This window comes from Chiloscyllium plagiosum, unplaced genomic scaffold, assembly GCF_037043375.1.
Source record: "Chiloscyllium plagiosum isolate Xiang-an unplaced genomic scaffold, Cpla_swu_hap1 HiC_scaffold_45, whole genome shotgun sequence".
NCBI classification, from domain to species: Eukaryota; Metazoa; Chordata; class Chondrichthyes; order Orectolobiformes; family Hemiscylliidae; genus Chiloscyllium; species Chiloscyllium plagiosum.
In genome coordinates, this window is record NW_028270183.1 from 13062862 (window position 1) to 13207040 (window position 144179).

The following is a 144179-nucleotide window of genomic DNA, read 5'->3' on the forward strand; positions in this document are numbered from 1 at the left end:
GCTTCAAGCATCATTGCGGCTCAGTGTTTAGCATGGCTGCCTCACAGCACCAGCAACACAGATTCGATTCCAGCCTTGGGCGATTGTGTGCAGTTTGCACATTCTCCCCATGTCACAGTGGGTTTCCTCACAGTGTCCAAAGATGTTCAGGTTAGGGTGGATTGACCGTGAGGAAATTGGTCCAGGGATGCGCAGACGAGGTGGGTTAACCCCCACTCATGGAGAAATGGAGAGTTACAGGGATAGGGTAGAAGGGGGGTGGGATGCTCTTTGGAGGGACTCTATGGGCTGAATGGCCTGTTTCCACGCAGTAGGTATTCTATGATTGAACTGAGTGGCTCGCCCGACCATGTTAGGAGGGCAGTGAGGTGTCAACGCCCAATGGTGAAGGCCAGACTTGGGTAAAGACGGCAGACTTCCTTCCCTGAAAAGATACTGGCGTGCCGAATGGGCTCTCAATGACAATCGTGTGGATTAATCGTATTTAAATTCCAAGCAGCTACACGGGCAGGATTCAAACCAATACTCGCAGAGCATTTGTTGCAACCTCCGAGTACCTCAGCAAGAACCCTGCCAATACCTCATTTGACATATCCCGGAATGCGAAACTAGATATGGAATCTCCTCTAGCCCCAGTGTACCGCCAGTCTAATTATCAAAGGGCTGCACTTTGGCTGTCCTGCATGCTCAAGCGTGGCAGAAAAGTGGATGTGAACAGCGCTGGATCAGCCCTGATCTCACTGAATGGTGGAGGAGGCTTATGGAGCTGGGAATTTCCCACACTGTCTTTAATGGTCTTAAGGCTGCGCTGGTCCGACCAAAGATATTTTAGCCCCAGCCGTTTCAAATGCTGCTAGACCTGCTGGAGTTTTTTTTTCCCCAGCAATTTGTGATTTTTTTTTTTCTGATTTACAGCATCAGCAGCTCATTCAGTTTTTCATAGAGATTTAACTCATGGGATTGAGGGGAGTGGGCAAGCAGCAAAAATCAAAACACGCGGCATTCATTCCATCTCCAACCACCAGTTTATTTTCACTTTGTCACCACACAATTATTCATTGAACGCTCCCGCAATTTTACTCTATCGTGGCTGCACACAGCAGATAGGACAGAAAGGCGCTGACAAAGGGAGGGGGGGGGGGGGGAACGACAGGTGAAGCTTGGTGGTCTCTGGAGACAGAGAGAGAGAGAGAGAGAGAGAGAGAGAGAGAGAGAGAGAGAGAGAGAGAGAGAGAGAGAGAGAGAGAGAGAGAGAGAGAGAGAGTTTGTATCCAATAAAAATATACAATGATCCTATTCAAAAAATGTTTAATACACTATTGTTTGGTCACAGCCAAAGGGAGGAATACAAAAGCTGGGCTTGATTGAAGTGGAGATAAAAGATGCCTGGGTAAGCACCTGAATCCCATTCACCTCCAGTACCCGACGGAGGGGAAGGGACTCTGAGCTTTTTGAGGGAAGCAGTATTCAGCCACCAGTCCACAAGACTCCAAATCCATTAAGCTGTAAAATCAGTCGAACAGTTACTGTCACATATCCTTGATTGTGTACAACTGCTGGCTTCTGACTGTCAATGTGAAACACCAACTGGACAAAACAACAAGAAGGAAAGAAATGTTTGCCCTGAAGGAGGTTTGGGGGGTGGGGGTGAGGGACCCATACCTGGGAATCAGTTTCACTCTGCCTGACTCCAGCTAGCTGTGTACTGAGCAATACTGACACTCCCTTCCCCAAAATGCCCTGGTCTTCCCAGACAGGGAGTCTACAAAGTTACTAAGCAATTTATTAACAACAACAACAACAAAAAAGGGAGGGATTTGGTGGGCAGTGTGGGAGTCTTCAACAACAACAATCCGGGGAACAGACTGGCGGTATTTGGAGGGGAGGTGGGGAGCTACTTTTGAAACGAAAAGAAATCACATTGGCAAAAAACACAATGGCGGTTATTAAATCATTTCACATTTGGAATTCATTAACAGAGCGCAGAGCCTGGTGCCCACGAAAGGGGAGGTGAGAGGGTGCGAGGGAGGGCATGCGAAAGACCGCGCACACGCTTGAAAGAATCCCCATAAACCAGAAATTACAGAAGCGCAGACTCCGAAGCCAGACCCGAAACAGGTTGCGTTTCCAAAAGCACGACGCATTTCCAAGAGGGACATAAATAGCCAACTGCGCACACACGCAGCCTCTGAAAGCAGCCGGGCGGACTGCCTCCTGCAAATCTTATTACCAAGCCTTTTAAAGAAAAAAATGTCAACTGCATTTCACTGTGTAAGCAGCGTGTTGGTTGACACTGGGTACTGAGCTGAGTCACCGTGTCTCACAGACGTGGGAGGTGGAGGGGGGGAGGAGGAGGAGGAGGAGAGAATGACTGCATATCAGTTTGAAAAAAAAAGAGTTCTGCAGAGCTGTGATTTAGTTCCAAGTGATCGACGATGAAAAAAAAAAAATCTTCTCTCAGAGGAAAGATATCATTTTTGGAAAAAGTGCCCAGAGAGAGAAGGGCTTCAATTAAAAAAAAAATAAACTGGTCCAAACCGGAGGGAGGCCTGCTGGGGTCAACAGTGCTGCAGGTTCCAGCAAACCCATCTTTGTGTTTCTTCACCAATCAGGTTCCAACAACCTGTAAAAGAATAATACACATCAGCGATCAATGAATGACTGAACAATGGGCACGGTCACAAAAGAATTTTTTTTTTTAAATGTCGTGTAAATGAGTTGGTTCCCACTGTCCAGTATACTTTTCCTTCTCAGTTGCCCAGGTTAGATGGGAAACGTGGATGGAAATGTGTTGCTGGAAAAGCGCAGCAGGTCAGGTAGCATCTAGGGAACAGGAGAATCGACATTTCGGGCATTAGCCCTTCTTCAGGAAACGTACAGAGCAGTGTGACTGATGGGGGGACCGATTTCAGATTCCTCACCCTGGGCAATCTGCAGTTCATCCCTTCAGGAGAGGGAATTACCACGTAACATCAGCACAGACCCACACCCTGCCTTATAAGAGACCCTTCAGAGAACAGGTTTACATCGAAAGCCAGTTCTGGCAAATACTTCTCTCTCTCTCCCCTCTGAGAAACTGCCTAATCTGCTTAACGACTCCAGCATTTTCTCACTTTCTACAGTAGCACTCGAGTATTTTGCTTTTGTGTTGGAAACAGGGCCTTACAATCGGCAGCAAAGATCTGAAAGCATCTGACACAAAGAGCAACCCATACTGCAAGTGCTCGGCCAGCCTGACAGCACGTCTACAGGGCAGGAAGGAGTGGGCAGAAAAGAGAGAGGGAGAGAGTACACGCAAAGGGTGTGCAAGTAGAGAGAGACACATAGGTGAGGGAGAGACACATAGGTGAGGGAGAGACACATAGGTGAGGGAGAGACACACAGGTGAGGGAGAGACACACAGGTGAGGAGAGACACACAGGTGAGGGAGAGACACACAGGTGAGGGAGAGACACACAGGTGAGGGAGAGACACACAGGTGAGGGAGAGACACACAGGTGAGGGGGAGGGAGAGAGATAGAAAAAGGCGAGAGAGAGAGATGGGGGGGGAAGGGGGAGAGAGAGAGAGATGGGGGTGGAAGGGGGAGAGAGAGAGAGATGGGGGTGGAAGGGGGAGAGAGAGAGATGGGGGGGGAAGGGGGAGAGAGAGAGAGCTGGGGGGGCGAGAGAGAGAGCTGGGGGGGCGAGAGAGAGAGCTGGGGGGGGCGAGAGAGAGAGCTGGGGGGGGCGAGAGAGAGAGCTGGGGGGGGCGAGAGAGAGAGCTGGGGGGGGCGAGAGAGAGAGCTGGGGGGCGAGAGAGAGAGCTGGGGGGGCGAGAGAGAGAGCTGGGGGGGCGAGAGAGAGAGCTGGGGGGGCGAGAGAGAGAGCTGGGGGGGCGAGAGAGAGAGCTGGGGGGGGCGAGAGAGAGAGCTGGGGGGGGCGAGAGAGAGAGCTGGGGGGGGCGAGAGAGAGAGCTGGGGGGGGGCGAGAGAGAGAGCTGGGAGGGGCGAGAGAGAGAGCTGGGGGGGGCGAGAGAGAGAGCTGGGGGGGGCGAGAGAGAGAGCTGGGGGGGGCGAGAGAGCTGGGGGGGGGCGAGAGAGAGAGCTGGGGGGGGGCGAGAGAGAGAGCTGGGGGGGGCGAGAGAGAGAGCTGGGGGGGGCGAGAGAGCGAGCTGGGGGGGCGAGAGAGAGAGCTGGGGGGGGCGAGAGAGAGAGCTGGGGGGGGCGAGAGAGAGAGCTGGGGGGGCGAGAGAGAGAGCTGGGGGGGCGAGAGAGAGAGCTGGGGGGGGTGAGAGAGAGAGCTGGGGGGGCGAGAGAGAGAGCTGGGGGGGCGAGAGAGAGAGCTGGGGGGGCGAGAGAGAGAGAGATGGGGGGCGAGCGAGAGAGAGATGGGGGGCGAGAGAGAGAGAGATGGGGGGCGAGAGAGAGAGAGATGGGGGGCGAGAGAGAGAGAGATGGGGGGCGAGAGAGAGAGAGATGGGGGGGGCGAGAGAGAGAGAGATGGGGGGGCGAGAGAGAGAGAGATGGGGGGGCGAGAGAGAGAGAGATGGGGGGGCGAGAGAGAGAGAGATGGGGGGGCGAGAGAGAGAGAGATGGGGGGGGCGAGAGAGAGAGAGATGGGGGGGCGAGAGAGAGAGAGATGGGGGGGCGAGAGAGAGAGAGATGGGGGGCGAGAGAGAGAGAGATGGGGGGCGAGAGAGAGAGAGATGGGGGGCGAGCGAGAGAGAGATGGGGGGCGAGCGAGAGAGAGATGGGGGGCGAGCGAGGGAGAGATGGGGGGCGAGCGAGGGAGAGATGGGGGGCGAGCGAGGGAGAGATGGGGGGCGAGCGAGGGAGAGATGGGGTGCGAGCGAGAGAGAGATGGGGGGCGAGCGAGAGAGAGAGAGAGATGAGGGGCGAGAGAGAGAGAGAGAGAGAGAGATGGGGGGCGAGAGAGAGAGAGAGAGAGAGATGAGGGGCGAGAGAGAGAGAGAGAGAGATGGGGGGCGAGAGAGAGAGAGATGGGGGGCGAGAGAGAGAGAGAGAGATGGGGGCGAGAGAGAGAGAGAGATGGGGGGCGAGAGAGAGAGAGAGATGGGGGGCGAGAGAGAGAGAGAGATGGGGGGCGAGAGAGAGAGAGAGATGGGGGGCGAGAGAGAGAGAGAGATGGGGGGCGAGAGAGAGAGAGAGATGGGGGGCGAGAGAGAGAGAGAGATGGGGGGCGAGAGAGAGAGAGAGAGAGAGAGAGAGAGAGAGAGAGAGAGAGAAAGATGGGAGAGGGAGAGAGAAAAAGAGAGAAAGAAAGAAAGAAAGATAGGAGAGAGAGAGAGAAAGAGAAAGAAAGATGGGACAGAGAGCGAGAGAAAGGTGGGAGAGATGGGGGGGGGGGAAGAGATGAAGGGGAGGAAGAGGGAGGGAGAGGGATGAGAGGTAGGGAGAAAGATGAGAGAGAGATGAGAGTGGGAGGGAGGGAGGGAGGGAGAGAGATGAGGGTGGGAGGGAGGGAGAGAGATAGGGAGAGAGATGAGGGTGGGAGGGAGGGAGGGAGGGAGAGAGATGTGGGAGGGAGGGAGGGAGGGAGGGAGGGAGAGAGATGAGAGAGGGAGGGCGAGAGAGATGAGAGAGGGAGGGCGAGAGAGATGAGAGAGGGAGGGCGAGAGAGATGAGAGAGGGAGAGCGAGAGAGATGAGAGAGGGAGGGCGAGAGAGATGAGAGAGGGAGGGAGGGAGAGAGATGAGAGAGGGAGGGAGGGAGGGAGAGAGATGAGAGAGGGAGGGCGAGAGAGAGAGATGAGAGAGGGAGAGAGAGAGATGAGAGGAGGAGGGAGAGAGATGAGAGAGAAATGAGAGCGAGAGAGAGGGAGAGAGATGGGGGTGGGAGGGAGGGAGGGAGAGAGAAAGATGAGGGAGATCAAGTCAAGTACAGTGTGACTTGTTGGAGTTTTTATTTCAGATTTCTAACATCTGTAATATTTGCTGGGGTTGTATTCCAGTCAGTATGGGGCTTTGCTTCCTAGTACAAGGTAGGTACTGTATATCTTTATTGACCTTCACAGTTCTAAACACAGTATGTTTTCCTTAAATAACAATGTCATGGCATTCACCTTCCCTCCTACATTCCCACTGATTTCCTCACCATCATCATTTGAGGTAACCATGGTGATCTGATCTGCCCTGGAAAAAGCCTGGTCACCAACCTGCTCTCAAAAATCCATCAGGCACCCAACAATGATAGTAACAGGATGAGGTAGGTTCACTGTGTCAAGGTAGTGAAATGGATTATGTACAAATGCAAACCACAGAGTCAGCCGGAGTGTTCGGGGAGCTTGGCTCACCTGTTAAGGCCACTAGCCCAATCCTCACAATTCGTCGTGCTCTGTTCCTTCCCCATTCACCTCCTCATGGCAAAGGGCTGGTGTCGAAAACTCCATCAGGTATTCACAGCGACTGGGCTCTGAAGTGGACAGCACAACCGTCTCTTTGCCGCAGGACAGCTTAACCTGTCAGCAATGGAAACAACATCACAGGGAGCGGGTCCCAGAGAAAGGGTAAATGGTGCACAGCGGCGGGAGCCATTTTCCGAGCATTCGTTCGGTCACTCCCCGTTGGCAGCCAATGGGGCTCAGTGGCAGCACTCTCACCTCTGGGGCCAAAGGTCACGAACAGGGTCAAGCCCGGGCCTCGACACATCAAAGTGGATCATACTTCAATCGATTACTGAACGAGTCATGCAGCGCCACGGCCAATTTGCACACAGCAAGACATCACAAATACCAGCGAGTGATTGAGAGGGAAATGTCAGCCGTGGACTTTGTTACACTTCATCCAGGTCCAGCAAAAACAGAGCACAGAAACTGGCCATTTGGCCCATCAGATCCTCGCTGGTTTGTATGCCACACAAACTGCCAACCTCCTTTGCGCAAATCCATCGAGATACCCTTCTATGCATGTGCTTATCCAACTTTCCCCTAAATACGCCTGTATCATTTGCTTCAGCTATTTCTTGTGGTGCACTGGGTAGTGCCCGAGGTGCCTGAGCCTGTAGCGTCAGACTCAAACCCAACGTTAGCCGAATATGGAAAACCATGGTGAGAAGCGACCTGCAAATCCTTCCAACACGCTCCAATGGTCAGGTGCAAAGAGCAGGAGAGACGGCCGAACGTTGACACATCCACCATTACTATTGCTCCAGAGTACAAGATGGGAAAGCTGCATGTTGCCAGAGTAACCCAGACTTAGTGATATACAGCACATCGCAACATGAGAAGCAGGAACATTAGCAACGTTTAAAGCGGATCTTGATAGACACATGAATAGGAGGCAAATGGAGGGATAGAAACCCCATATGGGAACTTAGTGGTGGGTCCAAATAAGGACTAGGAATCAGTGTAGGCTTGGTGGGCTGAAGGGCCTGTCCCTGTGCTGTATTGTACTCTATGTGCCTTACCGTATCATGTTTGATTCAATATCCTTTACGGTATCCAAGCAGAATCTCATTAAGTTCCATCAAAGCAGCACCTTAATCAATGTCTATACCTTTTCATACTCTACTAAGGGCGTAGGGTGCATGTACTCCAATCCTTCCAACTCAGAGACAAGTTCTCCTGACTGACCCGTAATGACACTTGACTGACTAGCAACAGAGGTACAGCATCTCATGCACAGACTATCCCCCCCTCGTTACAGAGACAAACTATCCCCCCCCCCTCCCCGGTCATGAACCCAGGTGCACTCACCAGAGTGGTCCTGCTTGGCCCCTGCCAACAGCCAGTACCATGCTCATACTTCATCGCACTGAACTTGTTGCTCTCCGCTCCAGCCCATGAGCTCCAGACTCTGCGTACACAAATAAAGAAACGGTACAATTTATTCTGAAAGCGCAATGCGTTTGGTGCAAATCATATCCTCACCCCACTTTGAGCCGAAAGCTCCCTGCACCCGCTGGAGAAAAATAACATTGAAAAGAAAGCACTGGAAAGAGGAGACAGAAAGGAGGATGGGAGAACACAAGGGGTGCAGTTGCTTCCCAGATCTGGTGAAGGCTCTCAATGCGATTTGTTAGATAAAGCTAAGGATGATAATCGAGCTACGGGGAGAGAGCGCGAGAGAGCGCGAGAGAGCGCGCGAGAGAGCGCGCGAGAGAGAGCGAGAGAGAGAGCGAGAGAGAGAGCGAGAGAGAGAGCGAGAGAGAGAGCGAGAGAGAGAGCGAGAGAGAGAGCGAGAGCGAGAGAGAGAGCGAGAGAGAGAGCGAGAGAGAGAGCGAGAGAGAGAGCGCGCGAGAGAGCGCGCGAGAGAGCGCGCGAGAGAGAGCGCGAGAGAGAGCGCGAGAGAGAGCGCGAGAGAGAGCGCGAGAGAGCGCGCGAGAGAGAGCGAGAGAGAGAGCGAGAGAGAGCGAGAGAGAGCGAGAGAGAGCGAGAGAGAGGTGGGCATGACAGTTCATTGTTGATTACTTTAGGAAGGAGCCAGAAGAGACCTGATGGATTGAATGGCCTCCTGCTGCAAGGTAAGTCTCCACTGATGCATTGCATTATTATTATTATTATTATTAATTTTCCCCCTTCCAGATTTCAGCAGCTGTTCTTTAGTTCCATTAAAGGGGATGGGTCACAATAGGTGGCAGAGCATTTGTCTCTGTATTAATCTTGGACATTTGAGACGATTCCAGCCTATTTCTGGTGCTTCTGTCTCCCTCTTTGATTTTAAAGATAGCATTTAAGATGACAGCTACATCACTAGCACATTAAGTGCACTATACTAGGCATTCCCTCCTGTAGCAATCCCAGTTTATATTCAGCATTGATTTCATCATGTGGTTCATGTCAAGACACTGTTCTCAAAATATCCAAAAGATTCTCTTTGTAAACAGATCAAGAGATAATAAATTCCATTATGGGTTTTGGAAATCATCCTACACAAGTCAACAGAGGCAGGAATAAATCATTCAGCTTTAATGATGCTACAACTCAAAATGATTATGAGAGAAAGTTACTAAATATTTAACACAAACTTCAAAGCAATTTTGAGATACCCTGGACAGTTAAATGTCAGGGCATATTTATTTTATTAAATACAACCGAGTACTCACAAAAGGAAATGGTTAGCCCGACAAAAACACATCGAGGGTTCACTTTTACCGTACCTCACCAAAACTAACATTGAAAATAAAACATTGGAAAGGCACAGCAGATAGAGTGGAAGCAGAAAAGAGGATGGAAGGACTTGAGATACCTCATGGTTCAAGAACAGCTTCTTCCCTGCCATTATTAGACCAATGAATGGACACACTAACTTTGAATAATGCGATCTTGCTTTTGCACCTCTTGTGCATTGTAACCTGTATGCCTTGTGCTGTCAAAGCAGCCTATGATCTATATGTCCTCGTTTGCTATGACCTGCCTGCACTGCTCGCAAGTCAGAGCTTTGTGTGATACGCGTGACCACAATAAGCCAAATCAAATATACCCCCGTGCCCGCCAAACTGTGTGCTTTCGAGGTCAAAATTGAAGCACTTTCCTTTCACACACCTTAGTGGCATATGTTACTGCATATCCTCAGAATGGCAGACACAGCTATGCACACATTTGCACAGCAGCTACAAGTTACACTTCCGTAACTCATGACGGTTCCTCCCACAGCACTCTCTATATCAGTGACCTCTACAGTAAGGAAAGGCAAGGGCAAAGGCATGGGGAGACCAGCAACCCCCCCCATCCTGGCTTGGAAATATATCAGAGAGGAGAAAGTGAGTCTGCAGATGCTGGAGATCAAAGTTGAAACTTTATTGCTGGAACAGCACAGCAGGTCAGGCAGCATCCAGGGAACAGGAGATTCGACGTTTCGGGCACAGGCCCTTCTTCAGGAATGAGCAGAGAGTGTTCTGCTGCTTCAGCCTGCTCCTGCCCAACCGAACTCATCTCGGCATACCTCGACACGGTCCTGTCCCCATTAGTCCAAGAACTCCCCACCTACGTTCGTGACACCACCCACGCCCTCCACCTCCTCCAGGATTTCCGCTTCCCCGGTCCCCAACGCCTCATCTTCACCATGGACATCCAGTCCCTGTACACCTCCATCCCCCATCACGAAGGACTCAAAGCACTCCGCTTCTTCCTTTCCCGCCGTACCACCCAGTACCCTTCCACCGACACCCTCCTTCGACTGACCGAACTGGTCCTCACCCTGAACAACTTTTCTTTCCAATCCTCCCACTTTCTCCAAACAAAAGGAGTAGCCATGGGCACCCGCATGGGCCCCAGCTATGCCTGCCTCTTCGTAGGGTATGTGGAACAATCCATCTTCCGCAACTACACTGGCCCCACCCCCCATCTTTTTCTTCGCTACATTGATGACTGTATCGGCGCTACCTCGTGCTCCCACGAGGAGGTTGAACAGTTCATCCACTACACCAACACCTTCCACCCCGACCTCAAATTCACCTGGACAGTCTCGGACTCCTCCCTCCCCTTCCTAGACCTTTCTGTTTCTATCTCAGGCGACCGAATCAACACGGACATCTACTACAAACCTACCGACTCCCACAGCTACCTGGACTACACCTCCTCCCATCCTGCCCCCTGTAAAAACGCCATCCCATTCTCCCAATTCCTTCGTCTCCGCCGCATCTGCTCCCAGGAGGACCAGTTCAAAATACGTACAACACAGATGGCCTCCTTCTTCAAGGACCGCAATTTCCCCCCCCGACGTGGTCGACGGTGCCCTCCACCGCATCTCCTCCACTTCCCGCTCCTCCGCCCTTGAGCCCCGCCCCTCCAACCGCCACCAGGACAGAACCCCACTGGTCCTCACCTACCACCCCACCAATCTCCATGTACAGCGCATCATCCGCCGTCACTTCCGCCACCTCCAAACAGACCCCAGCACCAAGGATATATTTCCCTCCCCTCCCCTATCAGCTTTCCGTAGAGACCACTCCCTCCGCGACTCCCTTGTCAGATCCACACCCCCCACCGACCCAACCACCACTCCCGGCACCTTCCCTTGCAACCGCAGGAGGTGCAACACTTGCGCCCACACCTCCCCCCTCACTTCTCTCCAAGGCCCCAAGGGAAACTTCCATATCCGCCACAGATTCACCTGCACCTCCACCCACATCATCTACTGCATCCGCTGCAGCCGGTGTGGCCTCCTCTATATTGGGGAGACAGGCCGCCTACTTGCGGAGCGATTCAGGGAGCACCTCTGGGCCACCCGGACGAACCAACCCAACCAACCTGTGGCACAGCATTTCAACTCCCCCTCCCACTCCACCGAGGATATGCAGGTCATTGGACTCATCCACCGCCAAACCACAACAACCCGACGGTCGGAGGAGGAGCGTCTTATCTTCCGACTGGGAACCCTCCAACCGCAGGGGATGAACTTGGACTTCACCAGTTTCTTCATCCCCCCTCCCCCCACCTTGTCTCAGCCGGATCCTTCCAGCCCGGCACCGCCTTCCTGACCTGCAGTCTTCTTCTTGACCTCTCCGCCTCCACCCTACTCCGACCTATCACCCTCACCTTGACCTCTTTCCACCTATCACATTTCCAACTCCCCTCCTCCAAGTCCCTCCTCCCTACCTTTTATCTTCTCCTGCTGAACACTCTCTGCTCATTCCTGAAGAAGGGCCTGTGCCCGAAACGTCGAATCTCCTGTTCCCTGGATGCTGCCTGACCTGCTGTGCTGTTCCAGCAATAAAGTTTCAACTTGGAAATATATCACCATTCCTTCACTGCTGCTGGGTCAAAATCCTGCAAACCCCCCTCCAGCAGCACCGCAGGTCTCCCTCCACTCCAATGACTCTAGCAGTTCAAGATGGTGGCTCACCTCCAGCTTCTCCAGGGAAATTGGGGATCAGTAATAAATGCTGGTCGAGCCAGTGACACGAATGGATTTAGAAGAATCGCACAAGTTGAAATGAAATCATTTTCAGTCCCTCCCTGGTCACCACTCGGACGGGCGGGTTTCCAGACGCACTACAGCCAGTCCAGTGTGTCTGAGCGCCATGGGGTTTCCATTCAGGGAGCACTTACTGCACTGCCAAGTCTTTGCCACAGCTCTTTCTTTCTCTTGCCATTTGCTGCCGTCAAGTACACTTGTGCCTGCTCCACTGTCACCCACTTTAGCCGTTCACCTTCACTCCTTTGCCAGCTAATTGCTCCGGCCTTCAGCTGATCACAGACCATGCCCCTACAATGGGCTTTATCCAACCTTTACACATTGGGCTGAGATTTGGGGAGGAATATTTTAATTTTTCTGCCAGTTAGGGATTAGGGTCAGGTTGTGGAATGCACCCTCACTCACCAGTGAGCAGAAAACATGGGAGAGGAATGATAAGCAAATCCTTTCAAAATTGTCCAGTAAGACTTAGTTGTACTTTGAACACTGGTCTGACCAGAAGGGGAGGATCCTTTTGGCTGAATGGATGAATTGAATTTATTGTCACATGTACCGAGGTACAGTGAAAAGCTTGGTCTTGCGAGCAATACAGCCAGATCACAGAGTTAAGTAGCATAGATAAGTAAATAGATAGGTAAACAGCAGCAAAAACAAAAATACAGGTACAGGCCTTTGGGGGAACACACATGTCCCCATTGTTAGGTGGCCAGTTATATAAGCCTGCCTTACATTGTTCCTTTTTCCCCCTTCACCAACTAGCCTCAATCTGTATTGTTTCAAAGTTGCTCATCTCTAACTCTGAAGAATACCATCAACCTGAAGCATTAACGCCGCTCCGCATTCCACAGTGTGAACCTATGTTCAAGCCTTTTCAGACAGTTTTCTTTACACAGGATGGGGGCGGCACGGTGACTCAGTCGTAAGCACTGCTCCCTCACAGGGACTCTCGGGTGACTGTCTGTGTGGAGTTTGCACGTTCTCCCAGTGTCTGCTCGAATTTCCTCTTGGTGCTCTGTTTTCCTCCCACAGTCCAAAGCGGTGTAGATTGGCTGTGGGGTAATGCACGGTTACAGGGATTGGGCAGAAGGGTGGGATGCTCTTCGGAGAGGTTGTGCGAACTTGATGGGCCGAATGGCTCGCTTCCAAACTCTAGGGATTCTTTAGAATGTAGCAAATATAAGGATGAGGCATCACAGTGCAGATTGTACATTACACGATTACTACACAGCTCAGGTTGTGTAACCCCATCACAGGCTCCCAATTCTGTTCATACAATCTGGCTTGAACCACTCTGCTCTGTTGGCATTCAGATATCCAGGCCGGTTACAGACGGGCTGCCTTCATTGAGGGTGGCACATTCATTGGCACACCAAACAAAACAACAATGTTCACTGCCATAACACAACATAGCTGCTTTTCCTCCTCACTTTGGACACCAGTGCATCAGTCAACGATGCCCGAGCAAAAACTCATTCAGAGAAACCGACCTTCGAAAGTTTGCTCACATTAACCCAAACTATTTCCCACAATTTGAAGAGAAGAGGTGGAAACAGCATGCATGATAAATTAACCTTGAAAATAAAACAGGACATTCAGCCCACAAATCCGCAATTATCTTACCCAAGACTGGTTTCTGAACCTCCGTGCTTTGGTTTTTGTGCCACTTTACTGAAGGGGCAGAGCTTGTAGACATACCTGCAAGGAACAGAGCATCATTGTTATAATCCTGAACAGTTCCTACCCTGGAGGTGTGCACATATACCACCATTGTCCACCTCACTATCCCTCCCCTCAAAACCAATCCTTATATTTGTCGTTAGAGGTTTGTCCCGAATCAATTTTCCAGGGCTTGAGGTTTGGAGAGGACTCTTCTGAAGTGTGATGAGTAGATAAATGCAAATTGGACAAATGCCAATCTAAAACACAAGATCCACTAGTAGCTTAAAATGCATGCAAATGATTGGGAAATACAGGTGTAAAATTCGTAACTCCCAGGCTCCAATCTGCATACCCATGGAAAGCACAAAAGCTAAAACTTGAACGACCAAGACAAGTCTATCCTTACAGTTTCCTTTAGACAATTTGCGTACTTTAACAGTAGGTTGAGAGAAAGCGAGGACTGCAGATGCTGAAGATCAGAGTTGAAAAGTGTGGCGCTGGAAAAAGCACAGCCGGTCAGGCAGCATCAGAGGCGCAGGAGAGTCGACATTTCAGGCACAAGACCTTCATCAGGAATTCCTGATGAGGACCTAGGCCCGAAACGTCAGCTCTCCTGCTCCTCAGGTGCTGCCTGACCGGCTGTGCTTTTTCCAGCGCCACACTTCGACTTTAACAGTAGGTATGGCGGTGTGTGTGTGTGTGTGTGAGAGGGACAGCCAGACAGAGCCAGAACGAGCGCGAGAGACTAATTGTTTCGCGGAGTGTGCATGGGGAGGGGTGGGGGTGTGTGTGTGAGTGTGAGTGTGAGTGTGAGTGTGAGTGTGAGAGTGTGAGTGTGAGTGTGAGTGTGAGTGTGAGTGAGAGTGAGAGTGTGAGTGTGAGTGTGAGTGTGAGTGTGAGTGTGAGTGTGTGTGTACATGTACGTGTGCAGATTATGGGAGGTGGTGAGAGAACTCGGAAAGAAAGGGTTTAACAATGCTGTTTGACAGGCATTGTTATACTTAAGAATTTTCAGCATGAAGCTCTGGCTCAATCTGATCTAAATGGGCACTGCAGAAGAAACATAATTGAAGGGGAGTCTGCTGCAAGGCAACACACAAATATCTATCCCCAAACAACTGCTGCAAAAGCAGCGAGGACATATATTTAGCAAGTATCTTTATTTACAAAAGACTTTCCAAAGCGAGACAGTTACTCCAAATGTCGTTTGGTGTTAACATATTCATTCAAACACAATGGATGGCTTTTAGATTTTGCTGGGGATCCTGATTTCAGATGATCAGCTCCAGTGCACCGTCATTCCTTTTGCACTTTGCATGCTGCACAATATGGAGTGGGAAAATTAAGATCTGCATGAACAGCTGCCCGTGCTTGCTGTATTGAAACCAGCAGCCTTAACCAAAAGAGAAAGAGACTTTCTTGCAGGTCATAAACACCCTAATGTTCAGGGAGCTATCACATCTTGGATTGCAGCCAACGGATGAAGAATTGCACATCTGCTATCAGTGACTTACCCGCCATGTAAAATTACCCAGGGACTGAGCCAGGTTCAGAACCTAGGCATCTACCTGGGGCTTTAGATTACAAAGTTACAAAAGAACCCAGAATCTAAATGCTGCAGAAGGGAGGTGGGTGTGATCGTGGTAATGTCATTAGACTAGTAATCCAAAGGGCCAGACAAAGGGTCATGGGACAGGGGCTTGAATATCACCTGAGCAGATTGGTAAACGTTTTCATTAAAATGGGGAATTTATAAGGAACACTTCTAATAGTGGCCCTGTAACCAATGTCATAACGAACCCACCCGGTTCACTACTGCCCTTGAGGGAAGGAAATCTGCTGCCCTTACACAGTCTGGCCTACACACAACTCAAGATCCACAGCAATGGGATAAATTCTGAACTACCCTCTAAAATGGGTTAGAGAACCAATCAAACAGGGGGCAGGGTGGGAGGAGGTGTAATCTAGGTAGCTGTGGGAGTAGCCATGGGCACCCGCATGAGCCTCATCTATGCCTGCCTCTTCGTCGGATATGTGGAACAGTCCATCTTCCGCAGCTACACTGGCACCATGGCCAACCTTATCCTCCACTACATCGATGACTGTATCGGTTGAACAGTTCATCCATTTTACTAACATCTTCCACCCCGACCTCAAATTTACCTGGACTGTCTCAGACTCCTCCCTCCCCTTCCTAGACCTCTCCATTTCTATCTCAGGTGACCGACTCAACAAGGACATTTACTATAAACCGACCGACTCCCACAGCTACCTAGATTACACCTCCTCACACCCTGTCCCCTGTAAAAACGCCATCCCATATTCCCAATTCCTTCGCCTCCGCCACATCTGCTCCCAGGAGGACCAATTCCAATACCGAACAATCCAGATAGCCTCCTTCTTCAAAGACCGCAATTTCCCCTCAGGCGTGGTTGACGATGCTCTCCCCCGCATCTCTTCCACTTCCCGCTCCTCCGCCCTTGAACCCCGCCCCTCCAATCGCCACCAGGACAGAACCCCACTGGTCCTCACCTACCACTCCACCAACCTCCAGATACATCATATCATCCTTCGTCATTTCCGCCACCTCCAAACACACCCCACTACCAAGGATATATTTCCCTCCCCTATCAGCGTTCCGGAAAGACCACTCCCTCCGTGACTCCCTCGTCAGATCCACACCCCCCACCAACCCAACCTCCACTCCCGGCACCTTCCCCTGCAACCGCAAGAAATGCAAAACTTGTGCCCACACCTCCCCCCTCACTTCCCTCCAAGGTCCCAAGGGATCCTTCCATATCCGTCACAAATTCACCTGCACCTCCACACACATCATTTACTGCATCCGCTGCACCCGATGTAGCCTCCTCTACATTGGGGAGACAGGCCGCCTACTTGCGGAACGTTTCAGAGAACACCTCTGGGACACCCGCACCAACCAACCCAACCGCCCCGTGGCTCAACACTTTAACTCCCCCTCCCACTCCGTCAATGACATGCAGGTCCTTGGCCTCCTCCATCGCCAGACCATGGCAACACGTCGCCTGGAGGAAGAGCGCCTCATCTTCCGCCTAGGAACCTTCCAACCACAAGGGATGAATGCAGATTTCTCCAGCTTTCTCATTTCCCCTCCCCCCACCTTTTCTCAGTCCCAACCCTCGGACTCAGCACCGCCTTCTTGACCTGCAATCTTCTTCCCGACCTCTCCGCCCCCACACCCTCTCTGGCCTATCACCCTCACCTTAACCTGCTTCCACCTATCGCATTCCCAACACCTCTCCCCCAGGTCCCTCCTCTCTACCTTTTATCTTAGCCTGCTTGGCACACTTTCCTCATTCCTGAAGAAGGGCTTATGCCCGAAACGTCGATTCTCCTGCTCCTTGGATGCTGCCTGACCTGCTGTGCTTTTCCAGCAACACATTTTTCAATTCTCTCCCCCTGACAGCAACAGCTTGCATGCAAGCAAGATCGCGTTAGATGGGTTTGATTGATAAAGGCATTGTCACAACCAGAACCTAGATGAGGTCCTCTAACTCATTTGGGTTCAAGACAGGATATTCCAAGCTAGTAATCTCAGGGTGAGGAGAGGTGGGCTTGGATGACCACAACATACTTAATTCAAAAAGGATCCCTTCCCTGGCATATACCTTCTCCAAGAATCAAGTGAACTTTAAGTTCTTAAAGGAACCAATTTCACTAAACTTCCTTGAATTAACAAATAAAATGAATTTAATACTTTCTACATGCAAAAAGAATTTGTAATTAGCAGCACACAAGTGCGCACATGTTACAAGAGCCAAGTCCATTGGAATCCAGGCTGGTGCACAAAGGAACATTCAGTCCCACTAACAGTCTCCAGCAGAATTGAAATGGTATGATTTAAAAACAGTTGTAATTGGGAATTCTTCAAAAAGGGAAAAACACAATCCGTAGTCTGGACCGTCATCTGAAGGGGGCAGATTGCTGTTGCACAGGAGATCATCAGGCCTTCGTTGTCTTAGCAGTCAGAAGGAATCACAGCCCAGTCTATTTTGACTTGCCTCTTCCTCCATTTTAAAGGAGTTATTCAAAATGCCCTTCACATCCAAAGGTGTGACATTTAATTGGTTTGTCTGTCTCTAAAAACAGCCAGCTAATTTGTAATGGGATCCCTCTTGTGGCACAGTGGTAGTGTCCCTTCCCCTGAACCAGGAGGCCCGGGTTCAAGACCCACCTGCTCCAGAGATGTACAATAATATCTCTGAACAGGCTGATCTGAAAAACAGGTAAAATAAACAAAAAGAAAATCCTCTTTTAATGCTAAAATATGTTTTCTAAGAGTTAAAAATGCTCAGTACTTTTGATTCTGACTGGTGGTTATAACAAAATCAAGGGTGTGGGTGGGCAAACAGGAAAGTTAAGGTCACACCAGATCAGCCTGGCAGGGGAGACTCAAGGAGTCAAATGGTCTACTCCTCTCCATATTAGTTAGTAAGTTGGGGTGATTTACGATGTTAAATTTAATGTTGCTGGAGACAAGCATGCCTAATAAAAGGTAAAAGAACATAGATCCCATATTTTAATTTGCATCTTATGCCAGGCCACTAAAATAATATAGTTTCTCCCCATCCTGAAGAGATCTGCATCCTTAGGTTAACAATCTTTGCATCTCATCATCACATTTACTGGGAATGCATAAGCAGCACACCATAAAAGGACTGCAAAATAAGAAAGATTACTCACTCATTTGTTGCCATTTCATAGCACTGGTTAAACATATATGCAAATTCTCCATCAGGTCCAAAGTCAATGGTAAGCTCCTTCTCCAGACTCCTACAAAACAGCAGCAGCAAAACTGTGAATCAGCTGTTGTATTTTCTGAGCATTTTAAAAATAAGTTGATTGCTTTGCCACAGGAATTATCGCAGTGCGCTAAAATCACCAGAACCATTGGATTCAAATTCCCTATCCTGCTGCAGAGAGAGGCACCAAATCAAAGCGGCATGGTGGCTCAGTGGTTAGCACTGCTGCCTCACAGCACCAGGGACCCAGGTTCGATTTCATGCTTCGGGCAGCTGTCTGTGTGGAGCTTGTACATTCTCCCAGTGTCTGCGTGGATATCCAGGTGCTCCAGTTTCCTCCCACAGTGCAAAAATGTGCAGGTCAGGTGAATTGGCCATGCTAAATTACCCCATAGTGTTAGGTGCATTAGTCAGAGGGAAACGGGTCTGGGTGGGTCACTCTTTGGAGGGTCGGTGTGGACTGGTTGGGCTGAAAGGTCTGTTTCCATGCTGCAGGTAATCTAATCTAATCTAATCTAATCAAATAAAATTAAAATTAAAGCACCAGGTTAAACAAAGTCAAATGATCAGATAAAAAATGACAACCTGAGCATAATGCTGCAAAACACTCATTCTGTCATATCAAACTATCGCCATGAGTGGATAAATCACAGCAGTTAACAGAGATGACTGATACCTCAGCAAAGTTTCTTTAAAATTCTGACCAGTTCCACTGTAAGGGCAACTATGAGACTGCACAGAATAACATCTTTGCTGCTGCAGTCAGCTTCTTAGCTGCCTCAGTATTTCGGGGGGGTAAAAAAAGTCCACTTGCATACAATACAGGATATTTTTAAACATAATGCAAATTAACTGTAGGAGGCCACGTGATTGGCCTGATTACTGAACATTCCTACCTATTGTTGATAAGCTTATATCCGACTTGTTTATCGAGAATCTAACTGTGCCCTAAAAATATCCGAGGACCCCACTTCCACAACTCCTCATCTGTCTTAAATAGTGTGCCTTATTTTTAAACAGTGACCCCTAGGAGGAAACATTGTTTCCTCATTCACCTTGTCAAGGCAGCTCAACGTCTTGTGTTTCATTCCTGTCACCTTTTATTCTTTTAAGCTCCAGCAGATACCAGCCCAACCTGTCAACCTTACTTCATAAGGCACCCTGCCATTCCAGACTAACAGTTTCTAACACATTTACACGCGCTCTTAAATAAGATGACCAATACTGTAACAATATTTCAGATGAAGCATAACCTTTTGCATTCAATTCTGCTTACAACAACCTGTACCATTCTATTAGCTTTCCTAATTCTCATCAGTGTTCTCCAAACATATTCCAGCACAAGATGTCTCAATCAGTAGTAATTCACGATTATGTATTGGGTCGATTTGAATTTTGCACTTGTGCTGTGTTCAGGATCCAGCCTTTTCACTTATTTGTTCACTGCAGCAATGTAGCACTGCTGGCTCAGATAGAATCGATTGCCCAGAGGACAGTTAAGCATCAACCACATTACTAAGGATCCGGAACCTCACGCAGACCAGATCATGCAAGGACGACAGATTTCCTTTGTTACAGACCAGACCAAATCCCCTCAAAATATATCAAGGAGACAGCCTGGACCCGCACATTTTGTTATGTTAAAAGACATGTATTCCAGATGTAATTGGATTGGTGCACCACAAAGGCATGAAGCAAAACATACTTTATTCTTATAGCACAGGAAGAAGAATTGGCATAACTTTACCTCTATTGAAATACTTAATGAAATAATATATTGTGAAACTACTAATTATCAACTGTTCCAATATAACAGTATCCCATAAATACCCACTTGGCAAAGGCAATTCAGCAAAACCGATTTTCCTCATGCATTATCTTCCTTCCAGTCCAGGAGAAAGGAACAGTCTAGGAAAGAACAAGCTTTTGCTACAGGAGGGGGGGGGGGGGGGGGGGGCGGGAGATGTGGTGGTGGAGAAGAGAGAGAGAGAGAGAGAGAGAGAGAGACACACACAGAGAGAGAGAGACAGACAGAGACACAGAGAGAGAGACAGACAGACAGAGCTGTATCTATCAGCTTCAAAAAAATCTTAAAGTACACTAAAACCCTGAGTCTGTGTAGGCCCGAGTCCACTGACTCATGCTTCTTTTGTCTAACTGAAGACACTGAGGGAACTCAAAGCTGTTTACCGACTGCTCCTGAAGCAGACATTTCAGTACCGCTGTGGCAACACGACTCTGTGACACACAGCACTCTGGAAGGCACAGCACCATCCCATTTCCTAAAGGACATTAGGAAACCAGGTAGGTTTAGTGGTCATTGTTAGGCTTGCTTTTAACTCCAGATGTTTAGTGAATTCAAATCTCAACATCTATCATCAGCACTGCCTGGGACTCTGGGTTATTAGTCTAACAACATCATCATTACATCAGCACCTCTCCCCAGCAATGGTGAAACCACAATTGGCCTCAGCTGCTCAGTGCAAGGAGGAGCAGAAAGTAAAATGGTCACATCTCATTCTATTCTTGTCACTTGCAAATGGTTCCTCTTCCCATTTCAGCACTGATACCTCTGCTGTCCTCTAAGGCTCTATCTTTGGGCCCCTCTTATCTACACACTGCTCATTGCCTTCAAACAAGGGTCCGGCAATAACCATCCCCAGCAAGAGAGATTCTAACCATTGTCCTTTGACATTCAGTGACATTACCATTGCTGAATTCCCCTCTCTCCTAACACTGAAGGAACAGCAACATATTTTGAAGTCTGAATAAATGTGTGGCTTGGAGGGGTACATGCAAGTGGTGGGGTTCTCCTACATCTGCTGCCTTGGTCCTTCTAGACAGCAGTGACTGTAGATTTAGAAGACGCTTTCAAAAGAACCTTGAAGAGATGTATGGACTTTCAGTTTCCTACTACTAGACATTTTCCATTCAACACTAAGGAAATTTCTACATGAGGTCCTGCATGGGAAAACTGAAATGTAGACTTAACAGTACTCTCAATAACTTGATGGATGCAAGACAGAGGCTAAGTGTTCTTATTTGAAATACGTGGGTCCTAATGACTTCATGCTGACAGTCCCGTGATACAATAACTGAAAAGTGGTGAATCAAGTTTCCTTGCACGGTAAGATCTGCAAACAAAATACTTTAAGATGGTCAACTGAATCTTGGATCTGGACTCTGGCCTGATTGAGAATAAGATAGCATCAATACAAGTAATTGGCAGCAAAAGCACTGAGAGACATATCCTATTCATGTAGCACGTGGTTAAAGGTCTGGTGGAGGGAGGTTCAATCAACGCATTGAGAAGGTCATTTGGAATGGAAGAACGTGCAGAAGACAGGTGACTGGCACTGTGTGAAACTGAGAGCTGGTGCAGACACAATGGGCCAAATGGCCTCTCAACACAGTAACGCACCTGCAATTCTAACACATTTACACACAAGGTCTCCAGCAAGACCTATCATTGGGAATAATTAAGGACTGTGTGAAAACTTGGAAGTTTAGAATGGTGTGGACAATTCCTGTATTGAAAAGGGTTACCGCGTGGTTTTATCAAGGAACAAGGTTAGATTATTGAGTGTTGTAATTAACTGCAGTTTACAAAAATAAAACCAACCAAGGGACAGTGAGGAAAAGGAAGAAAAGCTGTCAATTAAATAAAACAATGTGGTTCATGGCCCTTAATTATTGAAAACCTAGTTTTAAACAGACAATAGGTTATGGTAACTACAGCCTAGCAACCATTTCAGATCTCCCAAAATTGCTAAAACCTCCTCTTGGTCAACCTCAATCCCATTTAATCTGGTAGCCTGTATCTCCGGATTCTCACTAACATTGGAAAAGGGCAATGTGAATACTGACAAAAGGTATTCATTAAGTGCTTCCCCTATGTCCTCAGATTCCACACACAATTTCCCACTACTATCTTTGGTTGGCCCTAATCTTACTCTAGTCGTTCTTTTATTCCTGATATACCTATACAAGGCCTTAGGGTTTTCCTTGATCCTATCCACCAACAACTTCTCATATCCCCTCCTGGCTCTTCTTAGCCCTCTCTTTTGATCTTTTCTTACTAACTTATAACTCTCAAGCCCCTTAACATCCTCACATAAACCTTCTTCCTCTTGACAAGAGCTTCAACTTCTTTAGGTAAACCATGGCTCCCTCTCTCTACAACTACCTCCCTGCCTGATAAGTATATACTTAGCAAGGACCCGCAGTAGCTGTTCCTTGAATAAGCTCCACATTTCAAGTGCGTCCATCCCCTGCAGTTTCCTGCAGTTCTATTTCAGGATTAGAGCTTAAATGTTAACCAGCATTTTGTGTGTAATAAATTGACTCCAAAGTAATCAATTTAAGAAATGTAGTATAAGTCTCGTTTATTGTCTCCCGTATTGTAGCACAAAAGAAATGCAATAACCATTGTCATGACTGAATCAACACATTTATATTAATGTTGTGACTGATGGAGCTGGCCTGTCATCATTATATTTGAAAGAAATCTTGATTAGAGATCTTTTATATGTGGATTAGGTTCACTCTCCAATTACCGGAGGGGCATTCTCCTACCATCTCCCCTGTAGCCCTGTACATTCCTCCTTTTTGAGCATCTCAATTGAACCTGCCTCCACCATACTCTGAGGCAGAGCAGCCCACACCCTAACCTCTCACTGCGTGAATGCATGAAAATGTTTCTTCTCAGAAGTATCCCTTTGTTTGCCAATGACTTTTGAGATGTCTCGTCCTCAATCCTTTCACAAATGGGAACAGCTCCACCCTATCTGCTCTGTATATAAAAAAACCCGGAATGGATGTTTTTACAATCTGCCTCATCAACTTGTCCTGCTATGTTCAAAGGCTTCTGTTTTGTCATTACAGGTAAGTATTTCTAAATGCTGCCTGCACTGAAGTATGCCAGGTTGTGCAACGTGCAGTACCTGCTGAGTTGTCTGCATTAATCCACTTCCCAACATCAGACATAAAGCTTTCAACCCAACATGTTTCCGTCCAAAGCAAGGATGCCAAAAACAATTTTTATTTTGAAAAAAAAAGAGCAAATTACAAAATAATAGGCAGTTTTCCCCACTTCAGACAAATCTTCCCCCAGCAACATCTTGCCATCTGCAGTGTTGAAATGTCACAGAAACAATCCTGGGGTTTACTGTCCTCAGAAACAAGCAACTCCTTTCCCAAGATAGAACAATGACAGATCCTGGACTACCTTCTGCAATATTTCAACAGAATCATAGTAAGCTCAGGTACAAAGGTTGGAGTCGAACAGCGAATGAAATAATCAGAGCTTAAAAATGTGTTGCTGGAAAAGCACAGCAGGTCAGGCAGCATCAAAGGAACAGGAGAGTCGACGTTTCGGGCATAAGCTGCCTGACCTGCTGCGCTTTTCCAGCAACACATTTTTAAGCTCTGATCTCCAGCATCTGCAGTCCTCACTTTCTCCTAATGAAATAATCAGGCCATGAATAGGTGCACCAAGTTGTTTGCACATAGAAATTTGATGAGGTTGAAATGTCTCATGATTGAGAAATATAATCAAAAGGATGAGGGCCCATTAGTATAAAATATCTAAATATTATCAATGTGGGGGACAGGGGAGAAGAACATTGTTCACTTGAAATACAAGGGAAGGAAGAAACCCCTCAGCAATGAGTGGATTTCAAATAAAAACACAAAACAATGGTCTATTAACATTGATGAACAGCAAGAGAGAGAAAGACAAAAATCGATCTCTCACGTCAGATCAGAACTGGGAATAATTAAAAAGGTAATAGATGCTGAGGGAGTAAAATGGAGGATGGTAAACAGGTCTGTGAAAAGCTGGATGACGGGAGAAGTTAAAAGGCAAAATATTTCATAGTGCAAGGTCAAATGCAGAGATAATGGGACAAGTGAGGAAACAAAGGAAGCTTTGAGAGAAGCTCCCATCAGAAAGCAACGTCAAGGAAACAAGAGAAAAGAGGAAAGATACAAAACCAGCAATGGAAAACAAAGCCTGGGCAGAGGTCGCAAATTAATACGGTTAAATTTAAATCCTGAGTCCAGAAAGCTGTAAAGAGCCCAGTCGAAAGCTGAGGTGCTGCCCAAGCTCTCACAGAGCAGTCTGAATCTAGATTATTAACATTCTTTGGATACAATTGTTAATGGGCTTAGTATACTGCTATCTTTATTGTCAACTAGTGCAGCATCCATGGCTTTGCACACAGACGAGTGGAACAAGGGAAGCTTTCCACTGGTGACTCTGAATGAAGCTCTAACAGTTGTGACATTCTTAGTTGGAGTGTGCAAATAACTGTGTGCTACAGAATCTTACCATGTTGCTGTGTATAGAACAGAGGATAGAGTTTTATTAGCAAAACAGAAGCTGTCTGATGCTGTGTTGACAACTCCACATCAGTAATCATGGCAGACTAATACTCGAGCATGCCTAGTGGCCATAGCAGTAAATCTTCTTCAGCGCTGAATCAGTCAGCCTCAACTCAAATGAAATATAACATTTCCAGCTTACCCGCTGGTAATTAACATTTTTATTAACCAAAGCATAGCAAGAATTCAACAAAGTAGATCATACTCCTACGCTCAATCTTTGTTTTGAAACAACAGTGTAGAAATTTCTGATTTGATTTACAAATAGTGAAATTACCCTTTCATGTTAAAAAATGCATTCTGTTCAATTGGCAATAAAATGTTTCAAGATGAAATGACGGGAAGCTGATGCAATAGTGCAGGATTCATATTCTGCATCCTGCTACATCTGATAATGGAAAAGCCAGCTTCTCTCCATCAGGAGGATTTAAAACAAGCAAACCCAACCACGAATAACGAACCAAGATATACTCATTGGAAACAAAGCAAACAGAAATCATAAAAAGCTTCTTATATCTGGCTGGTTCTTTCATGGGCTAGATTTGAACGTGGCTTTGAAGGGTTATAACTGCCCCCCCGGGGGATAAACTCAGCAATTCCTACATTAACATTTCAATACGACACAAGAATTTGCAGCAATTACCTCTTTAGTTAACGTCAAGCATGTCTCGCATCCAAATTTTTGATGACAGATCACACTGGAGAATTTTCGCCAGTGTTAACTACGTCAAATGTCCTCAGAGAAATAGCGGCACAGACACTTTATGCTCTGCCTTAACTTTTATCACTGAACAGCTTCTTTTCCTTCTCCATCCCACCTCCCCCCTCCAAACACCAATTAGCCCTGAAGAGAAACAGCAATTTGGCAGGATATCACCTTCAGCGCACATACGTGATTCCTCAGCTGTGATAGGAAGTCTGGCAAGCAGCTAAACAAGTCGAGCTTCTGAACTACTTCCAGCCCTGGGCCCACACAGATGTTAGTGTGGCTTCTCTGCCTGAGATTTTTTTTTCCTCACCTCAGAGGAGGCTTCAAGATTTTTTTTTTAGAAAATCAATCCCCCTCCCGAATGCCGGACACCTTTGCCTCGGATAACAAACCGCTGACTCTTAAATAGAAACATCTGAGGTACGTTACCCGATCGAATTCTCCACTTCCCTCAGCGATTTCTCCGCTTCGGTGAACTCATTGCGTGCTTTATCGGCAGCTAAAAACAGAACAAGATGCAGGTAAACAGACGGGTAAACCTAATTCCAAAAGGAAAAACAATAGACAACTTTTGTTGTGGCAGCATGTGCAAACATACTTGGAAAACACTGGTCAATATCCTCGCGTTTCTCCAAGTAAAAGGTGACGATGTCAGTGTTTACAGAGCGTGCTGCATATCAGATAATCTCAAAGTGCTTTATAGAATCATTCAAGGTCTCTTACATAAACTATGATGCAGTGGCACAACATATTGCCATACCATTGGTGTTAAATGTCTACGTATTCCAACGGAAAATTAAAGGCAGCTACTCATCATCTTAAATAAAAACTGGCTGGGGGAAGGGAGGGGTGCAGACATGTCAGAGCAAGTCTGGGAGTCGAGCAGTAAACCTTGCAAACCTACAAATAGGTGTACCTTCCCCTCGCCCCCCCAACGAAGCAGCCAGCTCAGAATCTGTTTACTTTCAAATCTGCGTGCATGGCTTCCCAGAACCATGCTGCACAGCTGCATGCGAGGACAATGAGTCTCGTGACGGAACTGTGATTATCCAACACTAATGTGCGTGGCTACATACATGCTGGCACCACTCCAGCACTCATCCTCCTCCTTCCTCAAGGTATTCTGCTCAATTTCCATCACTTAACAAACCAATGTATTTTGCTGCTCCTGGCAGGGAGCCGTGCTTGCATTATCCTGCCTATAAATGGTAAACAGAAGTCCTGTCTATTTACTCAGATAGATGGCCATGTCTCAGTCACACTATCTGAAGGAAATTTTCTATTTCTCTGGCTAAAACTCATTAACCAACACCTTTAAAACAAATTCTCTCACCGCAGTTTGTGTGCGCAGATTACTCGTCATGTTAAGTCTACCAATTACAATACTTCAAAAATAAAAGGCAATTTGATAGCTGTATTGCTAAATATCAGGAGAACAATAAAAAGGCACAAAACAAACATAATTTTACTTGTTCTTATTAACAAGCTTGCTTCTCTGCTCCAAACACAGATCCGGCTCTCTCCTTATTCCACGCAAAGTACATCTCCCTCATGCACCTTGACTGCCTCAGCACACCACAAATAATTAGAGGAGTGTTTCTTGAAAAACATGATGCTTCTCAACAGCTCACTTGTAAAGCACAAGAACAAAACATAGGCTTCACCAAGCGGGAGAATCCACGAAGACTGTTAAAGGATTGCGACAACGGAAGATGTCAAAACACATTCTTGAAGTTGCTTTCGGAACTGACCCTCAGAGTTCTAGACACAAGAACAGACACATGAACCAGAACAAGTGCTTCTATAAGATGATAAGAAACAGTAACAGGAGGTGGCCTTTCAGCCCCTCTGTCCACCTTTCAAGAGGATCATGGTTGATCTGACATGCCTCTTTCCCCAGAACCCTTGATTTCCCAACTGATCAAGAATCTATCTCAGCCTTAAATGTACACAAGGACTCCACCCCCACAGCTCTCTGTGGCCAGGCATTCCAAAGACTCTCAATCCTCAGAAAAGAAAGTTTTCCTCATGTCAGTCCTAAATTGGCACCCCTTTGATTCACTGGACAGTGCCCTCTAGTCCTGGACTCTCCTATGAGGGGAAACATCCACTCAGCATTTTCCCCAAAGTTCAAGAATCCATTACATTTTAATGAGATCACCTCTCATTCTTCTTAACGCCAGTGAGTACAGGGCCAACCTGTTTCTAGGTTGCAAAGTTTGTCAGGATTTGCATAAGAAAGATCACCACAGATGTTAAAGTCCCCGAAGATGCACAGTGGCATAAACTGGTCATCGTGCTACTATACGACTCACTGCAATGCTAGGCCAAATCAATAAGGTTAGGAATTACAGAAATGCCCTCTTGATGATGTACTGGATAATGGTGACCCCTAGTGCAACAGCAAGGCATTGATCGTTTCCAGTTAGATTCCTGGTCTGGGCTGAAATAGCCAATTCCAGGGCTAAGGTGGGGTTACCCCAGCACCTACAAACAGACGAAAAAGCCAAAGAATCAACCACAGGCTGATTAAAATTTAAACCTATAAAGCTATAACAGGACTAGACAGGATAAACACAGGAAGGTCACTCCCGATGACTGGGGAGTGCAGAACTGTGGGCGGCACGGTGGCACAGTGGTTAGCACTGCTGCCTCACAGCGCCAGAGACCTGGGTTCAATTCCCGCCTCAGGCGACTGACTGTGTGGAGTTTGCACGTTCTCCCCATGTCTGCGTGGGTTTCCTCCGGGTGCTCCGGTTTCCTCCCACAGTCCAAAGATGTGCAGGTCAGGTGAATTGGCCATGCTAAATTGCCCGTAGTGTCAGATAAGGGGTAAATGTAGGGGTATGGATGGGTTTCGCTTCGGCGGGTCAGTGTGGACTTGTTGGGCCGAAGGGCCTGTTTCCATACTGTAAGTAATCTAATCTAATCTAATCTAAACCAGGGGTCACAGTTTAAAGATGGTTCAGGACTAAGAGAAGGAGAAATGTCTTCACCCAGAGAATGGTGCAACTGTGGAACTCTGGTCGAAGCCAAAACACGATATGTTCAAAGAGGAGTCAGATACAGTTTTTATGGCTAAAGGGATCAAAGGGTATGGGGAGAAAACTATAACAGAGTATAGAGAGTGATCAGCCTTGAATCACACAATGGCAGAAAGGACTCAAAGGGCCGGACGGCCTTTGGAGGTAATCCACGAGTTTACATTCCTTGGCTCCACCAAAACGGACAGTTTCTCCCTCGAGTCTGAGATCCACAGACGGATCGGACGAGCAACCTCAACATTCGTCAGGCTGACAAAGAGAGTCTGGGAGAACAGAAAGCTGATGACGCACACGAGGCCTGTGTCCTCAGCACACTGCTTTACAACAGGGAGACCGGGAGCCTCTACTCGACAAAAGCAGCGACTCAACGCCTTCCAGCCCAAGATGCATCCTGGACATTAAGTGGACTGACCGAGTCACCAACAATGAAGTCCTGGGCCTACACCCAGATACCCAGCCTCTTCGCCTACTCCAACAATGTCATCTCTGCTGGCTGGGCCATGTGCACTGCGTGTCAGACAGGAAGATCCTGAAAGACTTGCTGTCAGGGGAACTGGCCTCCAGCAAGAGAGCACAAGGCCCCATCTTCGTTTCAAAGATGTCTGCAAGAGAGACCTGACATCACTGAACATGAACGTCGAGAGGTGGGAGGATATAGCAAACAATTGCTCTCGCTGGAATTATGCAGAGGTCTAATAAGAGCGGCACAGTGGCTCAGTGGTTAGCACTGCTGCCTCACAGCACGAGGGTCCCAGCTTCAATTCCAGCCTCGGGTGACTGTGTGTAGTTTGCATATTCTCCACATGTCCCGTGGGTTTCCTCCAGGTGCTCCAGTTTCCTCCCACAGCCAAAAGATGTGCAGGTTAGGGTGGATTGGCCATGCTAAATTGTCACATAGTGTTATGTCAATTAGTCAGAGGGAAATGGGTCTGGGTGGGTTACTCTTTGAGGGTCGGTGTGGAGTGGTTGGGCCGAAGGGCCTGTTTCCACACTGTAGCGAATCTAAAAAAGAGGAGCTGAGGCTTGCTGCTGAAGGAAAGCGTGCCACCAAGAAATAGCACCAAGACAACACTGGAGGACAGCGTCTTCAAGTGCAGTCACTGCAGCAGAGACTGCCACTCTCACGTGGGCCTCTGCAGCCACAACAGACCCTGCTCTACCAACAAAGATTGAAGCAAGACTTCCCAGGCGCAGATCCATGGTCTTGAGAGACTAACAAAGGGCACCACATGCTCTGTTCAGATGGTTGTCCACTGACCCATGCTGGAAAATACATTGGCATGGCTGCAGATTTACCAAACGCTCTAGAGCGAATACAATGCCCTCCTTTATCCAATATTCGACTGGAATCCACTGGGCTCACAAAAGAAACATGGCTCCGAAAGCCCTGCAAGAGTTAGCGCACACAAGGAAGAACAGAAGTAAACTGGCAGGATAGAATTTTCACAATTAGTCAGTGAGCAGCTTCAATGATGTAGCACTATTTACCCCAGAACATCAGTTACTTCTAAATGCTGTCACTGTCACTGCTATGATGAATGACCAGATAATCTCCTGCCATCACCTCTGCAACTGCATGAAAATCTTGGATAGTTAACAGTTTCTCTCCCCACAAATGCTGTAGACCTGATGAGTCTCTCCAGCGTTGCGTGTTTATTTCAGATTTCCAGCATCCGCAATATCTTGCTTTTACCAGATAATCTATTCCGGCAACAGGAAGTGGCTAAGTGATGGCTAGGAAATCTGGACAACTTCAATGCTCTTCCCCAGATAACCCAGCAAGCCTTCCATTCCTACCAAGGAGATACGAAGACTCTATGATGTAGTACCTGTAAGACAGTGCAATGCAATAGTCCTGCAGTACAGGGTTGTAGCAATTATTAGGAGCAGTAACATCTGCCTTACCATCCTGATGTGGCTCCATTTTAATGCCTCAGGCTTAGGTGCGAGCTCTGGGACAAAAATTGAGAGGGGGTTTAAACTGCTCATTTTGTGTTGAGAAAAGCAAAGATCGATCTTTTTAACAGGCTGTAGTTGCAGCAGGAACAGGGCCTCAGAAAGGGATGTTGCCAAGGTTGGAGGGTCTGTACTAAAGGGAGAGGCTAAATAGCCTGGGGCTATTTTCCCCAGAGCGTTGGGAGACTGAGGGGCGACTTTACAGAGGTTTATAAAATCATGAAAGGATGGATAGGATGAATAGTCAAGGTCTTTTTCTCAGGGTTGGAAGTCCAAAATAGAGAGCATAGATTTAAAATGAGATGGAAAGATTTAAAAGGATCCTAAGGGGCAACTTTTTCACAGAGGGTGGTGCGTGTATGGAATAAGCTGCCAGAGGAAGTGGTGGAGGCTGGTACAATTACAACATTTAAAAGGCATCTGGATGGGTACATGAATAGAGGGGGATATGGGCCAAATGGGACTAGATTAATTTAGGATATCTGGTGAGCATGGACAAGTTGGACTGAAGGATCTGCTTCCTTGCTGTACGACTCTATGACTGATGTTGGAACAGAAAAGCAAACATTCAAAGCGGTCTCAAAAGTTGTCAAAACCTTTATGGCCACTCTGTTACCTCAGAGCGTGAAACCCCAAAATCTCATCCTGCGATTCCACCAGGAGCCAGGAGCTGCAGTTTGGCAGCCTCGGATCTGGATGATATTATCATGTCCAACAACGGGGCTCAGACCTAGCTCCTTCTGGGTCAAGAGGTGGCAGCGCTACCCTCTAGCCAGCTCTCAGAGCACCAACGTGAAGGTAACAATGCAAAAGACCAACTCATCAGCATTCACTGCAAGTCAAAGCAAGGTACAGAATTGGCCAAGCAGCTGAAGTTGAAGCAAGATGGTGCCTGATGAGGATAATGGAGAGTCAGACAGAAAAATAATTACATGTTAGACTGGCGCACGGTAATGAGGGATCTGGAACAGTGCCATGAAGGAAAGTTAATCGTGGAGGGGTTAAAAACAAAACCCACTCTTCTTAAATGGGTCTCGAGTGTGTAGCTGCATGCTCACAGCAGGGCCAGGCTCCAACGTGATGTGGCGCCACAAAGGCTGCAGCCTTGAGCCGAGAGCCAGCAATTTAGATTGGAAAATGCTGCATTATCCTCACAGCAGGAACTCGCACCTGCTGTCCTCGGAGACAATGACATCAGCTTTATGCACGCTGACACAGCCACTTACACAAGCACAGTCTTCACTTCTGAGAGCGCAGCTCCTCCATATTTCATGACAATCGATTTTTTTTCGCGCCCCCAACACCCCAGAGGGTGGCTGGGAGCCTCACCCTCACCGTGCAAAAAAAAAAAATCTGAAGAAAGCACGCACATGCCAGATCGACTCCTGCGTGGGAACCGTGCAAGTGTGAAAAATGTTTTTTCTTTATAAGAAAGATAAACGCAAACTTGCGCTTATGAGGAGGAGGAGGAGTAAAATTAATAATTGAAAAGGTTATCTTGAGCATATTTTATTGCAGGAGCGGTAGGTGTCAGGCTGCTTGCCAGTGAAAGGGAGATTGATGGGTCTCACCTCAGATCATCGACTGGGTCAGAATTTTAGATGGCAGCAGCAAAAGATGGACAGGTCAAGGAACAATCCGGATTCCACCGCTCGACGGGGAACGTGGCTAAATGTACCAAGGAGTTCTGTGATTAACAATTTATTTTATTTTGCTCTCCAATTGTTCAATTATGATCCTCGTTTTGGGAGCAAGATTTAGGATGCATAGGATGGGGAAGGAAACTGCAGGGGATGGACACACTCGAAATGTGGAGCTTATTCAAGAAACAGCTACTGCGGGTCCCCGCTAAGTGTATACCTATCAGGCAGGGAGGTAGTTGTCGAGAGAGGGAGCCGTGGTTTACCTAAAGAAGTTGAAGCTCTTGTCAAGAGGAAGGAGGAGGTTTATCTGAGGATGTTAAGGGGCTTGAGAGTTATAAGTTAGCCAGAAAAGATCTAAAGAGAGGGTTAAGAAGAGCCAGGAGGGGACATGAGAAGTTGTTGGCGGATAGGATCAAGGAAAACCCTAAGGTATATCAGGAATAAAAGAATGACTAGAGTAAGATTAGGACAAATCAAAGATAGTAGTGGGAAGTTATGTGTGGAATCGGAGGACATAGGGGAAGCGCTTAATGAATACCTTTCGTCAGTATTCGCATCGGAAAAGGGCAATGTTAGTGAGAATATGGAGATACAGGCTACTAGATCAGATGAGATTAAGGTTGACCAAGAGGCGGTTTAAGCAATTTTGGAAGATCTAAAAATAGATAAGACCTTGGATTCTCTGGGAAACCAGGGAGGAGATTGCAGAGCCTTTGACTTTGATCTTTATGTCATCTGACAGGAGTAGTGCCAGAGGACTGGAAGATAGCAAATGTTGCTCCCTTGTTCAAGAAGGGGAGTCGAGACAACCCTGGTAATTATCGGCCAGTGAGCCTTACTTGGATTGTGGGTAAGGTGTTGGAAAAGGTTATAAGAGGTAGGACTTATAATCATCTGGAAAATAATAATTTGGTTAGGGATAGTCAACACTATTTTGTGAAGGGTAGGTCGTGCCTCACTAACCTTATGGAGTTCTTCAAGAAGGTGACAAAACAGTTGGATGAAGGTAAAGCAGTTGATGTGGTATATATGGATTTCAGTAAGGCGTTTGATAAGGTTCCACATGGTAGGCTACTGCACAAACTACTGAGTTTTGGGATTGAAGGTGATTTAGCGGTTTGGATCAGAAATTGGCTCACTGAAAGAAGATACAGGGTGGTGTTTGATGGGAAATGTTCATCCTGGAGCTCAGTTCTAGTGGTGTGCCATAAAGATCTGTTTTGGGGCCACTGCTGTTTGCCATTTTTATAAATGATCTGGATGTGGGCGGAGAAGGATTGATTAGTAAATTTGCGGATGACACTAAGGTAGGCAGAGTTGTGCATAGTGCCGAAGGATGTTGTGGGTTACAGAGACACAGAGATAAGATGCAGAGCTGGGCTGAGAAGTGGCAAATGGCGTTTAATGTGGAAAAGTGTCAGGTAGTTCACTGCGGAAGTAGTAACAGGAATGCAGAGTACTAGAAAATGGTAAAACTCTTGGCAGTGTAGATGAACAGAGAGATCTGTGTCCAGGTGCATAAATCCCTGCAAGTTGTCACCCAGGTTAATAGGGTTGTTAAGGAGGCATATGGTGTCTTGGCGTTTATTGGTAGGGGGATTGAGTTTCAGAGCCAGGAGGTCATGCCTCAGTTGTACAAGACACTGGTAAGGACGCACCTGGAATACTGCATACAATTCTGGTCACCGCATTACAGGAAGGATGTGGAAGCTTTGGAAAGGGTTCAGGAGGAGATTTACTAGGATGTTGCCTGGTACGGAGGGAAGGTCTTATGAGGAAAGGCTAAGGGAACGGAGGCTGTTTGCGTTGGAGAGAAGGCAGCTGAGAGGTGACTTGATCAAATTATATAAGAAAACCAGAGGGTTAAATAGGGTGGACAGTGAGAACCTTTTTCCTTGGATGGTGAAGGCTAACATGAGGGGACATAGCTTTAAGCTGAGGGGTAATAGGTCAGATGTCAGAGGTAGTTTTTTTTTACTCAGAGCACTAGGGCGTGGAACGGCCTGCCTGCAATAGTAGTAGACTCGCCAACGTTAAGGGCATTTAAATGGGCATTGGACATACATATGGATAATAATGGAAGGGTGTAGGTTAGGTGGGCATTGGATTAATTTCACAGGTTGGCACAACATCGAGGGAAGGGGGTGGTGGAAATGGAGACACACTGTCCTCACGGACAGCTGTCGAGAGTCTTAAGGGAGTCAGTGTCGTATGTAGGATCCCGTACGGCTAATTTGGCAATGTTGCAAAGAAGCTGTAGGACAGCAGGTGCAACTCTGAAGTGCATCAAAATTGTACAGCTATAATTAAGAGAAAACATGAACGTTAAGAAATTAGGGGCAGACTGTCCCAAAACACAGGTCTTCCAGAAATCAAATTCCTCCATCACAGCATCTAATTGATCACTGAACAATATTTCTGTCTCCAAGACCATGATTATTCCAAATATCTATCATCCTTCCCTGCTAAGTAACTTTATTTTTATTATGCATTCTGTCTGCACAGCTCACTTTGAAGTAATAATCTGGGTATAATTTATCTACATGGCTGAACATTTCACATGTAGGAAAATGTCACCTCCTTTCCGGCTTGTAAAGCAGAGTCCTTAATCTTCCCTACTGCTCATCCCCCTCACATTCAAGAACGGCCCGTAGCCTTTCTTGATGTAAGCCTTCAGAGAACTTGTAACAGTTGTCAATGCTTGGCGAGTTTGCTATTTATTTGGAACAAGCACAGAATAGCCCAGTCATTACTTACCAGCTCTCTGCTTCTAATGCAATGCGTAATGAAGTAAATACTTCATGATGCTATTGTTTCCTGAAATAAAACAGTCAAGCGTGGCCTCCATTTTAAAACTAACATACATTTAAGATGGCAGCTCGAAATGAAGCCCACAGCTTCAGGAGGCACACTTGCTTCCCATCTGAAATAATTTTCCATTCCTCAGAGGTCTGAACGAAACCAAACAGATATTTATAGTGCAAATAAGCCCAAAGCAGAAGGGGGGGGGGGGGGAAGAGAAAGAGAGAGAAGTAATCCAACTCCTTCTGTCAAGTCTATGTACTCGGATCAAAAAAATTCAGATAAGCTCATTTTGTAGTCTCAGGTCTTGAACTTCAAAAAGAAGAATATTCTCTTCGGTTTGTCAAATGAATTGGCATCCAGCGGACTGTTCCACAAATCTAGGTCACTTTCATAGATGCAAGCCTGAAACCACCACGGTGCAAGGATAAGTACTGGTGGAAAGCTGCTGGCTCAGCCCTGACCCCGTCCTTTGATGTGTTTAAAAACGAAAGATAAAGAGGATAAAGCAAGGAAGCAGAAATAAAAAGGGACACTGCCAGCAGTTTTCTGCTGCAGCAGCAGCTTTGCTCAAATAGAACGGTGGAGCCTGCAGTGGCCTCTCCTTGTTCTGACCTCTCAGAGCAGAAATACAATCAGCAAAGAGAAATGGAATTATACAAAAGTTGAAAGCTGTGCAGTTCACTTCTCACAATGTCAGATCTAGAAGCCAGATTACTGACATCTGACGACATCTAAAGCTTCTTCCAAACTATTTCTTTCCCCAAACATTCTTTACACATAAACAACATTTAGGTAAGAGGACATCAGAGATAAAGTGGCAGAGAAACACAGCAGGTCAGTACGGAGAAGAACAGGGTAAACGTTTTGAGTCCTTCATCAGAGTATCACTGTGCTCGCAACGTTAACAGCTTCTCCAGTCACAGATGCTCCCAGACCTCCTGTGTTTCTCTAGCATTTCCTACTATATTTGCGATTTCCAGCATCCGCAGTATATGAAATTCTAATGTAGAGAGGATTACACAATAAATGAGCAAAAGCGGTTTATGTTAACAATCGATCTGCTTGAACAGGTTATGACACACCTCTGGGCAAGGTAGGACTTGAAGCCAGACCTTATGACCCAGACGACACGATCACAAGACCTGTCTAAATGACTGAATGATAAAGTATTAGCACAATTGACAGCAGAAGGATTAAAACTCAACTGGCCAAACAGACAGGATCCTGTATGCAACACCTTTAACTACTTGACCACACTACAAAAATAATCAGAGAGATCTTCAACACAAACCATTTTGAGATGTTATGACACACCTCTGGAGCAGGTGAGATGTGAACCTGGAACTTCTGGCCCAGAGGCTAGGACACTACCAATGTGTCACAAGACCTTCACAACTGTGCTAACCGTGGGCGGCACCGTGGCACAGTGGTTAGCACTGCTGCCTCACAGCGCCAGAGAGCCGGGTTCAATTCCCGCCTCAGGTGTGGAGTTTGCACGTTCTCCCCGTGTCTGCGTGGGTTTCCTCCGGGTGCTCCGGTTTCCTCCCACAGTCACAAAGATGTGCAGGTCAGGTGAATTGGCCATGCTAAATTGCCCGTAGTGTTAGGTAAGGGGTAAATGTAGGGGTATGGGTGGGTTACGCTTCGGCGGGTCGGTGTGGACTTGTTGGGCCGAAGGGCCTGTTTCCACACTGAAATGTAATGTAATCTAAAAACTGTTATTATATGCTTATTCACCATTTCATTGTCCACAGCTCGTAGCATTTCCCCAACATTGGCAGTTCCTCCTCACTGTAAACTCTGTAGCCAGCCACTAATTCCATCCCTTTCCATGCCAACAATCCACGACTGAGCCAAAATACTCGCAACCTCCAGTATTTAACCCTGAGATGGGCTCCAAACCAACCACGGACAGATTTAGGACCAGCAATTGCATGCAGATAATAGGTTTGTGCAGCTAAGAACTTAGATTTCAAGAGTAAGAGCACGGTTCAGGAAGGAAGTCTTGCAGCTTGGAAGCAGCTAAGTGTTGGAGTCAAGACTTAAGAAAACACACAGAAGACAGTGTGTGCTACAAAAAGAGTTTGTTAAAATACATGTTGCACATGGACTGCAGATTGTATTACACAGTTCCAACATTACCTAGTAATGTTTATTGCTGTTTGTTCAATATAGTGGGCTTTATTCTCGAAGTTTTCTCTTCGATATTATAATGCGTCTGCTTAAAAGAAAAAGTGCTAGACAGACCCTAGCCAGAGTTTTCCATAGATTGGGTAGTCTGGTCTGGAATCCTAACACAGAAAATGAGAAGGCCATTAAAAACGGGTCTGTTCTGCCATTTAATGAGAGAGTGGCTAATCTGATCATCCTCAACTCTGCTTTCCTGCTTTTTCCCTGTCAAAATCAAACCATAACATGTAGGGGCAGAAGTAGGCCATTCAGCCCATCAGGTCTGCTGCGCCATTCGATGACATCCTGGCCAACAAGTTTGAACAGTAAGTTGATTCCCAAAACATAAAAGTATTCACAAGTAAGCAGAATCTTGGTTTCAAATGAATGACAAAATTTGGACAAAAGCAGATTTCTCCAGGTACTAGAAATCTAAACTAAACGCAAAACAAAGGCTAGAAAGTCTCAGGATCTGGGGAGAGAAAAACAAAGTTGTAAGGTCACCAATTTGCATTGGGCTTTGAATGAATCTGCAAAAATATGGCCTCCTCTCAACCAGTTCATTCAGAACTTCCAACGAAGGGTCACCTAGCTGAAATAACCACACTGTTTCCCCTTCCACAGAGACTCCCACAGCTACTGCGTATTTCCTGCATTTTCTGGTTTTAGTATGGACTTGAAACTCGGTTATAAATCTGGTAATCTACTTCATGGTCACACTTGCAGAAATTATGCTAACTCACCGTGGCCTCAGCTGCCCACAAGAAAAAAAAACAGTTGAGTGAAAGCTAAAGTGCACACGCTTGGAAAATGTAATGTTTGTGATACGAAACAGGACATGTTAAGCAAGTCAATCAGTATTTGAACTCTCCTGTGCATTTCCAGGAACGTGTGTAATTTCAAAACTTCTCAAACCTCCCTCCTTTTCATCCCCTTCATGTACTCAATGTGTGCACTTCTATTTCCAAATTCTATTTGTCTCTACTATTGCAGAATCTGTAAACGGCAAATGGTGACACTTGCCACACTTGTGTGGACTATGTAGGGATCAGGAAAACGGGCTGCACTGAGGACAAACACACACACACACGACTATCCAGCACTTGCTTCACTGAAAGGCAGCTTGATTGCAGCAGAGGGTGGCCTGCTTCAGGTTTTATTCTGGCCAACAGGTCTCAACCTGCAGCCATTCTGGCTCCATTTTGCCTGTCAATTGGGTAAACAAGTATGAGACACCCATATGAATTAAATGGCGACACACCTGCAAATTGCGAAGAACAGAGAGCTGTAAATAAAGTGGCAATGCACCTGCTCTCTCCTCTTCTCTTGGCTGCTAATCACAGGTGAAATTAAAACATGTAGACAACTTGCATCCCCCAGTGGTGATCCTGCAGGGTATCACCTTGGTGTTTTGTTTCTATAATTGCAGGGACAAGCCCCCACGGAAAACGACACTTTGATGAACTGTCAGTTCTCATCTACATCGCTGTTGTGACTGTTGCTACCCAAAGGGCAACATTTTTTTTGATTAACTCTGTTTTCACTTCCATCAAAACAAACTGTTTTTAAATTGTTTAAAAAAAAAAGTCAAAAAACTATCCCAGTTGCTCAGCAAGTAAAAGCAATGTCTGCTCTCTACACTGGGCGAGTTGGGGGCACCGAAGATTGGCCTCAGTCCCGGGAGAGGGGTATAGAAATGCCAGGCAATGAATCAAAGTGCATGTGAATATCCAGTAAGGGAACATGGGCTTCAGCTATGCTACCTCTGGCAATTGAACAAACTGCTGTTAATGGTTGGTTAGGCTTGTAAAAGTATTTTTAAAACTTTTTTATAAAGCTATCAGTTATATAACCATTTCACAGCAGGGGACAGCAGGAGAGAAAGGAAGAAACATCTACAAAGTCCCAAAGTACGGGAGCTTCAAAGAATGAAAGGTGATCTCATTGAAGCACATAAAATCTTGTCTTGCTGCAGCAAACGCAGAGAAATAATGCTCCCCCTGCTGCGGACTCTAGATCAGACAGAGAACAACAAGTTTCTCATTTCTGGATCAAGATGAGGAAAGAGATCTTTGCTCGCAGAGCTGTGAACCTTTGGAACTTTAGAGAAGCTGCAGACACAAGATTGAGCCCTTTTGGGGCAGAGGCTGAAAGATTCTTCAGACACAGAGATGTAGTGGACAATGTACGGCATGTACCAACAGGTTCAAGAACAGCTTCTCCCCCGCTGTTAAATTTCTCAACAGACCTCAAATCTAATGCTGATCTTGCTTTTGGTGCACTTTGTTTGCAGTTGCAAACCTTGCTGTGTTCAATCGCCCTATGATCTTTGTGTGGCATCGTGTACCTGTACTGCATGCAAAACAAACACTCTTCACTGCGCCTTGGTACCTGTCACAATAATAAATCAAATCAAACACAGGACTGAAGCAGAAGACCTCCCTTGATCCAGTTAAATGCAGACGTAAACGGCCAAATGGGTCGACTCCGACATTTTATGTTATGTAAAAATAATAAATGCTGAAACCTCTATTGAAACAGTCAGTGCAAATTGTTTTGTGCTGAATGGTCACCTTCTGTACTGTCTGCACTGTCCCCATGATGTATTCGCACTACAATTCTTTGCTATTCCACCTATTCACTTTAACAGACTTCTGACCAGTTTCTCCCTTCACCATGACTGATTACAGGCATTACGCTTTAAAAACAGACGAGCATTAGTTCCTTACATATAATTAATGTTTTCCCTTTCTATGAATCTGTAATATCAATATTTGAATGCAATATGGAAATGTGCCATCCATTTATAGCACCTAACAATCAATTTTCAAGCTGTCCAGGGTGGTTTATAAAATAAAGGCTTCATATGTATCCAGTTTGACTCCTTATTGCTAGTCTGATATTACAAGAGTGCATGGGACCTTCTCATTTACCAAGACCAGTTAAAAGACCAAACCAGAGACAGAAAGGTCCCAGATTTGGTCCCCACATTGAGGATTGGATTCTGTTGGGGCGTGGAAGGCTCGCTGAAATTTGTCGCCATGTCAGCTCTGCTGCAGAAGAAAGCAGGATGGCCTATTCCAGACGACTGTTCAGAAACCTCTGGAAAATCGGGCTGCACAAAACTTCGCCACAAAGGAGCACAGAGATCACAGAGGGCTCTGGGACCGAAGAAAGCAGAAGGGGAAAGGATTCTCACCAAACACTTGTTAGATTGCAGTCTCAAGGCCACCTATGCTCCGGACCTTGGGACTAGAGTTATTAGCTGTTTCTTCACTTTAAGCAACGTCAATTCACACAACAGAGGAATGAGGGGAAATGACACATGCTTTTTCACAAGCACGGTGCCAAATTCTTCAGGTACAGGTGATGCAGTCTGAAACCTGAACACACAACAAAATGGAGAGATGCCCACTTTGTTGTGAAGCGTGAATGTTGTTTTCATGGTTGGAGCGGGGTGCCGGGGGAGGTATGAAAGAAACAAAGGAGAGTGAATAAACACCACAGGAAATGACATCACTGCAGGAAATGACATCACCAACCCAAAGAAACCCAAACATATAACAGAAAGCAGGAATTTTCAGCATTGCTTTGCATGAGGTCCACTGAAGATGTTGCCTAGTAAGGTAATGAAACGTCTGGAAATGAACCTTTCAGCTCAGCGAGCAAACCTACATCCAAAAGCTCAACCTAAACTACAAACCAAAAATAACCTCTAGAAAAGTTATAATTGTCTGTTGGATCTGAGACAGGACTCACAGAATAAGTACATACCATTAATCAGAGCCTGTGTTTCATCATCATATGGTGGCATTTTCTCATCATCTGCCTCATGCCTTTCCGAGAAATATGAAGATTGTTGGTCCTACAAAGAGAAAGATCGTTAATTGTCCAAGAGACTAATCAACGGGTAATGTTAAACATCGGCTACGTTCACAAACTAGATTGTCTTTGGAGGTCAGGGATAGGCCAGCAATATACCAGAGACTGATGTGCACCCCATTAAGAACTATTTACATCACACAATCATTAAGAAGTCCAGCAGCAGATTCATTTTAAACAGAAGGTCAATTAACCATTCAGAATAAGATGCCGTAGGTTTGAAAAAAATACTTGGAAACGTGTCAACAAAATCAGATGATGCATTTAACATTGAATAAACTAAACATGGGCTCACATCTGAGAGAGATTATTAACCTGGCACATGTACCCAATGTGATTTCATTGAAAAAACACATTAAGTAACTCAGAATTAGCTTTTGTAATGTACTCAAACAAGTAGTGAAAAGTTTACAAGTCACCACTTAGGTACAAAGGTATCGAGGCACAAATATTAAGTACAAATTCTTCAGGGGAAAAGCATTAGAAAAATAAAACATTTTAAAAACCCAGCATTACACATCATCGGAATGTTTTTCCTCATCAGTACTCCAGTTCCCGATAGTTAACTTAAGAAAAGGGAAATCAAAATTCTGGCCTTCAAAAGGTCTGCATGGCTCAATTATTCACTGTCGAAAAGCACAGCGGGTCAGGCAGCATCCAAGGAGCAGGAAAGTCAATGTTTCGGGCATAAGCCCTTCATCAGCAATGTGGGGCTGAAGGAGGTTAAGAAATAAATAGGAGTGTGGGGTTGGGGGTGTGTTGGAAGGTAGCTGGGAAGACGTTAGGTAAATGCAGGTGGGCGGGAGATAGCGAGAGGTCAGAGGGGAAGGTGGAGCAGATAGGTGGGAAGGAAGATGGACAGGTCAAGAGGGCAGTGCCAACTGGAGGATTGGATTGGGGGGGGGGGGGGGGGAGGAATAAGGAAACTGGTGAAGTCGACGTTGTTGACACGTGGTTGGATGGTCCCAAGGCATACTTCCTCCAGTCGTCGGGTGGCTTGGATTTGGCAGTGGAGGTGGCCTAGGACTTGCATGTACTTGTCAGAGTAGGAGGGGGAGTTGAAGTGGTCGGCCACAGGGTGGTGGGGTTGATTGGTGCGTGTCCCAGAAATGTTCCCTGAAACGTCCCGCGAGTTGGCATCTTGTCTCCCCAAATGTAGAGAAGACCACATTGAGAGCAACTGACACACTCGATGAGGTATTTGGATGTGCAGGAAAATCTCTGCAGGATGTGAAAAGATGCTTTGGGGCCTTGGAAAGAGATGAGGGGGGAGGTGTGGGTGCAGGGTTTACACCACATGCGGCAGCAAAGGAAGGTGCTGGGAGGGGAGGATGGATTGGTGGGGGGCATGGATCTAACGAGGGAGTGACAGAGGGAATGGTCTCTGCAGAACACAGACAGAAGTGGGGAGGGAATATGTATCACTGGTGACAGGGTCTGATTATTGGTGGTGGAAATGGTGGAGGATAATGTGCTGTATCTGGAGATTGGAGGGATAGAAGGTGAGGAGCAGGAGGTTCTTTCCTTGTTGCGGATAGATTGGTGGGGTTAAAGGGCAGAGGTGCAGGAAGTTGAGGAGACCACCCTCTTGACCTGTCAATCTTCCTTCTCACCTATCTGCTCCACCCTCCCCTGACCTATCACTAGCACCCCTCCTACCTATTGCCATCCCAGCTCCCTTTCCCCCAACCTGACACTGCTATTTATCATCAACCCCCTTTTCTGCACATTCCTGATGAAGTGAAAATGCCCGAAAAGTCAACTCTCCTGCTCCTCAGATGCTGCCTGAACTGCTGTGCATTTCCAGCACCACACTTTTCAACTCTGATCTCCAGCATCTGCTGTCCTCACTTTCTCAATTATTCACTGGAAAAAGTAATGCAGTAGAAATTAGAAATGTTGCAATGAAAATTAATAGTGAAAAGTATAAACATAGCACTATGGTCAGCACCTCCCAAAAACACACTCGTGCGCAAATTAATTAACGATAGCAGTGAGATGTTTTAATTAAAAAGCAGCAGCAGATCATGATTGTTTTACGAAAATCTTTATTCCCTCTCAAGTGGGATGTACAGAAGTCAAATAGGCTCACTTGAGCTCACCATATTTTGATGCAAAGCATTTATACGGGACAGATCAATCACAGATTCAACAGAATAAAACCACTGGGCTAAAAGTCACAGTGCATATTCAAATTAACTCTGCTATTGCTACTTTTACCATAGAAGGCTGAGGCACAGAAATTATTAAAGTCCATCACAATTGTGCTATTGCTGAACAAAAGTCTTTCCTCTCCCTAATTTAATTTCCCCCAATTCTGAAGGCATCAACATAGTCCTGATACCGGTCACTAGCGTGCTCTTGTCAGTCACAGGCCAAAGCAGGTTATTTAAGTAAAGAGGCCTCATGTTTTCACTGCTGCATTTTATACTCATTAACAATAACAAGCATGATCCATGAGGGACATACCCCAACCAGCTGAAGGGCAGAGAGCATTGAGGTCTACAGCACAGACCAAAAGGTCTTTCGACCTATCAAGTCTGATCCAACAAACAACTACCAGATGATTATTCTAAATCCATTTTCCAGGCCCATAGCCTTGTATACCTTGACAGGAAATTCCAGATTCCTGCTACCTTCTGATTGAAAAACAAATTTCCCCAACTCCTCTAAACCTGCTGCCCCTTACCTTAAATCCAGGTCATTGACCCCTCTACCAAGGGGAAAGTTTCCTCCCTGTCTCCCCCCCTCGTAACTTTATACATCTCAGTCATGTCTGACTTACACTAATCGCGTCATTCCCAACTAAATTTAAATTATAGGACGACCGTCATATCCGTGGAATTGTTTACCCCGGCTGGAATATATCACAGGGAACCTTCCAGAAACGGGGACCGGGTCCCGCCAGGAAGGTAAATGAATGGGTTTGCTTCTATCTGAGGTAAAATCTTGGAATGTATCCCGAGCGGGCATGGGGGGACTACTGTGCTGCAGAACAGTGACTGAACCAGAAAGTGCCTGGCCTGTAGGATCTGGTGTCCAAATGTATCCTTACCAAACAGACCTTTGGAAGAGCTTCATTTTGCATATTTGCAAGGAGGTTTTTATCTCAAAGAATCACAGAACTGTTACAACGTGAAAAAAAAAAGCATTCAGCCCATCGGGCCTGTATTAGCTCTTCAAACAAGCATTATAACCTGGTGTCAATCTCCAGCTTCCTCCCTGTACCCTCGCATGCTGTTTCTATCTAAATAATCATCCAACACCTCTTGAATCTGTCACTGTACACATCTTGAGCTCAGACGGGAAAGCAAGATCTATAGTTAAAGTAGAGTCAACTGTAAAAGCTGTGAGTGCAGAAGTCCTTAAAATGATCTCAAAATAAAACAAACTGATGATTAGTTAGATTTGGTGTTAAGCTACATGAGCACAATAAATGCTATTTTGATGGTCTACTTGATAACACCAACAGTTTACCGCTAAACCATACAAGAGTTCTGCTGAGGCCTCGTTTGGAATATTGTGAGCAGTTCTTGGCCCCACATCCAAGGGAGGAGGTGCTGTCATTGGCACGGGTCCACAGGAGGTTTACAAGAATGATCCTGGGAATGAAGGGTTTCTTATATGGGGAGCAGTTGAGGTCTCGGTCTGTACTTAATGGAGTTTAGTAGGTGGATGGGGGTCTTGACGTTTACAGAATACTAAGAGGCCTGGACAGAGTGGATGCGGAGAAGATGCTTCCACTTGGATCGTAGTCTTTCCCACACGGGCACGGCCTCAGACTTAAGGGATTATCCTTTAGGACTGAGTTGAGGAGGAATTTCTTCAGTCAGACGGTGGTGAATCTGTGGAAATGATCGCGTACCAATGCCAAGTCAAAAGACAGAGATCCTCATTAGTACGGTGATTAAGAGCTACAGAGAGAAGGCAGGAGAATGGGGTTGAGAAACATATCAACCACGATTGAATGGCAGAGCAGAATCGATAGGCCAAACGGTCTCATTCTGCTCCTACGTCTCATGGTGTTATCGCTTAGACTCGGTATCTTTACTGGAAGCACACTTTGGTCGTCTACTGGGAACACTGGGGAGACAATGCGCACACCTGCACATACACACCCACAGGATGGTCCTCAGGCCTGTCCACTGCACCACAAGTAGCTGGCAAAAGCAACTGCAGCAAAGGCAGTGAGAAAATCTGGTCCTCAGGAGTCAGGGGAAAACAGAAGATCTTGATACATGGCAGGAGTGGAAATGAAATTTTGTGACAGCTGCAAAGGATACATGATGGAATACATTCAAAACTGCCTCAAACTTGATAAATATAACCCGTGTGGAATCACTCTTGGGGTTGACCGAAGAAGAGCACCTTTATTTTCATTAAGGACCCCGCTCTGATTTAATTGGCAAAATTGGTATGCTGAAAAATCCCATGGATATCTAAATGGCTGATGCTAGTATTTTTTTTCCTCTTTTTAAAGGAACACCCTTAGGCATTCCTATGAGTTATTATATAAAACCAAATTACTGACTGGGAGTGAATTCAAAAGAGATTTTTCAATTCATATTGAACTGTAACAATATCACAATGAATTAGCTGCTCAGGGGATTGAGATTTATAAGTGAGAACCCACTCCATCACTCACACAGTCGGATCCAATGGTAGGTAAGTAAATGCTCAGATTGATCAGCTTTGTCAGTCACTGCTGAGTTTCCCAAAAGAGCCGAATTTAAAACAGAAACAATGTAAACCTGAATGAGGCGGCACAGTGGCTCAGTGGTTAGCACTGTTGCCTCACAGCGCCAGGGACCCGGGTTCAATTCCACTCTTGGGTGACTGTGTGGAGTTTGCACGGTCTCCTCGTGCCTGCGTGGGTTTCCTCCGGATGCTCCAGTTTCCTCCCATAGTCCAAACATGTGGAAGGCTAGATGGACTAGCCATGGAAAGTGCAGGGTTACTGAGATAGGGTAAATGTGGGGTTCAGGGATGGGATATGTCTGGGTGGGAATGCCTCTCAGAGGGTCAGTGCAGACTCAAATGGGCCAAACACACTGTAGGGATTCTATGACTTAAAATTGTCCAGTTCTTAACCCCTTACCACTTCAATATCTTAAGAATTTGTGAATGGTATTGAACAGTTAGCAATCATCAGCAAACAGTCACTTCTAACCTTCTTTGGGGCAGTAGAGGGTTATTGAAGCAGCAGCTGATTTTTTGCCCCAGTACTCTCCCGCCAAAAACTGACATCATTACCTGAAGGGTGACCAACTTCTGGAATCGTTCCAGACACAAGACAACACGGAGTATCATGGTGGCGTGCCCCTGTTTGAAATGGTCAAGTGTTATAAATTTTGTCTCTTGGGGCAACCAGGCACCAAGAGAAGGGATAGACAGGACAGCAGTACAGAATTCTGCTTATTCACTTTCTACTAGTATGGCTCAGAGCCAAAAGGAACACCATAGCATAGAACGCACTTCTGAGGAAGGAAAGGCTGGAATTCTGCATTGCCCTTGACCAACCCTGCAAAATGCTGGAGAGGGAGAGAGAGCGCGCAAGTGAGAGCGAGAAGCTGACAGAAAGGGAAAGAACATCGCAAAAGCGCAATGATATTCTTCTCCAACAATGGGCTGCAGCTCAGGAAGAGTCCACTGCAGAGTCATTGCCGAAGGACATGACTGAGGTAATGAATGAGTACTTTGTAACCACCTTCAGTTCAGAGAAGAGGATTCTGTTGGTGCAGTACTCAAAAAGAACATATAACAGGAACACAGAGGAGGTACTTGTAAAACTCAGCATTCAAAATAACATGAAGTCATATAGTCTGATGGAACACAAGGATTGCTAAAGAATTAAGAGTGAGAAGTCCCAATGCAGGAAATATTTTCTAATCAGCCTGTTCAGTGATGTTATTAAACACCTTTAGGACATAACTTGGGCTTCCTGGCCCACAGGAGGGACACTGCACTACAAGGACCCTAGTTCCTCAGGGTAGTTATATTAAATTAATCTGTTTGTATATGTTATGACATACATTTGGAGCAGGTGGGACTTCTACCCAGACCTTCTGAGCCAGTGGAAGGGGCACCACCACTGTATCCCAAGGGACCTTCCACAACCTCATACTAAATATTTTCCGATCAAGATGCTCAGAGATTTTATTGCTCAAGTCTAAAGCAGGTGGGACTTAACCCCGGTCTCCTAGCCCAGAGCTAGGGACATTACCAATGTACCACAAGAGACCTAAAATTTTTAAAGGAGGATTGGATGGGATTTTATGACAATTAATGACAGTCATTGCTCAACAGGCTTTTAATTTCAATTTTTTTTTTTAAAATTGATTTCAAATTGCACTAACTGCCACGGAGGGATTTGAACATTAAGCAGCAGCTCTGGATTATCAGACAAGTCACATTACCACAACAACACCAGCTCCTGAGCAAAGCTGAAGGAAGTGCACTCGCAAGGGAGGTCACTAAGGACAATGTGTAATTGTAAGTACTTTGGATCAATCTGTTTGGGGACATGGACAACCCTGCTGTTACCCAGGACAGTGTCCTAAGCCCAAAAACCTTCAGCAGCTTTATCAATGTCCTCCTGCCATTATAAACATTTTCTAAACACCCCTGTTCAGAGACATTATTACATACCTCTGAAGCAGGTGGGACTTGAACCTGGGTCTCCTGGCTTCCCTCCAATAGAAGATCAGAACTGGGGATACTTGCTGATCATTGCACAATATGCAGCACTACTCACAAGCTCTGAGATATTGAAGCAATTCACATCTATACAGAGCAAGGGCTGGATAACATCTAGGTATGAGCTCAGAAATAGCGAGTTATATTTGCACCAAGTGCCAAGCAATGACTATCTCCAACAAGACTCACCACATCCCCATGACAGTCATGGCATAATCGTCACTGAATCCCCCACTAACAACATCCTGGGGGGGGGGGGGTTTACCATTGATCAGAGACTGAACTAATCCAGCCAATCAATCAATTTCTGTGGCTACAAGAGGAGGTCAAAGGCAGAGACTACTGTGACAATAATTCACCTCCTGTCACCATAAAGATGGTCAGGAGTGTGATGCAACACTTCCCAAGCTCAACAACATCCAAGACAAAGCAACCCGTTTAGTTGGCAACACATCCATCACCTTCAACGCTAACAGCCCTCAGCACTGACACAAATTGGCAACAGTACGTTTCCTCTGCAGTCCCACAGCAGTAACTCACCAAGGCTCCTTCAACAGTAGCTTCCAAACATGTTACCTCGCACCACTTAGAAGGACAAGGATAACAGGTACATGGAGACATCACCACCTAAAAGTTCCCCTCTCAGTCACATACCATGCCAAAAGCACTGGATCGCCCTCCCTACCAGCACGAAGATGGACGGGAATGGTTTCACATGACAGCTCACCAACTTCTCAAGTTCAATTAGGGATGCACAGCACTCTCTGTGAATGAATGAAATAGAAACTGTAGAGGCTCTGGCTACATTAAATTGGCCATAACGGCCAACCCAAGTAGACCTCCAAGCAGCACCAGATTGCCCGAGGAATGCAATTGTTACAGCACTGTTTAAACAGGAGAGAATACACGCTCAATTATTGAATAATCAGCCTAATGTCAGTGGAAGGGGATGAGCACAGACAATGATATGGGACAAAATGCACCAGAATTTGAACTTATTTTTAACCAACCGATTCAGAAACATTATGACACACCTCTGGAAGGAGTTGGGATGTGAACCCGGGCCCCAAATTCAGAGGTAGGGTCACTACCACTTCACAGGAAGACCCAAATCGTAATTTTAAAAGTCACAGGCCAGGAATTGAAAGCTAGCACTGATTTATTGAAAACAAGTCACGTTCATCTATTTAATTTAATCCGTTGACTAATTAACAGAGCGTTAATGAAGGCATTGCAGTCCACATATGAAGTATGAGGAGAGACCAGATTAGTTGGGACTACACTCACTGGAGTTAAGAAGAAAGAGAAGGGATCGCACAGAAATCTAGAAAATTCTAACAGGATTAGACAGGATAAATGCAGGAAGGGTGTTCCCAGTGACAGGGGAGTCCAGAACCAGGGGGCATACTTTATGAATATTGGGATTGCCCATTCCGGACTGAGATGAGGGGAAATTTCTTTACCCAGAGAGCGGTGAGCATGTTGAATTCTCTGCCTTGAAGTGGGTGAGGACAGAACAATGAGTATTTTCAAGAAGGAGATTGATACATGAATTGAAAAAGTTGAGGGATATGGGCCAAGTGCTGGCAAGTGGGACTACATGAATTTAGAACATCTGTTCGGCATGGACAAGTTGGATTGAAGTGTACATGTGTACGACCAGCTATATAGTTCTTTGGGCTAAAGGATCAAAGGGTATGGAGCAAAAGTGGGTACAGGGGACTGATTAGCTGACCATTTTGTACAGCAGAGCAGCTCAACAGGCAGAATGGCCTAATCCTGCTTGTATTTTCTATGTTTCTATATGGACTTTTGAAAGTCTCCTGTCTAATATTAAACTTGCTCACTTCCCAGGTGCACGAAGGATGTCTGCCGCCTCCCAATCCCTGCAATTTGGCCCCACGGTCCTCATAAACTATCAGATTCTGGAACCCTGAGCATTCCCAGATTTAACCACTCCACCATTGGTGGCCAGTGGCTTGGCAACCGAAGTCTGTAACTCCCTCGCCAGAACTCTTCGCACAGCTTTCCTCCTTTAAGATACTCCCTGAAATATACCCCTTTAACTGTGTACAGCTGACCAAACACTGCTTTATATGGTACCTCGTCGCATTAATTTTACCAGGATAAGGAACAAAGAAAGTGGGAGTAGCCGCCTTGCAGTGGAGAGGATAATGAAGATACTCAGTAGAGGAGCTCAAAATCGTGAACAATTTTGAACTCGTAAATCTGGTGTGGTGGAAGCATTAGTGATCAGAGAATACAGTTAAGGTGCCTGGTCAAAGAACTAGAGACATGATGGTTTGTTTTTGTATACAGCAGCGTGTCTGAATGCTCTGCCTGACAGGAAGCTAATTCAGCAGCAACTTGCAAAAGGAAATTGTTTTAACACTTGAAAGGAAGGTAATTTTCAGATTATGGGGGAGGGGGGGGGAATGGACAGGCAGAAGTGGTGGGATGTCTCTTTCAAAGATCTTGTACAAGCATGATAGGCGGTGTAACCTTCTTCCTGTACTGAATCACTCTGTGTTTGTAGGGGCTGCCATTTAGCTGACAGGAGTGAGGGAGAAAATACAATTTGCTTTTCTTGGGTCTGCTGTGTAGTGCCAAAGAGGTGTTTCATTTCCCACTGTCGAGAAGTCAGAATGCTTCAAGGCAGTCATTGCAAGGCAGCTGCCATGGTTACAGTCAATGCTTGCTGATTGAAAGAGTGAGTGTGCAGCCCTTAAACGCTGGTCGTGTGTGGCAAACTAGCTGTAGCTGGACCATTATCTCACACAAAGAACAGCTATCCTTCGCTGTTTCTGGCCTTGCATACTGTGGGATGCATTCAACACGTCGAATGCGTTTAAATCCCGCTGTGCAACCCAACCACCTCGCTTTTCTTTCATTACCTTATAATCTTCTTCGCCTCCATCATCATCTTCCTCGTCATCGTCCTCGTCATCATCGTCATCATCTCGGTCCTCGCCGCCACCATCCTCCTCCTCCTCGTGGTCATCCTTCCTCCATTCTTCCCGGGGAGATTTCGGTTGGCTGTCTGCCCCCTCCTCCACAGGAACCTCCGCAGGTGGTGGGCTTTCAATTACCGCCTGGCAGAGCAAAAAAGGAGGAGATGGTCTTTACGAACAGGGCTCGGATTCAGCACAATCCTGGCGAAACGTTTAAAACAGACGTAGCGTTCATAGCTTGAGCATCAATTCCTCTGACAGCACAGCAGGCAAGGACACCTGCCAGTCTGAGATAAAGCTGCATGAGTCAGGACATGCTGAAATCGACACTCTGGGTTTACTGATCTCAGCCTTAGCAGCGTGACTGGTCTCAGTACCTTTACAAGGAAAATGAAAATTGCTACTCCCAGTAACTCCAACGTGTCTTAGATCCAAAAGGGAACAAAATTTGGCTTGGCTACAAAGCACTGCACATCCAAACTGCTTCCCAACTCTGACCAGCTAGATTCCTAGTAGTCAGCCTGTCGAGTAAGAGCCCAGAAAAGGAGACTGATATATGAATAGGAAGGGTTTACAGGGATACGGGCCAAATGCTGGCAAATGGAACTAAATTAATTTATGATAAGTGGTTGGCACGGATGAGTTGGACCAAAGAGTCTGTTTCCGTGCTGTACATCTCTACACAGTTCTTAGGGCTACAGGGATCAAAGGGTATGGGTCCAAAGTGGGACCAGCGGACTGATTAGCCATGATCAGCTGAATGGCAGAGTAGTTCAGCAGGCCAAGCAGCTTCCAGTGAGCCAAATCCAACCAAGAAAGCTTAACACATGCTCAGCTAATTCTACACACTAGATAGGTCTAAGTGGAGCATGAATTATACCAACCTCAGACTTGTACTTGTCTCGAATACCTGCCCAGATTGACTCTTGGAAGCCACTAAGATCAACTTGATTGAGATCTCCCAGCAAACTCTGGAGGAGAGAAAAGACGCATTTTTTTTTTCAGCCAATAGGTAGCAAGATGTTGAACATTTCATCTCTGTCAACACCTTCTTTACTGGTTTAATTTTTCCCGGAACGAAGCCTGGCCACATTATGGGTGCGATTTAATCATCTCGGATCCCTCCCATTCTCCAGAGATATCAGTGAGAGTGAAAGCCACCCCCCCCCCCACAGTCTGCCACATTTCTCCAATTCCCGGTTTCAGTGCACGGCATTAAAAACGTATACAGCCACTCCAGCAGACACGGCTTGAGATGCAGAAAGAAATGAAATTCAGTTCGCAGACCAATCCGTCTGCCAAACTCCAGGAAGCCACTTGCTACCAGCCAGTCCTGCAGCAGATCTCACTCTTGTTAGGCACACGGCTGCTGGAGACCAGGCTGGGCATGGAGCCGACATCAGCTGACACAGTGCGTGAGCAGGGGGAAGGTGGAAGGCAACAAACGAGTGCATAACACAAGGAAGAACGTAAAGCAGAACGGGAAGTCGTGGAAAAATAAAAGGGCAGGTTTGGAAGAATGTAGGGGTAAGGCGGTGGTCAAAAAAAAAAATCAAATGCCATCCAAAACACCCCAGCAATTCTAGTGTCAGGAGGCACTTGGAACCATCAATTTCCTCAAACAAAAGTACGACTTATTTTTCTTATTGAATTGTTACTTTTGCCAATCTTCCAACGCTGGTTAACAATTCCTGCGCAGTAGTGAGGAAAAAAGGAATAAGATGATCCTGAGACAGCACCTTCCAAACCCACAACCACTTGCATCCAGAAGGACAAGGGCAGCAGGTACTTGAGAACATCACCCCCTCCAGGCCACTCGCCACCCTGACATGGAAACATACCGCCGTTCCTTCACAGTCTTTGGGTCAAAATCCTGGAATTCCCTCCCTACCAGCATTGTGGGTCAATGCACAGCAAGTGGACTGCAGCGATTCAAGAAGGCAACTTCCCCCCCCCCCCACCTTCTCAACAGCAAATAGGGATGGGCTATCAATGTTGGCCAGCCAGTGACACTCAAGTCCCCACAAATGAATTTTTTAAAAATCCCCAAATGGAAGGGATATTCGGAAACAGTGGATACCACTAACAGGAGCACTCAAGAAGCACGTACACAGGGAAGTCTGTTATAACCGAGATGTACTGCTCCACAAATATACTTATGGTGCAGAGAGTCTCATTAAAAGTGAGATCTTTCACATCAATGATCTCCAGCAATAACACAGCTTCACTGTTTGGACCCCAACATCTGCATTATAATGGACTTCTAATGTGCTCCAGATCCATCCTCTTCAACCTCTCTCTCTCTCGACCCCAACCAAGGAACAAGCATTAGTATGATACAGTAACCTCACAAAATACAATTTCTGCTGTACCTCAGCTTCTGGCTCAGACACCACACCATCTCCATCGCTGTCCAACTCTGCATGAGTCTGAATTTCATTTACTGAAACGCTGAAACAGGAAGAGAGAAATTCCATTAACTTACTCTTTTTCTTTATGAAAGGAAATCAGCGTTCAAAGATTCCATTGGTGTGTTTTATTCAAAGACCACAGTACGTAACTCCTGAACCTAACAGGAGTTCAGTTGAAACAGAGGCAAAAGGAATGAAAAATTGCACTCCAAAATTAATTTTGTCTAATCAGGAGATGGTCTTTAATCTTGGTAAGTAACTTAACTATTTAAAAAGGAACAATACTCCCAATAGCAAGAAATAAAGAGTCATGTATTTTTCTTCTGGTCTTTCATCAATGTTATTCCAATTTCTTTATCCAGAGGTAATCACTCTAATAGGGGACACAGCAAACTGTGGACATTTCCTCCATTGTACACTCAATTTAACTTGCTCATCACAGGAGAAAGCATCCTCTGAAACTTGAAAGGGTTCTAAAATAAATGTATAAGGATGTTGTCGGGGTTGGAGGGTGTGAGCTATAAGGGAGCGGCTGAAAGGCTGGAGCTACTTTCCTTGGAGGGTTGGAGCCTGAGAAGTGACCTTAAAGGTTTACAAAATAATGAGGGGCATGGATAGGGTCAATATTCAAGGTCTTTTCCCCAGGCTAGGGATGTCCACAACTAGAGGGCATAGGTTTAAGGTGAGAGGGGAAAGATTTAAAAGAGACCCAGGGTGCAACTTTTTCCATGCAGAGGATGGTGCAGGTATGGAATGAGCTGCCAGAGGAAGTAGTGGAGGCAGGTACAATTACAGCATTTAAAAGGCATCTAATGGGTATATGAATAGGAAGGGTTCAGAAGGATATGGACCAAATGCTGACAAATGGAACTAGAGCAGTTTAGGATAATCAGGATGGTATGGATGAGTTGGACCAAAGAGTCCATTTCCGTGCTGTACACCTCTATGACTCTAGGTACTAACAGTTTACTGAAATACACTATTGGGCTTTTTAGCTCCGGAACATTTTACATCAGGAACACCAGCTCCCAAATCCACAATCTCTACTACCTTAGTGGACAAAGACTGCAAACCCATTGGAACACCACCATCTGTGAATTCCCCTCACGCTGTTCTAACTTGAAAGAAATTGTTGCTGTTCCACTTCTGGACCTGGGTCAAATTTCCAGAACTCCCCCACATCAAGGCGGAAGCACCTTTGCCACCTAGGCTCAAGGTGGTGGCACACAAAGGCAAATAAATGTTAGCCATGGTAGCAATACCCACATGCCATGAACAAATAACCAAAAGAAAACACCACAGATACAGCAGTGCAACAGTAGGGGCGGCGCGGTGGCTCAGTGGTTAGCACTGTTGCCTCACAGCACCAGGGACCCGGGTTCAATTCCACCTTCGGGTGACTGTCTATTCTCCCAGTGTGTCTGTGGGTTTTGCCCGAGTGCTCCGGTTTCCTCCCGCATTCCAAGGATGTGTGGGTTAGGCGGATTGGCCATTCTAACTTACCCCATAGCATCTAGATGTGTTGATTAAAACGTCTGCTCAGGCTTAGAGGGTCGAAGGGCCTCTTCCTGGGCTGTAAATTTCCTTTGTGCTTTGTTTTTTTTTTGATTAGGTGGATTAGCCGTGGGAAATGCAGGGTTACAGGGAGAGGGTGGGTCTGGATGGGATGCTATTCGGAGAGGTGGTGTGAGGGCCGAATGGCCTGCTTCCACGCCATTGGAATTCTATCAACACAAGCAAGTCGAATCATTTGTAATTTATCCAAAAATAAGTGGGGAGGGAAAACAAAAACTGTGTTACCAATAGGCCATATTTTAAAACCATGCTTACAAAACTGAGCAATTCTAAAAGAGCTGAAGCAAGACTGGCATAGTCCCAGATAGTTTTGACTGGCGAGCATGCTGGAACAGATTATGCAGGGGGTTTTGCGAATACTAAGCAGGAATAAACAACGCTGACACTTGGAGCAACGTATCCAAATCTCGGGAAAGCAAGGAAGCAGATCTAGTACTAATGTACTTTTACATGGGGGGGGGAAAAGAAAGAAAGGTCAGTCAGAACACAAAGCTGACACACTCACAAGCCATCCTCGTTGTCATCCAGCTCCCTGAATGTTTCAGCGGCCTTAGCCTTCTCCCTCTCTGCTTTACGTGCGGCCTGGACCTCTACCAAAAAGAAAAGGAATATTGAGAACCACCTTGTGCAAATGCATATTGCGGTCAAACCGCTCACAAAATGAAAGCAAGCTACTGTATACAAGTCAAGATCATTGCTATCCTATTGATATATTTTCTGAAAGAGAAGCTGCTTTTTGTTTTCTGCTATGTTTTCTTAATCGTTTCTTGCGAGCCAAGGTCAAAATATTGTGTCACAATATGGAACACAATAAGTCTCATGCCATCATAGAATAATCCTAACTAAGAGTCTTTTGTTGACATCACAAGGTATTGATACTCTGTACCATACACTCCCACATCAAGGACATGCAGTACAGCATCAGCTGTGGTTAATACAAAAAAAACGGCAACAACATTAAATTGGAAAATGCTACAAAGGATCACGCAGATTTTGGGGGGTAGAGGGGTTCAAGGCCCTATTTGAAATCTTGCATTTTAGCAGCTGACTTTAAAGCAGTGTTTCCAATGCTTAGGATGCCAGCTGAAAATGTGAACATGCCACATTTTCTTTCGCAACGTTCCTGTGAAGCGCCTTGGGACGTTTCATCGTACTGAAGCCGCTACGTAAATACGCTTTTAAGTTGTTGTTAAAACACCCCACCTCACTCAATTGCAATGGCATTTATTGATGCGCTCTGCAGAAACAAGCTGTACCACGGTATGCTGAATCCTATTCTCCCCTGCATGCTGGAGTGATGGTTCACACGACTTTAAAAATAATTTGCTCGCATGAATTATTTATCAGCTGGCAAGCTCCTCTTCATTTTCCAGAGCACTAGAGGCACACGAGGATTGGAGATTTGTTTTATATTTGATGAGCAAAAGAAAAAGAAGAACCTCTCACCGGTGACAGTGATTTCCAGACGTTCTCGCACTAATGCAAATGGAAATCAGTTGCTCAGTTTTGTAAAGGCCTTTCATAACAAAGACTAAACAGCAGTAACTTGTCACTGCGGAGCTGTAGAGTCACTTTACCAATCAAGCGATATCCCTTCTCAGTCGTGGTGACAAGATTATCAGTGCTGCTCTTACAGCAAGAAATGGTTAGCTGTTTGCAAGCTAGGTACATGGCTGAGATATAATGACCTGAGAAACAGCAAATATAGAGCAATCTTTGGTAGGTTGGGGGGTGGGAGTGAGGTCAGTGGCAGTGGAGAGCAAAGGAAGAGCCTGCTATACTGGAGAGAATCAGAATCCCTACAGCGTGGAAACAGGCCATTTACCCCAACAAGTCCACACTGACCCTCCAAAAGAGTATCCCACCCCAGACCCATTCCCCTATTACTCTACATTTACTCCCCACTAATGCACCGAACCTACACATCCCTGGATGCTATGGGCAATTTAGCACAGCCAATCCACCCTAACCTGCACATCTTTGGAATGTGCAAACTCCACAGAGACAGTTGCCCGAGGCTGGAATCAAACGCAGGTCCCTGGTGCTGTGAGGCAGCAGTGCTAACCACTGAGCCACCGTGCTGCCCCCAGAAGGGGGCAAGAAGGGAGGAAAAAGGGAAGGGAAGAAAAAGCTAGATATAGCAAGAGAAACATTGATTCACTTGTTCAAGTTTAAGCCTCGGTCTCTTTTCAAGTCCTCCTAAGGCATTTTCACATTGTACAAAATCAAAGGGTTCATGAGAGTGAAATTTCTAATTTGTGGCTATAGAAATGGCAGTACGCCTGACATTAAGGCTCTCGGGTGACATTCCCTTTTGTTCTCCTTTGTTTTGTGAACCAGTCAAGAATCGAAACAGCAGAATCGGGCCATTCTGCCTTCTCTCTGGTGAGCAATTCAGTCTAATTTTTCCACTTGCACTAAGTCGGCCTTTTCAGCATGACCCACCCAGGTGGGCACAAAACACACTCTCAGGACTCTGTTAATATCGTTTCACATTCAAGAGTTGCAGCGAACCACCCACAATTTACCATATTGAGCACGTTCCACTTTCCTCCCGCCCCCAACTCAATTAACTTGTTCAAGATTGCAGACTCACCAGGTTATCAGCCTGGAGAGAGAAGTCAAATACACGAATCCTACCTCTCCACCCATTACCCCATTCTAGCAAACTAAGATACTTTGCTAATGAGTGTTTTTATTTTGTGATTCTTTTTTAAATGAAATGGGGAGGTGGGGGGGGGGATTATTTTGTTGTCGCTTGGTTGTTGATGTGCTTTGGAAAATTGTCCAAAAGCAGGTTTTATCTATAAGACTGCAGAAGGCATTTGCATCTAACATACACATAGATAACAGGACAGAGCTGAACACCAGCTCAAAAGATAAGCAGTCAGTCACAAGCTTATATAACTGAAATTAACTTATTTGCTACATATCCTCTGAAGATAGACACACATCATCTGCTAACCAAGTTCACAAATTCACTGACTTCTAATCGCTGATATGAAAAGGGAAGATAACATTTGATGGGTAATATGCATGTTAAGAAGCAAACACTGGAGCTTAGCACCACCATGTGGCTAGACATGAGACTTACTGTACCTGCAGAGTAAATTCAGCTGACAGCTTCTGCAGTTACTCAGTGAACATTTCCAAGGAATAACAATGGTGTGAAAACCTAGGAAGTCACAGGTTCAATCCCTAGTCTCGGTGGAATTGGATGACTGCACAGGACAACATCAGTTGAGTTACAATGACTAAGCACGGGCAGGAATGGTCATTCCTGACAACCACAGCGACCGAGAGAATGGAGGATTGTGCCCGAGGAATCGGGATAAGCCTTGACGCCCCTCCACTGCCAAACACGTTGCCAAGAAACTGGCGTCAATAACTCGGCCAATGTGACAATGCAACCTCAGAAATCATTCAACGTTTTAGCAGAAGGAAGCAGAGCTTGATGTTGGGCATTCTGCAGAGTTTAGACTGGGCCATCTCTAATTTCCCTTCATGAGAACCAGCAGTGGAGGGGATGCAAGTACTCCTCCAGTACTTGCACTCTGGAATAAAAGGCTTTCTTGCATAAACAAAATAGCTTTGACTCAATACAGAAGCATATCTTGCCTTTTAGTTCTAATGACTCCAGGTTATCCGTGAGCAGAGGAGGAACGTACAGGAGACGATCTTGATTGGGAGGGGTGGTGGGAGATGGTGGAACTGCTGACCAGAATGACCCGTTTCTGCGTTGTAAACACTGAGCAACACTTTGTAAACCCTTGTGCAAAGAAACAAGTGACAGGAAAGATATAGACCATTGGCCACGGAGACATGGTCTTAATGACCGGCAAGAAACTTCAGCAGAGGGAATTATTAGCCAGAGTGTAGAAAGGTAACAGTTAACAAACCCAACACTTCAAGGGATTCAAGAACACTAATCAGGAGGCATAATCTCTCCAAACTAACAACTACAACTATTTACACAGACAAATTGTTTTCATAACATCAGGAACAGATAAATCATAAGGTCTTATCTGTAATGTGCACCTTTAATGTCGGCAAAGATGCACTTAGAAAGGAGCAGAGTTTGCAACAGAGGGCTCAAAACATTGAGCCAAAAGTGAAAGCTAGTTACACTAATCAAATATGCAGGACATCAATAAAAGTCTGACATCTCATGCACTCCACCACATGCCCGATGTTTACTCAAAACAGATGCTGCTGAACTACAGAAGGGAAGGATCTTGCAAACAATTCATGATGAATTTCAGAGTCAAGACAACAGCGTGAGCAGACATTTTTGCGCAAACCAATGACAAAGCCAGAAAGATTTGGGCCTGGGCTGACAATTGGCAATTAAAAGTCATATCATTCAATTGATTTGCAATACTCTTCTCCAACATCAGGAGATCAAACATTCTTGACATTCGATGTTGAATGACCTAGCTGAATTGCAATACCCTGACGTTTCCATTGAGCAGAAACTGAATTGCACCGACCATAGAAATGCTGTTGCCGGTCACGATGGCCACCCTGACATCGTAAAACCTGTCCAACTAAGACATGTAATAGAATACTCCCCATTCCTGGATGGGTGCACCTCCAACAACTCTCAAGAAGCTCAATACCTTCGAGGGCAAAGCATCCTGTTTGGTTGGCACCTCAATCACTATTTACTGTACATCCTTCACCACTGACAGGGGCAGCAGTGTGTACCATCAACAAGAGCACTGTTCTGTCAACAGTACCTCCCAAACCCACAAACAGTACAATCTAGACAGCCAAGGGTAGCACCACCTCCTGCAGGTTCAACATAAAGGCCCACACCCATATTTTGTTCTAAGGGTCACTCGGCCAGCGACATTAACTTTGATTTCTCTCCACAAACCTGCTGAGCTTTTCCAATAATTTGTTTTTGCTTCCGATTTCCAGCATCTGCAGTTCGTTCGATTTTTACCGTATATTGCTGCAAAATCAAAATCCTGGAAGTACCTCTCAAACAGCATTATGGGCGATTCGATACTACTGCAACGACGCAAGGCAACAGCTCACCATCACAGTCAACCCAATCAGAGATGCTGGGCTAGCCAGCAACACCCGCGTCCGTGAACAAATAAAAATATCCACCCAAGAATGAATATGAGCGCAAAATAAAGCGCATAAAATTTTACGCATGAGTTAAACTTTATATTCCAAGATGAGGAAACATGTCTTCACTCAGTTGGTTGGAATTCTCTACTACCGGAGGCTGAGGAGGCCAGGTCACTGAAAGTACTCAAGAAGGACATCGAGAAGTTTTTAAGGTTTACAAGACATCAAAAAGGGTGAGAGAGAAAACAGGAATTTGATTTTGAAATAGAGAATCAGCCATGATCATACTGAACAGCAGAGGAGGCTTAAAGGACAGAATGGCCTACTGTGGCTCCTCATTTGTACGAATTCAATCACATGAGAACATCTAGGCTGCATTCTTTAACGATGTTATAAGCCAGACCAGAAAATATATTGAATTGGTCTACCCTACTCTACCCTACCTCTTTCTTATTTTAAAGGTAAATGTGAAGTGCTGTGTTCCAGATGCAATTCAATTGGTCAAACTACCCAATGTTAGGCAAAACACAATTTATTCAAACACTAACATTGAAATACAACGAGAGAGAGAGAGAGGAGCTTGGAATAGCTTAACTCTATTAGAAAACTTAACAGCAACTGTACCAATATAATAACATCCCATAAACATTCCCTCGGCAAAGGGCAAATTCACAAAACAGAACTGTCTCACATGCAACTCCAGTAGCCCAGGAGGGAAAAGATCGAGAGAAGACTCTCAGAGTGTAGCAGCCAGGAGAGATTCACTGCCTTTCATTCCTGCTGAGACCCCAGCAACAATTGCTGCTGAAATATCTGAAAGTCCTACTCCTGTAAGAATTCAACCCCACCAACTCAGGCTGCTTCTACTGTTCCAACCTTCCTTTTTTTTTTAAATCCCAAGGCCTCTCTATCTTTACTAGAGTGGTTCTGGTAGACTGCTCAGTACCTCTGCCTCAAAATCTCTCTGAGAAAAAAATAAACAGGACAAAATAACCTCTTAAAGCCACAGTATCATCACACTGCCTTTAATTATTGAGATTTGTACAAAGGTAAGCTGAGAGATTTGAGGATCAGCAGTTTCCTGGACAAAGGGGCGCAGAGGAAATTCGATCCCGGAGGCTTATATGGAAGAATGAGCAAACCACGGAGAAGTGAAAGAAACTTGGTTGGATCAAATTATTCTTGGGTACAATTATAATAAACCTTATGATGATTACAAGTGACATGGAACAGAAAATTAATAGCTACCAGAAATGCTGGTTTAGAAAGTGTGCACCATTCTCAAAAATAGCAGCACTATCTCCCAAAGATATGCTTCCAAAAGAATGCAGAGATTGGAAGATAGATGCACGAGACAAGCAAGAGAAGAGAGTGCGCTCAGTGGAGCACATCTGTTTGCAATACTCAATGTGATTACAATTCCCCGGGTCTGTTCAAGGCCGCTCCCTGCCTGGTTTATGCTGTGTGATCACAAGCCGAACAATTATATCTTTTTACCAAGAGCTTCCCATCTCGCTGAGGAAGCTTCAGGCCAATCCACATCCAACAGCCTGTTCTGAAAACTCTGCTCTCATTTTGAAAGCTACGACAAATGCCACCACAGCAGATGATACACTCCAGAGAATTTGAAGGAAAAAAAAGTAAATTCGGCTTATCTCCCACATTTAACAGATCCCTTAAAAAAATTACAAGTTCCAGATCTGCACCTTCACCCAAACTGTCCGCACTTTAGTTGTACAGCGGGTTTGGTTGAGACTTGTCAATTAGCTGTTAAGACAGACTGTTTACGGTCAAACAGATGAAAAAATTGTTGAAAATATTACCTCATTCCACTGACAACAGAGGCAATTAATCGAGTTTTTGATGTGTACACATAAAACTGTGGAGTCATACCTCACAAAGGGAGGAAACAAAATTGGGAAGCAAAGAAGGGAATATATCTTTGATCAATCACACCTTCCAGTTCTAAATGATGCACCCAACACATAATCCAAAAATCACTGACTACTACAGAACAGTACAGCACAGGAATGGGCCCTTTGGCCCACCATGTTGTGCCAAACATTATGCCAAATGAAACTAATCCCTTCTGCCTGCACTTGGCCCATATCCCTCCACTCCTTGCTTACTCATGTGCTTATCTAAGAGTCTCTCAAACACCCCTATCATATCTGTCCACACCACCACCCCTGGCAAAGCATTCCAAAGCCTACCAATTCGAAAAAAACTTGCCCCTCACATCTCCTTTGAACTTGCGCCCTCTCACTTTAAATGCACACCCCCTAGTTTTAGGCATTTAATCTACCACTTAGAAAGTTTTCTTCATTGCATTTGTGAGAGAAAGACAATAGAAACTAATTAAAAACAGGATGAAATTACCTTCCCATGCTTTCTTATGAACTTCTTTGGCCTCCTCCTCAGGTTTCTCTGCTGCTTCCTTTATTGCCTTCAGTGATTCAACCTGCACTTCCCAGGTTCCCTTCTTCTTCTGTAGCTCGGTGAGCATTTGCTGTCAAAAAAAAAAACACAGGTGATAAAGCATGTTTTTTAAATTTCACTCAAGTTGAAGTGCTGCCACTGTTCACCAGCGGAACAGTTATGCACTTTTGGCAGCTTCAGCTGGATACAGGCTTTTTCTTTTAGTTTGTACACAAGATGAGACTGTCACTGGCTGGGGCAGCATTTATTGACTTGGGGGCAATTAAGAGTGAATCACACGTTGCTCTGAGTCTGGAGTAGGCCATAAGGAAGACAGATTTCAGACATTCTTAAGCTAGATGGGTTTTTAACAGTAACCAATAGCAGTTACATGAGACTATTACTTTTTACTCCAAACTTTGTTCTTTTAATCACTGAATTCCAATGCAACCACCTGCCACGTTGGGACTTGAACCTTTGTTGTCAGAATATTAGCTTGTGACTCTGCATCACTCGCCCAGTGACATTACCACTATTCCAACACCAGTACTAAATGCTCCTTTGACTTTCTGCTCTTTTTTTTTTAAAAATCACATCCCTTATACATTTCATGACAAGCCTAAAGGAAAAAGCAAACCTGTTCCCACATCACCGTGCGAAGAGACGTAGGGACCTCTGCAAACTTTCTTCAAAAAGGAGGTTTTAAGGAAACATGGGGAACTTGGGATATCCAAAAACGGTCAAACACGTGAAGCAAATGCAAGTTTTTTTTTTAAAGAAGTGCTACGTCAAATCAGGATCATGGAGCTCTCCCTTGTTTCCACATATCTCCCAACACTTATCTCGTATACCACACAGTCTGAAGTTCACTATTGAGACCTAACTGTGGCAGTTGAAGAGAAGCAGTGGACAAGAAAACGTCATTTGGCCCACAAAAGCTTAAGCTTTATGAATAAAAATCAATAATTATTCTAACTTCTTTTAAATCATGGGATGTGGACTACGTTGATGAGACCAGCATTTGCTTCCCATCCCCACCTGCCCTTGAACTGAGTAGCTAGGTCACAGGGGTCATTTAAGAGTTAACTGCTGTGGGTCAGGGTCCACACAGAGACCAGACTGGGTAAGGATGGCAGATTGCTTGAACCAGATAGGTTTTTTTACAACAAGTGATGATAGTTTCACAATCACCATTACAGACAGTAACTTTATATTCCATATTCTGAGTTGTTAATAAAGTTTAAATTCCACTATTGAAACCCCTTCCCCTAGTCTGGACGTCTGGATCACTAGCTCAGCAATATTAGCATTACTCGATCAGTGCACCACTGATCCAGAATCTGGTTTCCAGCATCTGCAGTCATTGTTTTTACCTCGTTAATATTAGCATTACGCCATTACTTTCCTTTTGTTTTCATCTTAATGTAATTAAATTAGTCACTTCCAAAGCTGGGAAAAAAAAGTATCTCAAGAGTGAATCATCATTCTTAGAATCCCTTCAGTGTGGAGGCAAACCATTTGGGCCATCAGGTCCACACCAACCTACGAAGGGCATCCAACCCAGAACTACCTGCTATCCTATCCCTGTAACTCTGCATTTCCCATGGCTAATCCACCTAATCTGCACATCCCTGGACACTATGGGCAACTTAGCATGGCCAAGTCACCTGCACACCTTTGGACTGTGGGAAGAAACCGGAGCCAAGATTAGAGTGGTGCTGGAAAAGCACAGCATGTCAGGCAGCATTCGAGGAGCAGGAAAATCGACGTTTCTGGCAGGAGCCCTTCATCAGGAATGAGGCTGGGAGCTGGAGCACCTGGAGGAAACTCACCCTGACACAGGGAGAATGTGCACTCCACACAGACTGTCACCCAAGGTTGGAGTCAAACCTGGGTCCCTAGCACTGTGATGCAGCAATGCTAACCACTGAGCCACGATGGAAGGTAAGGTGGGGGTGAGGAGGAATAAAGCCACACGTCTCAAGACTTGTAACAGATCATGCCTGCTTCCAGTGAATTAAAACATAAGTGCTTGTGATCAACATTAACTCAAATATACAAAGAGACTGGGCAAACACAGGGGCTAGTTTTAAAAAAAAACCAAATTGTCTGAAACTGGACAAATATACTGTGCTCTTGGCAGGTTGTTTAACCTGGAACACCACTCTTCAAATAGCACTGAAACATCTAGGTCTTAAGAGATCATTGATAAAGAGCACTAATGCAGAGTAAGGGACAAACCTGTTTCTCTTCCCGATTTCTCTTTGCTTCTTCAATGAGCTGCTGCTTCAGTCGGAATCCTTCCCTGGCCACTTCAGCCATTCTCTGCAAGGTTTCCTTCTCTTTGCGGCCTTGTTCCCTGTTTGATTAGTAAAGAATGCACAGCTCATGGGACGTGGAGGACAACAGTTTGACTGCATTGATTATAGTTCTCAGAGACGGAAGGAGACCACAGGTAAGCTATCAGCTCTGAAAGGCAGCGGTCACCAACTTGCCATTATCAGAAACGGAAAGCTGCCCACTTCTGTAAAGGTTTGAACAGAGTTCCTATCAGGTCCTACAATTTAATTTTCTTTAAAAAATTAAATCAGTCCTTCACGGGACACAGCCTTCACCAGGGAGACCATCGTTGACTACTCCATCCCCAATATCCATCAAAACGTGATGACGAACTGCTGTTGAGGTTTGCTGGGCCATTGCAGAGGGGAGTTCAGAGCCAACCATTTTGCTGTGGGTCTAGTTTCATTTACAGACCTGGCAAAGACGGCATGTCCTTTCCTGGGAGGTCATTGGTGAATCCGGCAAGGTCTTTTTCTTTTAAAACAAGCCAATAGTTTTGTGGCCACCACTACTTATACTAGATCTTTTATTTTTTTGGCTCATGAGAAGGGAGTGTCTTCCTGGATTTACTTAAATTAACCAAATTCCATTCAGAAACTGTCACGATTCACCTCTCCAATTATCGAACAGGCCTCTATCTTAGTAGCTCAGTGACTTAACAATTGGGTCACTGTACTCAATGCAACATATCAACTTCCAGTTTCTGCCAGTGCCCCTAACAGCTCCACACATTCAGTAATTCGTTTACTCAGTTATTCAGATGAGAGATGCCCTTAAAACCAACCCCAATGCTCCCCAGCACAGAGTTTGCTCTTTGCGACCAAGAGAATGGAAGTGATGTTATAATTAACTGTCATGTCAGTCAGCAAGGATGGAGGGAAGAAACCAACCAGCCAGGTTTCTTTTCAGTCTGTCCTTAACACAGGGCAGAACTGGACACAGCCTTAATATTTAGCCATTGGTAAGCTGACCGAAACTCATCAAGAGCCAGGTGACAAACATGTGAACAGGGGAGGACTTCCCATTCAGGGTATTGACCTCCTGCAGAAAGCATCTTGATGAATAACCTTAGTCAGATGTTACAGAAATGATGGAGACTTTGGAAAACTAGCTGACAAACGGAAGGGCCACAGGAGGAGAACAAAAACAAGAAGAGTGCTGCTGGAGATAAACCATCCTATACATCAATGAACCTTATTTGGATTTTGCTTATAAAAATCTAACTTTTGGACATCCAGGGAGACTCACTTGGTCACAACACTAGGGGGGTGAACAGCCAGTTTGAACTCAAAGACTATTTCACAACCCTGTGGCTAATCCAGGGACACACACACACACACACAGGTGGGGCTCCTTTGCGGTTTTTTAAAAAAAAAGTCCCTTCTCTTTCCCCCCCAAGTTCATTTCAGCACAGGAACAGGTCCTTCGGCCCAGCAAGCCTGCGGTGATTCAAATTCTTATTTGGACCTGTTACGTATCGCTTATAAGCAGTTTCTATCCCTCTATTCACCTCCTGTTCATGTGTCTGTTAAGATACTCTTTAAACTTTGCTAACTTGCCTGCTTCCACCTGACAGTGCACTCCAGGCACCCACCACCCTCTGGGTGAAAACGTTTCCCACACTTCTCCCTTCAAACTTTCCCCCTCTCACCTTGAACCTGTGCCGTCTTGTAGTTGACCTTCCAGCCTTGGGAAAAAGGCCTCTGACAATCCATATCTATACCTCTCATAATTGTAGACCTCTATCAGGTCGTCTCTCAGCATCCATGTTTCCCATGCAAACAACCCCAGTTTATTCAACCACTCCTCATAACTAAAACCCTCCAGACCAGGTAACACCGTGGTAAACTTTCTCTGCACCATCTCCAACTGGACGCAATAGTCCCAACACGGATGGATGTGTTAAAGCTTCTAGCTCCTTTAATAACACATTCATTTTGACTGAAACAAAGAACACATAAAAAAAGGTTACAGGGCAAACTCTACAGCACCTGACAAAATGATCCCCAAGTTTAAAGAACAAAACACTTTCATCTGTGGCATTTCAGGGCATTCAAGAGGGCATCATCTGAACAGAAACAATGTACAGGATTGGGAAAGAAGGTAAGAGTGGTGATGCTCATTCAGAGAGCTGGGGCTTACACAATGGGCTGAATGGCCTCCTTCTGTGCCGTTACAATTCTCCGATGAATCATTTGCACAGAATTTGGAAGAGTTGCAAATGATATCCTTGTGATAACAGACACAGCAACGGCAAGAATGTTGCAGTTGATAGGAAGGACAACTGGTAGTTTGGGAGGGGAATAAGAATTAGTCAGTAATTTATAGAGGTATGAATCTGAATCATCAGCAAGGGACCTCACCTTGACAAGGATCCAACTGGTACAGCTCATTGATTTGAAAATGTATATTGGCTGTTACAACCCCTCTCTGCTGTTGGGGTATATGTCCAGCCCAGTGCCTAAAATTGAGCCCTTTGTTCAAATAAATGTTGCATTCGTGCAATATCTGAAATTCTCTCTTCTGCTTTTGACAGCAACAGCAGATGAACACAGGTTATACTCACTTGCAGGTATTTTCACACGAAGCACCACTGTTGTATTCATCTGTTGTATCACAGCAATCTACGAAAAGGTGACAATGAAGAAATGATGCACTTATACAATGAGTGTAATGCTCTAAGCAAGGCAATGACCAGGACAGCTCGGCAACCTTGGATATTTAAACCAAGTCTGTCAATTTTACTGGCAAAGGTGCAAACAGGTTGGACTTTTTGAAGTAAAGCAATTAAAGCTCTAATTGTGACAAGGACCTTCCATACAGTAAGGTTCAGGATAATCTAAAAAGGTGTGAATGTGAAGCGTGTGTGGGTGAATGTGATGTGTGCGACACTGTCTGTGTGTCTGTGTTTTTGGGGGGGAGGGGGGGGAAAAAAAAAAAGAGGTCAGCTCTCAACTGGCTACAACTGAACTACACAGACCACCAGAAGCAATCCTTCAGGGGAAAAATACAAACGTGTGCAGGGTTAAAACTCTCCCTTGATGGTAGCATTCTGTCATTGCTTACGGCCCAAATAGAGATAGATATTACATCCTGTAATGGGGATGAGGAAGCAGCACTGAGAGGATATTACCAGAGAACTCAAAAAGCGAACACTGGCAAACAATGGTTTTTAAAAGGGAAGGAGTCATAAACCTACGAGTGTGATTGCAACCTGATTTGGCATATGGTGCAAGTCTGATCTGAACAAGGAGAAGCCTATACAACATTAGTGAGTTACTTTGCTCAACATTACAAGCGGGCGCCCTGCTGCTCCGCTCAGCTTCACCAATGACCTGTAGTCAGCTGAAAGCTCAGTTTAGTACCACATGCACTTCATCAGAACGATTCACAGGTTGACAGATCCCCTCACGTGGTGCAAAATGCGAACCATCAATTTAATCATTGCAGCAACTAACCAGTACAATTGCCACTGCACAGCACAGTAGGCCATCTTTATGTTGTCCGCATGGTTAAAATTCGGAGCTGCAAATTGATATCCTCCACACAGGATGGGAAATTTGCATTCTGCACACCCTCCTCCCTTTTAAAAAAAATCATTTGAGTTGGATAGATGAAGGATTACTCAGGTGGCAGTAGTGAACAGCCATTGGGAGTATGTTTGCTTTCACCCCAACATCTGGCTCAACAGAGATGGGCTAACTCTGCTCTGTGCAGCTAAAAAAACCCAAGGTCTACTTGTCTGTGTTGCTCAGCACTACACCAGCTAGGATATCACCCCACTAGAGACCAGTGGAATTAGAGGTTACCTGACTTGAACAACTTTATTAAAAAAAAGCCAAAAGTGCAGGGATCTTTACTGAACAATGATTACACATTATTAACTACTTTGTTGCGGGGTACGTTTGCATCAAGAATCAACACAGATTGCTGCAGAAACTCAGCAGGTATGGCAGCACCTGTGGAGCGAGAAGAAGGGTTAACGTTTCAAGTCCAACGACCCCGCATTCAGAACTTGTGAACAAAATTAATTGGACTTAGAATCATAGAGATGTCCAGCACAGAAACTGACTCTTCAGTACGACTCATCCATGCTAATCAGACATCCTAAATTAATCTAGTCTCATTTGCCAGCACTTGACCCATATCCCTCTAAACCCTTCCTATTCATATACCCATCCAGATGCCTTTTAAATGTTGTAATTGTACCAGCCTCCACCACTTCCTCTGGCAGCCCATTCCATACACGCACCACCCTCTGCTTGAAAAGTTGCCCCTTAAATCTTTCCCCTCTCACCTTATACCTACACCCTCCAGTTCTGGACTTCAATATCCTGGATAAAAGACCTTGTCTGTTCACCCTATCCATGCCCCTCATGATTTTACAAACATCTATATGGTCACCCCTCAGCCTCTGACGCTCCAGGGAAAACAGCCCAGCCCATAGATGCTGCCAGACTTGCTAAGTTTCTCTCGCATTTTCTGTCTCTATTTCAGATTTCCAGCATCCGTGATATTTTCCTTTTATTTCAAAGGATTAAAGTCCAATAAAGCCGAGAAACCCTCATGTCAAAATGTGTGAGGGCTTCTCGCCTTTATAGAGGACTACCATTTTGTTGATGGCACCTAAAAGATGAAGCTAAATTCACAAACTTTTGATTTTTGCCAGAACCTAGATGTGACTGCAATCTTCCCAGATCAGAATCGCTTTCTGGAACGAGGCAGGCAGCCCGCCCCAGCAGCTGCGCCAAGTGCTACAGAATTGACAATGAGAAGAGAGAGAGAGCTTAACCCCAGTGGGGCACGTATTTTCCTCCTTTTATTCTTTGAAGGGATGTGGTTATCACTGGCAAGGCAAGCACGTAACAGGTCCTGAACGGAATGGGTTGCTTTTCCATTCCAGAGGGCATTTAAGGGTCAACCACATTGCTGCATGACTGGAGTCACAGGTAGGCAAGGCCAGGTCAGGATGGTAGATCTCTATACCTAAAGGACATTAGTGAACCAGATGGGTTTTTAACAAACAATACCAAAACGACAGTTTCATGGTCACTTTTACTGATTTGATCTTCAGATGTTGTCAGTTGAATTTAAATTCCACCCAACTGCGGCTATGAACCCAAGCCCACACAGGGTTACTCGGGATTACAAGTCCCTGTGCCTTTAAGAATTCACCATCACCTCCCACCTTGTGATCAACAGGCAAATAAACAGTGTGTTACCTTACAGCTGCTCCAAAACTCAACTGCGAACAATTAAACGCTGCAAGGCGAAATAACTTCCCACTCGTAAAGAGACTAGCCACTTCGAAAGAGATCTGGTCTCTGTTGACCATACTGAACCACCCTTGGAGAAGAGTGCTTACCACAAATGCCGTCATTCACACGAGAGGATGGAATGTAACGAGGTCTGTGGCCAGCATTAGTGCAGTGGAAGCTACCATTCGGACAAGCAGATGTTCCTGGCAAAAGAAAAACTGAGTCAGTCAGCGCCATTACTTTCCCTTATACAACCTAGCAAACCGACACAGAGCAAGAGCTGTCCATACAGGTAGTGAGAGCATGGACAAACAGATGCCTTTTGTTTCTGGAAGGCAAATTCATGGATTTCAAAAGTGTGTTGAAAGGGAGAGTGGATAATAAAGCAGGGCACAGTCAGGATGTAATGATATAGGGCAGGAGTTTGGTGTAGATAGAAAGAACTGCATTAATATTGCGGCCGACAAAGTCAGGACCTCCCAAAGCACTTTACAGCCAATTCAAAGTGCAGCTACATGTATAATGCAGGAAATACAATAGCTAAATAGACAAGGTCTTTTTCCCATGGTAGGGGGAGTCCAAAACTAGAAGGCATAGTTTTAAGGTGAGAGGGGAAAGATTGAAAAAGGGTGCAAAGGGGCAACTTTTTCACAAGGGTGATGTGTGTATGGATTGAGCTGCTCTAAGAAGTGGTGGAGGCTGGCACAATTACAACATTCAAAAGGCATCTGTGAATAGGAAGGATTGGGGAAGTGGGATAGGGGCCAAACGCTGCAAATGGGACTAGATTAATTTAAGATTTCTCGTCAGCATGGGCGAGTTGGGCTGTTATGTCTCGGTTACGGCTCGATCTGTAGGTTAGATGGAGTGGCCATGCTAAATTGGCTAGATTACCTGCTTCCATGCTGGAGGGATTCTATCTAACACACTTGCTCCTCATCAAATAGCACCCTGGGAACATTTACATCTGCCGGAGGGGCTGCAGCTTACACCCAATAAACCATCTTCTGGGAATACCCCAACAATGGAAGCCATTTACAAAAAGGCTCGCATACAGGCAAACCAAAGGTATGTGGACAAAATGGCCGAGAGAGGAGAAAGCACTCCTCTAGGAGACTGGAAGGGCAACATTAAAGGTTAGCTTGGCAATGAAAGGCAAGAACAGAAGTTCCAGGAATGACATAGAAAAATAAGAGAATGCAGGTTCTGAGAAAGCGAGACCTGTGAAAGCAAAAGCTGAAATGTGTACAGAAGGTTGGCAGAGGGAACTATATTGATAGGTTGCAAGCATTTACAATTTTCGAACAACATTTGTACTTCATAAGCTATATAAATATTATTTGTCAGGATGTGCAATATGTTTGGGAAGAAAACAGGAATCAGTGGTACTTTTCCCAAAGGGTTCGCACATGATCCTTGGAACTACTCAGAAAACTGGCTTATCCTTGGGGTTGCAAAATCAACATGTGAAGCAGTGAAGGAACAATGTGGCAAACCACAGACCGATGCTAACGCAAATGGAAACAAAAAGGATTATGAATGACAGTGTGCAAACCTTCTCTCTTAGCCGGTCTCTAGGATACTGCGATGTGAAGAGGTAGAAGAACGCTCCTCCCCCTTCACATGCACCGAGCCACTTACAAATCTGAGAAGGTTCACTCAAATGGTGACAACATACGAACGAAGATTGCACAGCTCCAGGTCTCTATTCCCCACACTTAGCGAGAATTAGGGACACACTCGTTGAAACAAAATTTGCAAAGATCTCAATAGGATAGACACTGGGACCATGACTCCACTTCCAGGGGAGACTCAAGGCTCCAGAAAAGATCAGATTAGTCATTTAGGACTGAGAGGAAAGAGAAATTTCTTCATTCAAAGGGCTGCAAACCTTGGAGTTCCCTAACCCAGAGAGCTGTCGATTCTCAATATCCGAGAAAAGGACTGAGGGATTTTTCTTGGATAATGAAAGAAATCACAGAACAAAGCAGAAGGGGTCAGCGAGGTAGATGGACCACGATTGTATTGAATGGGTGAGAAGACTCCAGGGACTGAGTGGTCTATTCTTATTTCTTTTGCTCTTAAACTTAATTTGCCTCAGTCAGGAGCAATCAGTATACCAGTCCAGTCCTGCAATTCCTCCCCAATAAAAATAGTTGAATATCAGTTTCACCCATCTGAGGAGCTCCGTAACATCAGCACACTTCAACTCAACACCAGAAAGAGGAGTTCACAGCACTCTATAAAAAAGGTTTGCCTTCAGTAAAAGACTCGATGAATTGCAATTCATGATTAAACAAGTCTGTGCAGTTACTTTTCCTCTGGCAGAGCCACTTATTCACACATACATGGAAAATTCCTATGGCCTTATTTTCAACAGGTTAATTACTACATTAAAATAGCACGGTGGCACAGTGGTTAGCACTGCTGCCTCAGCGCCAGAGACCCGGGTTCAATTCCCACCTCAGGCAACTGACTGTCTGGAGTTTGCACGTTTTCCCAGTGTCTGCGTGGGTTTCCTCCGGGTGCTCCGGTTTCCTCCCACAGTCCAAAGATGTGCAGGTCAGGTGGATTGGCCGTGCTAAATTGCCCGTAGTGTTAAGTGCAGGGGTAAATGTAGGGGAATGGGTCTGGGTGGGTTGCGCTTCGGCGGGTCGGTGCGGACTTGTTGGGCCGAAGGGCCTGTTTCCACACTGTAAAGTAATCTAAAATCTAATCTAATATCCTGAGTAACACCACTTCATTAACCTAGATGCTAAGACAAAAAAAAAATTTAACCTCTCAACCGGCAAAGTAGAAAAATTAAAAATGAAACAAAGTGCTGGACAAACTGAGCAGGTGTTAAATGGCAGCACCTGTGGAAAAAGAAATGGAGTTAATGCTTCAAAATATGGTTCCTTGTCGTACAAAGCATGAACTCTTGTTTTTCTCTCCACAATTGCTGCCAGACCCAAACTCCAATACTTTGTACATCAAATTGCCAGCATCCATAGTCCTCTGCTTTCATTCAGTAGAGAAACGTACAGAATTTTCAACTTTGTCTCACTCAAGAAAGAAACAAATACCCATCAGAAAGCACAACACTACAGGTGCTGAAAATGCAACAGAAGCGGAGGCTATGCTTCTGGAAACGGGTCAGTTCAGGCTGTAGCTTAGATTAGTAAAATTTAGGGTTAACGTTTCAGGTTAACAACTTGCATCAGTAATTCCAGGGTTGTTCCTCCACAGGCACTACTTACTGCTAACACTTATAGAGGCAGAATGTCATACAGCATGAAACAGATGCTTCGATCCAAGCAGTCTGCGTAAAAACATTGCCTCTCAACATAGAACACAGAACATAGAAGAATACAGCGCAGTACAGGCCCTTCGGCCCTCGATGTTGCGCCGATCCAAGCCCACCTAACCTACACTAGCCCACTATCCGCCATATGCCTATCCAATGCCCGCTTAAATGCCCATAATGAGGGAGAGTCCACCACTGCTACTGGCAGGGCATTCCATGAACTCACGACTCGCTGAGTAAAGAACCTACCCCTAACATCTGCCCTATACCTACCCCCCCTTAATTTAAAGCTATGCCCCCTTGTAATAGCTGACTCCATACGTGGAAAAAGATTCTCACTGTCGACCCTATCTAAACCCCTAATCATCTTGTACACCTCTATCAAGTCACCCCTAAACCTTCTTTTCTCCAATGAAAACAACCCCAAGTGCCTCAGCCTTTCCTCATACGATCTTTCTACCATACCAGGCAACATCCTGGTAAACCTCCTCTGCACCCGTTCCAGTGCCTCCACATCCTTCCTATAGTATGGCGACCAAAACTGCACACAATACTCCAGATGCGGCCGCACCAGAGTCTTATACAACTGCAACATGACCTCAGTACTCAGGAACTCAATTCCTCTACCAATACAAGCCAGTACACCATATGCCTTCTTCACCGCACTATTTACCTGGGTGGCAACTTTCAAAGATCTGTGTACATGGACACCAAGATCCCTCTGCTCATCCACACTACCAAGTATCCGACCATTAGCCCAGTACCCCATCTTTTTATTACTCTTACCAAAGTAAATCACCTCACACTTAGCTACATTGAACTCCATTTGCCACCTTTCTGCCCAGTTCTGCAGCTTATCTATATCCCACTGTAACCTGCCACATCCTTCCTCACTGTCTACAACTCCTCCGACTTTCGTATCATCCGCAAACTTGCTCACCCAACCTTCTAACCCCTCCTCCAGGTCATTTATAAAAATGACAAACAGCAATGGTCCCAAAACAGATCCTTGCGGAACACCGCTAGTAACGGCACTCCAAGATGAACCTTTGCCATCAACTACTACCCTCTGTCTTCTTCCAGCCAGCCAACTCCTAATCCAAACCTCCAACTCACCCTCAATGCCATACCTCCGTATTTTTTGCAGTAGTCTACCATGGGGAACCTTATCAAACGCCTTACTAAAATTCATATACACCACATCTACCGCTTTCCCCTTGTCCACCTCCTTAGTCACCTTCTCAAAGAATTCAATAAGGTTTGTGAGGCACGACCTGCCCTTCACAAAACCATGCTGACTATCCTTGATCACATTATTCCTATCCAGATGTTCATAAATCCTATCCCTTACAATTCTCTCTAAGATTTTGCCCACAACAGAAGTGAGACTCGCCGGCCTATAGTTACTAGGGTTATCCCTACTCCCCTTCTTGAACAAGGGAACCACATTTGCTCGCCTCCAATCTTCTGGCACTACTCCTGTATACAACGAGGACATAAAAATCAAGGCCAATGGCTCTGCAATCTCCTCCCTTGCTTCCCAGAGAATCCTAGGATAAATGCCATCAGGCCCAGGGGACTTATCTATTTTCACCCTTTCCAGAATTTCCAACACCTCTTCTCTACATACCTCAAAGCCATCCATTCTACTTAATTGTGACTCAGTACTCACATTGACAACAATGTCCTGTTCCTGATTGAATACTGACGAAAAGTATTCATTCAGTGTCTCCCCACCTCTTCAGCCTCCACACGCAACTTCCCACTACTATCCTTGACTGGACCTATTCCTACCCTAGTCATTCTTTTATTCCTAACATACCTATAGAAAGCCTTAGGGTTTTCCCTAATCCTACCAACTAAGGACCTTTCATGTCCCCTCCTTGCTGCTCTTAGCTCTCTCTTCAGGTCCTTCCTGGCTACCTTATAACTCTCAATCGCCCCAGTTGAACCTTCACGCCTCATCTTTACATAGGCCGCCCTCTTCCATTTAACAAGGGATTCCAATTCCTTATTAAACCACGGCTCCCTCACACGACCCTTTCCTCCCTGCCTGACGGGTACATACTTATCAAGGACACTCAATAGTTGCTCCTTGAACAAGCTCCACATATCAATTACGCCCTTTCCTTGAAGCTTACTTTTCCAAGCCACACATCCTAAGTCATGCCTCACCGCATCATAATTTCCTTGCCCCCAGCTATAACTCTTGCCCTGTAGTGCACATTTATCCCTCTCCATCACTAGAGTAAAAGTCACCGAATTGTGGTCACTGTCCCCAAAGTGCTCACCTACCTCCAATTCTAACACCTGGCCTGGTTCATTACCCAGAACCAAATCCAGTATGGCCTCACCTCTTGTTGGCCTATCTACATATTGTGTCAGGAAACCCTCCTGCACACATTGGACCAACACTGACCCATCTAACGAACTTGAGCTATAGCTTTCCCAATCAATATCAGGAAAGTTAAAGTCCCCCATAACAATCACCCTATTACTTTCACTCTTCTCTTGAATCATCCTCGCAATCCTTTCTTCTACGTCTCTAGGACTATTAGGAGGCCTGTAAAAAACTCCTAACAGGGTGACCTCACCTTTCCTATTCCTAACCTCAGCCCAAACTACCTCAGATGGCGAGTCTTCATCCATCGTCCTTTCCACAGCTGTAATACTATCTTTGACAAGCAATGCCACACCTCCCCCTCTTTTACCCCCACCTCTGACCCTACTAAAACATTTAAACCCTGGAATCTGCAACAGCCAATCCTGTCCCTGTTCTACCCATGTCTCCGTAATAGCCACAACATCGAAGTCCCAGGTACCAACCCACGCTGCAAGTTCACCGACCTTATTTCGTATACTTCTTGCATTGAAGTATACTCACTTCAAGCCACTTTCCTGTTTACGGGCACCCTCCTTTGAAATTGATGCCATGTTCCTAACCTCCCTACACTCCAGGTCCTGCACCCTAAAGCTACAGTCTGGGTTCCCATGCCCCTGCAGAGTTAGTTTAAACCGCCCCAAGAGCACTAGCAAACCTCCCACCAAGGATACTGGTGCCCCTCAGGTTCAGGTGCAGACCATCCTGTTTATAGAGGTCCCAACTTCCCCAGAAAGAACCCCAGTTATCCAAATACCGGAATCCCTCCCTCCTGCACCATCCCTGTAGCCACGCATTTAACTGTTCTCTCTCCCTATTCCTCGACTCTCTATCACGTGGCACGGGTAACAAACCAGAGACAACAACTCTGTTCGTTCTAACTTTGAGCTTCCAACCTAGCTCCCTGAAAGCCTGCCTAACATCCTCAGCGCTCCTCCTACCTATGTCATTGGTGCCAATGTGGACCACGACTTCGGGCTGCTCCCCCTCCCCCTTAAGAACCCGGAAAACACGATCAGAGACATCACGTACCCTTGTACCTGGGAGGCAACATACCAAACGTGAGTCTCTCTCGTTCCCACAAAACCGCCTGTCTGTGCCCCGAACTATCGAGTCCCCAATTACTATTGCTCTGCTCTTCTCCACCCTTCCCTTCTGAGTAACAGGGACAGGCTCCGTGCCAGAGGCCTGAGCCCCGTTACTTACCCCTGGTAAGTCGTCCCCCCCACAAGTATCCAAAACGGTATACTTGTTCTTGAGGGGAACGGCCGCAGGGGGTCCCTGCACTGGCTGCTTCCTCCCAGTCCCCCTCACTGTCACCCATCTGTCTGCAATCTTTGGAGTTACTACTTCCCTAAAGCTCCGATCTATGACCCCCTCTGCCTCCCGAATGATCCTAAGTTCATCCAACTCCAGCTCCAGTTCCCTAACACGGTCTTGGAGGAGCTGGAGATGGGTGCACTTCCTGCAAGTGTAATCAGGAGGGACATCCATGGCATCCCTCACCTCAAACATGTTACAAGAGGAACATTGCACTGCCTTCACTGCCATCCCTCTGAAAGTAACCTTTTATAAAAAAAAAACTGGGTCTAAAGAATACAACAAGCCGCACTTACCTACTTACCACAACGGGTCTTATTATTTAGGTTAGAGGAGGAGGGCGGGTGGGAGACACTACCTCTGTAGTGCCTCGGGTTCTTCTCCTGCGCGCTTTTAAAGGGAAAAAAAACCTACCCGGCTGCCCCTCTGGTCTTCGTCACTTCCCCCTGCTGCTCCCGCTCTTTCTGTAAAGAGAGAAAAAGACACCGCTGCCCGATACCGGTAAGTAATTTTAAAACAAACGGTCTTACCTTAGCTGCTGCTCGCACTCAAAGTGACCGTTCACTTTGTCCTTTTTACATCTTTCACCTCTCACCTTAAAAATATGGCCCCTGGTTTTGAACTCCCCCACCCAGGGAAAAGACCCTGGTCGAGTTCTTTCTCCCCCCTCAAAGGTGGCTGTTTGTAGAGAGATGGCCTCTGTTAATGAGGAACTGCCTTAACAGCTTCAGAATTGTCTACGCTGCTGACCTGGTTCATCCGAGCCATCCTTGCAATCACAGTAGTCATCATTCACTTCATCAAACGGAATGGTCTTGGAGCCATCCAGACATGTAAACGGCTTGGTTTCATCATAGAAGTGCCGATCTATAATAAGAAGGACAAATTACTGATTAAAAATTAGTACATAGATTCTTACATTGAATTCAACTTGTCTGAATGCTGGCAACTAGTAAGAAGTAACTAGTCTGAAAATCTAATTTTGTTTCGAGTTAGATGAACGTATGGCTCAAAGTTGAGAATTGCTTTTTGAATCATGGGACATTAACAGAAATACTTGAAAATGTGGGATGTGTAAACAATAGGATGAACCCCCGCTTGCTCTGCTGTCATGTGAAAGACATAAATAAATAAACAGACAGGATTTGTGGTAAATGGAAGAGTAGACACAAGTAAAAAAAGAGGTGTTAATAAGGGAAATGTTAACAAGGCAGTAACGGCAAGGTTAGAAAGCAGAAATCCAACAGTAAATCAACAGATAAGGCTAAGGGTTGCAAAAGAATATAAAATGAATGACTGAGCACAAATCAAAATAAGTACAATAATTACAGAATTATGGGTGCAGGCCAACATGGATGGGTATCATAGAATCCCTACCGTGTGGAAACAGACCATTCGACCCAAGTCCGCACCAACCCTCCGCAGAATAACCCACCCAGACCCATTGTCCTACCCGATTATCCTGTATTAATCCCTGATTAATGCACCTAACCACACATCCCTGAGCACTATGGACAATTTAGCACGGCCAATCCATCCTAACCTGCACATCTTTGGACTGTGGGAGGAAACCAGAGCACCCGGAGGAAATCCATGTAGACATGGGGAGAATGTGGAATCGAACCTGGGTCCCTAATGCTGTGAGGTAGCATTGCTAACCACTGAGCCACCGTTTTGCCCTATCAGAATACTGAAGGATACAGGACATTTAAGATGGATAGGAAACAAGGTAAAGGTAAATAATTATGCCGGTAGCACAAGAGATCGGAATGATCTAACTTCATGATATCAGGGTGTAGAAATGGTTTGAGTAGAGATGAGAAATATTAAAAGTCACTGAACATTAAAACAGTCAAGAGGTAACTATCAAAACACACAGACTCCTTCGGGATGATGATAGAGTGCATATGAAGAGGATGTTTCCTCTCATGATAGAGTCTTACAACTGGGGGGGGTCACTGCTTAAAAGTAAGGGTCACCCATACAAAAGAGATGAGACGTTCTCACTCCGCAGGCTTGAGTCTTTGGAAATCTCCTCCTGAAAAAGACATGGCTAAACAAACCAGTATAAATATTTCAAGTGATGCTAGCTAAACAAGGAAGTGACATAGTGGAGGAAAGATGACAAGGATCTCAAATGCTACACAAACAGGAAGTATGGAATTGTAAAATTCTAATATTATGTACTGTATTGTTGGGCTAGATCGCTTATGCTGCCAAATTTAGGAGTAATGCACAGGTCTGCTAAACAACTACATGTCTGCATTCCAATATTTTTATAGGTATTGCAGACAAGTTGCTCTGGCTAAGACTATCAGGACACTAACATATTAGGAATGTTTGAATACTTGAGGACTCTGAGTTTATACTCGATAGTAGTTTAGAAGGATATGGGGAGATCTAATTGAAACATACTCAATACTGAATGGCCTGGACAGAGTAGATGTTAGAAAGATGTTTCCATTGGTAGGAGAGACTAGGACCAGAGGGCTTAGTCTTAGAGTAAAGGGAAAACCTTTTAGAACGGAGATAAGGAGAAACTTCATCAGCCAGAGGATGGTGAACCTATGGAATTCATTGCCACAGAAAGCCAGGCAGCAGAGGTGGAGAAATCAACATTTCCAGTGTAACCGTTCTTCAGGAGCAGAGTTACACCCAAAACATCATTTTTTAAAAAAATCATACAACATCAGGTTATAGTCCAACAGGTTTAATTGGAAGCAGGTGGTTGACCTGATGAAGGAGCGGCGCTCCAAAAGCTAATGATTCCAATTAAACCTGTTGGACTATAACCTGGTGTTGTGTGATTTTTAACTTTGTACACCTCAGTCCAACACCGGCATCTCCAAATCATGACCAAAAACATTGACTTTGCCACTTCTGATGCTGCCTGGCTTGCTGTTTTTTTCCCAGCTTCCTGGTCTACCTTGGATGCCAGTACCTGCTGTATTTTTGTCTCTAAACAAGGCCCGGACATTGAGTATGTAGAAAGTGAGGTCTGCAGATGCTGGAGATCAGAGCTGAAAAATGTGTTGCTGGAAAAACGCAGCAGGTCAGGCAGCATCCAAGGAGCAGGAGAATCAATGTTTTGGGCATAAGCCCTTCTTCAGGAATCTTTCCTGAAGAAGGGCTTATGCCCGAAACGTCGATTCTCCTGTTCCTTGGATGCTGCCTGACCTGCTGCGCCTTTCCAGCAACACATTTTTCAGGTCATTGAGTATATCCAAGACTGAGATACGTTCTTGATGGTCAAGGGGATCAAGGGTTACGGGGAAGAAGTGGAAGAATAGGGTTGAGAAACTTATCAGACGTCATTGATCGGTAGAGCAGACTCAATGGGCTGAATGGCCATCTGCTCCTATCTCTGATAGACACCATTTCACATTAGACAAAGGTGCTATGTTGGTTTCTCACTAATGCAGACCCTTGGTATTATTGCATTGTTTGCATTGCATGAGTTGGTGTTGTGGAAGCAGATTGGGGGCGGAGGGGGGAGGGATTACTCACTGGACAGGGAGACCCCCTGGGGCCGCTTCACCTCCAAGGCGCCTGCGCAGTTCAGATACAGCACGAGCGCCAAGACTCCAAGCGGCGCCATCGCCATCCAATCAGCGATGGGGTCAGCGTCCCCCAATCAACGAACGAGCCTCTGGGACGACAACCAACCCACGAAGACGCTCAACGTCGACCAATCAGCAAACGAAGGCTCCGTTTACTATACGACAACCAATCGCCCCAAGGCTTCGATTCCACCAATCGGTGAGCGCGCTCACGAAAGGCTCCACCCAACCAGCGACCCCCGAATACCGTCCAATGGCCAAACGCCGCGGGAGGCAGCAACCAATCGGCGAACAGGTTGACGTCGGGCTCCGTCCAATCAGCGAAGCTGTCAACGCGTACGCGGACCAACCGTCGTTCGAGAGGCCGGCGTCGATGCGGGCGGGCTCCCCTCCCCGGATACGGACGGAACCTCACCGGTTAATGGGACAGGAGTTTGGGCGGGGGGCCGGGAGAAAAACAAAACACCGCACAAAACCAGGGAGAGGCCGGAGGCAGGTGTTGAGGGTGCGAAGGTGTCCAGCCAAAGCAGTGAAGGGAAGCGGAAACAGGCCGTTTTTTCTCCCCCCACCCCCGGCTGCCGCTCCGGCTCCTTCGCCTGACCCGGGCCCTGCGTGACGTGCGTCGCCGCCCCCTGATTGGCCAACATCCGGCGCGCACCGCGCATGTGTACCGTAGCCCCGCCCCTCCCCCCGGTGCATTCTGGGAGTCATGTTCTCTCCTCCCTCCACCTCCTCAGCCACAGTTAAAAATCACACAACACCAGGTTATAGTCCAACAGGTTTAATTAGATTCTGGATCAGGGGTGCTGGAGGAGCACAGCAGTTCAGGCAGCATCCGAGGAGCTTCGAAATCGACGTTTCGGGCAAAAGCCCTTCATCAGGAATAAAGGCAGTGAGCCTGGAGCGGGGAGAGATAAGCGAGGGGAGGGTGAGGGTGGGGGTGGGGAGAAAGTAGCACAGAGTACAATGGGTGAGTGGGGGAGGGGATGAAGGTGATAGGTCAGGGAGGAGAGGGTGGAGTGGATAGGTGGAAAAGGAGATAGGCAGGTAGGACAAGTCTGGACAAGTCATGGGGGCAGTGCTGAGCTGGAAGTTTGGAACTGGGGGGGGGAGGGGAAATGAGGAAACACTTGAAGTCCACATCGATGCCCTGGGGTTGAAGTGTTCCGAGGCGGAAGATGAGGCGTTCTTCCTCCAGGCGTCTGGTGGTGAGGGAGCGGCGGTGAAGGAGGCCCACGACCTCCATGTCCTCGGCAGAGTGGGAGTGGGAGTTGAAATGTTGGGCCACGGGGCGGTGTGGTTGATTGGTGTGGGTGTCCCGGAGATGTTCCCTAAAGCGCTCTGCTAGGAGGCGCCCAGTCTCCCCAATGTAGAGGAGACCGCATCGGGAGCAACGGATACAATAAATGATATTGGTGAATGTGCAGGTAAAACTTTGATGGATGTGGAAGGCTCCTTTAGGGCCTTGGATGAAGGTGAGGGAGGAGGTGTGGGCGCAGGTTTTGCAGTTCCTGCAGTGGCAGGGGAAGGTGCCAGGATGGGAGGGTGGGTTGTAGGGGGGCGTGGACCTGACCAGGTAGTCACAGAGGGAACGGTCTTTGCGGAAAGGGGTGGGGTCTTTTTGGAGGTGGCGGAAATGTCGACGGCTGATTTGGTTTATGCGAAGGTTGGTAGGGTGGCCGGAAGCGGCAGATTCAAACCACTACAAATGCCGGAGGAAAGATCACAGAAGCGCTTCACAGGAGGCTCCCAAGCACACTGAGGATGTCATCTCGACAGGGGACAAAATGTTTGCAACACACACTCCCAGTTCGGTGAACACAACCACAACAATGGAGGACTCAATCCTAAGACACAGAATTTATAGCAAAAATTTACAGTGTGATGTAACTGAAATGATACATTGAAAAATTGATTGTTGAGTCTTTCATATGTTTGAATACTATGATAGTTTCACTTCTTTCATGTGTAAATCATAAAACATTTTTTACAGTTGCATTCTCAGGTTAGCTGTTAACAATGGTGATAGCTAGAGAATATGTTGAAGGTGTTAGCCCCCTGTGTTCTCTGTCTATGCCATGATGTTTAGACTGATTCTAATCTAAAAAGTGAGATAAGAGTTTTACACAAATTCATGCAGTTTTTGAGCAAAGTACAATGTAACTCTCCAATTCATGACTCCTGAACAATAGTTAGCATTGTATCAGACCTGGAGAGTGTTGGTCATGGGGGAAAATGGGATTTGACAAAGGGATTGAGGATCAGGGAGAGAAGGGACACAACACTATTCTCTGCACCCATTGGCAAAGGGGTTGAGGATTATGGAGTGAAGGAATAGGACTCCAGTTTCCGCACTCATTGTGAAAGGGATTGAGGAGAATGGAGAGAAGGGACGGAATGCAAGTTTCTACACCCTTTGGCAAAGGGGTTGAGGATGATGGAGAGAAGGGACAGAACGCCAGTTTCCGCACTCATTGGAAAGGGGATTGAGGATTGTGGAGAGAAAGGACAGAATGCCAGTTTCTGCCGAGGATAGCCAATCTGTGGAATTTTTACAGCAGATGATGTGTGATTAAGTACCTTTCATGGCTGAGATAGTCAGGTTTTTAGCAGATGATGTGTGATTAAGTACCTTTCATGGCTGAGATAGTCAGGTTTTTAGCCTGCAAGGGAATCAAGGGTGATATTGAAAGTGGAGTTGAGCATTATCGGATTAGCCATGATCACATTGAATGGGAGAGCAGACTCGATGTGCCAAACAGCCTGCTTCTTTCCTGCAGTCCAAAGATATGCAGGCTAGGTGGGTTGGCCGTACTGAATTGCCCCATAGTGATGTGCAGGCTAGGTGGATTAGCCATGAGAAATGCTGGTTTATAGGGATAGGGTGGAGGATTGCTGTGGACTCGATGGGTCGAATGGCCTGCTTCCACATTGTGGGGATTCTGTGATGATTCTATCTAAGGTGAAAAGAACTTTCATTTCCAAGACAGGGCATCAACAATGTTTCCTCCCACTGACGATCTCACAATGCAATAAGCTGCCAAAAGAAATAGTCATGGCCTCCAATGCTTGGTATCCTCACCTTTAATTAATTTTTTTCTTCATTTGTGGGAAGTGGGCTTTAGTGGCTGGACCAGCACTGACTCCCCATCCCTATTTGCCCCCACGCAGATCACCTTCTCAAGGGCAACTGGGGATGGACAATAAATGCTGACCCATCCAGTGATACTCTCATCCCCTGAATGAATAAAAACCAAACGCTACTATTTCAGCAGGTGCCAGATTTTCTCTCGAATGAACTGTGGAAATGATAGTGGAATATAGATTATGGTTTATTATCCCAACTCAGAAGAGGAATTTATTGAAATCTGCTGAATGGTGAAGTGGAGAAAGGGGGATTGGAAAAATAGCTTTACGTGGAGAAAGGTTAAGGAACAAGAAATCGTTATGAAAAAGGAAAAGCTGGTGTAAGGAATTGCACTGAATGGAGTTGGATGTAGTGTCACTTCTTACTGTTAGAAAAATAATCAAAAATAAAAATTCTGACATAAGCATTAAATGTGCCTTTTACTAGTTTGCACTTATCTACTTTGTTGTACTTTTACAGTTTGTAGCAATATTCCAGATTTGCTTTTTTCCATATCTCTAACAAATATGCCTCTACACGACCACTTCATTTCAGGTTGAAACCCTTAAGTTTCTCCAGCCTTCCCTCATTACTCAGTCAAAGCTCGGATGAAAGCTTTTCTCCACACTGCATGTACTGTGCTGTGTATTTCACTGACCAGCACAGCACATCCTACCTGAGAGTCTGGCCAGAGCACTGTCCAAGTTTGACCACAATTTTGAGTGGCTTGCTAGGTCATTTCAGAGTCTATCACAGTGCTGTGGGTCTGGAGTCACATGTAGGCCAGACCAGGTAAGGACAGCAGATCTCTTTCCTGAGGACATGAATCAAAAGCCTATTTTTGTTAAATTAAAATCAGTGACAGTTATCATGGTCAACTTTCCATTCTAAATTCTCATTGAGTTTTCAAAATGTGCCACAATAGGATTCAAACCCGTGTTCTCAGAACGTTAGCCTGGAGTTCTGGATTACGAGTCCAGTGACATTACTACAATACCATTGCCTCCCAAAATTCCAATATTTCTATTCAGCTGATCACGAGTCTGATGTGGCTTGCACGTGTAACATTTTCACCTGGCAACAGATGTTGTGCCAAAAATGCACCTACATTAACAAGGTGACTAAATTCAATTGGTAAATTGAAAATTAATTTCTGTCATGATGCTCAGTTATCGAAGTCGTCATTGCTGAGATTAGTTTTCTGTTTATCAGTTGAACGTAATTTCCAACAGCTGCCAAAGTGCGATTTAAACCTGTGTTCCTAGAACAGGCAGCCTGGGCCTCTGTATTATGAGCCCCATGCCATCGGCACTCTCTCCCTATTACTTGCTCCTCTGCGTATGTCAGGAGCACAAAATCAAAACTTGTATTTGATAGAGAATTTTCATCAAGCATTGAACAACAGCTCCTATAAGTAACAAAGAAAAACTCAGCAGGTCTGGCAGCATCTGTGGAGAGAAATCAGAGTTAACATTTCAGGTCCAGTGATGCCTCACCACCACCCCCCCCCCCCCCCCCCCCCCCCCACCCCCGAAAGGGTTACTGTTGTAAATTTTCCATCTCTGTCCTCTAAAGGGCATTTTTGAGTTTTATTTAATGACAATGAGAGTTTTCCCTTTTTATTAATTTAAATTCCACCAGTAAACAAGTAATTTTAAATAAAATCGAAAGATTCATTTATTACTCGATGTTGTCAAGTTATGAAGTAGAAATGTGCTAGATGTATTACATAAAACAAAGACACAAAGATTGCAAGCTGATACTGATAAAAGATACTTATAACAGTTAGGAACATCACAGAACTGTTACAGTTTAATTCACTGCTGCAGAAGACTATGGAGGCTAGGTCATTGAGTATATTTAAGACTGAGAAAGATGTCAAGGGGATATAGAATTAGAGGAGAAAGTGGAGTTGAGAAACTTATCAGCCATGATTGAATGGCAGACCAGACTCGATGGGCTGAATAGCCTAATTTCTACTCCTATGTCTTGTGGTGCAGAGGAGGACATTCGGCCCAATGTGCCTGCAACAGCTCTTGAAATAAATAAGCTCAGTCTCTGATCTTGCAGGCCTGCTAGTTGCTTGAAAATTTCTTTTTCTAAGGTGAAGAAGTTCAAAATGTTGACGTCAGATTTCAGGAGCTTTGACAGCTTGTGCAGTTGAATGTTGTTTGTGCTGGTAGATTTAGTAGCTAGTGCTAAATCTAATGAAAGAGAGGTTCCTTGTTCCTCACTCGTTCTGTTGATATGGCGCTTGCCAATTGCTAGGACTCTTTCAGCAGAACTGTGGTTGATTACAGAAAGTCCTTTTCCTTGCTCTCTGTTTGATTGAGAATTCTCTCTCTGAACATGTTTACCCAGATTCCTTCCTGATGAGTTCTGTTTTAAGACGGTGTCTCGGAGACTTTTATAAAATGAAACTTAAGACGCTTGTTAAAATTCAATCTTGAGGAGTGTAGTGTTATGCATTCATGAAAAGCAAACAAAACAAAGCAGTACAACATAAACAGGAGGAAGTTTTGAGAAAGTGGGAGACCTTTTGAGTGTATGTCCACAGGCGATTGAAAGTGGCAGTATGGGTAGATAAGTTGGTGAAAAGTAAATTGAATCCTTTCCTTCATGGGGCGAGGTATTGAAGAAGCCACATGTTCAACTCCTCTCTCTCCCCATTCCTCACCTCATGTAGCACGGGCAACAAACCAGAGATAACAATTCTATTGGCCCTAGCTCTAAGCTTCCACCCTAGCTCCCTTAAATTTCTGCCTTAAATCCCCATCTCTTTTCCTACCAATGTCATTGGTGCCTATATGGACCATGACTTGGGGCAGCTCCCCCTCCCCTGCAAGGATCCTGAAAACTCGATCAAAGACATCACGAACCTGGCACCCGGGAGATAACACACCAACCGTAAGTCTCTCTCGTTCCCACAGAACCCCCTAACTATGGAGTCCCCATTGACTAATGCTCTACTCCTCTCCCCCCTTCCTTTCTGAGCGACAGGATCAGACTCTGTGCCAGAGATTTAGAGCGACATGGGCCAAATGGGACTAGATTAGGTTAGGATACCTGGTCGGCATGGACTGTTTCCGTGCTGTACATCTCAATGACTCTAAGCCAGGCCACGCACCATCCTGACTTGGAAAGATATCACCATTCCTTCAGTGCCACTGGATCATAAGCCCAGAATTCCCTCCCACATAGCATCATGGGTCGACACATGGACTGCAGTGATTCAAGAAGGCAGCTCACCAACACCTTCTCAGAGGCAAATAGGGATGGGTAATAAATGCTGGCTCAGTCAGCGGTGCCCATGGCCACAATCTTAAAAACACAAGCAGGCATGGGATACTGGAACTATATATGACCCTGATTAGGCCACAGCTGGAATTTTCTGTACTCACTTGATGACCACTTTACAGGAAGTGCATATTTGTCGTTAACAGAGGAGATAGTCAAGAACGTTATCAGAGCTTAAAAATTGGAGCTTTGAGGAAATATTATTAATGCTAAGGTTGTTTTCCATTGGAGCATAGGGGGGTGAGGGGTGACATAATTGAGGAGCACAAAATATTGAGGAACTTAGAGTGGACAAGGAGATCTGTTGCCCCTGGTGGAGGGGTGAGTTACCAGGGCACAGACTTAGGGTGATTGGCAGAAGGATTAGAGGGGTCATGAGGAAACTTTTTTTTTAGATTAGATTCTCTACAGGTTTGCACCGACCCTCCAAAAAGTAACCCACCCAGACCCATTTCCCTCTGACTAATGCACCTAACACTGTGGGCAATGTAGCATGGCCAATTCACCTAATCTGCACATCTTCGGACTGTGGGAGGAAACCAGAGCACCCATAGGAAATCCATGCAGACACGGGGAGAATGTGCACAATCCCCACTGACAGTTGCCCGAGGCTGGAATCGAACCTGGGTCCCTGGCGCAGTATCTCTTTTCACCCAGGAGCGTGAAAATCTAAACCCTCAAATCATTTCAAAAGAAATTGGATCTTCCCCTGAAAGGCTATAGCCCAAGTACTGCTAAGAGACATTAGATTGGGTGGCTAATATATTCAGTCAATGCAGGCAGTGGGTTTTGTTTTATTTTCTATCTTTGTCCCCTAAAGGGAATTTATGAACCTGATGGGTTTTCTAATGAGAATTAGAATTTTCCTTTTTATTAATTTAATTTAAATTCCACCCGCTGCTGCTTTGGTAGCAGAGAGGTTGTTTCCACTGCGGGGTGAAACCAGAATTAGGGGGCATAGCCTCAGAATAATGGGGAGCAGATTTCGGACTGAGTTGAGGAGGAACCTCTTCACCCAAAGAGTTGTGAATCTGTGGAATTCCCCGCCCAGTGAAATAGTTGAATGTTTTTAATGTGAAGATGAATAGAGTTTTGAACAGTAAAGGAATTAAGGGTTCTGATGAGTGAGCAGGTAAATGGAGCTGAGACCACTTGAAGGTAGCCATGATCTTATTGAATGGTGGAGCAGGCTCAAGATGGCCGACTCCTGCTCGGAGTTCTCATGGTGGGATTCAAACTCATTTCCTCAGGACATTAGCCTGCAGTTCTGGTTTACTAGTCCTGTGACAGTACCACTACATGCCACCTTCCATTTAATGTGCAGACCAGAGTGGTAAATAATTCAGAATGTTTTTTTAAAGAAATGTTTTTATTAATTAAGATTGGCCTTCAATTCTTAAACCCCAGATCAACCAGAGCAGCATGGTAACTCAGTGGATAGCAGCGCCAGGGACATGGGTTTGATTCCAGCCTCGGGTGACCGTCTGTGTGGAGTTTGCCACATTCTCCCCGTGTCTGTGTGGGTTTCCTCCGGGTGCTCCGGTTTTCTCCCACAGTCCAAAGATGTGCAGGTTCGGGTGGATTGGCCGTGCTAAGATGCCCATAGTGTTTGGGGATGTGCAGCCTGGGTGGGTTTGTCATGGGAGATGCGGGGTGGTGGGGGAGGCAGGTCTGGGTGGGATGCGCTTTAAAGGGTCGGTGTGGACTTGATGGGCCGAGTGGCTTGCTTCCACACTGTGGGGATTCTAACCCTAGATTGTTCACAACTTCCAATTTACATGGAAGTGGGATTATATTCTCTTTTACAAAAAACATGAAGGGGAATGCATTTTTGGCAAGTGACCATCACCCAATTCAAGAAATTAAAAATAAAACATAAACTCGTCTGGTCTGGCGGCACCTGACAGAGAGTCACAGTGTCTAACATAAGGAGCGGCGCTCCGAAAGCTAGTGTGCTTCCAATTAAACCTGTTGGATTATAACCTGGTGTTGTGTGATATTTATTTAAACGGGACTGCTTCAGAACCTTTAATGAACAGTTTGCACGGCCAATAGGGAGGGAGAGAGTGTGGGGCGGGTCATTCAATGAAACCTTCGGGGGGGAAACCATGCAGTTGAGCTGAACAACCTGAATCTTTCAGGAGCAGATTTGCAAATTTGGAGCCCAAGTTTTTTTTTTAAATCGCACAAGTTTGCTTTTGTATGCAATTAACCTGAGGATGGGCACACTGAAAGTATCCAAACAGGGGTGTTTTGCATTGCTACTTGTGAACCAGGAAGTGGATGTGTTCTGAATTGAGTTGGGGTGGGGGGAGATGGCTGAGGTTCTGTTGCATGTTCTGGGTTCCTACAGTGATGCAGAGAGCAGGGCAGACATGGACAGAGCTTGGGGAGCCGGGGACCCAGGGGCTTGCTTGTTGCTGGGCGAGGAATCCCGCGGGAGGAGCTCTCTGCTGTTCCTGGCAGCGGCCGAAGCGGCGGGGCGCGGGGGCAGGCGAGTGCTGTTCCTCGCCCCGAGCCCGGTGCAGGCGCTGCCCGCCCCGCTGCTGCCGCTGGAGCCCGGCAGCCTGCGGAGGATCGAGTTCGCCTACCCCCGGACGGCGGACGGGCTGCTGCAGGCGCTGGCCACCGTGCACCGTGCAGCCCGCGGCGGGCTGCCCTCCCTGCTGCTGGTGGACGGGCTGGACCGGTACCTGCAGGGAGGCGGGCAGGAGACGGCTCAGCGAGCGGCCAGGGTCGCCGCCCTGCTCCGGGACAGCGCCGGCTGGCTCAGCCAGCAACAACAGCCCGGCGCCCGGTGCCACATCATCGCAGCGCTCAAGGTGCAGGGCGAAACGAAATAAAATGTGCCTCGCTGCCTTCGAGATAGTCACGCTCCACGATGTCTGAACATTGCATTTGTTCCGCCATAGGCAGTGCACAAGAGGCTGGTCGGCCCATCGAGTTTGTACCAGCCGAATCTCCACTATATCAGGAGTCCAGGACGAGAGGGCATAGGTTTAGGGTGAGAGGGGAAAGGTATAAAAGGGACCTAAGGGGCAACCTTTTCATGCAGAGGGTGGTGCGTGTATGGAATGAGCTGCCAGAGGATGTGCTGGAGGCTGGTACAATTGCAACATTTATGAGGCATATGAATGGAAAGGTTTGGAGGGATATGGGCCGGGTGCTGGCAGGTGGGACTAGATTGGGTTGGGATATCTGGTCGGCATGGACGGGTTGGACTAAAGGGTCTGTTTCCATGCTGTACATCTCTATGATACACTAAATCGAGACTAAATCTACTCCAATTCTAAACTAAATGCACTGTAAATCTAGACTAAATCCACTCTAATTCTAGACTAAATCTGCTTGAAATCCACCCCAAATCTACTGTAAATTTAGACTAAATCTGCACTAGGTCTACTCTAAATCTTGACTAAATGTAGTCTAAATCTACTGTAAATCTACTCGCCTAATCTAGTCTAAATCTAGATTAAATTTGCACTAATCCCACTTTCCAGCTCTTGGCCTATAGCCTAGAAAATTATGACATTACAAGTGCTCATCCACTTACTTTGTCAAGGTTATACAGTTGCCCTCTCAGGCTAAATATTTTTTTTAAAATAATTCTCACTGTTTTTAAATGTATTTTACACTTTGTATGGAATTCTGATATAATCAAGATTTATTTATCTAATATATTTGCCATTTAAATTTATAAAAACATTTCATTCTGAGTTTAAGCATAATTTTAGCATCACTTTTACACATTTTTACTCTCAGGTTTTTAAATGTATCTTTGTTATATTTTGCCAAATTACAGATGCATAATGCATTCTATTCTGTACGTCAGCCTGTAAAGCTGGATGTAATCTACTCTGTATGTCTCACTAATGGAAAGAGATGCTTGTTTTTTTGGATTTTGGCTAATTATTTAATCTAGGGATCTTTTCTAAGTTTATTATTGTCATTATTTAATTGCAATTTATTGTCATATAATAACTTTATCCTAAATTTATTTCACTCATGATATTTTAGCATTATTTTAGTTTTTTACTCTGATAATACATAATTATTACAGTTTGTTCAATTTTATCTTCCCCAATACTCTGATATCCAAAAGAACCAAAGATCTCTCTTGCATATACAAAACTATGTTTACGTAATTGAGGCATGAGGAGGGTCCAATAACTAAGGGGACCCCCATTTATCTTCAGCAGGAAGACATCAGACGGTGGTCTTTCCCCACTGTGCCTTGGCAGTAGCTGCCCAAGCTTTAGTGCGTTCCCCAGCACGTAGTCCTGGTCCTTGGAATGTGCCAGTCTGCAACACTTGCTGGGGGCTAACTCCTTTGTTCTGGAAGACCAACAAGTTTCAGGCATTCCAAAGAGCGTCTTTCACCGAGTTGATGGTCCTCCAGTCGATATTTGTCTCAGTGTGCGTCCTGGGGAAAAGACCATAGAGCTCCTCATTGCTGCAGATGCCTTGCCTTCTCGTTTTACTTTGAGCGTTTACCAACAGTGACTGATCACCACCTTTTCGTTTTCTTGCACTTCAGGCTCCAATTCCAGAGGAAACTGCGTCAGATTCGTTCCTGCCTATTATCGAGCGTTACTTCCCAGTGAAGTGCATGGTGAGAGAGGAGCAGTGTGAACCGGAGGGGGTCCAGCGTTATCTCATATCCTTCTCCGGACTGGCAACGCCTGACGCCGAAGTGCCTCCGGAATCACAAAACGTGGAGGACTGCACCTGGGAGCTGCTCTTCGAGGCAGATAAAGTGACAGGAATCCATCTTGTGGCAAGGCAAGCAAAGCAATTTGGGGATTAGAGGGAGGGCTTACTGACTAATTTCACATCTTCTTCCATAAATGCATGAGCCTAATTCAAAACCCTCCTCCGGTTGCAAATCCAACCACCAGTCAGCGCAACTGATGTCTTTAACTCTCCTTCACACGTTATTTAAAACACTGGCCCATGGGCGTTATCACATTTTGGATTACATGTTAAGTCCAAGGCTGCCCCTGCCCCCTTGGTGGACTGACAGGTGTCAGTTAAGGGGAGAAAATCCTCAGTAGCCTGAGGGAACTCCCTTCTGCTTCTCTTCAAATTGTACCCTATGACCTTTCAAACAATTCAAAATCCAATACAGCACAGGAGCAGACCCTTCGGCCCCACCAAGCCTGCGCTGATTCCTAATCCTTATTTCGATCCGCTACTTATTGCCCAAGTGCAATATTTGTATCCTTCTGATTGGCTCCCGGTCCATGTGTCCATCAAGATACCCCTTAAATGTCGCCAATGTGCCTCCTTACCACTTCCACTGGCGGCGCGATCCAGGCACCCACCACCCTCTTGGTAAAAGATTTTGCCCGCACTTCTCCCCTAAACCTTGACCCTTTCACCTTGAACCTGTGCCCTCTTATAGTTGAACTTTCCACTGTGGGGTGGAAAGCCACTGTCCACCCGATCTGTGCCCTTACTTTGAAGGTGCAAATGTCACCACTGACATCCTAATTTCAAAACCCCGTTGGACAATCTCCGACTCCATTGACATCCATTTTGTCAATACAGGGTGCTACCCTTTGGGATCTTTAACTATGTTTATTAGGTTACCTTTCCTCACCAGGGAGGTTAGTGTTTCTGTGTTTTTTTTTCAGGAACCAAGTTGCCTGTGAAGGGAAATGAAAGAAGCCCTTTTTTGTTTTTACGGTTTAGCTCTGTGATGAGAGGGACCCTAACTCCAGGAGAGAAAGTTTTCAATGTGTTGATTAATTAAGCCCACATTAGGCTGTCGAAGGCAAGACCTGAGATGCCCGAGATATAGAAGGGAGCAGGTGTGGTTATGGTACGCCCTCCTGGACAACAATACAAAGTAGCAGAATGCAGTTGGATGTTTCAGTTAGGGAACTGAGAAGACCTTCGCTGAGTTAGGGTGGACTTTCTCTGATTTTCATTTTGTGCGATGGTTGTAACTGAGGAGGGACACTGTGCTGATTGTTAGCTATGGCTAACCTCAGTTAATGAGGGCCTCACTTGGGATGGAGAGCCCAAGCACGGGCTGTATCATTGGGATCAGACCAGATGACTTTGACTGCGGATTGGAGATCAAAGCACGAATTCCTGGACTCTCAAAGTTGAAACTTGGACATTCCTTTTTTTTTTAGAGATATATGTGTATGTTCCCACCAAACCTTGCATCAGTCTGGATAAAAATAACCTAGTTTGAATGCGTAAAGAAGTCAAAGGGTAAAGGAATTGACTGTCATGGACACCACAGCATTGATATCAATAAGTAATTCATTGGCTTTGCAAAGTCCAAGCAGGTGAATGTTGCCATTTATTAATACATTCTCCTTTCTATAACTAAGATGTGGTCTTTGATCCTCTCCTATTATGCTCCTTTGTTTTTTATGTAAACAAGGCCATGGGAGTACTTTATCCCCTGGCTATTTGTGTTGAACCACAAGGACAAGCTGGTTACCTGCCTCATGGTCATTGTGTGAAGAATTGTCTGATCACCGCCATCTGTCAGGCCTTAATTTAGTTCCTCCGCCGACAGAGATTGGAAAGGAGGGGCTGAACGGAGGGTTGTTGGGTGAAGAAACAACAGTTCTTGCAAAGGGCACTCCCTTACTCCGCCCTTACCCAGCAAAACTTTCCTGCTGTGTCTCCCCTGCTTGCTGCGGGAAGGTGTAGAGAATATCCCAGTGATGGACGCCCTTCAGACAGAGCGGTCACCCTGGAGATCACCGAGTCCCCAGCATCACGCCCCGTTCACCGAATAGCTTTGGTGGGGCTCATCCATGCCATAGCATCTCAGTCTCTGCTATTTTACTGTCAGGGCCAGTGAGGGGTCAGGGCAGGTTGGGGCCTACTAGGCTGTTCACTGAGTGGGCATCCCACCACTCGAGCTGTCATCATTGTGAACTGTTCCCTTGGTGACATTTAATGATATCCTGTGTGTTCACCCTCACTCAGTATCTGAGCAGTTACACTTTCAGAAGAGTTTGGCCCTCAAGGAAGGGTGGACTGAAGGAGTCGGATAGTGAATAGTAGTTTATTCCCAGGCTCTGAAAGGGTAGGGCTTGCTTCCCAACTTCCAGTTGTTAAACTCCGATCCCTGACTGCGAGTGCTTGAACTCCCGTGTACGGGTGCGATGGCCCTTCTGGTCGAATAGCTGACTGGCCCTCACTATTCAGGGTCACAGGCGGAATGTGACGATTCGCTGGCCGTGTGGGAATGCAACGTGTCAACACATTCATAAAGAAGTGTCATTCGTCTTCTCTAACCTGACGTTTGAGTGGAAACAAAGTGAGTCATGCATCGCAAAGCCCCGAGAAATTTTGTCACGGAATTGTTTTTTGATGTTGCCATTGAATGGGTATAAAAATGAGTTGCAAGTTGTTTTCCGTGTGGTTGTCGATTATATATTGTGCCCCTCTTCTGAGGTGGGGGTGTGTGTGGAGGAAGCTCCCGGGAATCTCTGCTTTGCAAAGTGCAAGAAACAACCGCAACACATGAAGAAAATCCCCTCAGACAAGCGAAACGGAGATCAGTAATTCCTGTCAGGAAGGCAGATACCTGACCCAAAGGACTGAGTGGCCTACACCTGTTCCTTGTGAGCTATGTTTCTGGAGGTTCAGGCCTAATCGTAAAACATAGGAGCACAATTTGGCCATTCAGCGCATCATCTGCTCCACCATTCAATCACGGCCTACATTTGTCTCAACCCCACTCTCCTGCCTTCTCCCCATTACCCTTAATCCCTTCACTAATCAAGAACCTATTTTTCTCTGTCTTAAATATGCTCAATAGGTTGGCCTTCTGTAGCAATCCGTGCCACAGATTCACTGAAAAAAACTCCTCCATATCTTAGATCCAAAGGGTCCCTGCACTCTGTGACCGTGCCCTCAAGTCCTAGCCTCTCCTACCAGTGGAAACCTTAGTGAATCTCCAGTTAAAACTGATGCCACTGTTCTGTTTGGTGATTTGGTGCTGATATTGGTGTCTGTGGTCATTTCAAGAACCTTTTTTTGTTGACGCATTCCCTTGTAGCAGTGGAAGAGTTGACAATACTCAAATTGGGATTCAATCCTCCAACCACCATAGCTTCCACCATGTCCTTTACACCCATTACCAGGTCACTCACTGACCTGTATTGACAACACCTCAAATTTAAACTTCTTTTCCTTGTTTTCCAGTCTGTCCAGGGGCTTTTCCCCTCCCTATCCCTGTGATCTCCTCCAGCTCCACAACCCTCCAGGTTATCTTCACTCTAACTTTTACCTTGTACGCATTTTGTTTTTCCCACTCATCAACCATAGCAGAAGTATTGATGCAGAGACTAGAATGAACAGCCCTTCCCATGATCCAAACCAAGCTTTGGGTCCGCTATGTGGATGACATCTTTGTAATCACGAAACAGAACAAATTAGAGGAGACGTACAATAACATTAACAACATCCTTACTGGCATAAATTTCACCAAGGAGGAAGAGAACAGCAACAGAATCCCCTTCCTAGATGTCACAGTGGAACAAACAGTCATTGGAGAACTGCAGACCAGCGTCCACAGGAAAGCAACACACACAGACCAGATACTCAAGTACAGGAGCAATCATCCCAACATCCACCAATGGAGCTGCATCAGACCATTAAGACTGGCAGATCCCTTCCTGGAAAGGCAGGAGGGGGCGGGGAAGGTGTGGAAGGAAACTGGTTTTTCCTGACAAGAGAGTCATGATTTTCATTAGATTCTTAATTCCAGATATTCCCTTTCCACCAACTTTTAAACTCAAATTCCATTATCTGCCTTGGTGGGAATTGAATCCAGGTTCCTAGAACATTGGCTGGGTCCCTGGATTAACCGTCCAGCGACAATGCCACTAGGCCATCGCTCCACCATTGGCATTTGTGCCTTCTGGAGGGGGTTGTCTCATGAGGAAAGGATAAGCAGATTGGGCTTATATCCAATAGAGAATGGGGGTGAGCTTTCTAAAATATGTAACATTCTGCGGGGGAGGGTGGAGGACATGACAGGGTGGACGCTGAGAGGATGTATTCCCCCTTTCAAAAATAGAGATTCTCCCATTAAGGTGGAGAAAACCTTCCTCAGAGGGTCGTTGGCTTTTGTTTCACAGGGAGTTGGCAGTGTCTGGGTCACTGACTATATTTTAATCAAGTGGATCAGACGTGCAATATTACACCTTCAAGGCAGGTGGGAATTGAACCGGGACCTTCTGGCTTAGCAACAGGCACACTACCACTGCACCACAGAAGCCTTTGAGTGGTTGAGTATTTTGGAGGATGCAGTAGGCAGAGGTTCGAAGTACAAAGGAGTCATGGGGTAATAGGGTTGGAAAGCAGATTCAAAGGCACATCAGATTAGCCATGGTCTTCTTGGAAGTAGGTTTTACTTGCTGAACTGGAAGGTTAGTTTCCATTGACTTGGATCCCATTTACCACTCCCTGCGAAAAAGAACAGGAAATGATGTCACCACAGGAAATGACATCACCAACCCAAGGAAACACAGACATATAAATAGAAAGCAGATTACACCACCAGTGCTTCATCCGGAGGCTCACTGAAGATGTTACCGAGTATGATGACAAAACGTTTGAAAATGAACCTTCCTGCTCAGCGAGCAAACCTACATCCAGAACCTCAACCTGAGCTACAAATCTTCCCAAAACTCACTAAGGTTTTCTTGAATGGTGGAGCAGGCTTGAGGGCTGATGGTATACTCCTGCTCCAATTTCTTTTGCACCTTCTGTCTGTTTAAGATTCTTTTTAAACCGTATCTTGTGAACTTTAGTTATAAAGCCATACAGCATGGAAACAGACCCTTCGGCCCAACCAGTCCATGCTGACCATAATCCCAAACTGCACTAGTCCCACCTGTCTGCTCCTGGCCCATATCCCTCCGAATGTTTCCTATTCATGTGTTTAACCAAATGTCTTTTAAATGTTGAAATTGTACCCACATCCACCACTTCCTCAGGAAGTTAATTCCAGGCGCAGACGACTCTCAGTGTAAAAACATTTGCCCCTCGTGTCTTTTTTAAACAAAGGGTAACGTCATCCATAGTCCTAGCAGACCATAGGGGTACTCTCTCACTGGAGAGAGACAAATAGTAGTTTAACCTAAGGGTCACCGCACTTCAGACAAGGGGAGAAGTTGAGAAGGTGGTACCCTCAACCAATGTGGGACACTCTGCATCGCAGTCCAGCTAACTGACCCCTATATCTAATATTCCACATATGTTTCAAATTGTCCTTGATAGCACTCCTGTGGAGTGCCATGGGAAACCTACAGGTGCTACATAAATGCAAGCTGTTGTCAACAATGACCCCAACATGACACCATTTGGTCGCGGAGTCACTGCAGAGTTGCCTTTCAGAATACATCTGCCATATTTACTTGGGCCGTAACAATTCGTGTTGAAACATAGAATTTGGAATACTGCATTCATTTCTGTCCTCCCTCCCATAGGAAGGATGTTGTGAAACTTGAAACAGTTCAGAAAAGATGTTGCCAGGGTTGGAGTGTTTGAGCTGTAGGGAGAGGCTGAGTAAGCTGGGGCTATTTTCATCGGAGACTGAAGGGTGACCTTATAGAGGTTTGCAAAATCATGAGGGGCATGGATAGGGTAAATACTCAAGGTTTTTATCCCTGGGTTCAGGGGAGTCCAGAACTTGAGGGCATAGGTTTATGGTGAGAGGGGAAAGATTTAAAAAGGACCTGAGGGGCAACTTTTTCACATAGAGGGTGGTACGTGTATGGAATGAGCTGCCAGAGGAAGTGTTGAAGGCTGGTACAATTGCAACATTTAACAGGCATCTGGATGGGTATATGAAGGGTTTAGAGGGATATGGGACGAGATTAATTTCAAATATCAGGTCAGCATGGACGAGTTGAACCGAAGGGTCGGTTTCTGTGCTGTACTTGTCTATGAGTCTATAAACAGGACCAAGGGGTAGGTCCTTCAGGTCTGTCCCAGCATTAAATATGATCATGGCTGATTATCCAACCCTGTCCCTGCTTTCTGCCCATTCCCTTTGGTTCCAGGAACTTGGGAATTTATAACAGGCTTTATATTCGCTTAAAATGTGGGAGCTGAGTTTATTCTGTGCACTTGGATCCAATTAATGTCCATGCACCCGTGGTCTTAGACTCTCCCTGTCCAATGCTATGGGACAACCCTGTTGCTCTGGGAGAGAATTCACGTGCAATACTTAGACACGTTTCTCCTTTGCTTCTGTGCAGAAAGTTGTGAATGCTTCTGAAAACAATCTCCTTTCGCGCCCTTGCACTGGTCAGTTGAGGATTGATGAGCAGGACCCTCTAATCTTATTCCACTGACACAGGCATATCACGAACAAGGATGTCAAAAGTTCAGGGACTGCTCACTGCCATGGAGCCTGCTAAGCCGCTACATGGCTGACGAGCAAAAGATTAACTTATCGGGTGTTTTAACAGAGTTGGGACTTCGCACCCGCCCAGGTAGCACAAGTGCATAATAGATGATAGTTTGCCAGTGTTGCAATCTTTAGCACAAAGTCTCCTTCCCAAATAGTCCAGCATGTCTGTTTCCATTCTCTCCCTGTTTCTGGGCCCCTGGGTCCGTCAACATTGTTTCTTAACCGGTGACAGTTTGGGTCGGCCACTGGGTTAGAAATGCCTTCACTCCTCGCGGGCTTGGGAACTTTTGAAACTTCTGCCCCAAAGAGATATGAGGGCTCAGTGAACTCAAAACAGACAGTCGTGGATTTCTTCGGTCAGTAGGGAGCATGGGGGAAAGGAGAGGTCAAAGGCTGAGTTTGGCCGTTAGCAGAGACAGGGCCCATAAATACCACCTTCTTAGCAACCACCTCCAGAGACAGCCATTTTTAACACAAATTTGTTCAGAGGTCGAAAGTGCTACTTATTCCAGTGAGATAGGGTGCTAATGATGCTCCTTTACAATGTAGCGTTAACCTCAGCTAAAGGAGGGCCCTCTGAATGCAGAGACTGGTGGTCAGTGCTGGCGGGGGGGGGGGGTATAGAAATCAAAAGAACTGTGGATGTTGGAAATCATAAACAAAAACAAAAATTGATGGAAAAGCTCAGCAGCTGCGGAGAGAAAGCAGAGTTAATGTTTCGGGTCCAGTGACCATTCCTCAAAACTGATGATAGCTAGGAAAAAGATGTATTTAGTGCAGAAGACTTGGGAGGTGGGGATGGTAAGAAGTAGACATTAGGTGGAAATAGAACCCAACAAAATAGAGAACACTTGGACAGACAAAAGAGTGGATAACGATAAGCCAGGGACAATGAATAGCTACTAATGAGGACTGTTAGGGGCTAACAATGGGTTGTGTGTAATAGCAGACCATGTCTTTGCTACCTTCTCCCCAGTCTCACCCCCCCCCCCCCTCCCCCACCCATTTATCTCTCCATCCTGGAGGCTCCCTGCCTCCATTCCTGATGAAGGGCTTTTGCCCCAAACGTCGATTTTCCTGCTCCTCGGATGCTGCCTGACCTGCTGTGCTTTTCCAGCACCACTCTAATCTAGACATATGATAACAAGGCCGAGTGTGTGGTGGTTGAGGTAGGGACATGGGAAAAGGTGCCTGAAGTCCTAAGATTGTTGAACTCGATATTGAATCCAGAAGGGCTGCGGGGTCCCTGAGAGGAAAGCGAGGTGCTGGTTTTCCAGCTTGTGCTGAGCTTCACTGGAGCACTGCAGCAAGCCTGAGACAAGAGCTGTCGGCCAGGGAACAGGGTGGAGTGGTGAATGGCATGCAATTGGAAGCTCAGGGTCTCTTTGGCAGATGGACCATAAAGCAGTCACCCAGTCTACACTCTGTTTCCCCAACGTAGAGGAGACATGTGGTACAGGCCGACCTGGGTGTGGATATGGAGAGATTCCAAATCCCTCCCCAAGCACACATTAAACCCAGAGGCGAAGAAAGGGGTTTTAAAAAAGTGACACTCAGAAATGAAGCATATTGGAGTTCCATTTAAAGTACCCAAGTCAGGAGGGTCTAATGGTGGTGTCCCTACCTCTGGCCTGAAAGTGGAGTCACAGGGGGAGACAGGGTGGTGATGGAAGCACTTGTTATGTTTATCTTTTATTGGTCAGTGCAGGAGTTGAGATGTCATTTTGCAGCTGTACAGGACACTTTTGGAATATTGTGTGCAATTCTGGTTCCCTCCTATCGGAAGGATATTGCGAAACCTGAAAGGGCTGTGAAAAGATTTACAAGGGTGTTGCCAGGGTTGGAGGGTTTGAGCTATAGGGAGAGGCTGAATAGGCTGGGGCTGTTTTCCCTGGAGCGTCGGAGGCTGAGGGGGAGACTTTATGGAGGTTTATAAAATTATGAGGGGCATGGATAGGGTAAATAGACAAGGTCTTTTTCCTGGGGTAGGTGAGTCCAGAACTAGAGGGCATACGTTTAGGGTGAGAGGGGAAAGATATAAAAGGGACCTGAGGGGCAACTTTTTCATACAGAGGGTGGTGTGTGTATGGAATGAGCTGCCAGAGGATGTGGTGGAGGCTGGTACAATTGCAATGTTTAAAAGGCATCTGGATGGGTATATGAATAGGAAGGGTTGAGGGATATGGGCTGGGTGCTGGCAAATAGGACGAGATTAATGTGGCATATCTGGTCGGCATGGATGAGTTGGACAGAAGCGTCTGTTTCTGTGTTGTACATCTCTATGACTCCCAAGTCCCACCCACTCCAGATCTGCATTTTAACATATCCAGATGGATTGATTAAACTACTTAAAGGACAAGTCAGATGTGTGTGTGAGATTTCCAAGTTTTATTGGTAGTTCCTTCAGGGATGGGTGACACGGTTGCCTTTCCTGATTTTTAATTATAATTACAAAATAAACTTTTGGCTTGTAATTAAGACAGGTATACGTTTAAACGATGTGATAATTGATAATGCAACCAATCATGCCCACAAAGGGAACAACTTAAGTGTGAATGAGCCACAGTCCTTAACGAAGTCAAATTTTGATATTTAAGAGTATAAATACAAAAAGAGTCAACACAGAGCAAAGAAACAAATATGCGTATTAAATAAAATCAAACGATTTTATTCATAGAAAAATATCCAAAATAGGGAACAGTTATCCAAAATACTTTTTGAATGTTGTAAAAAAATGCTTTCTGTAAGAATAAACAGTTTATGTACACAAGTTTACATTTTACAGTGAAACCAAAGATACAGGATGTTGGAAATCCGAAATAAATCAGACAAAATGCCAATGACCTAAAACGTTAATTATGTACAGTTGCTGTGTCAGGATATTGTCTCTCTTTCTGTTTTACAGCAATGTGTACCTTCAGCCAAGATGGCTTTCTGGTTATAAGCAGGAAATTGAGCAGATTGCTATCAGTGGTGTTATGGCACACAATTACTCGACAGCACAATCACCAGGACGTGATTTAACTTAGTCACTGGAAAACAAGAAGGGTTTAGTTCCCCTCTGCATGAGGGGAAATAAATATCCAGGAACATCCTACTTGTCCACCAAACCTAGTCCCCAAGTCACTAATGGAGGCTGTTTGCAGGTCGACTTGTCTGCAAGTTGGCACACAATATAAAGGAGCTATTTGTGAGCGCAGGACATGATCATACGTCAGATCTTTAAAATTACATCCCTGTCTGGGAAGACACTCCTAAGTATTTGTAAGTCAGATGTTTGTAAATTGGGGACCCCTGTATTTTGGCGGCATGACACGTTTTTCCTCTTGTGGTGCAGTGGTAGTGTCCCCACCTCTGAGCTCAAAGTCCCGGGTTCAAGTCCGACCCACTTCAGAGGTAGGTCAGAACAGGGTGTATAAAAATATCAACACTGCGACTCATTGCACCACCCCTAACCAGTGTCAAATGGGCTTTACCGCCTTTGTTCTTTCCACAGCCTGACAGGGGTTTCGAGATTAAACGTACAAGCATCAGAGCCCAGGAGAAATGTCTTTTCCGCACTGTGCTGAGAGACTCAGCAAAACCTGAGTAATATTTAGAGCAAGATTGTCTAAATAATTCAGCCAACTGCCCTTAGGAATGTATACGAAGTGTATAATTTTCAGTAATGAGGGTTCACAAGGGTGGAGTTTGCCACATTCATGATAAGCCTCCAGGAATTAAAATGGGATGAATACTCTTTCCAGTCACACTAAGTTGCTCAAGCAGTGTTCATGTGTGAACTTAAAGTATCTCCATATTGCCAGTGGGAACAGATTTCATGGCTTCCCGCTGGACCCTGTATTAATATAAGACACCCAGTCTCATGGGAATGCAAGAACAAAGAAACCCCATTGTATTTTTCCTACAAAGTCCCCACAGAATTCTTGGAACTATGCAGTGGGCGTGTTGTGATTTGAAGAACACACGCATTCAGTTTTTTTTCTCTCTCTATCCACCATCCCAGACTCTGTGCTGATAATGTTTAGTCATCGATGTGACAGCACTTTAAGAACTGATAAACTCTGTGGTTAGTGAAAAAAAATTCCATTGTTCTCCTGCATTCCGAGGTATGTTGGTTTCATTGCTGACTTTCAGTCCCCCACTCCCTTCTCCGTTCTCCCATTCAGCATCTTACTTCAGTCAGTTGCTGTTCATATTTTGGGCAGTGCAAGCTGTAGTGACCATCACAGTTGAGTCTTCTACCCCACTTAAATCCAGAGAGCAGATCTAATGTCCTCCTCCCTAGTTCAGGATCATTGGAGGAAGGACTTATATCTTCTTCCCCAGGATGTCCCAGGCCCCTAATGACCTAGCAGGTTTTGAAGTGCAGTCCTGCTGAAATATAGTTAATTTGAACACAGACAGCTCCCAAAAAACAGCAACGTGCTGTCATAATCTGTCTTAGTGCTTCAACTGAAGGATAAATATTGGTTAAGGGGGGGCCAGGGAAACTACCCCCACAAGTTAATGCTCTTTCCCAAATAATCGCTTTCACACGAGAGGGCAGAATGGGTGAGATCTCGTCTGAGGGGTAGTGGTCACCTCTGCACTGTGAGGGTCAGTCTGGATTTGAACCCTTCTCTCTGGGCTGGGGCCTGAACCTTTGACCTTAGACTCACACGGAGTCAAAGCCAGCACCACAGAATTAACCTGAGGCAATTGTACTCTCCCTACCATCACCTCAACGGAAACCAGCTAACTGTATACAGCTTGCAATGAAATGTGTGCGCAGGGGAGAGCGAGAGAGAGAGTGTGTGTGTGTGTATGTGTGAGTGAGTGTGAAAGAGAGTGCATGTGTGTGTGAGTGAGAGAGTGTGTGTGAGTGAGTGAGAGACAGTGTCTGTGTGAGTGAGTGTGAGGGAAAGTGCATGTGTGTGTGAGAGAGAGAAAGTGTGGGTGTGAGTGAATGAGAAAGTGTGTGGGTGTGTAAATGAGAGTGTGCGGGAGTGTGTAAATGAGAGAGAATATGTATGTGAGAGTAATTGAGACTGTGTGTGAGAGAAAGTGCATGTGTAGGGGTGTGAGTGAATGAGGAAGAGTGTGTGAGTAAATGAGAGTGTGTGTGAGTGTGTAAATGAGAGAGAGTATGTGTGTGTGAGAGAGAGAAAGTGTGTGTGGGTGTGAGTGAATGAGAAAGTGTGTGGGTGTGTAAATGAGAGTGTGCGGGAGTGTGTAAATGAGAGAATATGTATGTGAGAGTAATTGAGACTGTGGGTGTGTGAGAGAAAGTGCATGTGTAGGGGTGTGAGTGAATGAGGAAGAGTGTGTAAGTAAATGAGAGTGTGCGTGAGTGTGTAAATGAGAGAGAGTATGTGTGTGTGAGAGAGAGAAAGTGCGTGTGTGGGTGTGAGTGAATGAGAAAGAGTGTGTGAGTAAATGAGAGTGCATGTGAGTGTGTAAATGAGAGACAGTATGTGTGTGAGAGTAATTGAGACGGTGTGTGTATGTGAGTGAGAGAGGGTGCATGTACGTGTGTGTGAATGAGAGAGACAGAGTGTATGTGTGTGTGATAGAGTGCATGTGTCAGTGAGTGTGAGAGTGAATGTATGAGTGAGTGAGAGACAGTGCCTGTGTGTGTGAGTAAGTGAGTGTGTCTATGAGTGAGAGAGACAGTGCATGTGCCAGTGAGTGTGAGAGAGAGCGTGTGTGTGAGAGAAAGAGTGAGAGAAAGAAAGAGAGAGTGTGTGTGTGTAAATGAGGGTGCAGTGAGTGTGAGAGAGTGAATGTGTGAGTGAGTGAGAGAGTGCCCGTGTGTGTGTGTGAGTGAGACAGAAAGTGTATGTGTGCCAGTGAGTGTGAGAGCAAGTATGAGTGAGTGTGTGTGTATGTGCGCGTGTGAGAGAGTATGTGTCAGGGTGGGGGAAAGGGGGTATTGTAGAGCCTTCCTGATCAGTGTTCACACACCTCAAAACTCAAACAAGCATTCACATCTTCATGTCACTGCACATTCAAACACTGTCACATGAGATTGAGCCATTAATACACTCCACATAAAGGGGTTTGTCTTCACAGTCTCTGCTTTCTTCTCTGAAGTGAACATTCCCTGGCGATGGTCTGAACCTTGTCACCCTTCCTCTTTCTCTGTAGCGAGCCGGTGCCATTGCCTCCTCTGTCTGCCCGTTCTGTAGTGCGTACATGAGCCCACATCTCTATCCCTCTCGCCAACCCCTTCCTCCTGGGATTAGTTGAACGATTCCGAGCAGGAACTGTGTCTGTCACGACCGATAGTTGTCTCTAAAGTGTCGTGCTAACCTCTTTGATCTGAGTAAGGTCCCACTGCTTGCTTGCACTCACATTCGTGTGGCATATTACTTTATTATCCGGGCACGGTAGCAAATTTACTCGCCCTGTCCTTCCAGCTCAATTGAACGACATGAAACAACAAGACAATCTTGAGACCCTCCCAATGTGAACTCAGCTGTAAGGCAGCTCACACAAGTAAAGTGATGGGGGAAGATCTTTCATGGCCAATCGAGTAGATCTCAAGATTCCAGGTGTGCAGTGTGTAAGCACTTCGGGAGATCTTCCCTCTTGTAGAGATTTGTGTATGAGCTTACTGTGTTCCTGTGTGATGGGACGTCTGTGGTGCTGAAATCAGCTGAAATCCCTGAGTCTGACATCAGAAGGTACGGATAATTTCTGTCACTCTCCAACTTGAACCTTAAGGGACTCAGGTAAAGTAATTGTCCACTGGGGTCAGAGTGGAAAGCCACCTGCTGCTCAGGAGTCCCTAACTCGATCCTGCTCGACAGTGATGACTGACGTGAGATGGAGTCTCGCCCCGAAGAGTTCTCTCCGACGGACGACTTGTCGTCCTCGGAGCCCGGTCTGGAACCCTCGAACAACAACGTCAAAGGCATCTCTTCGTCCGAGACATCGTTGCTGCTCTGCGTGAGGCTGCAGGTGTCGGGCAGAGAGGGGCGACCGGCGAAGAAATTCTGATTCAAGACAACATAGACCTCCCTGGTGTCGGGTCCTTCTGGTGCTCCAGCAGTGGGCTTGCCTTCACCCACCAGGCCTTTGTCTCGCTGCGGCTTGAACAGGTTGGGCCCGGACACCAGGCAGCTCCGCTCATCCAGGAAGCCCTCCTGATGCTTGGCTGCGGGCAGACCCAGAGGAAATGTCTTTGTCTCGGACAAAATCTCCAGGGCGCTGGCTATCTCGTCGGTGCTGAAGAACTGCAGGTTCCACCAGACCTGTGCGCTGCTCCAGTTCAGCCACTCCTGCAACACGCAAACAAAACCATGATCTGTGACAGGACTGGACATTGCCAGGCAAAGACTTGGCATTGCTAGACATGCCTGGGTACTGCTAGACAAGGACTGGGCACTGCCAGACTGGTACTTGGCATTGCTAGACAAGGACTGGGCACTGTCAGGCTGGTGTTAGAAAAGCACAGCAGGTCAGACTGTCGGACTGGTACTAGGCATTGCCAGACTGGGACTGGGCATTGCTAGATGGACTAGGCACTGCCAGACAAGGCCTAGGCACTGCCACACGAGGACTGGCCATTGCTAGACTGGGACTGGGCATTGCCAGGCAAGGAATGGGCATTGTTAGACGGACTAGATACAGCCAGACAAGGACTAGGCACTGCCAGACGAGAACTGGGCATTGCCAGATGAGGACTGGGCATTGCCAGACGAGGACTGGACACTGCCTGATGAGAACTGGGCATTGCCAGACGGGGACTGGGCACTCCCAGACTTATATTGGTGAGGAAAATCATTCCAACAAAGGCATTTAAATTTCACTCCCCTCCTCCCCCACCAACATCTCACACAAAGCCCTCCAACAGCTTCCTAGATTACTCTAAGATTTATCTCCGTATTTTTTCATTCAGTACTCCTCCCCCTTACAGGCCTCCCCTTTCTATACATTACACATTAACAGAGCACCCTTCACATCTACACAGACAACAGAGGTTAGGGTTGCTTTCCATGGAGCTGTGGGCATTGACGGATCTGACTCAGATACAGGGAGTGGTACAGACTGGGTCGGTAGGAATGAGATAAACCAAAAGAACTGAAAACATGCTGAAAACGCGCAAGGGCAGAAATTGCTGGAGAAACTCAGCAGGTCTGGCAGCACCTGTGGAGAGAGAAACAGAGTTAACATTTCGAGTCTGCTTCTGAAGGGTCAACTGGAACCTGAAACATTAACTCCTTCTCTCTCAACAACTGCTGCCAGAGCTACTGAGTTTCTCCTGCACTTTCTGTCCTTCCTTGTTTCAATATGGACAAACTGTTCCCCTCAGTAAAGGGGTAAATTACCAGGAGGCACAGTAATTGGCAGGAAACTGAGAGGGGATTTCGGACATTTGCATCTGGAAGGCAGTTCCTGAAAGCCTGGGATTGGCGGGAATCAATAAAACATCTGAGAAATATTTAAACGAAGACTCGAAATGCCGTAGCACACAAGATTATGTACCAGGTCTGGGAAAGTGAATAGTTAGGTGCTGGATGAGTAGTGAGGACTCAATGGGCTGAAGGGCCTCTTTCTATTCTGTAATATTTTGTGACCTTGCCAAGTGTTTTAGATTACTTACAGTGTGGAAACAGGCCCTTCAGCCCAACAAGTCCACACCGACTCGCCGAAGCGCAACCTACCCAGACCCATTCCCCTACATTTACCCCTTCACCTAACACTACGGGCAATTTGACTTTGCCAATTCACCTCACTTGCACATTTTTGGACTGTGGGAGGAAACCCACGCAGACACGTGGAGGATGTGCAAACTCCACACAGAGAGTCGCCTGAGGCGGGAATTGAACCCAGGTCTCTGGCGCTGTGAGGCAGCAGTGCTAACCACTGTGCCACCATGCCGCCCCACGAGTTTATGGCCAACTCGGTGCAATTGTGGTGCAGGCACAATTGAGAATGAAGGAGCAACGACAATCAATTTGAGGACAGCAAGCTCCCACAATGATCCATGTCATCAGCCTGAAGAGCTGATGTTGTGACACTGACACTCATCTCTCAATCAATTGGGAGGCTGTGGAAAACTCTGCTGAGGAAAACTCTGCTGAACTCCGAATGGTGCCATAGGGTCATTGCGACCTTATGCAAAGGCAGATGACCCTCGATTTAACCTCTTGCTGTGAAAGAGGGTGGGTTTGGGAGCCCATCTCCATCCAGGATCCTGGGCACTTCCTTCTTGTGCCCAGCGTCCATTCACTTTGCCCATGTCTACCCTGGCTGGTACCAAACCAAACTAGAAGGATTCGATGTGGTCATGGAGCCGTACTCCACAGGATTCAGCACAAGAGATGAGACGTTGGCTTTCCGTTTCCAGAACATTCCAGAGTTTGAACGTGCAGTTGCTCAGAATGTGCTTTAAAGCCGTGATTTACCTGGAAATTCCCCCGGTACACAGTGAACAATCCATCGAACATGTTCTCAGGGGAGGGCACCAGAGGCCAAATTTTTTCCTTGATCATTCTGTAAATGAAAGAAGATGCAGTTGGTGTTGAACTGAGGTAAATATGTTTGATTATCTAAATGACGTGACAAGGTTTCCTTGTATGCATCAAGTGAGGGGTGCATTAATAGTGGAACCCGTCCCATTGTCTTTGCATCAAGCATTTTGAGATAAAGGACGGTTCAGCTAAATGCACGTTCAGTCAATCCAAATGGAACTTTGGCTCCTGTCTGGGGATTAGCGTTTCCCATGTGCCTATCTCGCTGAACTGGTGGCCTTTCTTTGTGAGACTGCCAAAGGATTCTGAACTGTGGGATGCTCAGCTCTTGGAGTCACACAGATGTACAGCACAGAAACAGATCCCTCGGTCCAAATCGTCCATGCTGACCAGATATCCTAACCTAATCCAGTCCCAGTTGCCAGCACTTGGCCCATTCCCTCTAAACTTTTCCTATTCATCTACCCATCCAGATGCCTTGTACATGCAGTAATTGTACCAGCCTCTGGCAACTCATTCCATACATTCACCACCCTCTGCGTGAAAAAGTTGCCCCTTGGGTCCCTTTTAAATCTTTCCCCTCTCACTCGAAACCTACAGCCTCTAGTTCTGGACTCCCCCAGCCCAGGGAAAAGACCTTGCCTATCCATACCCCTCATGATTTTATAAATCTCTAGAAGGTCACCCCTCAGCCTCTGACGCTCCAGGGAAAACAGTCCCAGCCTGTTCAGCCTCTCCCTGTAGCTCAAACCCTCCAACCCTGGCACCATCCTTGTATATTATACACAGGACATAGAACATTACAGCGCAGTACAGGCCCTTCGGCCCTCGATGTTGCACTGACCTGTGAAACTGATTTTCATCTGGAGAGCAGAAGATGGATCTAAAGCCACTTGTTGCGCCCAGAGTGGGTTTGGGTTTGGGTTAAGGTTAAAAGGTTAGCATTTACCTTCACTACATTTGGATCAGAGATGATACTCAGAGACAAAGGGACCTGCTCAACTCTTTTATCTTTAATTCCCATGTTAACAGGAGGAGGCCATTCAGTCCTCTATCTTGCCCTGCTATTCCCAGGTGATCTTGACCTCAATCCCACTTTCCGGCGCCATCCCACCATCTTGAGCTCGCTCGATGACAGAGCTGCCACATCTCTCTGGGAATTCCAAAGGTTCACCAGCCCCTGAGTGAAGACGTTCCTCCACCTCTCAGTCCAAGTGAGCCTGCCCCTTATCCTGAGATTATCTCACCTGGATTGAGAGCTCTAGGCTAGGGGAAATCATCACATCCAAATCCAGCTAGTCACTCCCTGTGAGGATTTTTCGTTTCACTTTGATTGCCCCCTCTGTTTTTTCTGAGGGAATACCCACATTCTCCATTTTGGTTTAGGGCTGCACAGTGGTTAGCACTGCTGCCTCACGGTGCCAGGGACCCAGGTTCGATTCCAGCCTTGGGTGACTGTCTCTGTGGAGTTTGCACATTCTCCCCGTGTCTGCGTGAGTTTTCTCCGGGTGCTCCGGTTTCCTCCCACAGTCCAAAGATGTGCAGGTTAGGGTGGATTGGCCATGCTAAATTGCCCCATAGTGTTCAGGGATGTGCAGGCTAGGTGCATTAGTAAATGTAGGAGAATGGATGTGGATGGATTACTCTTCAGAGGGTCGGTATGGACTTGTTGGGCCCCAGGGCCTGTTTCCACACTGTAGGGATTCTATACTGGAGTAGGGCAGGTTGGTCTCGCTCAGTTGGCTGTATGATTGGTTTGCAGAGCAGTGTGATGCCAACAGTGTGGGTTCAATTCCCATCACTGGTTTGAGGTTGCCATGAAGGACTCTCCTTCTCAACCTCTTCCCTCACCTGAGGTCTGGTGGCCCTCAGCTTAAATCACCACCAGTTGCTTCTCTCTCTCTCTCTCTCTCTCTCTCTCTCTCATGAGAGAGCAGCTCCTATGGTTTGGTAAGACTATGGCGACACAGCAAATACTGGAGTAGGATCATAGAGTCCCTGCACTGTGGATGCAGGCAATTCGGCCCATTGAGCATGCACTGACCCTCTGAAGAACTTCCTACTGTATCCCTGTATTTCCCATAGCCAATCCATTTCTGGACACTATGTGGCAATTTAGCATGGCCAATCCACCCTAACCTGCACATCTTTGGACTGTGGGAGGAAATTGGAGCACATCCACGCAGACACAGGGAGAATGTGCAAACTCCACACAGACAGTCACCCAAAGCTGGAATCGAACCCGGGTCCCTGGCACTGTGAGGCAGCAGTGTTAACCACTGAGCCACCGTACCAACCTCCTACAGCTGCCTGAAAACAGGGTTTGGTTAATAATTCATCTGATAAACAGCCACTGCAGTACCACATTGGAGGACCTGCCTAGACTGTGTACTCAATGTCTGAAAAGGGATATGAACCTATAACCTTCTGACTAAGAGGTAGATGTGCAACCAACTTGAGCGCTGTCAGTTTATCGCCATGCATTGAATTTTTAATCCTTTCTCTTCCTTTATCCCAGATGCAGCGAATTGCTAGATTAATTATTAGATTAACCCTGCCAACAGAAAATCCGGTTACCTGCGGTGGGTCATGAGGATGGTCAGAAACAGCAACATGATGATCATGACGAGGACCAAGGACATGGTTAGAATCAAAGGATCAAAATCTGGAAAACAGAAAGGAAAAGCATGTGAATTCTTCACAGTTCTCAATAGTGCATCTGCCTCCTGTTTTCTTTAACATGGGATCCATGGGGAACTGCAAGGGGTGGGAATGGGGATGGGGATGGGGGCAGGGATGATATGATGCCCAACATTTATATCAGGACTGATTAAATAGGTAATACTGCATTGTTCTCTTTGGGTTTTGCATAAAATGACATTTCCATTCCTTTTAAACACTGCAAGTAATTCTGAAGGTAATTATATAAATTGCACAGAGCTCATATTTTGATGTTTGAGTATTAACTTTGCACACATTTATATAATCCAGATCTCAGTGCAGGCTATCATTGCCAATGGAACTTTGATTTGCTGTCTGTCCATGATAACTCAAATGACCTCTCAACCTGGTGTTTGAACTGAATCACACTTTGAACCCGACCTAATGTTGGACTCTGCTGGACTATATCAATCACCTAATGCTCTTGATCCTTCTGTGGGAAACTTAGGGCCCACATTCAAAGACCACCTCAATTTGATTACTCAAACGAGGGCAATGCGAGGGGGACGGTGACACGAGCACTGACGTTGCAATGGCCAGAGAATCACTGGAACAGCAAAGGCTGGATTTGCGCATCTTGTGGAATCCGACTCTCAGCTCCAGCCGCAGGAACTGTCCCTGTGCAGGGAACCCTCTAAGAAAGTCCCATAAAGTTAGGTGGTTCAGGAAGGGCGAGTTTAACCCTTCATTTCCTCTTAGACCAGAGTCGAGTTTCTTTGTTTAAAACATTTACTCAGGGATACGTGGGTGATGTATACATCCAGAATGGTGTACAAGTCAGATGTTTGTTACGAGAATAAAGGTTTCGTACAATTTTTACAGAGAGCAAACTTCCAATCAACTATTCCTGCAAATCATAGCTTCCAATAAAAAAAGATTTTACTAACCCCTATCTGGACCCAACCATGTTTACATAGTCTATGTTCCATATCAGTACACATTCAACAGCATTCAAACTAATACACATAGTTATATTATTCAATTGTTTCATGATATGGTTACATCTCAATCAGTTAGTATGCCTTTGTGATTACAGAAAACCTAAACTGTCTAATTTCCCTTTCAGTTTTAGATGGGTTATGTACCAGACTAGAACCCCTCCAAAATATTTTAAGAAGGTTACCTAGACATTGTCTTATTCTTATTCACAGAATCATCGAATCGCTATGACATGGAAGCAGTCCATTCGGCTCGTTGAATCCACACCGACCCCCCCGAAGAGCATCGCATCCAGACCCACTCCCCTATCCAATCCTCGTTTTTATGACCCTAGCATTTCCCCATGGCTAATCCACCTAGCCTGGACACCCCTGGATATTTCAGGTGATTTGTTTTAGCATGGCCAATCCACCCTAACCTGCACATCTTTGGATTGGGGGAGGAAACTGGTGCACCTGGAGGAAACCCACGCAGACACAGGGAGAACGTGCAACCTCTGCACAGACAGTCGCCCGAGGCTAGAATTAAACCTAGGTCCCAGGCGCTGTGAGGCAGCAGTGCTAATCACTGAGCCACCGTGCCATTATTTTAAAGGCAAGTGTCTGTTCCAGATACAATGCAACTGGTCAAACTACTCGACATGAGGCAAAACATAATTTATTTAAACACTATAGTTAAAATACAACCACAGGAAAAATGAATTTAGAATAATTTAACTCTATTGGAAAACGTAACAGAATAATAGAGACAGTAACTATTAATAATTAACTGTTCCAACATGCCATCAATACACCCCTTGGCAAAAATGAAAATTCTGAAAAATACATTTGTCTCTCAGGTAACCCAGCAGCAGAGAGAACCCCCCGCTTCAAGCTGTGACTGAGAGAGAGGGAAAAATAGCTTCTACCTTTTCAAGCCCACAACAGCAACTGCTTAAAGCTAAACCTAAAAACTGAAAAAACAACTAGAATTCCTAGTCTGTGAGAACAGTCCACACCCAGCCAGGCTGCTTCTTTTGTTTCAACTTTAGATAAACTCCAAGGCCTCACAAGCTGTTTGCTTTCTTACAGACTGCTCAAAGCCTCTTGTTTAATCTCTCTTTAATAAACAGGACAAAATACATCTCTTAAAACCACAGCAGCATCATCGTAGACTTACTTCAGCTTAACAGACACCAGGGAATGTCAGAGGTTGAGAAACCTACTTTAACTCCTAGTGATCTTTTAAAGTAACCGCTCCTGATTCACTGCAGACAGCCCATTCCCCACAACTGCACCTCCAAGTCCATACACATGTCAGACCTTTGATAACCAACCTGGAGCAGCCTGCCCTCACTACCCCGCTGTAGAACCTGACACCTGTCTTCTATCTAGAGACAGTAAAAAAAAACTGAGGATGCTGGAATCCAAAGTAGACAGGCAGGAGGCTGGAAGAACACAGCAAGCCAGCAGTATCAGGAGGTGGACAGGTCAACATTTCGGGTATAACCCTTCTTCAGGACTCTAACTGGCAGACTTGGGGAATCCACAAATGGATTCATTTCAATATCTGCTTTTGAGCAGCTGAAGAAAGAACACGAACTGATAATAGCAAGGAAGAGGAGGTGGAAAAGTAAACTAGGGAAAAAATCCTTTCTTGAGATCTCCGATGTCGACGAAAGTTGCCACTGCTGAGAAACAGCTCTGACTCGGGCTAAAGACGTAATGCTTCATTACTCTAAGGGGCTTATAAACCACATAACTGTTACATTCTTCAATGCACTGGGTACGCTCACCTTCAATTGTTCAGAAAAGACAGAGACAATTCTATTACCTGAATCAGTAATGGCAGACACAGGTTTAGACCATTCTGTCCAGTAGCCATCTATGGAGACTCCATCGGGCTTTGCGCGGACACTGACAAGGTATTCAGTCTGAGGCTTCAGCTTCAGAATGGTGCATTCTGTCTTCCCTTTGACAGTCTCCACCTACACAAAGGTCAGAGAAGGTGATGTTGTAATATGTTGCACAGGTGGACGAGCTCATGATAAATCGTTCATTTGGAACGTATGGGGCTTTGTGTTCATTGGTAATGGTGACAGGACCTCAGAGCACGAAGGTGCTACTCCCAGACAGAATGGAGATGGTTGGATAATTCCCCCACAAGCCAATTGTACAGTTGTAAGTGATTGCGATTGAACCTTTACCCTCAGCCATTTGCGTTGTCCAACATTCGCTGCATTTTAATGGAGGAATAATCCTGCTGCTATGTGGGGAGCAGGCTGGTCACTTGAGCCCTGTTAAAATAGACTCTGCCACAAGCAAATTTCACAAGTTGGCTTCACTGCTGAATAAACAACCTCGACGTGCTGCCAAACAAATTATTTTGTTTTTCTGAATATTGCTAAAACTCTGTCTTTGCTCCCAGCTCACTGACTGACACTGTGCAGCTCATCATCGCCTGTCCCTGTACCCAGGGGATGTCGACAGACATTCTGAGCATGAATTGGGCCTGGCTTTGTTCAGTAGTAGACATGAAGGCATGAGATGAGGAGTAGGATTCAACTCTTCCATCTCAGCACTAGACGCTGTCGAATTACACACACCTGGACCAGTTGTGAAACTGAGTGAGGCTATTCAGTCCATCATACCCATGCCAGCTCGGAAAAGAGCAATTCACCAAACCCAACAAATCTGCTTTTTCTGCCTGACCCTGCCCTTCTTTTTAATTACCCGATTCTTTTACGGACCCCACCGTTTACACCTGGTTCCATCACACATCCTGATGCTGCATTCCAAATCCAAACCACTTAGAGTCAGAGGCATACAGCACGGTACGCACCCTTCTGTCCAACTCGTCCATGCCAACCAGATATCTTAAATGAATTGAGTCTCATTTGCCAGCACTTGGCCCTTATCCCTCTAAACCCTTCCTATTCATATACCCAACCAGATGCCTTTTAAATGTTGTCATTGTACCAACCTCCACCACTTCTTCTGGCAGCTCGTTTTATACATGCAATATCCTGTCCATGAAAGATTTGCCTCTTTAGGTCCTTTTCAAATGTTTCCCCTCTCCCCTTAAACCTATGCCCTCTAGTTCTGGACTCCCCCACCCCAGGGAAAAGACTTTGTCTATTCACCCTATCCATGCCCCTCATGATTTTATAAATCTCTACAAGGTCACCCCTCAGCCTCCGATGCTCCAGGGAAAACGGCCCCAGCCTATTCAGCCTCTCCCTGTAACTGAAACCCTCCAACTCTGGCAACCTCCTTGCAAATCTTTTCCGAACCCTTTCACGATTAATGACATCTCTCCTCTAGCACTCACTGCATCAAAATGTCCAGTCATTATTGCTTCTTTTGTTTTAAATCAATGTCTCGTGGTTCTCTATCCTTTGACTGACAAGAACAGTTCAATCCTATTTACTCTGTCTTAAATCCTCATAGTTTGGAACACCTATATCAAATTTCCTCTTAACCTTCTCTAAGGAGAACTGTCTCTAGCTTCTCCAATCTATCCTTCATCCTAGGAACCCATGTCATTATTTTTTTCTGTACTCTCTCTAAACGTCTTGACATCCTTCCTAACCAAGGGCAGATACAATACTCTAGCTGAACAGATTAACTGGGAGGGATATCTCGAGATCAGCTAAGAATGGTGAGGAAGGGTCTTTGAATCAAGTAGTGGGCCATAGACCGTCTTACCTTTTGCACGTTGGAGCTGACGGAAGAGAAGTTGACTTCATATAACAGGGAGTTTTCCAAGTACTTCAGCTGTGATGCTAACCATTTGACATGCAGTTGGCCAGGCTTTCCAGTCCGTTGCACGGTCACATTAGATGGTGGATCTAAGACAACTGAGGGAAGAAAAACTGAGGTTTATTTCTGGCCCTTGTGTTAGTAATACAGGAACAGGAGGAGGCCACTCAGCCCCTTGGGTCCGTTCCAACCGGCACTCAATGAGATCGAGGCTGAGTTAAAGATCATGTGAAACTGGGATCATACAATTCCCAAAGCGTCTCCTGCTGAAAAACACGGATGTTTCATGTTTTGCTTTCCAACGTTCTATCCTCAATTAATGTCAACTCCGAACAGACTGGTCGAGCATTCGGAACTCTGCTCATGGTGAGACATTGAGAGGAGAGGCCCTTCGGCCCATCGAACCTGCCTGTCTTCATTCAGAATAACCATTGCTAGCTGCAGAAAAGTCCCTTTGGAAGGTCATTCATTGCAAAGATTTATCTGCAGAGGCTGAGACAGTTTAATGTGACAGATGGTTATAAAGGGCTTTATTTATGTTTTATTTATAGCACAGCAGTTTGTCTTTAATGTCATCCAATCCGAATCTCACATCGGGCTGCGAAAGGATTTTGTTTTATTGACCTTCGGAGCAAAGAAATTGAAGTTTGTTTTATAAGAGAGATTCGCAGTTCTCCACAGTGTCTCTCACAATGGGCTGCTGCTCTGTGAAGCACATTAAAACCCTTACTTTAATTGGGGTTGGATAGCTCAGTTGGCTGGATGACTGGTTAGTGATGACAACAGCGCAGGTTCAACTCCTACACAGGCTGAAGTTGGCATGAAAGTTCCAACTTCTTAACTTTATGCCTGAGGGGTGGAGGCCCTCAGGTTGAATCATCATTACTCATCACTCTCTAATGAGAGGGCAGGGCTAGAGAGACCTTATAGAAACACAGAAACCTTACATTGCAGAGAGAGGCTGTTCAGCCCATCGGGTTCTGCACTGACTTTTCAAAGTACATCCCACTCCTCACAGCGCTGCGTTTCCCATGGGCTAGTCCCCCTAACCTGCACGTCTTTGGAGAAAACCGGAGCACCCAGAGGAAACACAGACACAAGGGAGAACGTGCAAACTCCACACAGACAGTCGCCCGAGGCTGGAATCGAATCCAGGTGCCTGGCGCCGTGAGGCAGCAGTGCTAACCACTGAGCCACCGCGCTATCCCTTTTACCTTTGATTGTCTTGTAATTTCAGAAACAGAGCAGGCTTCCACAGTCAGCAGCAGGAGAATGGTCAGATCGTCTTTACTTGGTGCCGGGCTGCAATGTGTCTTACTTTCAAAGGTGCCCTGGGGTTTCTCCTGGCCACATGAGAGCATGGTCAGAACCTTGATTTAACGTCTTGTGAGAAAGGGGGTATATCTGACAATGCAGCACTCATACTTATGGCTCAAGTCTCTTGAGTGAGTCTTGGACCAACAAGAGCGTAACCCATTGAACGATGGCTGTTCCTATGGTACACTTCTAAGTCACACTCACCGGCGTTGTTGATGTAGATGATCTGCCGCTGCTTGACCCGACTCGAATTCAGTGACACCTCGATTTCCAAGGGAGCAAACAGAGAAACATCCATTGTGGGAAGTGTGCAGATGTAACGGTTCATGTTACCGCCAATCCTTTGGACGGAAAGGTGACATTCTTTCCTCTCATTATCGTCCCTGAGGAATTAAGAAACATTGCTGAAGGGCAGGTCAAAATCGAACCTGGGGACACACGCGGGCAAGTCGATTTCTACCCAGTCAGTTTCTGAAGGGGAGGTGGGGAAAGGCAGGCTTAAAATTAACCCCAATGCCTTCCACTGATTCATCATCGCAGCATAGAACTTGCATTTATATAGGAACACAGCACAAAGTGACCTCGAAGCCTCAGGTGGATAGTTTAGGGACAGGTGGATAAAAGCTTGAATCGTACAACATGGAGGCAGGCCATTCGGCCCATTGAGTCCGCACTGACCATCCCACCCAGATTCCCCCTCCCATTCTATCCCTGTAATCCTATATTTCTCATGGCTAACCCACAGCTCCCTGGACACTACATGACAATTTAGCCAATCCACCCTAGCCTGCGCATCTTTGGACTGTGGGAGGAAACCAGAGCACCCAGAGGAAACCCACACAGACACGGGGAGAACGTGCAAATTCCACCCAGACAGTCACTGGAATCGAACCCAGGTCCCTGGCACTGTGAGGCAGCCATGCTAACCACTCAGCCACCCTTGGTGAAAGAGATAGGGACTTCTTTAAAAGGAAGGATGGAGAGTTTTAGGGAGGGAGTGTCAAGGTTTAGGGCCCAACAACTGAAGACACTACCACCATTATTGACAGTAATAATAAATGATGCTATTCACAAATGCCCTTGGAGCAGTTAAACTCAGGAGTAGAACACAAGGTCAGAATTTTAGAGAGACACAATTCTCAGAGTGGAGTCAGGCTCACATAGAGAGATTTGAAACTTTTAGAAGTCTGCATGGAAAAATGAAAAGGAATTGGTTGAATAGAAATAAATAAAAGTTTGTTTTCAGCAACCACACACACTCACATACACACACACTCGCTCACACAGGCACATACACTCTTACACACACACACACATTCACATTCACTCCCTCTCTCTCACACACACACACATATACTCGCGCACACACATGCACACTCGCTCACAGATACATCCACACACGCATTCACTCCCTCTCTCACACAGTCTCTCTCTCTCACACACACACGCACTCACACACACACACATATACACACACTCACATTCACTTCTTCTCACACACACACCCAAACACACACTCTCCCTCACACACACACACTCTCTCACACATACACACTCACACGCTCATACACATACACTCTCTCTCTCACACACACACATACACGCTCTCTCTCTCTCTCTCTCTCTCTCTCTCTCACACACACACACTCATACACACTCGTACACATACACTAGCTCACACATACGCTCACAAAATAAAAGATGCAACATTGAGCATAGAAAAGAACACATTTGGTCGTGAAAACACATGTCTGTCTGAGCGAAAGCGGTCGAGTCCTGAGTAATTGATAACCACATACTGGTACAGGTACTGGTAGGAGAATCGGTATTTACTGGGGTCACCATCGTCCATTTCATTCCAGAAACAATAGAGATCTTCCAGGGTCTGGGTGAAGCAATTCAATGGCTCAGGTCCTGCCGCTGTCACCAAGAGCACTAGAGAAAGAACAGAGCTGATGTCAGTCACCTCGAACAGGCAGGGTAACACATAGGGCCTGGGAGTGCTCTGATTGAGAAAAGGCCTTCCCTCCAGGATAGCGGGTCCGAGATAGCAATCAGACGGAAAAGTAAACTTACCCCAACCCCAACTCTCTCATTCAGAGAGACGATTGGTGGTGGTTTAACCTGAAGGTCACCACACCTCGGATGAGGGGAGAGGTTGAGAAGGAGAGACCTTCACAATAACTTCAGCCAGTGCGGGAATTGAACCCACGCTGTTGGCGTCAATCTGCACTATAAACCGACCATCTGGTGGCGTGTTGGTCAGCATTGAGTCCACACTGACCCTCCGAACAGCTTCCCACCCAGACCCACCCCGTTACTGTATCCCTGTCACCCTGCATTTCCCATGGCTAACCCATCCACTCTACACATCCCTGAGCACTATGGATAATTTAACATGGCAAATCAACCCTAACCTGCGCATCCTTGGACTGTGGAAGGAAACTGGGGCAAACCCACGCAGACACGAGGAGAATGAGCAAACTTCACACAGACAGTCACCCGAGGCTGGAATCGAACCTGGGTTCCTAGCGCAGTGAGGCAGCAGTGCTAACCACTGAGCCACTAATTATCATGACTGTGAAAATTTTCCCGAGATTAACAAATGGCCTTCTTTGCGAAGAGGTCAAGTTATTCTCAGTGATATTAGTTGGATTAGAAGAGCAGGCTTTGACTTATTATTTCGAAGGGTTTTTGTCCCAACAAAATACAGTATTCCTTTCTGCTTTGTTGTTACTTTATATAAACTGTGACGGTCAAAGAATGTGGACCTCCATCTTCTGTTTCATTTTCACTCAGGCACACAAAAACACACTCACTCAGTGGTCGCAAATATACAATATACACTTATATACAATAACACACTCACATCAGACAATCACCTGATGAAGAGGCAGTGCCTCGGGAGCTGGTGCTTCCAAATAAACCTGTTGGACTCTAACCAGGTGTTGTGGGATTTTTAACTTTGTCCACCCCAGTCCAACGCAGGCACCTCCACATCATGACACTCAGTGATCTCTCACACACACACACATACACACTCTCTCTCTCTCTCCCACACACACAAACATGCACACATACTCTCTCTCACACACAAACACATACACACACTCTCTCTCACACACACAGCCACACTCTTTATCTCACACACACACACAAACAGAGACACACACACTCTCCCACACACATAAGCATACACACTCTCACACACACACACAAGCACAGACACACACACTCTCCCACACACACAAACACACACACACTCTCTCTCACACACACAAACACACACATACACCCACACACAGACACACTCTCCCACACACACATACATAATCTCTCTCACACACACAAACACAGACATACACGTTCTCCCACACACACACTCTCTCTTTCACACACAGACACACTCTCACACACACACACTCTCACACATACACACTCATACACACGCACATGCAAACACACACTCTTTCTCACACACACACAGACACACTCTCACACACAGACATACGCACACACATACAAACACAGACACACTCTCCCACACACACTCTCTCACACACACACTCTTATACACAGACATACACACACACATGCAAACACACACTCTTTCTCACACACACAGACATACACACACATGCACACACTCACTTTCTCACACACTCACAAACTCTCTCTCTCACACACCCACACACTCTCACACACGCACACACTCTCTCACACTCTCACAGACACACATACACTCTCTCACACACACCTTTCATTTATACAGTGGTCAATGGCTGTAGGGTATCCCAATACCCCTTAAGCAATGAACTACCTTTTATGAATGTGGTCAGCGTTTAATGTCAGAAATGGGAAAAATAATGAATTGTGCATGAATCATCCAAAAAGGTAGAGGCCATGCTCTTTTTACAGTCGTGGCTGCTATATTCCATGTTTAAAGGTCTGAAAATCACCTTGTGAATGACTTAAGGAAGACATTGGATTGGCTGGGGTGGTCTAGTTGGGTGTTCAAATTGAGTGATTATTGGAGTGACCAGTGGAGGAGGGGAATGGGTGTGTCATGGAGGGCTCAGTATGAGTGATCGGGATGCTCAGTGGTGAATTATAGAGTCATAGAGTCATGGAGATGTACAGCACGGAAACAGACCCTTCGGTCCAACCTGTCCATGCCGACCAGTTATCCCAACCCAATCCAGTCCCACCTGCCAGCACCTGGCCCATATCCCTCCAAACCCTTCCTATTCCTATATCCATCCAAATGCCTCTTAAATGTTGCAATTGTACCAGCCTCCACCACTTCCTCTGGCAGCTCATTCCATACATGTACCACCCTCTGCGTGAAAACGTTGCCCCTTAGGTCTCTTTTATATCTTTCCCCTCTCACCCTAAACCTATGCCCTCTAGTTCTACGCCCACCCCAGGGAAAAGACTTTGTCTATTTACCCTATCCGTGCCCCTCATAATTTTGTAAACCTCTATAAGGTCACCCCTCAGCCTCCGATGCTCCAGGGAAAACAGCCTCAGCCTGTTCAGCCTCTACCTATAGCTCAAATCCTCCAACCCTGGCAACATCCTTGTAAATCTTTTCTGAACCCTGAGACCAGAATTGCATGCAATATTCCAACAGTTGCCTAACCAATGTCCTGTACAGCCTCAATGTGACCTCCCAACTCCTGTACTCAACAATCTGACCAATAAAGGAACGCCTTCTTCACTATCCTATCTACCTGCGACTCCACTTTCAAGGAGCTATGAACCAAGGTCTCTTTGTTCAGCAATACTCCTTAGGACGTTACTATGAAGTGTATAAGTCCTCCTATGATTTGCTTTTCCAAAATGCAGCACCTCGCATTTATCTGAATTAAACTCCATCTGCCACTTCTCAGCCCATTGGCCCACCTAATCAAGATCCCATTGTAATCTGAGGTAACCTTCTTCGCTGTCCACTACATCTCCAATTTTGGTGTCATCTGCAAACTTACTAACTATATCTCTTATACTCACATCCAAATCATTTATGTAAATGACGAAAAGTAGAGGACCCAGCACCGATCCTTGTGGCACTCCACTGGTCACAGGCCTCCAGTCTGAAAAACAACCCTCCACCACCACCCTCTGTCTTCTACCTTTGAGCCAGTTCTTTATCCAAAAGGCTAGTTCTCCCTGTATTCCGTGAGATCTAACCTTGCTAATCAGTCTCCCATGGGGAACCTTGTCAAACGCCTTACTGAAGTCCATATGGATCACATCTACTGCTCTGCCCTCATCAATCCTCTTTGTTACTTCTTCAAAACACTCAAACATGTTTGTGAGACATGATTTCCCATGCACAAAGCCATGTTGACTATCCCGAATCAGTCCTTGCCTTTCCAAATACATGTACATCCTGTCCCTCGGGATTCCTTGCAACAACTGTGGCCAGGAGTTGGCACTAGTTCAGAATCAGAGACTGATTTGGAGGGTTCTGTCCATTGGAAGCTTCAACTTCCTAGGCAAGTAGTATGTGGTCAGTGAGCAGGGTATCAGGGAGCTCCCATCGTATATTATAATGGGTACGACCAATTTCCGACAACCTGAAGACCAGAGGGTCTAGGCCATTATGGGGTCTTAGACCCCACTTCAATAAAACACATTGTCCTGTCGATATCTCACCACCATTTGTGTGGGTTTTACTGCTCAAACATTGGATGTGATGTTTCTGATGTCACAACAGGGGCTACAGCTCATTGGCTGCGAAGCTAGTGCAGAAACATCATGAGGTGGGGAACGGTGCCACACAAATGCAAACTATTACTACTAATGTTTTTTAAAAAGTCGATCATCGAACGTTGCCATCCAATTCCTTTCTATCCTCACCTGGCACAGCTGCGTGACCTTTGACCTGCCGCTCACCAACCGCTGGAAATGAGCATGTGCAAAGCCTGGCCAAAGGTGGAACACAGAGAAGAGGGGCTACTGCCCTCTGGTGCTGTGCTCACCTGTCCACAGGGGTGGGGTGAGGGAGGAAAGTGCAGTGGGGTCATGGCCCCAAAGGCAATGCGGTTGGTGACCCTTCCTGACCTTTGGGGTCTCCCCAAGAGGAGGAGGAGGAGGACACCCTGAAGTGGGTATTCATTCCCTGCCTTTCGCCCTCATCTGACAGAAAGGCCAAATCATGGGTCTCCCTTCAATAGCTCTAAATCGGAGTTGGTGCATGGGAAAGGGTTAGGGGGCTCCTCATCCCTCTTACTGCCCATCTGATTGAATGTACCCCCATTTCCCCCGTCGCCAATTAGTTGATTGGGGGCTGTGTACATTGCGCCCGGCATTTGGAAATCTGACACTTTTTCAGCTCCACTACAAGGCCCTCAATTTTTCCACTCTCCAATCCAACCTAGAGAACTCCTACAGTGCAGGAAGAGGCCATTCGGCCCATCAAGTCAGCGACCCTCCAACCAGACCCAGCTTTGCACGCTATCCCCTTATTAACCGTGGCTGCACACCACAATATGCAGGGATGTGCAGGGTAGGTGGATTAGCCATGGGAAATGCAGGGTTACAGGGTTAGAGGAGGGAGATGGGTCCAGGTGGGATACTTAGTGAGGACTAAACGGGCTGAATGGCCCACATCCACACTGTAGGGGTTCTTTGATTCACATCCCTGGATACCATGGGGCAATTTAGCATGGCCAATAATCCACCTCTGGACTGTGGGAGGACATGCAAACTCCACCCAAGGGCGGAATCGAACCCAAGTCCCTAGTGTTGCAAAGCAGCTGTGCTAACCACTGAGCCACCATGATACCTATTTGCCACAGGAGGCAAATGGATTCAAGATGGTGGTACTGAGCAGAGAAAGGAACGGAGAGGTGTATGGACACTGGGATTGTACAGATCAGATCAGTTGGACCCAGAAAGCTCTGCCTGGTTCCTGAAACAGCTGGCATTACCTTGAGGGGGTATCTATTCAGGGACTGAAGGGGCCCGTCCGAATCCTGCAAGCAAGATCTTTCTTCCCCACCCCTCCCCTTCCCCACCCCCTCCCCCCGCCCCAGTCTGACACCAACCAACTTCTGGCGCTTATTGAATTAGATGCACAGCAAGAGCCCAGAAAGGATTGGAGTTGCGGGGGTGGGGGGGCGGTGGTTTGGGCTTGTTTTTCTGCTTTACGAGTCTTTCTGAAAGAAGCTGGGAAGGACAGCTAATCTTCGCCAACCACGCATGTTCCCTCAATAAATTACACAGTTTTTACGCGCAATTGTCAGCAGGCTGTTATCCAGAGCGCCAAATGTCCCCATCAAAACTGAAGCACGTGTTTGAAAAGATAAGGCACGCTGCTCGCATCATTGCTGGTAAGCCCTGTGAAAAACAACAAGCCCGCTCGGCAGTTTGCACATTATCTCTGCCGAGCAAGGGGTATCTTGAGATACCTGAGCAAAACAAAACTGTTGTTTGTTTTCTTTGCAAACCCATCGCATCGCTTTCTTCCCTTCCGAAGAGACCAGGTTCAGCTCAGACTCTGTTCATTTGCCTGGAAGTTAATACTCTTTTGCATCTGTCCTCTCCAATGAAGCTATTAAATAAGAGCTGCCAGAGGAAGTGGTGGAGGCTGGTACAATTACAGCTTTTAAAAGGCATCTGGATGGGGTCATGAATAGGAAGGGTTTAGAGGGATATGGACCAACTGCTGGCAAACGGGACTAGATTAGGTTAGAATATCAGGTCGGCATGGACGATCTGGGCCGAAGGGTCTGTTTCTGTGACTCTAAGTCCAACTGTGCTTGAGAGCTTAACCGGGAACAAAAGCATTAGGTGGGATGTTTTATACTGCTGAGGGATTCATACAGAATCGTTACACAACAGAACATATGCCATTCAGCCCATCCAGCCCATGTTGGCTCTCCTCATACTAACCCAATCAATCCCATTTCGCCCTGTGGTCTTACAAGTTTAATTCACTCAAGTTCCCCTTCAAATCATCGATTCTCCCCACGTCGCAAACCGACCGAGTCAATCACATGTTGGCCAGGCCGGGTAAGGAGAGCAGATGAAAGGACGTCAGTGAACCCACTGGGTCGTTGTGGCAAATCCATCGGTTTTCCTGATCAACATCTCCTTCCAAATGTGCCCAACTACTTGGATTTAAATACCTCAAGGCTGCCACAGTGCGATTTGAACTCGCCTCACTGTGATGATTAATCCAGGCCTCTGATTTACTAGCCCTGACTGCGATGCCACTGTATTGGAAGCCGTAAATGGAACTCCATTGATTTTGTTGCATGGTTGATAAACGAACCAGTGCAGGGCTGGCTGAGGGTGTCAGAAGGAATCAAATCCCGCAGTAGCAGAGATATTTGACAACCTTGCACCCGAGTAGCTTAGCGCATACCATGTCTTTTCATCATGAAGGGTGTGGGTTCAAGTCCTGGTTCTGGAACTGATTCCCCAAGACAGGATATATTGAGTTGGGAACCGGACTATTCCCATTTTCAGGCAGGTACATCAGGATTTGAATCATAGAATCATTCAGTGTGGAAACAGGCCCTTCGGCCCAACAAGAGTAACCCACCCAGACCCATTCCCCTATTACTCTACATTTACCCCTGACTAACGTACCTAACCTACACATCCCTGAACATTATGGGCAATTTAGCACGGCCAATTCACCCTGACCTACACATCTTTGGACTGTGGGAGGAAACCAGAGCACCCAGAGGAAACCCACACAAACCCATAGAAGAACAGAGAAATGATTTGACGGTTTTCATTTTAGCAGAAGAAGTAACAGCGATGTGAGGGAAATCTTTTCCAGGTCATTGCCTGCACGTTCCCCTCTGAGTCACTCACCATCCTGACTTGGAAATATATCGCCGAGTCAAATATTCCCCCCCCCCCGCCACCCCCAGAACGTATCTATGCCCCACGGTATCTATGCGGTTCAAGAAAGCAGCTCACCACCACCTTCTCAAGGGGCAATGAGGAATGGGCAGTAAACGCTGGCCCGAGCCAGACATGTCAACAGAGAGAGAAATGATTTTAAATTTCATGTAAATTTCACAAAGTAAATACCTCCTTCAGTCACTTTGAAAAACATTTGTACGGTTTTTCACTCAATGAGGAAAAAAAAATCAAACGATACGTTGGGGCTGTTTAATTATTCAGCAAGTGCAGCCGTGTAATTTTGGGTCACAATATTGAAATATTTATGCTGTAAATCTCCCGAAGTGGCAGAAATCTCAATCAGGCGTAACTCTTGTTACAGACTACCCAGCCTGTCAGGAAGTCTTTTGCTCTAAGAATTGTAAATTACAGCAAAAAGGCAAATTATGTTTTGCATCAAAGTGAAGGAGCAGGAAAAGGTGATTTCACCCTTGACCCTGACCCCTAAAACTGTCAATAAATTAAGACATGTCTTTGGTTTGTTTGGATAGAGTCAATGTTTGTTTGCATGTTTCCTTGACAGAACCAAATTGCACCTGCGACTCACACAAAGACATTATTTTTCAATAAAGTATAATTTTGCAAAGAAAACAAATTGCCAAGGTCCCTTCCACACTGTCCACAGAAACAGCCAAAGTAATAAACATTAAGGTAAAAGCCTTACTTTTGTCTTCCAGATTCAAGGATCTCGCATTCAGAACGGCAGCAGTAATGAAGACAAGGAGGGAGAATCCTGTTTTGAGGTGGCAGTCGCGGTGAATCATTCTGTGAGCTTTTTCCTGTTGTGATCCAGAAGTGTCACTGACTGTTTCTGGATGTGTTCTGAAACCAGTCACTAGTACACACACACACACACACACACATTAACATGAAGCTGCCTTGCAAACCTTAGGGGCTAGTGGAGGCGGGGACAAAGGCATTGTCCCTCCCACTCTATTACCCAGCCCCTCAGTAAGAACTAGATATACCCACCCTCCCTTATGATTGGAGACGCCACCTCGCATCTTAACTGGAAGATGGGTTACGTATTTCAAAAATTTTCTTTCTCAATGATTTAAAGAGTCAGCGCTTTTCATCACTCCGGAGGAAGGGGGCAGTGGTGGAAAGTGAACTTCATGTTGGTTGGGGGGGGTAGAAGAGCAGATTTTGGCTGGACAGACTGGAACCAAAGGTTGGAAGGGAAAGCAGTAGCTGTAGAATGGGTTACCATCAGGCAAAAGACAGGTTTGGCAAAGTCAACACATTTTATCGCAAAAGCCAGCACACTAGAACATCCCATTGTGTCAGGCATTGGAACCCTGTGTGACAACATCTCTGGCTATGTCGAAGGCATCTTGAAACCCATTGTACAGGGGACCCCCAGCTTCTGTCGCGACTTCTTACAGAAACTCAGCACCCACAGGCCAGTCGAAACCAGGAACATTCCTCATCACAATGGATGTTTCAGCACTCTACACCAGCATCCCCCACAATGATGGCATCGCGGCAACAGCCTCAGTACTCAACACCAACAACCGCCAATCCCCAAACATCGTCCTCAATCTCATCTGCTTCGTCCTTGACCACAACGTCTTCACCTTTAACAACTAGTTTTTCATCCAGACACACGGAACAGCCATGGAGACCAAATTTGCACCCCAATATGTCACATTTTCATGCACAGGTTCGAACAAGATGTCTTTTCTATAGAGTTTCCAGCCAAAATTATACACCACATATATTGATAACATTCTCTTCCTCTGGACCCATGGCAAGGAGTAACTGAAACAACTACACAGTGATATCAATGAGTTTCATCCCACCATCAGACTCACCATGAACAACTCTCTAGTATCTGTCTCATTCTTGGACAGACGCATCTCCATCAAGGATGGGCACCTCAGCACCACACTTTACCACAAACCCACAAGCTGGAGACGTGTAGCATCCTCATGATGCTACATGTCTCCAGCTTCCACCCAAAACATAGTAAAACAGCCATTCCCTACGGAAAAGCCCAACGCATACACAGGATCTGTTCAGATGAGGAGGAATATGACGGACACCTGAAGGTGCTCAAGAATGCCCTCATAAGAACGGGGTATGATGGTCAACTCATCGACTGCCAGTTCTGATATGCCACAGCGAGAAACCGTAATGACCTCCTCAGGAGACAGACATGAGCTCCAACCAACAGGGTACCCTTCGTTGTCCAGTATTTCCCAGGAACCAAAAAACTTCACCATGTTCTTCGCAACCTGGAACACATTATCACTGAGGATGAGCACCTTGCCAAGACGTTCTCCACGCCTCTGTGTCTTGCCTTTAAACAACCACCAAACCTTAAACAGACCATTGTTCGTAGCAAACTGCCCAGCCTTCAGGACAATATCAACCACAACACCGTACAACCCTGCCGTGGCAACCACTGCAATACATATCAGAGTGTCAACATGGATACCACCATTACGCGTGGGGACACCTCCCACCATGTACATGGCAGGTACTCATGCATCTCAGCCAACATCGTCTATCTCATACGCTGCAGACAAGGATGCCCTGAGGCATGTATATTAGTGAGACCGAGCAGAGGCTACGGCAACGGATGAATGGGCACCGCACAACAATCAACGGACAGGAGTGTTCCCTCCCAGTTGGAGAACACTTCAGCAGTCTGGGACATTTGACCTCGGACCTTCAAGTGACCATCCTCTAAGGCAGACTTCAGGACAGGCAACAACACAGAGGCTGATATCCAAGTTAGGTACCCACAGGGATGGCCTCAACTGGGACCTTGGGTTCATGTCACACTACATGTGACTCCACTGTACTACACACACACACACCCTCTCTCTGTCATACACAAGGTTTCTTTCGTACGCACACACACAGACACGCCCCAAACCCAGCCCCATGCACATGCACCCTCTCACAGGTTTATACCCCATCACACCCATACTTTACCAAGCTTCCACACTCACACGCACACACTCACATGCACACACTCACTCTGTCTCTATCTCCTGCATGCGCACACACATATAAGTTTATGGGGTGAATTTATATTTGCAGACACATTCTATTTTGCTTAAAAAACACATAACCTACAGGCAGTCAATCCTTGTAATATTTTGTAAATTCCACTTTCGAAATAGAACCAGTCTGACTCAAGATTGGGATACAGACAGACTTTAACCTTATACTTTAATGCATTGTCTGAGCTGAGATGGCACCTTTTTTGTAAATATATTTATTAGCAAATTTTTTTAACTTTACAAACATGTAAAATTATTGAAAAATACAATCAACGAGATGGCATCTTTTGTTATAAAACCTGAAGTTATCTTGAGAAGGTGACTTAAAAGAAGTTCTTGGATTTACATATTATTGAACCGAAACCTGTAACCCATTCTAAAAGAGGAAAGACTTCATCTAGGTTTGTCCAATATATCAATTCAGCTGCATGATGCTGGAATCTTTTGCTGTAAATTCTGTGTCTTATAATACTGCTTCACAACCGCCTGACGAAGGAGCAGCACTTCGAAAGCTAATGCCTCCAAATAAACCCACTGGACTATAACCTGGTGTTGTGGGATTTTTAACTACCTCAAAAGGCCACAACTACATGCTGATGGACGCACTAAAACTTGGGGCAACAAGGCACAGTCGAGAAAGACTACTGTCTGAGGCCTTCCGGCCTAAATACAATGGGGGTCCATTTGGTATTAAACTATACCAGTGCCTCAAACGTAAATATATATAGTCTGGTTCAAGGAAGAGATCCTATGCTTGGCCATTTTGCATTGTTGCCTGTCTCGAAGTCCGCCTTGGAGGATAGTCACGCGAAGGTCTGAAGTTGAATGCCCCAGATCGCTGAAGTGTCCTCCGACTTGGAGGGAACACTTCTTTCTGTTGGATAGAGTCAAACATCACTGTTTGTTTGTTTCTTCGATATACGGCTGTACAGAACCAAACTGCGTTTGTGACTACGTATGTACAACAATATTTTTTATGAATCAAGTATATTTTTAAAAAGGGAAAGAGGAGGACAAACATATCCTTGATGACAAAGGAGATAGAGATTAAGTGATAGAAGAAATATTTGAGCTGGTGATGGGTGTCAGTTAGTACATACGGTCAAAAACCAACCTGAATACAGAAGGAAGGTGAACAAGCAAATACAAGAAACAAAGGGAGATTACGAAAAAAGACCAACATCAAAGGAATCCCAATAACTTCATTACAGCAAAAAAGTTGGGATAAGAAGGATTGGCTGATGTGGGACCAAAAAATGGATCTATACACACAAACAAGAGGTTAAATTAATACTTTGCATCATGTTTTTGGCAGCTCAGTGGCTCAGTGGTTGGCATTGCTGCCTCACAGCGCCAGGGACCTGGGTTCGGTTCCACCCTCAGGCAACTGTGTGGAGTTTGCACATTCTCCTTGTGGTCCTTGGTGGGTTTCCTTTGGGTGCTCTGGTTTCCTCCCACAGAGAAAAGATATACAGGTTAGGGTGGATTGTTCATGCTAAACTGCTCCATAGTGTGCAGGCCGGGTGTGTTAGCCATGAGAAATGCAGGGTCATGGAGATTAGGTGAGATCCTCTTCAGAGGGTCAGTGTGGACTCAAAGGGCTGAATGGCCTGCTTCCACACTGTAGGGATCCTATGAGACATACAAGATAATCAGAGGGTTAGATAGGGTGGACAGGGAGAGCCTTTTTCCAAGTATGAGGACAGCAAACACAAGGGGATACAGCTTTAGAGTAAGGGGAGATAGGTTTAAGACAGATGTCAGAGGTAGCTTCTTTACTCAGAGAGTAGTAAGGGTATGGAATGCTTTGCCTGCAACGGTAGTAGATTCGCCAAGTTTAAGTGCATTTAAGTCGTCACTGGACAGGCAAATGGGCGTACATGGAATAGTGTAGGTGGGATGGGCTTCAGATTAGTATGACAGGGCAGCACAACATCGAGGGCCGAAGGGCCTGTACTGCACTGTAATGTTCTATGTTCTATGAGTCTTTTTTATCAAGGAAACAGATGCTCCCCAGGGCATGGGACAGATGAGAAAACTCAGCCCTGAGAAGGGGTTAAAATTGAAAAGAAGGAAAGGTTGGACGTAGTTAAAGGCATCAGGACTGAACAAGATGCATCTCCCTTTAAGGATATTGCAGGTCTTTAGTAGCTAGCTGGGCACCTCTCATTCAATCTCTCTCTAAAAGAAACCAGAACAAAATAATCTCTTAAAGGTACAGCATCATCACAGTTCACTCTGAAAGGGCTGCTGGGGGTCTCAGTTTAATATCTCAACAAGAAACGACAGCACCCCATTCTACACTGGGGCTCCCACCTTAAAATTTGCGTTTCATGGGTCTTAAACCTGCAAGCACTAAGTCAAGCATGCGCCAACTGATTCACCATGCTGCAAGTCATCCACTTTCACCATGTGATCTGGTCTATTTTATTTCCAAACTTTTGGAAAGCTGAAATATTTTATTTTTATTCATTCATCAGATGAGAGTGTTACTGGCCAGGTCCAACATTTAGTGACCCATCCCTAGTTGCCCAGAGGGCAGTTAAGAGTCAACCACATTGCTGTGGGTCTGCAGTCACGTCTAGGCCAGACCAGGAAAGGATGGCAATTTCCTTCCTTAAAGGGCATTACTGAAAACAGATGGGCGTTTTCCAACAATCAACAATGGTTTCATGATCATCATTAGATATTTAATTCCACTGAATCCAAATTCCACGATCTGCCATGGTGACGTTTGAATAACTATAACACAGCAGTGACGAGACAGAGAGATAGAGTTAACATTTCAAATCTGGTATGATTCTTCAGAACCGAAAGGGGTGAGAAAATGTTTTTCTTTATTACGGAATCATTCCGAACTTAAAACATTAACTCTGTTTTTCTCTCTCTTTGCAGATACTGCCAGACCAGCTGAGTTTCTCCAGCATTATCTACGTTTGCTTCAGATGGTCACCTGGTGAATTGGCAGTCAGAGGGGCATTGAGTCAATGACTCTTCAGTATAATTCACCCTACAATTTAAATGCATTTAACTGTCACATTTGGATTTTCCATTTTATTGTTTGATTGGCACCACATTCATTAATATTGACTCCCTCCATCACCAACCCTCAGTAGCAGCATTATGTAACATCTATAAGATGCCAAATCATGTCTATAAGATGCACTGCACAACTTCACTAAAGATCCTTACACAGCACCTTCCAAACCCACGACCACTTCCATCCAAAAGTGCAGCAGATAGTTGGGAACACCATTAACCTGCAAGTTCCCCTTCAAGCCACTCACCAGCCCACCTTGGAAATATATCACTGTTCCATCAGTGTCGCTGGGTCAAAATCCTGGAACTCCCTCCCGAAAGGCATAGGAGGTCTTCCTACAGCAAATGAACTACAGCGGTTCAAGAAGGCAGCTCACCCTCATCTTCTCAAGGGGCAACTAGGGATGGAGCAATAAATGCTGGGCCCAGTCAGCCATGATCTACGAGTGAATAAAATCAATTTTGACATTAACAGACTGTTCTCATCACAGTTTCCTGCCCTGGTACCAAAGCCCTTTGGTGCCTTTTGCACTATCCTGGTTAATTTGATTCTTACCATAGTTTCTGTTGCAGACGCAAAATGACTTACACAACTTTAAGTCTATGTGGAGAGGCTGTCCTTCTGCTGGACTTTCTAACATGACATTTGCAGGAGATGATGGTGTAGGGTTAAGGTGAGTGCTTAGGGGTTATGGGTTCAAATCCCACAGAGAATCTGGTGGAATCAATTAATTATATCTGCAATTGATCAGTGATGGTGTGGCATTAAACTGTTATGTTATAAAATCCCATCCGGTTCCCTAACTGAAGCAACATGTTGGCTCAATGGTGAGAACTACTGCCTCGCAGCGCCAGTGACCTGGGATCGATTCCACCCTCAGACAACTGCACGTTCTCCCCATGTCTGTGCAGGTTTCCTCCCACAAACCAAAGATGTGCAGGTCAGGGTGAATTGTCCATGCTAAATTGCCCATAGTGCCCAGGGATGTGCAGCTTAGGTGGGCTAGCCATGGGGAATGAAGGGTTACAGGAATAGTGTGGGGTTCTGGTTGGGATGCAGTTTTGAATGGCCTGCTTCCACAATGTAGGGATTGCCTTCGGGTCCCTATGTGACTCCAGACTCATGGTGATGTGATTGACTCTCAGTTGCCCTCTGTGATTGCCTCAGCACGCCAGTGAGTTTCAGGGTGATGAGGGGTGAGCAGCAACTACCACTGATGCCCCTCATTCCCTGAAAGAGTAATAAAACAATAACGTAACATTAAAGAAACAGAGGCATGGAGGAAGCAGGCCAGCCAATATGTGGATCTCAAAGGACAGCCAATCTTTCAGAGATCTTGATAATGCAAAACACAATGTCCTTGGCGGATGTTCAAAAGAAAGAACTTTCATTGGAAGAAGCACTCGATGAAAGATGTGCAAAGATTAATTATTAGGAGGGAAAGAAAGAAGAAAGGGCGAGTAGAGGAAATGAGATTAAAGAAAGTCCGTAATGTGACAATGTGGTGGTTTTGAGGGTTTTTTTTATCTGATCATTCCAGCTGAATTCTTCAGAAGTGCGTTTGAGAGTCAGTGGCTCCTCATTCGCTTGCCATTGACTTGAGCACAGCAACAAACGCTTGCATTTGCAAGGCACCTTACTGTTGATTAACCTCCCAAGGCGCTTGGCAGCAGGGTTGTCAAACAATATTTGACACCACAGCCACGCGAGTTGGTATGTAAGACAGGGGGCTAAGGATCTCCATCAGAGGACCAGCTGAAAGGAGGAAGGGTTGAGGGAAGGAGTAGCAGAGTTCAGAGTCTGAGGCAGCCAATGATAGAATTATTAAAGGTCAGGACTGCTCAAGAGACCAGCGGAGGTGAATGGTAGCATATCACTGGATTAATACTGTAGCACCTCAGACTAATTTTCTGGGAACATGGGTTCAAATCCTACAGTGGCAGATGGCAAAATTTGAATTCAATAAAATCGGGAATTAAAAGCCAATCTAATGATGATGAGGTAACCACTGTCAATTGTTGTTGGAAACCCACCTGGTTCACTAATGTCCTTTAGGGAAGGAAATCTGTCGTTTTTAACTATATATGACCCACAGCAATGTGTTTGATCCTGAAATGGCCAAAAATTTTATGCAAATGGGGTGGCATGGTGGCTCAGTGGTCAGCATTGCTACCTCACAGCGCGAGGGACCCGGGTTCAATTCCAGTCTCGGGCGACTGTCTGTGTGGAGTTTGCGCTTTCTCCCCATGGGTTTCCTCTGGGTGCTCTTGTTTCCTCCCACAGTTCAAAGGTGTGCAGGTCAGGTGAATTGGCCATGCTAAATTGTCCATAGTGTTAGGGGCATTAGTCAGAGATAAATATAGGGTAGGGGAATGAGTCTGGGCGCTATACTCTTCGGAGGGTCAGTGTGGGCTTGTTGGGCTGAAGGGTCTGTTTCCATACTGTAGGGAATCTAATCTAATTCAAGGACAATTAAGGACTGGCAACAAATGCTGGCCTTCCCACTGATCCCACATCCCTTGAAGAAATTTTTTGAAAAAGTGGCAGCTAAGGCTGTTCTGAGGAAGGGTCACTTGATCCAAAACGTTAACTCTGATTTCTCTCCACAGATGCTGCCAGACCTGCTGAGCTTTTCCAGCAATCTTTAATTTTGTTTCTGGTTTACGGAATCTGGAAGTTCTTTTGATTTTTACTAAGGCGAAGGCTGTTCATCATCAGCTCACATCGGCAATCCTAACAAGAGCATTGAGGTAAACCATTAAAATTTAATCATTTTCTGTCACAGCCTGAAATTCCAAGTAAAAGGAGTCACTACATTCCTGACAACGTTCCCTTTCTCACCTTCGGCATCTCACTTGCAAGCATTTCCATGACACTAGAGTTCAACAGTGTCACCCCTCATATCTTGTTTAGCTGTTCCCCTTCTGAACGAGGCCATTCGGCCCATCACAGTCAATTTGACTTTTTGAAAGAAGCTATCCAGTTTGACCTATAGCCCTGCAACTGTTTTTTTTTCCATTTCAAAGTATTTATCCTTTTGCAAATGAGCCTTGAATCTGCTTCCAATGGCCTTCCACTGGGGCTGTTTTCCACTGTCGAGAGGTGTATAATGTTGTTGCTCCAATCACCAGGCACAGGGTGTGTGGGATAATGCCAACGTTGGGAGGCTTGGCACTGGAAGTGACAGGAACGGAAAAGAAACAGCCAGTCCTTTGTCACACACGGAACTATTCCCTCGTTTTAAGATTCCACAAATGGAAATTTACAGCATTAGGGGAGCTCACTGCGTCCATACCAACTGAGAAGGAGTGACCCAGCACAATCCCACTTTCCCAATTACAATCTATACACTTGTGGTCTTGACAGCACTTCAGGTGGGTATCCAGGGACCTCTTAAAATGCATTGAGGGTTTCTGCCTTGATGATCCTTTCAGATAGGGAGTTCCAGGGCCCCACTGGCTCCTTTGTGGGACAACAAAATTCCCTTCCAAACCTCCTAATTCTTCCTAGAAATCATAGAGCCCGTACAGTGTGGAAACAGGCCATTAGGCCCAATAAGTCCACACCAACCCTCCAAAGAGAAACCCATCCCCCCACTTATCCCTGATTAACACACCTAACCTATATCCCTGAACATTATGGACAATTTAGCATGGCCAATTCACTCTAACTTGCACATCTTTGGATTGTGGGAAGAAACCCACACAGACACAGGGAGAATGTGCAAGCTCCAGACAGACAGCCACCCGAGGCTGGAATTGAACTCAGGTCTCATGGGGCTGTGAGGCAGCAGTGCTAACCACTGGGCCACAGTGCCACCCCTGATGGACTGCTCAGGAAAACGATATGTTCTCTTCTGTCTCGGCCACACGTGTATCTACAGGACACATGATCTCAACTCCTTTTACACTCCTCAGTTACATTTCCTCTCAGCCTCTTCTGGTCCAAAGAAGACAACCCCAGTCTTGCCAAATTTTCCTCAGTGCGAATACGATGATCAGCTAGAAGAGGTAGGTAGCTCAGTGGTTAGCACGGGTTCAACTCCAGCCTCAGGCGACTCTCTGTGTGGAGTTTGCACGTTCTCCCCGTGTCTGCGTGGGTTTCCTCTGAGTTCTCCAGTTTCCTCCTGCAGCCCAAAGATGTGCAGGTCAGGGTGCAGTGGCCAGGCTAAATTGCCCCCTGGTGTCCAGGGATCTGCAGGCTGGGTGGATTAGACATGGGAAATGAAGGGGTGACAGGAACTGGGTGGGCCGAGGTGAAATTCTCTTCGGAGGGTCGGTGTGGACTTGATAGGCTGAAAGGCCTGCCTCCACGCTCTAGGGACTTTGTGATACTAAGTGCAAGCAAAGTTATATGTAAATGATCACATTTTTATCACAGGGCTGTTTTATTTATAACGCACCAACGGGGTGGATGATTTGGGCACTTTTTGTAGAAAAAGTCCCATTTCCTGTCTCCTGATTTCTATCCCAGAAGAAAAAAACCCAGTAAAACCTGTGAATGAGACATACTGATTATGGAAAGTAAAATGGAACTCCATTGCAGCCAACATATACTTATGATTTGGAGATGCCAGTGTTGGACTGCATGTACAAAGTTAAAAATCACACAACACCAGGTTATAGTCCAACACGTTTAAATGAAAGCACACTAGCTTTCAGACGCTGCTCCTTCATCAGGTGGTAGTGGGGGGCTCAATCCTAACACACAGAATTTATAGCAAAAATTTACAGTGTGATGTATCTGAAATTATACATTGAAAAATTGATTATCTGTTAAGCCTTTCATCTGTTAGAATACAGTGATAGTTTCACTTCTTTCATGTGTAAATCACAAAACCTTTTTTTAAAAAGTTGCATTCTCGGGTTAGCTGTTAACAATGGTGATAGCTGGACAATATGTTGAAGGTGTTAGCCCCCTGTGTTCTCTGTCTATGACCTGACGTTTAGATTGATTCTAATCTAAAAAGTGAGATAACGGAGTTTCACATAAATTCATGCAGTTTTTGAGCTCAGAGTTCTACATGAATGCATGCAAGTTTTTGAGCAAAGTACAATGTGACCCTGCAAGTACAAATTCACCCCACAAAATATATATGTGTATGTGGGTCTTTGTCTGTCTGTGTGTGTGTGTGTCTGTCTGGGTTCGGGGTTGTGAGTGTGAGAAAGTGTATGTGTGTGTGTAGTGAGTGCAGAGTCGAAAAGTGGCCGAGCAGAGGCTGATAACTAAGTTCGGTACCCATAGGGAGGGCCTCAACTGGGACCTTGGGTTCATGTCACATTACAGGTGACTACCATTGCACTATACACACACACAGATACTCTACACACACACACTCTCACACATACACACACACAGGCACTCCTATACACACATACACACGGACACACATATACACAGACGTGCACACAGACACCCACACACACCCTTACAGACACACACACTCCCACACTCACACATGCACCTCCTCACAGACTTAAGACACTCTCCCAAGTTTTGAAAAATACGTTTTCTTTTAACTTTAGTAAACATTGCATGAACTTGAAGTGGCGCCCTGTTGCTAAAATATTTTCCTGTCCTTGTAACAGCTTTTTTGCCCTCTCTGTTTTGACCTGTTGACTTGGCACCCACAGGAGGCCGTGAGATCTTGCATAGCCTTGCCAACAGTCCAGAGGCAAAGGGGAAAGGTCGTGGTGGGGGATTGGAAAGGAGGTTCTCGCTGTTCCTTATTTACGACGGAGTGCGTCCTGTGGCTTTGGCTGGTAACATAGATAAACCCAGCAAGTACACTGGCCGGAGGCGTCACAGTTAACCACACAGCATAGTCAATCCTTGTGTTTGCTCTGTCTGGCAGGGAGAGCTAGTTGTAATCAGCTTTGAACAGAAGAGTCAAGTGGGAAGGACAGTCATGTGAAAAACAAAATACAACAGCAAAAAAAAACACAACAAAATCCCAGCCCCTACAGCAGCTGCTGAAGTGAGGACAATCTCATTTTCCTTTCCCTCAGTATCTTTTTCCGATCGAAAGACCTTCAATCATGCTAGATTAGATTCCCTACAGTGTGGAAACAGGCCCTTCAGCCCAACAAGTCCACACCGACCCTCCAGAGAGTATCCCACCCAAGCCCAATACTCTACATTTACCCCTGACTAATACACCCAACCTACACGCTCCTAGACAGTATGGACAATTTAGCCTGGCCAATTCACCCTAACCTGCACATCTTTGGACTGTGGGAGGAAACCAGAGCACCCAGAGGAAACCCACACAGACACAGGGAGAACGTGCAAACTTTACACAGACAGTCACCTGAGGCTGGAATCAAACCCAGGTTCCTAGCGCTGTGAGGCAGCAGTGCTAACCACTGAGGCATTGTGCTGCCAATACACTGCTGAGTCACCACACAACCTCTGACAGCAGGGAATTTAGCCAAAAGTGGGACTTATTCTGTAGATTATTGGGCAGCACAGTGGCTGTGGTTAGCACTGCTGCCTCACAGCGCTAGGGACCTGGGTTCGATTCCAGCCTCGGGTGACTGTCTCTGTAGAGCTTGCACATTCTCCCCGTGTCTGCGTGGGTTTCCTCCCACAATCCACAGATGTGCAGGTTAGGGTGAACTGGCTGTGCTAAATTGCCCATAGTGTTAGTCAGGGGTAAATATAGGGGAACAGGTTTACTCTTCGGAGGGTCAGTGTGGACTTGTTGGGCTGCAGGGCCTGTTTCCACACTATAGGGAATCTAATCTAATCCCAGCCAATTAGAGGGTTACCAATATAACTCTGCTATTTTACAAAAGGAGGGAACAAGAATTACAAACAAGCTACATTAATAAAGCGATCCCTAGGTTACAAATGGCTTCCATTCTTGAGTATGTAAGGAGTGGCTTTAAACAGGTTTCTAAAACTGTGAGGGACAAGGATAAGGTGAATAGCCAAGGTCTTTCCCCTACCATGGGGGAGTCCAAAACTAGAGACGCATAGGTTTAAGGTAACAGGGGAAAGGTTTAAAAGGGACCTAAGGGACGTTTCCACACAGAGGGTGTGGAATGAGCTGCCAGAGGAAGTGGTGGAGGCTGCTACAATTACAACATTTAAAAGGCATCAAAGGATGGATGAATAGGAAGAGGTTAGAGAGATATGGGCCAAATGCTGGCAAATGGGACTAGAGTAATTTAGGATATCTGGTCAGCATGGACTGGTTGGACCAAAGAGTCTGTTTCTGTGCTGTACATCTCTATGACTCTAGATTTGTAAACTGATTTGTACTCAAGTCGGAACACAACACCATGCAGTATAAAATAGCCATTCGCGAGCACAAACGGACATTTGCTTTTCCATCCTTATAATTTACATTATAATTGGATCTCAGTCATAAACACAAATGTTTGTAAGTAGGGAATCCCCTGAAGTAGGGGAAAACATTGGAACCATTCTAAAGGATGTGATAACAGAACACTTAACAGATACAAAATGGTATCATATAGAGTCAGCGGGATACACTGCACAGAAACAGACCCTTCAGATCAACTTGTCCACGCTGACCAGATATCCTAAATTAATCTAGTCCCATTTGCCAGCATTTGGTCCATATCCCTCTAAACCCTTCCTATTCATATACCCATCCAGCTGCCTTTTAATTTTTTTTAACAGAATGTCCAATACTCCTGTGTTTTTTGCCTCTCCCCCCACATTACCGCCTACAGCAGTAGTGCTTATTTTTCCCCAGCACCCAGGTTGTGTGTGTGCAGGTGACTGACATAGTGAAGAACAAGTGTATAAATCTTTATCCGTATTCCACCACCAGGAGGAAAGGAAACACCCGAGTGGCCAGTGGATCTCCATTAGTTACCAACATCAAAAGGGACATTCCATGGACAGTGATAATGCACATTTCCCCAACATCCAGCAAACCCGCCTGTTACCCTGTTGGCATAGCAGGCTGCCAACCAACCTCAGACTCACATACCCGGGGCAAATAAACCATGCCGAGCAGGGCAGCAGCAGACTGCCAGATCTTGACCAGATCTTGCGCAGATCCCGGTGGTGATTGGTACCACCCCTTGTGGTGACAGAGATGATATGACAAGGTGGAGAGCACCCATAGAGGCACGGTGCTGAGGCAATGAAGTGAGTTTAGGAAGATGGTGCAAGAAGACTTGCCAGGACTCTTGGAGAAAAAAAACTCGTCAAAGTTGGCACTGAGCTAATTTCGAGGGAGCTTAAGCCCAGAGAGTAGGTGTAGTGTTTGGAACGGGGTTGGCCAGGTTGGATCTCAATGAGATCCCTGATTGGGGCTGTTAACCTGGGCCAATCAGGGAGCCCTGGCTGACACATAGAAACAGGAGTGGCAGGGGCTTTGTTCACGCTAGGTACTAGCTCTGAGCTTGCTGGTCAGAGCCCATGTACTGTGCATGTCTAAGTAAAAGGTGACTTGACGATGGGATACCGGTCTCCGTGCAGTTATGTCACTCGGAATAAATGGGTCATTTCTGGAGTGGAGGTCAAATACCACATTGGCTCAGTGCTTGGGCCCCAACTATTCACAATCTGTGAGAAGGTGAGGACTGCAGATGCTGGGGACATCAGAGTCGAAAAGTGAGGTGCTGCAAAAACATAGCAGGTCAGTCAGCAACACTATACACCAGGTATATTAACGGCATTTTCTTCCTCTGGACCCACAATGAGGAGTCACTGAAACAACTACACAGTGATATCAAGGAGTTCCATCCCACCTTCAAACTCACCATGGACTACTCTCTAGTATCTGTCTCATTCTTGGACACACGCATCTCCATCAAGGATGGGCACCTCAGCATCTCGCTCTACCGCAAACCCACGGATATCCTCATGATGTTACACTTCTCCAGCTTCCACCTGAAACATATTAAAACAGCCATCCCCTATGGACAAGCCCTACACATACATAGGATCTGTTCAGTTGAGGAGAAACATGACAAACACATGAAGGTGCTCAAAGATGCCCTCATAAGAATGGAGTACAATGCTCAACTCATCAACTGCCAGTTCCGACATGCCACAGTGGGAAACCGTAATGACCTTCTCACGAGACAGACACGTGCTGCAACTGACAGAGTACCCTTCATTGTCCAGTACTTCCCAGGAGCTGAAAAACTACGCCATGTCCTTCGCAGCCTGCAACACATTATCAATGAGGATGAGTACCTCGCCAAGACCCTTCCCATACCTCCACTTCCCACCCTTAAACAACCACCAAACCTCCAACAGCTCATTGTTCACAACAAACTGCCCAGCTTTCAAGGCAACACCATACAACCTTGTCACGGTAGGCACTGCAAGACGTGTCAGAGTGTCAACATGGATACCACCATTACGCATGGGGACACCTCCCACCATGTACATGGCAGGTACTCATGCCACTCAGCCAATGTTGTCTATCTCATACGCTGCAGGCAAGGATGCCCTGACACATGGTACATTGGTGAGACCGAGCAGAGGCTACGGCAACGGATGAATGGACACCGCACAACAATCACCAGACAGGAGTGTTCCCTCCCAGTCAGAGAACACTTCATTCGACCTCGGATCTTCGGGTGACCATCCTCCAAGGCAGACTTTGAGACAGGCAACAACGCACAATGGCCGAGCAGAGGCTGATAGCTAAGTTCGGTTCCCATGGGGATGGCCTCAACCGGGACTTTGGGTTCATGTCACACTCCAGGTGACCCCACTGCACTACACGCGCACATACACACACACACACACAGAGACATTCATTGATAGACACACACATACTCCTACAGAACCATACACTCACGCAGATCCTCTCTCATACACAAGCTCTCTCTCATACGCTCACACAGACACCCACACTCACACCCCCCATCACAGACTTATACTCCTTTACACTCACACACATACACACTCTATCACAGACACTCATATATACGCACCCCCCCCCAAAACACACGCACACACATGTAAGTTTGTGAGGTGAATTTTTACTTGTAGAATTACATTTTATTTTGCTGAAAAACTATGAATCCATGTAAGATTCTGTAAATCCCTTTTTTAGATTAGAATCAGTCTGACCATTGGGGCACAGTCAGCCTCACACAGGGCACCTCACACCGTCAATGCATTATCTGGGCCGACATGGCACCTATTGTTAAAGGTCACTTGAGAATGTACCTTTCAGAAAGTTCTGGAATTTACATGTGAAAGAACTGAAACCAACATGGTCATTCTAATAGATGAGAGACTTAACAAACAATCCAGGTCTTTTGCAATATATCATTTCAGTCCCATCACACTGTAAACTTTTGCTATAAATTCTGTGTCTTACGATCTTATACTCCACAACCACCTGATGAAGGAGCAGCGCTCCGAAAGCTAGTGCTTCCAAATAAACCTGTTGGACTGTAACCTGGTGTTGTGGGATTTTTAACTGTCCTCAACAAGAAGCTTCCTTAAAAGGAATACTCAATGTTCCCCCCACCACCGCCTTCTGAGGCAGAGAGTTCCATAGTCACAATCCTACAGGTAATTTGATAGCTATCAGGACTAAGGGCCAAGATAAGCTTTCTTTCTTTCCTCAGGTCACTTGTAGACTGGGGTGGTACAGTGGCTCAGTGGTTAGCACTACAGCCTCACAGCACCAGGGATTTGGGTTCAATTCCCGCCTTGGGTGACTGTCTGTGTGGAGTTTGCACATTCTCCCCGTGTCTGCGTGGGTTTGCTCCGGTTTCCTCCTACAGTCACAAAGATGTGCAGGTTAGGTGGATTGGTCATGCTAAATTGCCCACAGTTTAGGTGCATTAGTCATAGAGAAATGGGTCTGGATGGGCTACTCTTCAGAGGGTCGGTGTGGACTTGTTGGGCCGATGGGCCTGTTTCCACACTAAATTACACATAGTGCCCAGGGATGTGTAGGTTAGGGTGGATTGGCCATGCTAAATTGTCCATAGTGTCCAGGGATGTGTAGGTTAGGGTGAATTGGCTGTGCTGAATTGCCCCATAGTGCCCAGGGATGTGTAGATTAGGTGCATTAGTCAGGGGTAATGTAGGGGAATGGGTCTGGGTGGGTTACTCTTTGGAGGGTCAGTATGGACTTGTTGGGCCGAAGGGCCTGTTTCCACACTGTGGGGATTCCATGAGAAGGAGGATTCTGCAACTTTTGCACAATCATTCCGAAACTTGCCTTGTGGTGTCTCTCAGAAGAGACGAATTCCTGGATAATTATTGCCTGCACTGTTGCTGATTGAGAAATCACCGGGATGATTAAAAACGAACTGAACATAATCCCGACCCCCCCCCCCCAAACTCCTTTCCTATTCTCCCAGATCTTTCTCCTTCTGGTCCTTTTGCCTGTGGGTGGGTGTGACTGGACTAGGAGGGGTGGGGAGTTTCTCCCCCCCCCCTGACCTGCCTGGGTTTTGCTCAGCTCCCGTGGCTGTTTCCTGTCGCGCCCTTAAGGGGTGGGTCCCTGACAGATGTACCTGCCGACGCAGACGTGGGCGTGTGACTTGGACAACCTGGAAGGCAAGAAGGAGGAAGTTGCCTCTCTGCCTGGCTCCTTGGGACTCTCTGCAACTTCTCCCAGCTCCCAATGTCAGCCTCTGCAGTCTTTATTCTGGACCTTAAAGGCAAGGTAAGGGGGGGGGGGAGTTGAACCTGCATGGCTCAGGGGTAGGTGGGAGTTGTTCCTGTCCACACGACTTGGAGTCTAGATTAGTCTGGAGTCTCTGCCTCCCAGAGATTTAGTAGGTCAGAAGCACTCCAGCCCTCACCTTTTCAGCAGCTAAAGATGGACATCAACTGTGAAATGAGGCAGTTAATGTTGTTGTGAGTTAATCTGGCTTTTGCAAACAAATGCCGAATCATACTTGGGTTTGATGTGGCAAGCCTTTAATGATGTCACTGTATCTGCACTTAAGAGGGCTTTTTAATTCTTAGAAGGTACATACTAATTTCTCGACTTTTGCCTGGTTTAACGTCACATGGTTTGTTTTAATTTCCAAAGGTAAAGTTCCTACTTCTAGCTGCCCAGATCTTGGTAATCTGCATTGTACACAGCAGTAATCAAACTGGTAGCGTACTCAGCAGTATTCGCCGGTTTAATGTTACTAACTCAGTGGATGGCTTCCTTAGCCCAGAGTCCGAAGATCCTGGGTTCAGGTCTCGCTCCAGTGAACTGAGCGTTGAGAAAGAAAATGTAAACTGATGCCCCACTGTTGCCCCCAAGTCTGGGGGTTAGTGCAGTGGTGGGTGACTCTGGGATGAGATATTCAACGGTATTGGCTCCCTCAGGTTAAAAAAAAACATGCTGTGTTGTGATTTCACAAAGAAATGGGAGGTTTTCCCTGGTCTGTATTTATCCCTCAAATGATTTCGCAAGCAAAAAACCCTAGATTATTAATGATTGTGGGAGCTTGTGTTTTTGCGGTTTAACAATCTGTGTTCACGGGATGTGGGTGTTACTGGTTAGACCAGCATCTGGTGCCCATCTTTAATTGCCATTGAGAAAGTGGGGGTTTGGCATAAGATTTGAGTTATAAGGAGAGGTGAGACAGGTTGTGAATTTTTTTCACTGGAGTGTAGGAGGTTGAGAAGTGACCATCACAAAATCATGAAGGGTATAGATAGAGTTGATGGCAGTTGTCTTTTCCCAAAGATGGGGAATTTCAAGACTAAGGGCACATTTTAAACGTGCGAGGAGAGAGATTTAAAAGAGGCATGGGGGGGTGCAATTTTTTTTATGCAGAGGGAGTTCATGTGTGGAATGAATTTCCTGAGGAAGTAATGGATGTGGGTACAGTTACAACATTTAAAGAACAGCCAGGTAAGTCCACGAATAGGAAAGGTTTGGAGGGTTATGGACCAGGAGCAGGCAGATCAGACTAGTTTAGTCTGCGATTATGTCTGGCGTGGACTGATTGGCCCGAAGGATCTGTTTCTGTGTTGTATGGCTTGTACCCAGTCTATTATGATTTGGAGACGCCGGTGTTGGACGTGGGTGATCAGGTGACAATCACCTGATGAAGGAACAGCGCTCT

The 144179-nt window shown here is 46.0% G+C and overlaps 4 protein-coding genes and 1 pseudogene across 6 annotated transcripts in view; 3 read left to right on the forward strand and 2 right to left on the reverse strand.

The window, feature by feature from the left end:
* Window positions 1–1173: 1173 nt before the first annotated feature.
* prkcsh (PRKCSH beta subunit of glucosidase II) lies at window positions 1174–80767 on the reverse strand. Its single transcript, XM_043694863.2, has 17 exons — window positions 80111–80767; window positions 77354–77470; window positions 69725–69820; window positions 66926–66983; window positions 64261–64378; window positions 61981–62110; window positions 55025–55109; window positions 52906–52984; window positions 51418–51504; window positions 50477–50674; window positions 40779–40869; window positions 25817–25886; window positions 18236–18325; window positions 13475–13549; window positions 7693–7792; window positions 6292–6456; window positions 1174–2623 (listed from the first exon to the last, which is right to left on the reverse strand). The coding sequence occupies exons 1-16, from the start codon at window positions 80205–80207 to the stop codon at window positions 6316–6318; spliced, it is 1632 nt and encodes a 543-aa protein (XP_043550798.2). The 5' UTR covers window positions 80208–80767; the 3' UTR covers window positions 1174–2623; window positions 6292–6315.
* Window positions 80768–88727: 7960 nt separating this feature from the next.
* swsap1 (SWIM-type zinc finger 7 associated protein 1) lies at window positions 88728–110104 on the forward strand. 3 transcript variants are annotated; one of them, XM_043694862.2, is made up of 3 exons: window positions 88728–89409; window positions 91125–91369; window positions 109968–110104. In XM_043694862.2, exons 1-3 carry the CDS (start codon window positions 88903–88905, stop codon window positions 109987–109989), a joined length of 774 nt encoding a protein of 257 aa, XP_043550797.1. In that variant the 5' UTR covers window positions 88728–88902; the 3' UTR covers window positions 109990–110104. The 3 variants fall into 3 exon arrangements, with proteins under 3 accessions (XP_043550797.1, XP_043550796.1, XP_087839499.1); XM_043694861.2 differs by lacking the exon at window positions 109968–110104 and adding an exon at window positions 92224–93971; XM_087983373.1 differs by lacking the exon at window positions 109968–110104 and having other exon boundaries at window positions 91125–93971.
* On the reverse strand, window positions 100630–125954 carry epor (erythropoietin receptor). The gene is made up of 8 exons (XM_087983372.1): window positions 125756–125954; window positions 117966–118101; window positions 116371–116549; window positions 114796–114947; window positions 112922–113075; window positions 110027–110114; window positions 107384–107471; window positions 100630–105253 (listed from the first exon to the last, which is right to left on the reverse strand). Exons 1-8 carry the CDS (start codon window positions 125853–125855, stop codon window positions 104513–104515), a joined length of 1638 nt encoding a protein of 545 aa, XP_087839498.1. The 5' UTR covers window positions 125856–125954; the 3' UTR covers window positions 100630–104512.
* A 14023-nt stretch (window positions 125955–139977) lies between these two features.
* LOC148136392 (uncharacterized) lies at window positions 139978–140849 on the forward strand (annotated as a pseudogene).
* Window positions 140850–142648: 1799 nt separating this feature from the next.
* Window positions 142649–144179, forward strand: part of LOC122552367 (AP-1 complex subunit mu-1-like) — a 44764-nt gene continuing 43233 nt past the window's right edge. The window contains exon 1 of the mRNA XM_087983096.1: window positions 142649–142774. Coding sequence (XP_087839222.1) covers window positions 142733–142774 — 42 coding nt within the window. The 5' untranslated portion in view covers window positions 142649–142732. The remainder of the gene's footprint in view (window positions 142775–144179) is intronic.

Coding starts and splice junctions, on each gene's coding strand:
- prkcsh (XM_043694863.2), bottom strand. CDS start 80,207: ATGGCGATGGCGCCGCTTGGAGTCTTGGCGCTCGTGCTGTATCTGAAC. Junction 62,111..64,260: donor GAAATCGGGAAGAGAAACAG/GTTTGTCCCTTA, acceptor TTTTTTTGACAG/CAAATGCTCACCGAGCTACA. Junction 40,870..50,476: donor GAGGCGAAGAAGATTATAAG/GTAATGAAAGAA, acceptor TTCTCTTTGTAG/GACCAACAATCTTCATATTT.
- swsap1 (XM_043694861.2), top strand. CDS start 88,903: ATGGCTGAGGTTCTGTTGCATGTTCTGGGTTCCTACAGTGATGCAGAG. Junction 89,410..91,124: donor ACATCATCGCAGCGCTCAAG/GTGCAGGGCGAA, acceptor CTTGCACTTCAG/GCTCCAATTCCAGAGGAAAC. Junction 91,370..92,223: donor GGAATCCATCTTGTGGCAAG/GCAAGCAAAGCA, acceptor TTTTTTTTTCAG/GAACCAAGTTGCCTGTGAAG.
- epor (XM_087983372.1), bottom strand. CDS start 125,855: ATGATTCACCGCGACTGCCACCTCAAAACAGGATTCTCCCTCCTTGTC. Junction 114,948..116,370: donor CATCTACATCAACAACGCCG/GTGAGTGTGACT, acceptor TTCTTCCCTCAG/TTGTCTTAGATCCACCATCT. Junction 107,472..110,026: donor ATCCTCATGACCCACCGCAG/GTAACCGGATTT, acceptor TTTCATTTACAG/AATGATCAAGGAAAAAATTT.